This window comes from Choloepus didactylus, chromosome 23, assembly GCF_015220235.1.
Source record: "Choloepus didactylus isolate mChoDid1 chromosome 23, mChoDid1.pri, whole genome shotgun sequence".
Taxonomy (NCBI): Eukaryota; Metazoa; Chordata; class Mammalia; order Pilosa; family Megalonychidae; genus Choloepus; species Choloepus didactylus.
Window position 1 is genome coordinate 26,596,367 of NC_051329.1, and position 144,179 is coordinate 26,740,545.

Below are 144,179 nucleotides of genomic sequence, written 5' to 3' on the forward strand. Positions count from 1 at the left end.
GCTCCTGTGGTTCAGCCCGCGTGTGGGTCATGACCCGAATAAGGGTGGAGCAGGGGTCAATGGGTGCCCGGCCGCTCCAGCAGGGTCAAACCTGAGGATGGGGACTCAGAGACTGGGCCCCAGACCCCGCCCCTAACCTGTTGGCCCCGCCCCTCACCTGTTGGCCCCGCCCCTCGTTCTGACCAATGGGGCGCCCCGCGGGGGCGGGTCCAGGTGCAGGATATGGGCGGGGCCCGGCGCGTGAGTGGCAGGCGCGGCGCGCGGGCGGGGCGTGCCGGGCGTGCGCAGTCGGCTCCGCCCCTCGGGCCTCGAGGCGGGGGCGGAGGCGGGCGGGCCCGGGGCGGCCCGGGCGGCGGCGGCAGCGCTAGGGAGGGCGGGTTGGGCCGAGCTGGGGCGGGGCCACCGAGCGGGCGGGGGCGGGGCTACATTCGGGCCCCGCGTCCCGCTCCCATGGCCGCCCCCGGCTCCCCGCGCTGTCCCCTTTCCCTCGGGCCGCGCCCCGGGGCCCCGCACTGACGGCCCATGGCGCCGCCCGCCGCCCGCCTCGCCCTGCTCTCCGCCGCCGCGCTCACGTTGGCGGCCCGGCCCGCGCCCGGCCCCGGCCTCAGCCCCGGCCCCGGTAAGTGAGCGACCCCTCCAGAGGGGCAACCCGGTCCGGCCCGCCCGGAAGACCCAACCGCCTCTCTGCCTCAGGACCCTCCGGGAACACCTTCCCCAAGCCCCTCAGTGACGCCCCCCCGGGCCCGGCTGGCCTCCCCGCCTTGGGACCCGGGACCCTGACCCCAAGCTCTTCAGCGACAGCACCCCGGCTTGGGAGGGGTCCCAAGCCCCTCAACGACGGCCTGGGCCTGGCAGATTCCCCGCGCCTCAGGACTCGGGACCCCTCCCCAAATCCCTCGGCGACGCCACCTCTTCCCCAAGCCCCCCCACCATCACCACCACACTGCGCCCGCTTGACCCGACACTAACTTCTGCCCCCCGAGGAGCCGGGTTGACTTGCCAGCCTTGCAAGAGGCAGATCCGGAGCTCGGAATGACCCGCTGCTCCCAGCCGGGATGCTCCTTCTCTCCCACTCCAGGGGTCACTTTGAACTTCCCCATGACTCAGGTGACGGCCCAGCAGGGAGAAAGGAAGAAAGGCAGGGCTGGTGGGACACTTCTCCCCGACAGAGCTCAGGGGACTAAATCCTGAGGGTGCAGCATTAAGCCCCCCGGCCTTAAACACGGGCACCTGCTGCCCTCCCCACGACCAAGACCAGGACTTGCAGAGGTGGGGATGATCTCTGGATCTTCCACACACACCCTGCAGTTGCGGCAGAAAGCTTTCCAAGTTGAAGAGCAGGCAGGAGGGCGTTGTCTGGCCCAGTTAGTTCTTCAGCAGGTTGTTTGGGTGTTGAGACTTGGACATTCTCAAAAGTTCATTACCAGTCTGCCAAAGTAGGAAAACCAGCCTCTGGGTTCTCCACCCAAAGTCGCAGACTGTGATGTTGGATAGACAGGATTTTGCTGGTGAAAGAAAATCCGGAGTTGCTTTGTTTATTACTCACCAGCTTGGATTAGCGAAAAAGCAAGGACTTGCTGTTGTCACTTATTCTGCAATTTGGGGCCATGCCTCCAGCTCTCTGAATCTCAGTTTGCTCATCCATAAAGGGGGGTTAATGATGCCTCCCTTGCAGGGAGTTGTGAGGATAAAATGACATACTGCAGGTAACACAACCCACATATAGAACGCACTCAATAAACATCTTTAAATAACATCTTTATAATGCTTCACAGTTCACCAAATACTAGACACCTCGTTTGCCCTGGGAATGCTATGGGCTTCTCCTGTCTGATTAATCCCTGTAAAAGGTAACACTTGGCTCTAGATCAGTGGAACAGGGGTCTCCGAGTGCTGTAAACCTGAGGCTCAGGAAGTGGTTTCTGAGTGATTGCAGGCCTTCCATGGGACTTTTACAGTTTGATCGCATCTACTGTTTGCCGTATGTGAGGAGTGAGGGAGAAACATTCTCAGAGCCAGGATATGTCAACATAACTGTAACCTAGTAACCCCTTAGCTCCACTTTGCCATCTGTGTGGTCAGGATTTAATGTCCTCTACAGAGAGAGAAGTATGGGTGGAATTAGACTGGTTACCCTTCTGAGAAGGACAGAGTAATAGCTCTGAAAAGCAGTAAGTCAGCCAGTTTTGTGCTTATGCTTGTTAGAAAGTGGCATCCTCTCCTCCGGCACCTTTGCTTTGCTGGAGGAGAAAAATGTGATAGCTCTTTTATAGTTTGAACCTCAAACCTGAAAAGATTTGTGAAAGGTGGCCCAAGTTCCCAATTCCGTGAACCTTCACCAGCTGTTTACTACCGTCTTTGGTACACTGGTGTTGTGACATCCCCTCTCTAGTTCCAGAAACAGTTTTAGGGAGATACCGCATGGTCTTCAGCATCACATCCTGTCTAGAGCCTACCCACTAATTTTTAAAATCCTTTCCAATATAAAGCACGTTTTACTCTCAGAATATGCCAAGCTCACCATTTTATATTTTTTCATACTGTAATTTTCTTAAAAATTTTGTGGATGGAAAAAATTATTTCAATACTTATATTCTGTTCAGTTTTGTAATATTTAAATTACTGGTGGTTTGCATTTTTGAATTCTGACTTTATAAAAACAGTTAGCTCATTCCCCATCAATGCTCCTTCTAATTACAGTATGTAGCCAACCCCAAATGATCTCCCTTCTCTCCATTCTTCCTTGGAGATTCTCTCCCTTTCTTCACAACTGATGAGGAAGATGGAAGTTACTGGCAGAATCTAGACTTAACTCTCATACAGGAAGACAGTCACTCATAAATGTACTGACTTCCAGGGGAGAGTGGAGAGGTAGGAAGAGAACAAGGCAGGGTGGACTTCAGCCACTTGAGTTGCTGAAGCAGTCCACTTGCTTGGGTGTTTCACTATGTTTGGGGACTATCAGTTGTGCATTAATGGGGTTTCTCAACTCAGGTTGCATTTGCTGTGAAGAACCTTTTATAGTTGACGCTCATTCTCGTTCACCTCCTCATCTCAAATGCCTCCCATTAGCCAGTAGTATGTCTTGCTATAAAATCTATGAGTTTGGTTAGCAGCAAGAGCTTCATCCCTGCTCCTCTTTGTTAAAGCTAACAAACTACCCATCTGCAAAGAGGGGACTGAGAGGAGTGGACCAACAGGCGTGACAGTTATTTTTATGCTTTGAGTACTTTTAAGGAACCTAGTTTTGATCTGGTATCAAAGAATGCTGATCCGTTTGTGAAAACTTCTGTTCATCCCTAGACAAAACTGCTTAAATGTTTGAGATGTGCAGTGAGCTCTTTTTTAAATCCTCAAATGAAGAGGAGTTCCATTTAGGTTCCTCACTAACGAACAGCAAGTTGGTGCACCCAATATACATTTTACTGATATCCTCTCATAGTTTAGCGTCCTTGGATGAAAAGTGGTAAATAAAATGCATGGCTTTAAACAGCTTCACAATATACAGATTAGGGATTTTTGGTGATAGGCAATAAATCTTTAGTTTATAATTTTTTGAACCTGGAATGCCATCTAAGGCTCTAGGTTAGGGGTTGGCAAACATTTTCCATAAAGGGCCAGATAGTAAACAGTTTGGACTTTGTGGGCTACATACTGTCTCTTTTCCAATTACTCAGCTCTGCCCTTGTAGTGGAAAAGCAGCTGCAGACAAAACGTAAATGAATGGCAGTGTGCCAATAAAACTTTATTTATGGACACTGAAATTTGAATTTCATTTAATTTTCACGTCACAAAATATCCTTCTTTTGATTTTTTTTTTTTTTGAACCTCTAAAAATTTAAAACCATTCTTAGCTCATGTGGGCCATATAAAAACAGGCAATGGGCCAGATATGGTTCACAGGCTGTAGTTTTCTAGTCCGTTTCTAGGTCCATATGTGTGGATTATTTTCAGCAGTCACTGGTCTGAAAAGGTGACAGAGAGGCTTGATTTTGGTGAATGAATTAGTCTTTTAAACTTTTACTGTGAACTACCTTAAAGTATATTAGAGGGAAAGTTCATGCACATATATATGTAGATCTTTAATAAGACTTTAAAATAGGCTTTAAAGGGAAAGTGTGGTTTGGTGTGCACTACACAAAGAAAATAGTGCCTGCCTCAGAACTAGCCCATGGTTTGTTCAACTGTGCCTGCAGATGTTGCTTGGAACAAACTGTTGAGAGATCGTTTCTCAGAGTAAAGCCCAGGCAGCAGGTGGCACCAGCCCTGAGACATAGAAAAACAGCCAGAGAAAAAAATTGTCACTTTTCCTAAGCAGTGGATTTTGATTTCCATGGTTCTATTGCCATTTTTAAAATGGCCTTTAAAAAACAACCACATGTTTAGCATGATTGATTATTTTGTTTTAATTAAAACGTTTTTGAGCAAACAAAATGAAACATTCAAACATACCAAGTTGATTGTGTTTGTACCGTGGAACAGTTAATGCAAAACACTTGAGAGAGGCCGGAAGTTTGGATCTTGAGCTTTTGCCTGAGTTTTTGCCTCCTGAACACGGACAATATAAGAGGAAGTGAATATGTCCCTTAGAAAACTACCTATACACTTCACAAAGGGAAATTTCATAAAGCCCCCTGATGCCACTTGACAGGTTAGTTTTTGCCTGGCTCATGGTGCAGCGTTCGCATGGGTGAGAGTGATGACTGACATTCCTTCCATATTCAGTTTGACCTTAAGAATCCAGCTGGAACCTCAAAGTATGCATCTAGGAGGAACAGTCCGTGGTCACTCTGTTTTTTCCTCCCAAGATAGCAGTGCTTCCTCAGCCCAGACCTTACCTTTAGATATTATCCTGGATTTGGACTGAACAAGAAAGCAGAGTCCATTGTAGGAATGTTAGAAGGGTGTCGACACTCCTCACTGATAGCCACTCCGTGGGAACTTGCCTTCTCCTCCTCTAACGGGATGCTCCTGTCCTTTTTTATTCCCCCTTTAATCCTCTTTCTAGGTAAACACCTCCATAGCCTGGACTTGTACTAGGCTGAAGAGGAATGAAGTTGGGTGCTAGGAAGCTCCGTGGCAGACAAAAGCTTTTAGGCCGCCTTGCATGCGAGGTTGCCCTTCTGCCTCCCAGTTACAACAGGACCCTCTCGGGGCTGCCCCTCTGCTGGGGCCCAGCTTCTAGTTTCTCTTGCCACTGATTTAATCCCTGGCAAGTAGCCAAAGCATTAAACTTTTATTGTTCAACTTACCACAAGGGTGGGGCCCTGCTTCTCGTGGGCTAAGGAGGCTGCAGCCATTTCCAAACCCAAGTGTCACACCACATTAGCAACTGCAGACTCTGAGGGCTGGATTTCTTTCAGTTTGGTTGGATTCTTGGTCAGGCCCAGAACAGTATATTTATACTCCAACCATAAATGACTCTTAAAGTTAGAAAATAATAAAAACAGCCTAGGCAGCTTTTAAAGTTGATTCAAAATGGTTGTAGCTATCAGCACATACGACTGACTGCATGGTTTCTTTATATCTTCCAAACATATATTAAGGGTCTGTACCCATCCCTTGGTGTCCTAAGTCAGATGAAAACATGGTGACCAAGTAGTTCTCTTCTGGACTAGGAGGGATTGTTAACCAATCCCATCACAGTATGTAAATTACTCGCTGCTATTCAATTTATAAAAATTCATCTTCAAAGAAAATTATTGGGCTGGTAAAAATATTTTTTATAATGACCACAGAAGCCATATTTGTTTTTCTTTGATGTTCTCCTGAAGACTCTTCTGGTTTTAATCAGATTGTTCCCACATAAAATACAGTGGAAATCTACAATAATAAAATCCCTATTCCCATGTCTATGGGGAAATAAACAGGATGGGGACTGTCCTTTTAAGGGGCTTTCCCCTTCCCTTTTTCCCAGACTCAAAGCCTCTATTACTGGTGGGTGTTTTGGCATCAGTTAAGGGCCTTCTATCCTTCCCTCCCTCCATGTTTTGCTCTTTCATTAAAGTGTTTCTGTTGTCTAATTATATCCTTTCAATCAAATTAGAGACTAGCATCTGGTGAGGGCCGTAACTGCTGCCATCTGCACCTCATATATACAGGCCTGTTCAGCTGAGAATCACTCAAGTTCCAGATGGCAGGAAGAGATTTGGAAAAAGTTTAGTTGCAGGGGAGGTTAACTTAAAAGGAACGTCTTCAAAGGCTAGGTGCGACGCCCTGCTTGCAGTGATGTGTGCGCCGCCATGCAGAGCATCACTGGCTTGGCTTGCCAGAGATTCTTCCGTAGCGCTTCTGGCAGATGAAGGGTTTCTGATCATCTTAGCTGAAATGATCAGGCCTTCACCTCCCCATTATGGGTTTGGAGGGGCCCCGGGGCTGAGCTGAGAACTTCCGCCTTGAAAAAGATTCTTTTGTTACATGACCACTGGTTAATGGATGTGACACTTTCTGTTTATTTGACCATTTCTTCTAACTCAGTGGTTTCTACTGGAGGATATTTTGCCCCCAGGGGACATTTGGCAATGTCTGGAGACATTTTTGGTTGTCACAACTAGAAGATGCTACTGGCATCTAGCGGGTAGAGGCCAGGGGCTCTGCTAAACCTCCAACAATGCACAGGACAGGCCCAGGACAAAGAAAGATCTGGCCAAAAATGTAAATAGTGCTGAGGTTGAAAAACCCTGTCCTATTATTCTTTTGTCCTTTCTTTCACTGTGGCCTAGGAGCAGGCAACTCTGGTCACCATGTTTTTTCACTCTTAGAAAGTAGCTTCTTCACAATCTCTTCCAGTATTTCTGTGGACAGCATTTCAGAATCCTTAATGGAGGAAGGAGGTCTGTGATTTATTGTACCTTTTTATTCTCTTTCGAGTAGGATTGTCAGATTAAATACAGGATGCCCAGTTAGATTTGAATTTCAGTGTAAGTATGTATCATGCAATATTTAGAATATACTTATCTTAAAAAACATTCATTATGTCTCTGAAATTCAAACTGGATATCCTGTATTTTTATTTGCTAAATCTGACAACCCTACTCTAGAGCCTTAAAACACTACATGAAACTTTAAGCCTCTGACTATCAAAATCAGTCTGTTGGCCACTGTCTACCCTTATTCTTTTTTTAAATGCAATTTTATTTAGATATAATCAGATAAAATACAGTCATTCAAAGTGTATAATCAGTTGTTTACAGTATCATCATATGGTTGTGCTTTCATCACCACAAACTTTGAACATTTTCATTACTCCAAAACATAAAATAAAAATTAAAATAAAAAAACATCCAAAACATCCTATTCCCTTCTTCCCCACATTGTTCATTTACTTTTTTAAAAACGCAGTTTAATTGAGATATATTCACATACCCTACAGTCATCCACAGTGTACAGTTATTCACAGCACCATCATACAGTTGTGCATTCATTACCAGAATCAATTTTTGAACCTTATCCTTACTCCAAAATAAAAATAAAAGCAAAAAAGAACACCTAAATCTTTCCATCCCCTCCATCCCACCCTATTCTTCATCTAATTTTTATCCCCATTTTTCCACTCATCTGTCCATATACTGGATAAAGGGAGTGCAAGCCACAAGGTTTTCACAGTCACACAGTCACACTATGCAGTCTACATAGTTATACAGTCGTCTTCAAGAATCAAGGTCACTGGGTTACAATTTTGACAGCTTCAGGTATTTTCCTGTGGCCATTCTAACACACTCAAGACTGAAAGGTGATATCTATATAGTGTATAAGAATACCTCCAGAGTGCCCTCTTGACTCCATTTGAAATCTCTCAGCCACTGGAACCTTATTTTGTTTCATCTCTCTTTCCCATTTTGGTCAAGAAAATCCTCTTGATCTCACAGTGCTGGGTCCAGGCTCATCTCCAGGAGTCATTTCCCGCGTTGCCAAGGGTATTCACACCCCTGAGAATCAAATAGTGGGGAGGGTAGTGAGTTCACCTGCCGAGTGGGTGTAGAGAGAGAGGGGGCCACAACTGAGCAACAGAGGTTCTCTTGGGGGAACTCCTGGGCACAATTATAAGTGGGCTTAGCCTCTCCCTTGCAGCAACTAGCCTCACAAGGGAAAACCCCCAAGTCGAGGGCTCAGCCCACTAAATTAGCAGTCCTCAATGTTTGCGGGAAAATCAGCACTAGTGTTGGGACCATTTAACAAGTATACCCAGCATCTCTGACTAGGACTCATCACTGTGTCAATTCAGAGAAGACTCCAACTTTGTTGCCTTGTGTTTTATTTTAAAGATAGGCTGTAGAGATCTGTTGTCTACCTGACAATCAGCTCCCCACTCAGAAACTCTCATATTATTGGTCCATCCCATATCAACTGAGGGAAGTCAAATACTCCAGAGCCTGGCCTCTGTGGAGCATTGGCTGCCCTCCAGGATTTCATTATTGGGGAACTTTCTGGCCATCTGAAATTAAAAATAGGGCACAAGCAATTCTGATGAATCCAGAAGCCGGATTGTGTCCATTTATTTTATCTCTCTTTACTTTGATTGAGAACTCCAGAGACTATGAAATAGGGTCACTCAGGTGATAGTAAGGCAAGATGTAGATTTGAGCCAGGTATTTCCTGCTTAAAGCGAACTCAGAATATGAAATTTTTTTTAATATTCATTTTATTGAGATATATTCACATACCATGCAGTCATACAAAACAAATCGTACATTCAATTGTTCACAGTACCATTACATAGTTGTGCATTCATCACCAAAATCAATCCCTGACACCTTTATTACCACACACACACAAATAACAAGAATAATAATTGAAGTGAAGAAGAGCAATTAAAGTAAAAAAGAACACTGGGTGCCTTTGTCTGTTTGTTTGTTTGTTTCCTTCCCCCATTTTTCTGCTCATCCATCCATAAACTAGACAAAGGGGAGTGTGGTCCTTACGGCTTTCCCAATCCCATTGTCACCCCTCATAAGCTATATTTTTATACAATCATCTTCAAGATTCATGGGTTCTGGGTTGTAGTTTGATAGTTTCAGGTATCCACCACCAGCTACCCCAATTCATTAGAACCTAAAAAGGGTTTTCTATATTGTGCATGAGAGTGCCCACCAGAGTGACCTCTCGGCTCCTTTTGGAATCTCTCTGCCACTGAAGCTTATTTCATTTCCTTTCATTTCCCCCTTTTGGTCAAGAAGATGTTCTCCATCCCACGATGCCGGGTCTACATTCCTCCCCGGGAGTCAAGAATATGAAATCTTTTATTCATTAAAAGGGGGGTTGATTATTTCCCATTATAAATAACTTTACCATAGATTTCCTTTAAATAGCACATACCCCTGGTTAAAACAGCAAGTATTTGATTTCCTCACTTCTCATAGGTCATTGCTAGGTAAGTCATGAAGCTGGTCTAGAGGCATAGATTGGTGACGGAACTTATATGTCTGTAATGGATTTTTCCCTAGCTCCCCGTACGCCTGCTTCATTCCCTCATCCAACAGACATTTGCCAGGCACTTTCTGTGTGGTCTGTAGTTGCTGAGGATACAAAGATGACTAAGATGCTCAAGAAACTTGTGGGCTAGTAGAGACAGGGCCAGGAGTTTCTTCAGCAATAGCAGTTCAAGGCCATCAAATCCTAGAAGAGCTGTGGCTGCAGGTGCAATGGAGCTTGTTTTAGAGCCCCTGGTTTCTATAGGACTATAGTGGTATTTGTTCTAGACCTAGAGCTTTCAAATATTTCTCCCTCTTTTGTCTTGGATTTTTGTTTGTTTGGTTGTTTACTTTAGAGCTGACTGATAATGAACTAAGGTGGTGTCCATCAGAGAGCTGGACTTGGAGTTTTGAAGCATCCTGTGCTTCCTGTTTCCTTATGTGGAAACTATTTCTAGTGTGAAATTTTATTTCAAGATTGAGGAGGGTTTGGCTTATCTGATAGATAAATAAATATCTCAAGTAGATCCATTCGTACTCACTTGTTACATCAGAACATGTACTGTCAACCGAAGTGTGTTGGAATATGCTCTGTTGGTACTTGGCATGCAGTCCATCAAGGTGCTTTATTAATTAATGAAATGTTTTCCTTAGAGTTTTGCTCAGCTCTCACTGTCCTAGGGAGTCCATTCTTTAACTGAGGGTCAGCTAATTTCTCTGTATGCATTATGGAGCTAGATGCTGATATGTCAATGGGCTTTTTTCCTCAAAAACTCTCTTTTGGTCTCCAATCTGATGATTGTATCTGTTTATAATATCCTAACTATAAAAATAAATTCCTCAAGCACCACTGCGTATTCATGGTGACTTCCACGTGAAAAATACACGTACTTCACAGTGATAACTGTGGCATGTTTTCCAGTGGAACCTTCCTGGGTAAGAGAAGCATATTAGACTGAGAACCAGATGGGAAAAGAGCCATGCCCATGCTGCCACTGCCTTTACTGCCTTGATAATTATTTCTTTGTCAGATTTTTATTTAACAAATAATAAGAGCTCCTTTCTGAAGTATTTGTATGGGTTTTCTGAATTTAAACCTCTGGCCTTGTGCTTTCTATAGGTTCTGTTTTTCTTGGAATACTCTTTTAAATAATTAAATATTTCATCCGGTAATGGAGATGAATAAATGGGATATTCAAATTGAAGACTTCCAGGCACCTGCCAAAAGTATACATTTTATAGTCAGAATAAGTTTGAGAGGTGTGGTGTTTTCTTCTGTCACTATTTTTAAGGACATTATCTCCTGGAATGAAAAGGAGTCACTGATACTTAAAAAAATTACAGCAATTATTTTTGTGGTAATTCTACTTTGTACAAAAGTGCAGCTTGTTCTGTGGTCATTTTGCACTGTTAATACATAGTCTAAGATCATGACACACTATGTGAATGTCTGTCTTGATTTTAGATGACTGAATTTATGGTTGTTTGAGTTTGTTCATAGTTCTTGAAAGAGGCTTAGGTGATTCAGCTGTAAAACAAGCTGTTGGTAACTGTTTTCATGATGTCCTTTCTTTAGATGTTTTATTATGGGAAATTTTGAACATACACAGAAATAGAGAGGAGAGTATTATGGAGTTGCATGTACCTATCTTCCAACTTCCACATGGCCAATACTATTTCCTTTGACTCTCCTTCACTCCCCGCACTAGATTATTTTGCAGCCAATCTCAGGTATCTCATCATCTCATCTGTAAAATATTTCAGTATGTATCTCTGCATGATAAGGACCCTTTTCAAAAGCACAGTGACAATACCACTATCACACCTAAAAAATTAACAGTAATTTTTTTAATGCGTCAACTGTCCATTCAGTGTCCGGAGCTCCCTCAGTAGCTCGTCATTGCTTTTCACAGTTCAAATCTGGATCGAAACAAGGTGCAGTTAGTTGATGTGATTCTTAAGTCTCTGCTAACCTATAGGTTTCCCCTCTTTATCTTTCTTCCTTGCAATTTATTTCTTGACAATGTAGTTTCTTTTAAGCAAATAGAGTATACTTAAGTGCTTCTTCAGACGGGAGGCCCCCATGGGAGACAAATTTTTATTATTTTTTTTAACCATAGAATTCTCACATCTATGAGAGAAACATGTAGAAGTTAAACATGTAGCATTAAGAGAATTTTAAGCCTGGAAGGGATTTTTAGCCATCAATTCTTTCCAGTCATATTGCCCAAACCTTAGGTTTCATTTTGGTAGAACCTTGAAATTATGGGCATTTAGAGGGTAGAGAGAAGGGACTTTGAGCCCATCTGGCTCAAATCTCCTTATTTCACAGATATGAAGTAAGTGTCTGGGTGATTTGCTCAGGACCACCCTGTGTCAGCCACTTATCTGGGTCATTTCCACTCTATTCTGATGATTCTCAATGTGTAGAATGTGTACCCCTACCCCCACCGCTGCAAAACTATCCTCTCTCTAGCCTAGGTCCTGATAACCTTACTCCATAAATTCATGGCAATCCGTGCTCTTGGTGAGTGATTATTGAAGGTGGGACAGTGTCCTTTCATAGCCTGGTGGGGGCGGGGGGGGATGTCGGGATCCGCTGCCTTCCCAGGCCACTTGTCTCTTTACCACAGGGTTCCACATAACTGAAATAAACATTCCTGTAGTGCTTTTGAGTTTCTGAGGGCAAAGGGTGATTTGCCCAGTGAGCATGGGGTTTGAAGAATTGCCCACTAGGCACCAACCTGTACTGGAAACCCCAGAGAGCTGCAGGTATGCTGTATGAACATTTAACCACACTGTCGTGGTGCCCTCTAAATGTTAAAGGGAGCTTTGACTATCTAAGCCTCGTGTTTCTATACCCACTTACCACATTTTGTAGACATCTTTAAAAGAACAGAAAATATTCCCATTTGTTTTCTGCTATCTTAAATATCATAATTGAATGTAATGTGTATTGATTCATGATTTCAGAATAGGCTAAAACCAGCCAGATTCATCCAACATAGCATCAGTAGAGATGCTAAGTGGGCCCACATAGAACAGAGATTAACTTTGCTTGATTAAAAAAAATAAAACTCATAGACTCTCACCACCATCACATATAGAGGTACAATTAGTAATTCTACCAGAAAACTAGGACTATTTTTGACTCAATGTGAGAAATATTTTCTATTTCTCAATAGCATGGTTTCAGACAAATAGTATAATTAGGAATGACTTAGTTAGAGAGCTTCATTGCAACATATTCTTCAACTTTATTAAATCTTATCATGGAATACTATATCTTTTACTGATACATATATTTTACTCACACTTTTTCATAACCCTTGAAATTAAGTATGAAATCCTATAAAGTTCCGTGTGTGTGTGTGTTTGTGTTTGTATTCTGTAGAAATCGGTTTATTTAGGGGATTCTTAACCTACAATTAATGGATCCTTGGGGTTGCATAGAAGGGCTTCAGGCATTCCATGAACACTACTGGCATTGTATGCAAAATATTGTGTGTATGATATTTGTCTGGGGAGTGGGCCCATATCTTTCAATGGATTCTGCAACCCTAAAAAGGTTAGGACTCCTGATCTAATCAAACTTCCTCATTGCAGAGATAAAGAAATTAAGTTAAAAAAAAAAAAAAAAAGTGCTACGCACAAGGTCACCAGAGGGCCTCACCCTCCTCAGTGCCTTTCCATCGACAGCACGTGCTCTTTCCATCCTGACAGAGAGGCGTTCCTAACCTCTGCCGTCTGACAGCTATGTTAGTGCAAGTTCGGGCCTCTTTCATTGCTCTACAGCCACTTTCTCTTTATGAGATGCAAGCTGCAACCCTCCATTCCGATGTGTGCAATTATAAACTGTTAAACCATAGCCCATTGAGTCATTAAGTAAACGGACTTGGGGAATTTCAGTATGGAAAATATCTTTGGAAAGATTTCTAGGTCTTCTGCAGGACACACCTTTAAATTAATTGAAGTCTTGAAATAATTTTACATACAGGTAGCATTGAGACCTTGTGGAATTTAGGGTATAAATATCAGTTTAGAAAACATATGCAATAAAGCCTATCAGTCTTTTCTCTGTACCCAACCCTTCTAAGTTCAAAGCAAAATGAACAATAATATTTTTCATGAGGGAAAAATACAGCTAGCTTTTATTATTAGTGAAGGAGTATTGAGCTTTCATCCAAACTTAGTCCATGCCCTCAGATCTTCCCCCCATGGCAATGACCTCCAGGCCTTACTACAGCAGCCGGTCCCACAGAGAGCAATCAGGTGAGAACATTTTCATTCCCTAGCGTGATTCCACTCATCACTAGAGAATTTTAATAAAATTAGCTTCTCCAATTTTAACATTAAATCCCACCTGTCTTACTTTGGAGAATCTTGGTGATGGGGGAAAAAAAAAAACAGGGATCACTCATCATAAGGGGTAGAATTAATCCTCTGAATACTTTTAATGCCAGCCTCGGGTTTTTTTTTGTTTTTAAACCAGTTTTTCTGCCATATTACTAAATTTCTCTTAGGGTTCACTGAAGGGCTATTTTCATTTTTTCCCCAAAACAAAAGATTTGGAGCTTTTCACTGGAGAGGAGGATCGAATAGGGTTGAATTCTGTGAAGTAATTGGAATGGCGTAGCCAGAGAACACGGGGAGGAAATAAAGCAGCACTTTTCACAGTTTGTTATTTATTCCTTCTCTAAACACCTTCCTCCCTTGACTTCCAAGACCCACCCACCTTCCTAGCTTCTCTCCTACTCACTGCCTGCACTTCCTCAGTCATTACTGCTGGGTGGTCCTCTTGCCAGACCCCACGTGTTGGAGGGCCCCAGGCCTCTGTCCTCACACATGCTGCATGCTGACCACCCAGTTTCACCTCTGGCCTCACCTCTTTCCTCAACTCCAGACTCATGGCCATCTGCTCACTCTGTATCTCCACTTACTTTTCAGAAAGGCGTCTCACACTTAATCTATCCAAAAGCAGACCCTTGATTCCACCCCACAGACTGCCCCTCCCTGAGTCTGCCCACGGTGGCAAGTGGCATCACAGCAGTCCATCTGTACCAGCCTCCTGAGTGGTCCCCCTGCCTAGCTGTTGCTTCTCTACAGTTCCTCCTCCCGCCAGCAGCTAGACGGCTCTATCAAAACAAGGCCCATCCAGTCATTTCTCTGCTCAGAATCCCACCGTGCCCGTCCCCTCACACTTAGAACACAAACCCAAATCTAATTTATATAACCCTCCAGCCTGGTATGGCCTGTCCTTGCCTGCCCCCTCCTCTTCTCTGTTTCTCACCCACCCTTCTCCCCACTTCTCTCCCTGCTCCAGTCAAGTTCAAACCTCAAACCTGCCATACACGTAGCTGCTTGCAGGAGTTGTGCCCTCGCTGTCCCCTCCACCAGTAACACTCTTCCCGTGGTGGTTTCCCAGGCTCACTTCCTCCCTTCCTCCAGGTCTCTGCTCAGATGTCCCCTCCTCTGCAGGCCTTCCCTCACCCACCCACCACCGTTCCATCTCTATCCCCTTATCCCCTTACCCGGCTTCCTTTTTCTTTTTGCAAGGATCATAGTCTGATTAATTTTGATTGTGTCTCCCCTGTTAGCATGTAAGCTCCATGAATACTGGGTCTTTGATCACACTGTAGCCCCAGTGCTGTGTACAGTGCCAGGCACACAGTAGTCTTGAATAAACACTTGTTGAATGACTTGGTGGATAATATCCTAGATATTAGATATCTATTGCTATCACTCATTGGCTTTCACTGGCTATATAATATCCAGCTGCCATGAGAAGTTTTTAAATTGGTTTAAGCCACTCCTTGATGATCTAGCCACAGCTTTTGTCAGTTTCATAACAGTAGAAAATAAGGGAGGCAGCATTCCCATTACCTAGTACACACCCTGATATTTTGATGATATCAGGAGTCACACATAACTTGAAATCCAGAACACTCAAGGTTTGTTTTCTTTTTTTTTTTTTTTCCTTTCATTCACGCATTTTACAATTGACGTGCATCAGGCAAGTCTGGTTAAAAAATAATAATAAAATCTTTCACACTGCCTTAGTTTCCTCAGTGGGTCTGGGAGAAACAGACCAAAGTAAACAAGGCTACACTTTCCCATTCCCACTCCCAGATGCCATCTCATCCTCATTCATGAGGACTGTCACATGCATGGATGGCTGCCACCTTCCTTTGTGTTACAAACCAGGTCATCTGAGTGAACACTGGTCATCTGAGGGAACACTGACCTCACCTGTCCTTTGGGGTGTTGCTGAGACCTTCCATTGGTCAGCTTGGATTTTCTGGCTCTTGGGCTACTCCTGAGCCACCTTTGATAGGAGAAAAAGATATATTAACACACAGAGTGCAAGATACGAGGCCTTTATGTACCCATTGCCTGTACCAAATTATGTAGTTTGAAAGCAATTGAAATTCTAGCAATTGGCAAAGTTTGGCTCAACTTGTGCTCAAAGTTTAGCTCAACTAATGCTTCCCAAATCTGAGTACTTAACCGAATCAACTGGGCAGCTTTTTATAAATACAGATTCCCATATCCCATTCTAGCCCTCACGTCTGTGTACACACACAAACACACATGCACAGATCATATATATTTCTAGTTATAACAGTAAGTGCCATGAAGCAAACAAACCAAGAGGGGCAGAAAAATAGGAATGGAGATGATGGGAAGGGTTTTCCGAGGAGGCAATGTTTAGAAACCCATCTGCTATGGGAAATATTAGGGAAGAACATTTCGGGCAGGAAATAGCGTGATGTGTTCATGAAATTAAAAGCAGACCCGTGTGGCTGGAACATAGCAAATGAGTAGGGGAAAAGCTTTGGGTGCAGTGGGAAGGAGAGGCTGGGGCCACAATATGGGGCCTTGTAAATGACAACAAAGAGTTCGGGTTTTGTTCTGGTTGCTTCCATTTTCCTAAGAACTTGAGTCCTGTGTGGAGAGTGGACTATAAGACAACAAAAGTAGAAGTTGGGAGGCCTGAACGAGGCTATGCTGTCCTCTGATGGTAAACTCAAGTGGGGGCACTGGAAAAGGAGAGGAGAGGGCAGTTCCAGGAGATATATTTTAAGAAAGTCAACAGGATTCACTGATGACTTGGAAGGGGAGGTGAGGGAGAGGATTTGGGAAGCAATGACAATTCCTTGGGGCTCCTGCTAGAGGCAGTATAGGGTGAGGTTGAGTCTGTTATCTGGAGCCAGACTGTCTCAGGCAAGTTACTTAACCTCTTTGTGCCCCGACTTGGCCCATCTGTTAAAAGGAGGGTGTGAAGGCTACGTTCGCATCAGGTAGTTGGTGAGTTGATACATGTCCAGCATTTAGAACAGAGCTCAGTAAACAGTAAAACACCAAGTAAATATCAGTGGTGATGTGAATAATGGTGATTTGTCCAAGATCACACAGCAGCAGGTCCAGCATGAGAAGCCAGAGCTTTAGCCTCTAGTTTGGTGTATTTTATGCTACATCGAGATGGCCTCCTTCAGTTATCTTTGCACTTTTTGTTGTTTTTTTCGTGCAGACTCTTGGTAGAGGATTTCGTGGTCATGGTGCATGATGAGTGGCATTGGTGATGTATTAGTGTTGTACCCCACACAATAAATGGATTGGGTTTTCTGTAGAGCCTGGAAGTCCATATTATTTTGGCTATCCATAAAACTGTCATTGCAGACAAACACAGGGTGCCGATGTTGGGAGGATAGGGGTACAGAAAGTGGTGTCGTGTGGGTAGTTTTTAAATATTAAAAAGAAATTCCTTCCAGGATAAAGATGTGCACATGTTGTCCACATGCTTGGGCTGGTGAAGGCACACAGACTATGACAGGAGGCCACGGGAAGAGTCCTTAACACCAAAAGTGATAGGTCAAGGGGTGCCAAAAGCAAGGAAGCTATGAGTGTTCGCGTAACTCCACCAGATTGTCAGGTTTCTAGTGATACATCTTAAAGAAGTGTTTGAAGTGCTTCTATCTGTCAGTTTCAACTAAGCTAATTTAAAAAAATTGCTCTTTGTACTGTGCCTTTCTCATGAACCTCTGTGAGTTTAATGCATGCAATATGTGGAGGGAAATCCTATCAGCCTCAGCTCCCATCCCCCCAAAGGCTGAGAAGCACACTGTTGCACCTGCAAGGATTTGTCATTTTATTAAACTGGGACCTAAGACCATTTTCAGTGTGTCTCGTAGGAAGGAATTTCAGAAAGAGGTGAGAGAAAACGCCATCACAGCCCCCCCCCCCCCCTTGTGTTGACTGTTTGGTTGCACCTCAGCCTCAAGCAGCCTGGGAAGACTGTTCTTCATTAACCAGGGAATGTGAGTCATTCCCAGGCTTGTGTGATTGGGATTCCAAAGCATTGCTGTATCCGATGGTCTTATTAAATCCAAGTGTCAGTGCAGCCTTTCAAACTGTAGGGGAGGGCTCGGTTATAGCTGGCGACCTGGTTCTAGTTACCATCAGAGACACTGGCAAGAGCAGTGACCCCCTCAGCGTACCCAGAATTCCACACGGATGGCTGTTACCAACCGTTTCCAGATTTGGGGGGTTTCTGGTTCATTTTGTGGGCTCCAACACATCTCAGCTCCCTGCTTGTATCCTAATGGGGACCTATATGCTTTAGGAGGAACTGTTCTAGTGTCATGGGCATGCTAGTGCCAAGATCAGCCTTGCATTCAGAGGGTACCCCGTTTCAGATTTGCACAGCCCTAGCAGCATTAGCTGCGCTTTGTCCAGCATCAAGCAAAGACACTACCCATTTTCAGCTTGTTCCAAACAAAACAAATAAAATATCAACCAGAGAGGGGAGGAGACTTTAGATATTGCCAGAAAATTAGTTTGCTCTGTCTTTTCTTTCTCCTAGAGTGTTTCACAGCCAATGGTGCGGATTACAGGGGAACACAGAACTGGACAGCCCTGCAAGGCGGGAAGCCATGTCTGTTCTGGAACGAGACTTTCCAGCATCCCTACAACACTCTGAAATACCCCAATGGGGAGGGGGGTCTGGGCGAGCATAACTATTGCAGGTAAGATGGGCCCACTCAGAACTTAAAAAAAGAAATCTCTGGTTTCCTCTTGCAATCACTTCCAACCCCTGATCATAACTGGAGAAAGCTTCTTTGTCTCCTTTTGACCAACTCGGAAGGCCTTTCTTATCACTGTTTTAGAAATCTTTCTCCCATGCCACATACACATGCGCACGCACACACACTGTCACACATACACACGCTCCATCCACTGTTCTTTTCAACTTGGGTTGCTTTAGAGCTCTGCTTTCCAGGCTGATCACTTACGTGTCTCTTTAGGAGGGATTTCTTAGTTGGTCCTTCCACCAGTAGACGAAAACACTCATAGTGGAGCTTGCTAAGCTGGTGGTCAAACAGAGCACCATCTATGACCCAAACCTTCCTCTGCTTCTGAGCACAGGGAGCAGCTCTGCCTTAGCCCCCCTCCTGCCAGCCCAGCCTAGCCTTGCTCTGGAAGCAGCTTTATCTATCCTATTTGTGCCATTAATTTCCTTTCAATACCCTAGGTATTTCTTTGCTCTTTACCTCTTATCTGACTCCAGCAGGGGACTCTTAACCTGTGATCCACGGTGCTTAGAATGTTGCATATCCATGATTTTCTGGGGAGATCACATCAAATTTCACAGTTATCTATAATTGAAAACAATTAAGAATCACTGGTCTGTAGGGACCAGAGCAAAGATCTAAGCACTTTTGGGTATAGCTACATTTTAGCCATTTATCCCCAAGATCCTGATAATGTGAATCATGGCTCAGCAATTTTTAAAATTTCATTATTATTAGGACAGGTGCAAAGGTAGTCTCTTGAGCCATTGGGACAGGGAAAAATGATTGCTGAACTAAATTCAACACCGTGTCCCTCGGTTCTTCTAGTACGCTGGACTCTCAACCTGGCTGAGCCAACATGGACCCACATTTGGGCCACAGTATTTACCTTCTGCCCACCTTATGTAACGTTGTTAACATTCTAGGACCCTTGTGGTTGACTTGAAGTCACCAGGCATACCAGTCCAAGGTATCTTGATTGCTGTACCTTCGGCTCTGTCCTAACTCACATCAACTGGGCATTCCCTCATAATTGCTGCTGCATTGTTTTTTAGTTTGTTTGTCATTATAAAAGTATTAAAAACTTGTTGCATCAAATTGCCAAACACTACAGGTATTTATTATTTAAATAAAGAGCCCTGCACCTACCTACCCATTTCTCTTCTTTCTTTCCCAAATTACCCTCATCAAGTCCCACTTGCCATAAGGAACAATTTGGTATATATCCTACTTGACATTTTCTTATCTATTGTATTTTACACACATGCTTGTTAAATAATTCTTTTGTACTGTATTTTCAAAATTACACACGTTCATTAAAAACATTTTGCATAAATCAGAAAATTATCACTGCTCTATTTCTGGTTTACGTCCTTCACCTAGTTTTTCTATTCATAGGACTGTGGGGTTTGGTTGGAAAAAGTGTTTTGGAAGAGAAATGGGTGTTTGTTTTTGGTTTTTACATGGTTATATTTCTTCCTGTCCTGAAGTATGTCTTGGTGGTAGGCGGCTGGTTTATTCCATTACTCTATTGCTTTGTATCAAGCAAGCCTTGTCAGAAGAGCTCCTGTTTTTAAGGTAAATTTAAAATTTCCAGTGAGATTTAATTTATATGAAAAAATACTTTTTTTTCCAATAAATTAATACCCCAATCCACAGGTAGGCTCCCAGAAATCCACCAGTAAATATCCATTAAGATAGCAGTGAGAGCCAGGGGCACCACCTTCCTCCTTAGCCCTGGGCATCTGTAACCTTCTCCTTTGATTTGATGGAATGTACCAGATCTGAGTTACCAGTTTATACTTCAAAAGAGGGAGGGCTGAAGTTGTTGATTATTATCACATCAGAGAGTCCCAGCCTTTGGTTTTATCGCTACAGTGAAGTCAAAGATGAATTTGCTTGTTCTTTATTAAGCTATTCCAGTGGTTTTCAGGATGGTTGTGACATTGATAATAAATAGTTGTTTTCTAAGGACTTTGCCAAATAATACATCAAAGCAGAACACTGAATGGAGGGAGGAAAATGACAGTGAAATACTGTTTAAAGAAAGGCTTTGTACAAGTTCTCCTACTTTGCTCTGTTGACATCTGACGCCATGTTTGTCTTGTGCAATTTTTTTCAAACCCATCAACATTCGAGATGTCTGAGCTGGCGAGTGATGGGAACGCACTTCTCCGAGGCCGAGGCCAACATATCTGGATCAGAGGGAAAGGCAGGGACAGGGGAAGAGCAGCTTTGGTGCTGGCACCTGCCTTTGGGCACAAAGAATAAAAGGACCCTTTGTGCTTCAGGGAGGCTTATCTTCCAGGCCACACAATAGGCTTATCCCTCCCAGGCCTGATACGGGTTGTTCCAGCGCTCAGGCTGCAGGGTCTCTATGCCCATTTCCGGCCTAACCAGAGTGTCAGGTTTCCAGTGTTCTGAGTCTAAAGAAAGGGAGCTTGGAAAGCGTTGAAGAGACGCTAGGCTTTTCTGTGTGTCCAGTCGCCCCTGCCATTTTTTGGTCTCCTTCAGCATTGTTCTCCCATTCTTGTCATAGAGTCTCTGAATTGAAAAGACCTCAGAGGGCATTTGTTCCAAGCCATTATCATTGAGAAATGTGAAATAAATCTTTTAAAGTGTTATTGCCTATGATGATACTGTGAGCCATTGATTGTATACTTTGGAAGGATTGTATGGTGTGTGGATATATCTCAATAAAACTGTATTGAAAAAGAAAAAAAATATTCTTGCTGTATCGGAATTTGGTATAGGGACTATAGAAGCACAAGTCCTAGCTGAAACTCTTCGGCAGAGTTTCCTTCAGAATTCTCTGAGGAGTCAGTATTTTGAGGAAGGAACGGAATCCATTCCTATCATGTGAGTTGACCAGCCCAAGCCTGGTGAATGCTTGTCACTGAATTATTAAGTAAACCTTTAAAAATCACGCAATTAGAGTGTTCAATATACAGGAAAAAGAAAATAAAGAGAACTAGAAAAGAAAAATCATTTAAATCTCTATCTTCTAGAGATAAATACTTTGAAGTAGCCAATACATCTTTTCAAAAGATGGGATTGTATCATTCATGGTGTTTTATAACTGCCTTTAAAAAAATCTAAGAAGACATTGTGAATATTTTTCCATATTAATAAACATGTCTATACCACAGTTATTACTAACTGCTTAGCATTCCCTTGAATGGATAGACCCTATTTGTTCAGCAATCCTCTATTTTTGGCTATTTGTTGTTTGTAACTGTTTTATATTATAAAAATGCTGTGGGGAACATCTTTGTAAGTAAAGATTTCTTTAGAATAATTTCCTAAAGGGGAAATTGTTGGATAAAGGGCTTGCATATTCTTATGGCCTTTAATTCATTCTGATTACCAAATTGGCACCCCACCTGTTTGTGTCAGTTCACGTTCTTAGCGGCAGCGTGAGGGACCTGTGCTCTCTCAGCCTTGGCGTCTCAGTGTTCACATTCGAGGTGCCAGTGTGAGCAGCAACGGAATGCCAGAGCCTCTTCGTGCTGTTTGGCATGATTTGTTCAGTGGTCAGTTGTCCTAGTGACACTGTAGTGAATTTGTGTAAACATATATCATCTTTGCTCACCCCCTCCAGACTCTACAGTGTTTGTCAGAGTGGGTAAGTTTGTTCTCATTACCATTTTTCCCTTCTTGATGAGAGATGGCAATCTCTGATAGATGCCAAACATTAGAAATACATAGAAGTTGGTGCATTCCCTTTCTGGGCAACCAAAAAGCAATGAGCTGGTTGACTTGAAAGCCTGGAAATGTTACAGGCTTTTGTATGTTTCCCCAACAGAAACCCAGATGGAGACGTGAGCCCCTGGTGCTATGTGGCTGAGCACGAGGATGGTGTCTACTGGAATTTCTGCGAGATACCTGCTTGCCAGAGTAAGACTAAAATATGCAATCTGATGCTTTACAGGACATTGGACACTAAGTGGAAGGCCCCCGCCAGAGGTCAGGTAGTGCAGGCAGGCAGATTTCACAAAGCTGGGGAGGGAGACGCCATCCTGGGCCAAAGTTTTCACTTCTCTTGTTGAGGCTTTTCAGCAATGGGAATGCCCAGTTCCCTCAGCACCCCATTCCCTGGACAGGTAAACCCAATCAGGCTTCCTACTTGTGGTTAGTTTCTTCATGTTGATTTCATAAATGGAGAGGGAACAGCTGAGTAGCAGGACAGGAAAAAAAGGTACCTCACACTCATTGAGGGAATTCCTTGGAGTGAATAAAGAACCTCTTTATGAGTAAAACTAGGTTATAACACTACTTATTATTAGGATTTCGATGTGTCTCCTGAAAAATGATTTCCAGTAAATACCTGATTAAATACATGCAAAGCCAATATGATAATTCTTTTCCCAACACTAACATAGGGTGTTTTATTCGTTGTGTGTGTGTGTATGTGTGTGTTAAATGATAATAGTTCACAACCTGTACCTCTCCACTACTAAAAAACCCAGTTGCTTTGGTCTTTTACTAAAAGGCCTGTTTCCTAACTTGAGACCCCTACTCTCTCATGCCCAGAACAGCAGTGTGTTCTGATGCCTCAAAGGGAAAGGGCAGTCCCCTGAACCCGTGCTGCTGGCCAGTATTTACCTTTAATAATTTAAATTTCCAAATGTCACCACTGCCCAACAGTTAAGATCCTGGCTTCACTATCCTTCCATACTTCATTGTTCTGAGTGAGTCTTAATTCAGGCGCAAAATTGGAAAATTGTAAAGACCAGAAGAATGAGCCTTTGCTTCGTCTGCCTAATCAAATTTTTTAAATGAAAAAGTCTCATTTGGCTCTAGTTATATAAAGAAGAAAGGGGGAAGGGGGAGAGGAAAGCAGATTTTTCTTGGTCCATTTGTTCCACACAAAGATAGTCTTTTAGTACCAGCCTGTGTCATTTTCTCAGGGATGGTGAAGAGGGGATTTCAATCTGGGCACTTTTATTTAGAAACATAATCCTTCTCAGCTTGCATTTGTTAAATATAAAATGTGGACCAATAGGAGCAGATTCAGTTGGTCATCGAAACTTGATTCCAGAAGAGAGTTATAGCAAAATGGTACAACCTGTCTAATACAATTCTTAACACTTGCCGATGTGTCTCACAGCTCCAAATAAAGCAAATTAAATAGTATTTCCATTTTTGATGGCTCTTTTGATAGCCCTCTCAAAGCTCCTAAAGCTGGCCTTGAAATGGCTTAGGCAAGGAGACTTACAGGAGTCAGAAATGAGAACTTGGAGAGTACCTGGTTTGAGGGAAGTAAGTGGCACCCAGCTTCAGTTCCTCCTTCCCCATCAGGCTGAACCTTGGACGCTGAGTCTAACAGAACATTTTGCTGCTGGTGGGTCAGATTAACATAGCTGAGAAAAACTCTTGTGCTGTCTGCAGCAAGAGACCTTGGTAACTGCCTGGAGGACCTGATTGGGATACAGCCTGCCTATTTTAGGCCAATGTTGCCCTATTTCTGGATGTAGAGTCATAGTTTTCATGAACTATACTAACCCTCTATGTGAAGCTGCTATTCATGATTAGTGTTGAACTTGTCATACAGGAAGAGGCCTGTGACATGATCAGATTCCTGGAAAGTTCATATCAGAATATAACAGACCCAGCAGGAGCCAGGGGGAATGAATGTTTAGGGACAAAGCAGACTCTGGTTGAATGGCAGGTCATTGTGTGGAGACCGGAATCTCTGCCCCTCGGCTTGTTATGTGGAGAGCTAAAACAAGCAGGGAGGCAGAGATGAAGTATTGATTCAAAAGAGGCAAAGGGAAATTTGAACTGTAATCTTCACCTGCAGAGCATAGATCAGAACTTACTGTTAAAAAGAGAACAACTCCAAGATAATTGGATTTGCCCTTCCAACTGCTTCTGCCAGCATGTTTCAGAAACCCCAAGTTCTTACTGCAGACAGGAGAAATACAAATTTTAAAAGCAAATTCCACCTTCGTAAAGTTTATTATCATTCCTCCAGATTCCACCCTCCAAATGTCTGAGTACTGTTGGTTTGGCTATTTAAGAGGAAAATCATTTGGCTTTATATCTGTCCCTTGCATATGTCTGTCCCTTTTTTTGTTACATAATCCCCATCACCATTCTGATGCCCTTTTATTTTAGTGCTTTTGAGGGACATGCTAGTGTGAATCTTAACTTGGCTTTTGCTTTGTTCTATTTTGTCTATAAGTTCTTTATAAAAGTTTGTGCAGTTTTTGAAAGTAGATAATGTAGTTGTAAGTTGGGGAGAAATCCTGCAAACGGCATTTTAAAAGCAAATGTGATTTTTTTTTCCCCCACATAGCTTACTTGGGCCTGAGGCCATGAATGTGAGAAATTTACCTTCTTATCTCTGGGAGCTATTTTTTGTTCACCTGATATGTACAAACCCAGCTATAAAAAATTCATCTTTGAAATAGTTGGGGAAATTTGAATATCAACTGGGCTGTTAGATTATATTTAGGAATTACTGTTAATTTTATTAGGTATAATAGTGGCATAGCAGTTATATATTTTTTTAAGTTCTTTTTAATTACGGATACATACTGAAGTATTTGTGGTTGAAGTGGCACTATGTCTGGGATTTGCTTTAAAACAATTTAGCTCTCTGAAAAGTGACTGGGTGGGAACAAAGGACATAGATAAAATTAGAAGAGTTGAAAAAAATATTTGCTGGGTGATGGGTTCGTTATAGTATTCTTTCCTACTTTTGTGTATGTTTGAAAGTTTCTATTATTAAAATAAAATTTTAATTAATTTTATAATATTTTAAATATTTAAAGAATAAATACCACATTAAGAATAGCTGAATACAAATATGTATTATGACTAACCTACATTGTGATACTTTCAGGTGTATTTCACAGGTATCTGAGTTATTAAAGTCAGTTATTAAAATTGTAAATCCACACAATGACTTTAGACATATGTAGATATTATCAGCTGTAATAAATGGCATTTTTAAAGCTCCAGCCATGGGTTAGACCTTTTACAGATTTAGGGAAACAAGGTCTGTAGCTTTGGGGAGTCCCCAGTCTAGGATAGAAGACAGACACATAAACTAGATAAGCATATGCAGGATGGTCTGTAATAAGTGAGGTGAGTAAAAGATACTATGGGAGCACCAAAGAGGGGCACCTGCTCTGGCATGGTGGGGACAGGGGCCATTGTTTTTCAGAGGGCTTCTGGAAGAAGCCGAGTCTTTGTACAGGACTTCTCCAACATACAGTACATACAGTTACCTGGGATCTTGCTAAAATGCAGATTCTGGTTCAGTAGGTCTGGGTTGAGCCTGCGATTCTGCATTTCTAACAATCCCCTGAGATGCCAGAACTGCAGGACCACACCTTGAGGGTGAGGTTCTAGGTGTTAGGGTTGGGTGTGGGACAGTGGTGGGGAGGGCACTTGAGGCAGAGGGAATGCTTTGTACTAAAACACACATGATGGTAAATTCCCAGCAAGTCAGTGTTGCTGAGACATACATTTTAAGAAGGAATGGGCAGGGGATGAGGTCTGAGAAGTAGACCAGGCCAGCTAATGGAAGGTCCTGTGGTCTGGGTATAGAGCTTGGTCTTGATCCAGGAAGATGGTCATGAGGCTAAGGGGAGAGCTGAACACTAACAGAGATGTTTCTCCATAGCTTCTTAAGTATCTCTATTAGGGATCTGGGGTGATGTTTCTCCCTTTTAATCCAAGAGAAGTTGTCTAGTGACTGCATCATTCACACAGACCAGCCCAAGAGGAGGCCAGCACGAGCACCTCTGCAACATGAAACCTTAGGTCGATCTCAGCCTGTGCCCTCACTGGCTCAGGTTCCTTCTATTAAATGACACCCTGACCTTGTTAAAACAGATTTTCTGTCCCTAAGCTGTTAGTATTTACCTTACAAAAAAGAGCCACACACACAAAAAAAGGATTTGAAAGCCCCCCATTGTGACCGCCAGTAGTAAGAGTTTTTAAAACTGTGTTAAGAGTTTGAGTGGAAAGCCAAGGGCACCTTGGCAGTAGTAGTCAAGGCAGTCCCTCAGTTTTAGAAGGTGTTTTGTTTCTGTCAGCACTTCCTGCATTTTAATGTCAGCACTGGGTTTTAGTATGTTTCAGCTTTTTTTCAGCCCTTATTGAGTGCCTACTATGTACAAAGCACTTATAGTCACATTCTCTTATTTAACTTCTTCAGCAATCCTGTGATGCGGATTGTATGTCCACTCCCTCTTCCCGTTTTTCAGATGAGGAAACTGAGGCTCGGTTAAGTGATTTGATAAGGAGTACTCTCAGAGCCAAACAGAATTTGAATCCAGGATTCCTGGTAGTAAGTCCATTGCCCTTTCCTTCCAGTACTGCAGAATAGCCCCATGTCCTTTATTTCCTTAAAAATAGGGGCCCTGGGATGTATCCAGGCTCCCATTGAGGTCATTCTTCAGAATTTTCTTTGTGGATTGTTTGGGCATTAAAGTTTGAACTCCTGATAGTATGCTGAATTATTAAGATTGCCTTTTTTGACATTGTAGAAACCAAGGGATTAACTCAGTGGCGACAGAGGGTCTGCACTTCATGCTGTTAGCTCTAAGTAATTTTCTTTTCTTCTTTGGGTTTGGGAAATCCCAAACCCCAGGAGTAAAGCAGGCTGCGACGGTATCCAGGAAGTATTTGTTGGACACCAGAGCCGCTCTGTAGAATGCGGGTCTGTCTCCACGGGTGTTCCCAGGCCAGCTGTTCTCAGCTGGGAAAGGGCTCCCCATGGTTGGACCCTTGGCATGAAATCCTATATCAGCAGCTTTGTCCGGGCCTCAGGGTCTCTCCCATTATCGTGTCTTCATGGCCATGGGCTGACGTTCACCTTCTCTACAAACACAGCATCTCCGTGCATTGTTTATACCTTACAGCTAAAGTGAAACCCCAGGCTTTAGCCGATAGCACAGCAATACTGAAATGAGCATTAATAATATAAATTATGCAGACTAATCTGTCCCCTCTGGTCTCCTGTCTTTCAATTACAGTTATTTGGTGTTTTGGTTTACTTTAACCCTGTGACACGGCCCAAATTAGCATTGTCAGAATCCTGTTTTATATCATTTATTCTCGCTTTTTGTGGGTAGTTAGAGGTGTTTTCCCAATAGACTAAGCTGTTCAAAGATAGGAGCAATGGTAGCTCTAAAATTTATGTGTAGGAGAGTCTTAGGGTAGAAAGGGGGACCCCAGGATTTCTCTTGAAGCTGCATTTGCCTAGCATGTGCGCTTATTTTTCCTGGACTGTTTTCCTGTGGCAGGTTACTGATAGAACTTCTGGGGCCTTTACGCCATCACACGACCCTGTGGCTGCCGCTGAAAGGAACTGTGTATTTCAGGTCTTCCTCAACAGCTAGCACAGTGGAGGTGCTTAATAAATACTCTTTGTTGATGACATGCAGATCTCTTCTGATTGGAGACAACATAAGCTAGTGGAATGACTGTGACTTCAGGGTCACACTGGCTTAGGTTTGGATCATCACTCACTTTTTGGCTTTAGGCAAAAGGACTCCCTTCTAAGCCTTGGTTTCCTCATCTGTGCTTGCCTCCCAGGGTTATTTTGTAGATTAAATTAATAAAACACATAAAGCCCTAAGTCCAGGACCTGGCGCTTGGTAGGCATGAAAGTACCAACAGGTGTCACAGTGGCATATGCTTTCCCGAGGAATGGGCTACCCTCTGCATGTTTCTGTGAGCTTATCCCTAAGATACATTATTCATAGCCATTTTACTCCTGTCTGTTCCTTTTTATCTGATGGAGTTTGGGGCTCAGTACCATGCCTCCGTGGCTGCTGTTCCCCTGAAAGTATGGCCTTGGACCCAGGGAACACAGGAGGCCCCACATTTGTTCTTTCTTTTTTGTTCTCTTTTTATTTTTTAATTTGCACATTTGTTCTTATAGTGCAGCTTCATGGTTTCAGGTCCTGCATACACTCAACTATCCTTTGTTTTTGGCAGCGCATACTATTTAATTTTCCATTTTGAAAAAACCAGACTTTCTTGAACCAAAGGGATATTGTCCTTAGTGACAGATACGCTGAATTTCCAAAATGTTCAAAAGCATAGTTGTGTGAAGCATGCTAATAGCTTAAAAAGGGAAAATCACTCAGATCGGTAAAGGTGATTTTACTGAAAATCTCTACTTGCTAGGGCCTATAAGAAATATACACATAAGAAATAGTCCCTACCTTATATTTTATGATGTAATTAGGAATCTGAATTATAAACATATGAGAAAATTGGAGACCAGCATACCAATTATGTAAATAAGTGTTAAATTATGAAGTATAGTGCTGTGTTTTTTTTAATTAAATTCAGTTTTATTGAGATATATTCACATACCATACAGTCATCCATGGTATACAATCAACTGTTCACAGTACCATCATATCGTTATGCATTCATCACCGCAATCTATTTCTGAACATTTTCCTTACATCAGAAAGACTCAGAATAGGAATAAAAAATAAAAGTAAAAAAGAATACCCAGATCACTCCCCCATCCCACCCTATTTTTCATTTAGTTTTTGTCCCCATTTTTGTACTCATCCATCCATACACTAGATAAAGGGAGTGCGATCCACAGGGTTTTCACAATCACACTGTCACCCCTAGTAATCTACATTGTTATATAATTGTCTTCAGGAGTCCAGAGTTCTGGTTGGAGTTTGATAGTTTCAGGTATTTACTTCTAGCTATTCCAATACATTAAATCCTAAGAGGTGTTATCTATATAGTGCGTAAGAATGTCCGCCAGAGTGACTTCTCGACTCCATTTGAAATCTCTCAGCCACTAAACTATTTTGTCTCATTTTGCATCCCCCTTTTGGTCAAGAAGATACTCTCAATCCCACGATGCCAGGTCCACATTCATCCCCGGGAGTCATATTCTGCATTGCCAGGGAGATTTACAACCCTGGGAGTCGGGTCCCATGTAGAGGGGAGGGCAGCGAGTTCACCTCTCGAGTTGGCTCAGTTAGAGAGAGAGAGGGCCACATCTGAGCAACAAAGAGGTACTCGGGGAGACTCTTAGGCACAGTTATGTGCAAGTCTAGCCTCTCCTTTGCAGTAATGAGCTTCATAAGGGCAAGTCCCATGATAGAGGGCTCAAGTGCTGTGCGTTTTTGAAGATGAGAGGACTCGGTAAGCGTTATGGAGGTTGGGGAGAGAGACGTTATGAAGAAAAGTAGACAGGGACTGGATAGGTCAGGACACACGGGGTCAGGGGACAACATGACAGCGGCATGGAGGAAGGGCCTGAGATTGGTGTGCTTGCAGGTTTTGGTTGAGGCTGGTTGTGGTAAAGGAGTAAACAAGAAGAACCAGGTCAGACCTTGAAAGTCAGAGTTGATCAGATGGGGAATAACATGTGGAAAGCCCTATTTTAGGAAGATGGGTCCGTTGGATCAAAGGAAGTAAGTTTGGGGAGGAGAAGATGGGTACAGATGTCTAAATCCAGGGGATAAGAGCCTGGGCTATTATGGCAGCAGTGAGGTAACACAGGAAGGGTTAAATCCAAGACGCATTTAGGAAGAAGGCAGAACTTGATGACAAGTGGAATATATAAGGGAAGAAACAGCAGGAAGGATAAAAGATGACTCTGTGGTTCGTTGCCTGGGGTATTTGTGGTGTCCCTGAAAAAAAAAGTTCAAGTCAACAAACCAAGCTCTTCTTCCCAGGGGTGCATCTGTGTTATACCTTTTGGACTTGGACTGAACTTTAATCAAGGTGTTCCAGTTGTCTGTTGCCGTATATCAAGCCATCCCAAGACCTAGTGGTTTAAAATAGTGACAGTGTATCATTTCTCCCAATTCGGTGGGTTGGCTGTTTCACTTGGGCTCAGTCAGGTGGGTGAATTCAGCTAGGAGCCCTGCTGGGGCTGGAACTTCCAAGGTGGCCTCAGGCCTCTAGCCAGGTGACCTCTCTTTCCAGCAGGATATTCATTCTTATATGGTGCTGGCTTCCAAGAGACAGCAGTGGAAGCTGTCAGTCCTCGTAAGGTATGAAGCCCACCACATTCTCTTGGGCAGAGCAGCTTTCAAGCCCAGCCTAAATACAAAAGGGAGGGGATATGGATTCCAAATCTTGAAGTGGGAGGAATTGCTTGGGGCCTTTGGAGACTATCTGCCACATTAAATCGCCGGAGATTAAGTTTCAGAGAAGGGACTCCCACTAGGAGGGAACTGCTTTGGTGTGTCAGTGTCATTTGGGGGGTCAGGATCCTTAGGAAATCTTACTACCTTCCCCTAAAGGTTACGTTTCATGGAGGAGAAAATGATGTGCTTATTTATTTCCTTGGGGAAGTTGGTATCAGACTCAGAGGCATGAGCATGGCTGTTGGAAGAATCAGGGTGACTGAAATGGAGAATTTATGTTTACAAATAAAGTTACAGGGGTAGGGTGAGGACATAAAGTGATAAGGACTTGAACCAAGATGGCAGCTGTCAGATTTAGAACGGAAGTTACAGAAGAACAGGACAGGTGCCGGGTGCTCACGGTCACAGGCTAAGTGTGGGCGAATGACATTTAACCCATCAGTACTCAGAAAAAAGTATTATAAACGATTGGTCCTCATCTTTCCATAGGAATGCCACCCCTCGCACACTTAGTTCTGGTTTCCGTGGAGTGTAGAAGTCTCCTACTGAGGCACCCTGGGGCAGAAGATGGTACTGACACATGAGTTAAATTACATTTAAAATACGCAAGGAGTTGCATCATTTCTGAAGAAGCAGATTTTACTTATAAGAAATAATAAAAGGAGTTCTGCAAAGCCAGAACAGGAGTTTTCTAAAACTCAGGAAAAGTACTTTACCTCTAGTTTCATAAAGCAAGTATCCCACATCTGCTCAGGGCACTGGAATAGAAAATGCAGTAATAGTAGTGGATTCTTATGTGAATTACCACCTGACAATTTATATTCAAGACAAACTTTTAGGGTGATGGAAGTACCTTCTGTCTTTGACAAGAATTGTTTGGTTACCAGGAATAGAACTTATTTAAGCTAACTTGAGCAAAAGGGATTTAGTGGAGGTCTATTAGGGATATAGCACAGAACCCAATCCCCGTCTCTAGAACAAAAGCACCTGCTCTCACCATCTCTTTCTCTGGGGCCACACAGTCTCCCATCTGCCTCTCTATCAACATAGCATCAGTTCTTCTTTGTAGACCAGCAGAATCGGCTCAGTCATCACCTCACGTGGCCTAAACATGGTTGATTGCCTCAACCTCTACTTGACATGTCCCTACATGTCCATTGACCACAGTTCACTAACTGGAATCTCAATTCCAGATTCCTGCAAGAGAGAATCTGGTGGCCCCAGCATGAGTCAGTTGTGGCCAGAGGATGGGGTCCCTTGGCCTGTCCCCAACCAGCAACAGTTATGGGAGCAGATTCTCTGTAAAGGTGCTGAGGGCAGTCGACGGGCCTCGGGGAAGGGCTGTCAGCCTGTAGGCCCCAGGGACATGTGTGTACCCCTTCACAATAAGACTGCAGTTACATTCAAAAGTATCGGAGTTCAGTCAGCCTGCCAGGTTGCTGCCCAGCAGTTCCTTGTGATGGTCAAAGAACAGTAGTTCTGAGTTAATCAGAATGGAACATCTCCCCTTCACCCACCTCTAAAGTTTTTATCTCAAGTCAGGAACTCTGAGCATCTGAAGAGAATGTTGGTAATTAGCTGTCATGGGTTTTAAAGCCTCAACTATGATAAACAAGGGGCCCGTTTGTATTTTAAGATGATTTTTTTTAAAAATTGAAAGTGATGAAGCCTTTTTGGTAAGAGAAAAAAATGCAAAACCAAGCCACAAGGACATTAAAGTGGCCTTGAAAGTGAAAAAGAATTTGAGAACAAATATCCTTTTTCAAATGGACTTTTCCTCCCTGCTTCTGGGAAGAGGCAAGGGTGGGCCACGGTCTGGAAATCCACTCAGCTGACCAGTAATGCTTTTGAAGACTACATGACGTGTCTCCTCTGGCGAGACTTCGAGCCACACTTTCCAGGACGAGTCAGAGGGCAGCGGCTCCCCTCCGAGGCTAACCGCTCTCTCAGAGGTGTCCCTTGTGATGCCCAGAGCATGAAGGAAGGATCATGTTTGAGAATTCAGTCTTTAATCTCAGGGAGTCACTTTTTTGTCCAGTTCCCCAAACTGGCCCTATAAGAAAGGGGGGAGGGACACCAAAGAACAAAGCCATGGTTGAGAATCTGCAGCCCTGGAGCTAACCCCTGCTCTCCAGTTCCCTTGGGTATGTCCCCATGCAAGCCTTGCTAAACTGTGGTTTCTTCTTTGTCAAATAGGAATAATATCATCTGTCCGGCTCTGAGCTTCATGTGAGATGCCTTATGGGAAATTATACTGTATGCTATGCAGATGTAGGAGATTCTTATTTTAATATCAGGGATCAAACACTGTTTTCTGAGGTGGCTGCCTTCGGTTTTGTCTTTTAATTCAATGCTATTTTACTTTTATATTACTCAGCAATTTGTTTTTATTTTGTGGTGAATGATAAAAGCCTTATTTTTTATAAAGATGTATTATGTTTATTCAGGCCTTATTATCCTGCCAGGCCTTATGGTATTGATTTTACTTATATTGTCTCCTTTTAATTCTCACCAGAACCCTTTGAGTCATGTACTGTTCCTCATTCACCTGCTGGAGAAACTGGGCTTAGAAAGGCCATGATGAAGGGCCCAGAACTCGCCCTAGGTCTGTCTGACCCCAAAGCCCATATCTGTGGTCACTGCAGTGCTGGGTGCTCCTGGACAAATGGTGGGTCCATCAGGGCCCTTCAGGACATTGCCAAGTCCAGAAAGTGAGCAAGCAATACCTACCCCTGGGCTACCATATGAGTGGCAGGATGTGGGGACATAAAGGCCTGTCCTCTTTCAGAAATGGTTTACTCTTATTTTCCATCCAGTTCTAATAAGCTCAATAGTTTTGTGCTAGACCTAAGAAGCAGCAAATTAAGAAGAGGATAAGCAAAGACTACAGGCCCTGGCAGTAGTAAGAACCAGATGCTCTCTAAGACACCTTCAGTTTTAATGTTCTAAGTTTTCAACAGCTTTGATGGCAACCCAAGAGACAGAGTAACTGTTAAAGTCAGACCTAAGAATATTAAAAAAAAAAAAAGCACACCAGCTTGGGACCATTTGGTGAAATACATTCAATGACCTCAAGTCACCAAGAAAAAATTTAAGTAGGTTAAATAATGTTAAATTTAAGAAATATATGATGCATTTTAGAAAGCTTTCATCTGAAAGATTAAAGTAAAATTTTTAAGTTTAGAGTTCATGGTAAACTTTATGGTAAACCCAGTTATCTGGAATGGTATTTCTAGATAGTCAAAGAGGGCAGTGAGCAGGTGTTCCAAACCAAGGGTTACCAGCTTTAAGTGGCTGTTGTTCTGCGTTCACTTCTAGTCCGCCCTGTGCCCTCAGTGCTGCCTAAGAAGTACCTTGACCCACTCACCCATGGTTTCCGCTGGCAACATGGGGCAGGCTTGTTCCTGCAGCACATAGTCACAGAGCACCTGCTGTGAGATGGGAGCATCTGGGGATACAGTGATGTGCCAGAGACACAGTCCTACCCTCAAATTGTTCCTGAGTAAATCAGGGAGACACATAAACAGGTGTTTAGAATCAAGTGCATCTTAGGCTGCTTTAGGACCACACAGCAGGGGCATATAACCCTTCACTGAGATGACTTGATTGCAGCCTTGTGAGAGACCCTGGAGCAGAGGACCCGGCTAACAGGGATGGAGATGGATAGGGATGGGACTTCCCAGGGGAAATGATGCTCAGGTCGACATCTCAAATAGGGAAGAGTATTCCAGGCAAAGGGAATAGCATATGCAAAATCCCAGAGGCCAGAGAGCAAGGTGCAGTTGGCAAACTTGTAAGTACACCATAATTTAATTTGACTTTAGAATGGTTTTTTTACTTGCCTGGCTGCTAAAACAAATACCATGCAATTGATTGGGCTTAACAAAAGGAATTTATTGGCTCACAGTTTCAGAAGCTGGAAGGCTTTGCTTCCTCCTGAGGTTGGTGTCTTCTGGTGGGCCCTCCTGAGGTTGGTGTCTTCTGGTGGGCCGGCAATCTTTGGGGTTCCTTGGCTTTTCTGTCACATGGCAATGCACATGGTAGCATCTTCTCCTTTTTCTGGGTTCTGTTGTCTTCTGGCTTCTGGCTGCTCCCTGTGACTTCTCTCTCTGTGAAGGACGTCAGCCATCTTGGATTAAGGCCCACCCTCCTTCAGTTTGGGCACACTTTAACTAATAACATCTTCAAAGTCCTAGTAACAAATGGGCTCACATCCGCAGGACCAGGAGTTGGGACCTGAACCTGCCTTTTGTGGGGGACAGGATTCCATCCCCACTGTAAGGAATGTGAGCCACGGGTAGAGAGAGGTCCTATAGGCCAGGGAGGGGAAGAGGAAGCACAGACTAGGCAGAGTCTCGGGTACCATGTGAAAAAGTTTGGACTTTATCCTGAGGGGCAACCAAGGAGCTTTGACAGGTTTTAGGCAGGACCCTGCATACCTCTCCAGCTGCTGCTGCTCTTCCCTCCCCTGTCACTGGCCATTCTCACTTCCTTTTTGTTCCTTCATACATACAAGGCCAAGGTCATTCTTGCCTTGGCCTTTGCACTTGCCATTCCTTCTTCCTGGAATGTACTATAAAAAGATTATTCTGGTTGCAGTGTGCTAACTAGAGTTGAGTAGAGTAGGCTTGGCAACTGGGAGATGGAATAGGGGGGCTGATGCCATGGTCTAAGTGGAAGAGGATGTGGCCTGAACTGGGGAAATGGCAGTGTGGATGGTGAGGCATGAGATATTTAGGAGATAGAATTGGCAGTGTTTGGCAAGTGATTGAGTTGGTCAGTAAGGATGATACCCCAGGTGTCTGGTCTGGTGTTCAAATGGATTAGGGCATCAGCAGGGCACAGTCTGGTTCCCAGTTATGCACCTCACTGTGTATCTAGGGACCTCACTGGAACATGAGCTGCCTAGATTTGCTCACCAAATTGTTGTGAGTAAAGCTTATAGGTTCCAGCTGCATTAATGATTTATGTCTAATCTTAGCATTTAGGATCATGTGCCTTGGGTACTCTATAAATTAATGCATAATAACATGCTTACTTGTGAGCATAATGGAATAAATGAGACAAACATCTGAGTAAATGGTTGAGATGATCGTGATCAAACAGTTCTTATTAAGAACCATTAAGCACATGAGTTGGGTTTCCAGATGCAAGGTCCCTTTAACAACATCGGCTTATATCATATGCCCCTGACTGGAGATGCCTAACTCACTGCAGTTGTTTCAACCTGAAAACCCAGACATTCCCAAGCCAGGCCCCCGCTGAACGCTGGACTCCTACTGCCTAAACCTATTCTGTTTACATTCACTCCTATAGAGATTTGGTTTGTTTCTGAAAGACGCATTTTAGCGTTTGTGTGGTGAGCCACATCTGTTATATTTGAACCATGTGTGACGCAAGGGAGACGGGTAACCACTTGGCTTAGCAGGGGAAGGGCAACCCTTTGGGTTAGCCAGAATACTTCCTGCCAATTTAAAATGAGCTGGTTTGATGGTGGCAGAAATAAAAAAAAAAAAAAATGTGTGTATACATATACATATATATTTTTATGTACCCAAAAGACTAGTGTGAATATAAAACTTACTAAACTGGACCATGCTGCTTTCTAGTCTTAGACATAAAGGGACCATGCTATCTAAGAGTCTATATGGCTGTCAATTTGAAATTGAGTAATATACAACTTTTAACTGACCTAGAAGTGCTTACAGGACCAGGTTTCATTCATGTCTTGTTATATCTTAACTTATCTAAACTATGAGGTGCCAAACAGAGAAAGTAGGGAAAGGGCTTCAACTGATAGTGGAGTGATCCATAAATTAATAACACAGATGGAAAACTAAGGTTTGGAGAGGTTGATTTGTCCATGCCCTTCATTCAGTAAATATATATTTAATATTTCATAGGTATATTAGTTATCTACTGCTGCATAACAAATTATCCCTAAAATTAGTGGTTTATAACAACACATTTATTGTCTCGCCTTTCTGTGGATCAGGAACCTGGGTGTGCCCAACTGAGTTCTTTGCTCTAGAATCTCCCACAAGGCTGCAGTCAAGGTGTCAGCAAGGGCTGGGGTCTCATCTGAAGGAACTCTGGGAAAGGACCCACTTCCAAGCTCACCTAGTTTTTGGCAGGATTCAGTTCCTCGTGGACTGTTGGACTGAGAGCCTCAGTTTCTTGCTGGACTGTTGATTGGAGGCCACACTCGATTCCTTGCCACATGGACTCTCTGACATAGATTGCATCATGCAATACTTCATAGAAGTGTACAAGTGGAGAAGGCAAGAGAGTCAGCTGCCAACATAGAAGTCACAACCTCTTGTACTGTAATCATGGAAGTGACAGTCCATCAACTTTGCCATATTCCATTGGTCAGAACTTACTAATCCCAACCACAGTCAAGGGGAGGGGCCACACAAGGCCATGAATAACAGGAGATAGAGATCATTGAGAGCCATCTTTGAAAGCTGCCTACCACAGTGGGCCCATAGAGTCAGGTTTCTTTAATCTCAGATGCAGCTTTTGCTACTAGACCAAACAATCTGATTGTGTGACTGTGAAACACGAATGTGCCCACTGTGGGAGGCTGAATAATGGCCCCCAAAGATGGCTACATCGTACTCCCTGGAATCTGTGAAGCTGTCACTTTACATGGCAAGGGGAACTTTGCAGATGCAATTAAATTGAGGATCTTGAGATGGGGAGATTACCCTGAATTATCCAGGTGGACCCAATGTAATCCCAAGGGAGGCAGGAAGATTGGAGTCAGAAAAGGTGATGTGATGCTGGAAGCAGAGGTTGGAACGATGCAGCCACAAGCCAAGGAATGTGGAAAAGGCAAGGAACTGGATTCTCCCCTAGAGCCTCCAGAAGAAGTGCAGCTCTACTGACACCTTGATTTTAGACCCGTCAGACCCATTTACGACTTCTGACTTCCAGAACTGTAAGAAAATAAATTCATGTTGTTCTAAGCCACTAAGTTTGTAGTAATTTGTGGCAGCAACATTAGGATACTCGTTCACTCACCAAAAGACCTTGGGGAAACCCACTTGTGAAGCCTTTTAAAGAAAGAGGGGTTTAGATGCAAGGCATAGGATGATGGGCTTCCAAGGGCTTTTTCTACCCTCCAGTGACTCTGGAACATAATCTACCGTTATATTGTAGCTTCACTATTTTTAGTAGATTGTTCCTAGCTCCTTCAATACTAAATCCTATCAATATTGGACAGTTAAGTTTTTGCTTAGGGTAAGTTAAAGGTGAACCTGCATTTCACATACTCTTCAAAGTAAAATGAAACCATAGTTTTTGGCATAGGACCCTAAGGCTTCCATTTTTAAAGCTGATTGCTTGTTATTTATTTGTACTTTAGGAGTGGAATTGTTGGCTGAAATGAAAGTACCTGGCACAGAGTTTTTCCCTCTTGGTGTTCACAGCCAGATGTTGTGAAATTCTTTTGTTTTTCTTTTTTCTCCAGTGCCTGGAAACCTTGGCTGCTACAAGGATCATGGAAACCCACCTCCTCTAACTGGCACCAGTAAAACATCTAACAAACTTACCATACAAACCTGCATCAGTTTTTGTCGGAGTCAGAGGTTCAAGGTAATATCTGTGTAGCTATGCCCTTTTAGTTGTTAATAACTACAGAAAAAGATAAAGAAGTAAATGTATTCTGCTAAGAAAACTAAAAAATATATGTAAGTTAAAAAAAAAAAAAAACTGTCAAGTCACGCAACTCTGCTTTTCTTCTGCCAAGGAGAAGTTGGAGGAAGAGTGAAGCTTGGGATTCAGGAGTGTGAGGGAGCACTGGGAGAAAAGGGAGGATAATCTCTAATATCTACATCCTCATCTGGCCTCTGACATAGTTATTTACTTCCTATGCCCTTAAAAATTATGAGCAGGGACCTCTCTGGCTTCACAACGGACCTGAGAATATGCCAAAGTAGGGGTTATTTCTTGATGCACTAAGGGGCACTAGCCTGGACACCAGTCCAAAACATTTTCTTTTCCTCCTATCCATTCCTATATCTGAAATTAATTCCTTTCATTAAACCTTTCATTTTCATTAAGGTTAAATTATGCTATTATTTGTTAAATATATATATATGTAAATACTCTTTTTCCTTCCTTCCCTCCTTTCCTCCCTAATAATTCAATCAAAAAGCCATTAAGCAGACCTGAGCTAGGAGGGGTAGCCTGGCAGGGTTCAGGGTCCCCATCAGGCCCCTAGAGGGCTGAGCGGGGCAGGTTGCCCAGTTTGGTCAAGGAATTGTTCCATGCAAAGGAATGGAGCACATGAGTAAATATAAAATATATGAAGTGTAATGGAGCCAGTTTTCTCACTGTTGGAAAAGGGAGTTACCAATATGGAAGCAGAGAAAGCAGGAATGAAGTCTGTAGTTTTGGATAGGGACTGAAGTTATTAGTGTCAGTGTCGATGTATATATACACAGATAGATATAGATATAAATGTAAATGTGTTTATGTGTGTATCTGTGTATGTATGTATATTCGCATGTATATTTCTTAGCTCTGTCTACCGCCACAACCTGGGACAGCAATACGCTGATAGCAGTGAGCGTACCTAGCACCCAGATCTTGGTTTCTAAATACTATTCTTAACTAAAAAGAACTAGGGCTCCTTGGAGGAAAGTGGCTGATTCTAGGATTGGTTCTGGGAAAGTGCAATGTAAGCCTGGAACATCCTGTGCAAGAAAGTAGGGAATGATAGGGATATGTCAAAAGGACACAGGAGCCAGCTTAAAGAGGCTCCCACCTCCAAATCTGACACATAATTTGAGCTTCAAAACACATAATGATAGTAATAAATATTCCCAACTGAATAAAAGAAGAATAAAAAATTCCATGCCAATATAAATCAATAAATGAATTAATAAATGAGAGAAAAAGCATTTCCTCACAGTAGAACACCAACTAATAAGTGTAGAAGAAATGACAGAATTAGAAAATTTACCATTTGGCAACCACCATTGTAATAATCCAGGGGAAAAATATCAATGAATATGTAAATATCCCAGTCCTTATTCATTAGTGCACGAAGTTGCATGAGGAATGGAATATATACATAGCCTCAAAGATCTTCCCACAAAATACTTATTAACCATGAATGGAAAACAAGTAATTCTTCAGTGGAGAAAACTAGCATGTACTCGCCTACTAAAGTTATCAAAGTTAATATCCCCACTGATGGGGCAAATAGACATTGTATGCCACCTGATGGGATTCATGACAAGAGTACAATATCACTTTGGTAATATTTCTGCCAAGAGTGCATAATCTGAATCTAATCATGAGGAAACATCTGACAAGCCCAAAATAAGGGATTTTCTGCAAATGACTGGACTTTTCTTCAGAAATGTTAAGGTCACAAAGGTCAAGAAAGGACTGATGAACTACTCCAGATTGAAGGACATTGAAGACACCTGACAAATAAGTACAAGTGTGATCTTGAATTGGATCTTTTTTATGCAAAGGATATTATTGAAGCAATTGTCAACTTGGTTGGGTCTCTGGATGAAGAGTATAGGGAAATTCTTTGTACTGTTCTTGCAGCTTTTCTCTAAGTTTGAAATTTTTCAGAATAAAAATTCAGAAAAAGCACTTTGGAAAATATAACACCCATTTATGTATGATAAAAGTCCTCAGCAAATTAAGAATAGAAGAGAACTTCTTCAACTCGAATAAGATCATCAATGAAAAATCTACAGCTAACCTCGTACTCAGTGCTGAAAGGCTCACTGTTTCTATGTAAGATCAGAAACAGACAAGGGTGCCCATTCTCAGCCTTTCTATTCGACATTGTACTGGAGGCCCTTGCTAATGAAATAAGACAAGAAAAAGAAATAAAAGGCATATAGGTTGGAAAGAAATAAGTAAAACTTTATTTTTAGACAACTTGATCCTCTATGTAGATAATCCAAGAAATCTACAAAAATGCTGCTAGAACTAATAAGAAAATTTAGCCTGGTTGCAGATTATAAGGTCACTATATGAAAACAGATGGATTTCTGTATGCTAGCAGTGAACTATTAGAAAATGAAAATTTTAAATCCCATTCACAATAGCACAAAAACCTTAAGAATGAATTTTACAAAAGATGTTAGAGACCTGTGTGCTGAAAACTATAAAACATTGCAAAGGGAAATTAAAGAAGACCTAAATAAATGGAGATACAAACCTTGTTCATGGATTGGAAGATTAAATATTGTTGAGAAGTCAGTTCTTCCCAAAAATTGTTCCATAGATTCCATGCAATCCCAATCAAAATCAGAGAAGACTTTTTGGAAGAAAAAAAAAATTGATCCTAAAAATTCATATGGAAAGGTAAAGGACCTAGAAGAGCCAAAATAATTTTGAAAAAGGTCAAGGATTAGAAGACTTATCCTGCCTCAGATCAAAACTTTCCATAAAGCTGCAATAATCAAGAGAGTGGTGTTGACATAGAATAGTCATATAGATCAGGAGTCAGCAAACAATGGTTCATGGGTCAAATTCTCTCACCCACCTATGTTTGTAAATAAAGTTTTATGGGAACATAACCACATCTGTTCATTTACATATTGTCTGGCTGCTTTCGTGCTACAACAGCAAAGTTGAGTAGTTGTGATAGAGATATTTACTACCTGACAAATTTTAGAAAAAGTTTTCTGACCCCTGTTATAGATCAATGAAACAGAGTAGAGAATCCAGAAATAGACCCACGCTTAGATGGACTTTTGATTTTCGACAAAGGTGCCAAGGTATTCAATGGGGGATAAGACTTCTTTCAATGAATGGTTCTGGGAACAACAGGTGATCTTTATGAAGAAAAATGAACCTCTATCTTCTCCTCATACCATAAACAAAAATTAACTTGAAATTAGACTACTAAAAAAAAACACAAAAACTATGGTAGTAGTATTAAGGTAGATATATAGTCCAATGGAATAGAATTCAGAGTCTTGAAATAAATATATACACTTATGATCAATTAATTTTTCACAAGGGTGTCAAGATGGGGAATGTCTTTTCAACAGATAGCGCCGGGACAACGGAATATCTGCATGCAAAAGAATGAAATTGAACCCCATATACAAAACCTCATATAAAAAAATTAACTCAAAATGGATCAAAGGCCTAAATCTAAGAGTTAAATCTATAAAATTCCTAGAAGGAAACAGGTATAAATCTGTATGACCCTGATTAGACAGCAGTTTCTTAGTTAATGATACCAAAAGCACAAGCAATCAAAGAAAATAAAACAGATAAATTGGATTTCATCAAAATTAGAAACTTGTATTTCAGGGACACTCTCAAGAAAATGAAAAGACCACCCACAGAATGGGGGAAAATATTTGCAAATCAAATATCTGATAAGGGTCTGGTATCCAGACTATATAAAGAACTCTTACAGCTCAACAACTAAAAGACAAATAACCCGTTTTAAAAATGGGCAAAGGATTGTGAATAGACATTTCTTCAAAGAAGATATAGAAATGGCCAAAAAGCACATGAAAAGATGCTCAACATCATTAGTGATTAGAGAAATGCAAACCAAGACTAAAATGAGATAACAGTTCACACCCACTAGGATAGCTGTAACAAGTGTCGAAGATGTGGAGAAGTTGGAACCTTCATACATTGCTGGTGAGAATGTAAAATGGTGTAGCCTGTGTGGAAAATAGTTTGGAAGTTTCTCAAAAGTTAAGCATAGAATTACCAGTGATTCCAGTTCCAGATATAACATGCCCACAAGAATTGAAACACATGTTCAAACAAAAACTTGTACACAGATGTGCCTAGCAGCATTAATCATAATATCCCCAAAGTGGAAACATCCTAAAATCCATCAACTGGTGAATGGATAAACAAAATGTGATATATCCAAGCAATGAAATATTATAATCTGCCACAAAAAGGAAAGAAGTCCTGATACAGGCCACAACATAGATGAACCTTAAAAACATTGTGCTAAGTGAAAGAAGCCCGAAGCAAAAGGCCATATATTGTATGATTCCATTTATATGAAATATAATTCTTGGTATTATCGGTATTTATGAGAATTATCCAGGATAGGCAAATCCATTGAAACAGAAAGTAGTGGTTGGCAGGGAGTAGAGAGAGACAGGAATTGGTACTAATTCCTAGTAAGTACGGGTTTTCTTTTGGGGGTGATGGAAGTGTTCTGGAATTAGGTAGTAGTGATGGTTGCACAACATAGTGAATAGACTAAAACCCCCCCAAAGTATGCATCTTAAAATGGTGTATACGTTTATGTTATATGAATTAAATCTTATTTTTTTTAAAAGAGCTGAAACTATTAAACTTCTAGGGAAAAAAATAGGAGAAAATCTTGCTGACATTGGTTTAGACAAAGATTTTTTAAACAGGACACACAAAACTACAAGCCATAAAAGAAAAAGCTGGTAAATTGGACTTAAACTTCTCTTCAGAAGACAGTTAGGGAAAATGAACAGGCAAGGCAGACTGGGAGAAAGTAGTTGCCAAACACATGTATGGTAAAGGACTTGCATATGGAATACAGAAAGAATGCTTACAACTCAATAATAAACTAATCCAACTTAAAAATGGACAAAACGTATGATGTGTGCAGCATACTTTCAGATGTTCAGAAATAGAGACAGATAGACAGACAGACAAGTAGATATGAGAAAAATAGAATGATACGGCAAAGGTGGCAAAATGTTGAAATTGGTGGATCTGGGTATCTGGGCGGAGGTGTTTGTTGGAGTTCTATGTAAGGGGTTTCTATTATTTTTCAACTGTCCTATAAGTTTGAAATTATTTCAAAATAATTTTTAAAAATAGGAACAAGATTTGTGTAGACAAATTGAACTATGATTAAAACTATAATGAGATACCACTACATACCCATTAGAATGACTGAAGTCGTAAATACCAATAATACCAAGAATTAGCACGTGGAACAACTGGAACTCTCATTGACTGTGGTAGGAGTGTAAAATGGTACAGCCTCTTTCAAGAAGTGTCTTGAAGTTCGTTATAAAGTTAAATATACAACTGCCTTACAACTCAGCAGTGCCATACCTGGGTATTCGCCCGAGAGAAATGAAAACCTGTGTTCACACACAGACTTACACATGAATGTTCATAGCAGCATTGCTCATAATAGCCCCAACAGGAAATAACCCAAATTTCCATTAACAGATGAATGGATATACAAATTGTGGTACATCCATATTATGAAATACTACTCAGCAATAAAATGAAAAGACATATTAAGACATATTGATAGATACAACAACATGGATGAATCTCAGAAACTAGGCTGAGCAAAAGAAGTTAAACTGAAATGACAACATACTGAACTCAAAATAGATCGTAAATCTAGATGTAAAATGTAAAACTATAAAACTTTTAGAAGAAAACATAGAAGAAAATATTTTGTTCATGACCTGACACCAAAAGCATAATCTATAAAAAGAAAAAATTGGTGTATTTTAATTTGGATTTAATCAAATTTAAAAACTGTTGCTCTGTGAAAGATAGTTAAGAGTAGAAAAAAGACAAGCTACTACCTGCAAGAGAAAAATGACAAAGGACTTATATCTAGAATATATTAAAAAAAAAAATCTCAAAACTCAATAGTAAGAAAACAAACAACCCAGTTAAAAAGTGGGAAAAGACACGCAGCAGATAATTCCCAAAGAGAATATACAGACGGCAGATAAGTATATGAAAAGAGAGTCAACATCATTAGCTATTAGGGTAATGCAAATTAAAGCCATGATGAGATACCACCATACCTAGTAGAATGGCTAAAATAAAATATGCTGAGCATAACAAGTGTCGACAAAAATATGGAGCAACTGGAACCCTCATACACTGCTGTTGGGAAGAAAAAATGGTATACTCACTCTGGAAAACAGTTTGGCAATTTCTTATAAAGTTAAACATACAGTTAACATATGGCCCGGCAGTCCCTCTCCTGGGCATTTACCCTAGGGAAATGAAAGCTTACACAAAAATCTGTACATAAATGTTTTATAGAAGCTTTATTCATAATCATGAAAAGCTGGAAACAACTCAAATGTCCTTCAGCGTGTGAATGGGTGAACAAACTAGTACCTCCATACAATGGGAAGACTACTTAGCAATAAAAAGGAGTACATTTTGATACATACACCAGTTTGGAGGAACCCCAAAGATATTATGCTTAGGGAAAGAAGCCAGTCCCAAAAGATTACATACTGTATGATTCCATTTATGTCACATTCTTAAAAAGACAAAACTATAGTGATGGAAAACTGGTCAGTGGTTTCTAGGGGTTGTGGGATGGGGGGCTATAGGGGATAGTGTGAGGAGGTTTTTGGGGACTTTCTTTGGGTAATGGAACTGTTCCTGTATTCAGATTGTAGTGGTGGTTGCACAAATCTGTACATGTTAAAATTTATAGAAATGGACACCCAAAAAGTCCATTTGACTATGTGGTAATATAAAAATAAAATTTTAAATGAGGCCTATAATAAGTTTGCAGGGAGGATTAGATGTAAAGCACTTACTACCTGACACATAATAAATATTCAATAACATTTTTATCTGTTACTCTTATTAATGTTTCAAGTTTATGGGATTCCTCCCCTTAAAACTTATTAAAGATAGTAAAAATGCAAACATTAAAAAGGGCTGTTTCCTGAAGAGGGAATTCGGTGGTCGTGCTTAGCTTGATGGTCAGCTTGGAATGAAGCGTTGTGAGAGTAGGAGAAGGATGAGGTCCAGGGGAAGGGGACCTGGGGAGGTGAGCCTGATGCCGGGGGCCAACCCTCCTGGGCTCTGTTGGGCCAGCTGACACCCCTGATCAACACTCACCACGTGCTTCTTCTCTGTTGTGGCAGTTTGCCGGGATGGAGTCAGGCTATGCTTGCTTCTGTGGAAACAATCCTGATTACTGGAAGTATGGGGAGGCAGCCAGTACCGAGTGCAATAGCGTCTGCTTCGGGGATCACGCCCAGCCCTGCGGTGGGGATGGCAGGATCATCCTCTTTGATAGTGAGTATGCCCTGTGCCCGTCACTGCCCAAGGCACGGGAATCTCTGGACCAGAGGGACAAACCTGCCCGCCCTCCTGCCCTTCTGTTCACTCACTTGGCAATACCTGTGACCAAACCCTGGGGATACAGCACTGAACAGGAAGGCTCATCCCCTGCCCTCTAAAAGGGAAGGCACACATTTACCAAGTAATTACAGTTGTGCCAAGTGCTTTGAAGAAAGATCCTTAAACAACCTAGAAAAAAATAACTTTTCTAATTTAACATAGACACTGTTTGATGTCAACTTTAATAGCCTCTTTTTAAATGTGATTTTCAAGCCCTTTTACTGGTTTTTTAGACATTGGGATGTATATCTTATTATGATGCAGCTGAGAAGAGAGCATATTCTCTGAGTTGTTTTTCCCAGCCTGGTATGGATACACATCCTCTCCAGCCTGCTGCATTTGTGTTTATACTGCCTGGGGGCCGTATGTGTTCTGAATGGGGTGTGGATCTGGGGCCTCACCCTCTCCGGCACCGTGTCGTAATCCACCTGCATCCCTCGTGTTTGTCACTCAGTGACAGTGATACTTTATGGTAGTCACAGCACCAAGGCTGCACCCGTGCATTTTAAGGGTAGAAAGGAGATAGTCACAAATTCAGCAGACAAAAGAAAAGGCTTGAGATTTACCAAGAAGTACTATACGGTCTCTAGAGTCTTTGTTAGTCTTTAGAGCAGAGCAGATACACTGTGTAGGCATGGCGTAGGCACGGTAGCTCAGTTTTGAACAAAAATGCCATATGCTGATGCTAAAACCCAGCCCAAGTTCTATGTTTATAACTGATCCTTTTACAGGCTAGAGCTTAGATGTTGTATAAAGTGTGTGTGAATTGGGGGAGGGGGTGTTGGCCACCAGAACTCATGGCCAATTGTAGGTCTTTTTTGGCCATGTGCCCATCTGAGACTACCATTGGCTTCCTATACATCCCTCTATGTCAAGCTAATGCTCAGTTTAGTATCTCTGCTACAGCTAAAGACTGCACCTTGACTTACATTTAAGGAAGGAAGTTGGCAAGTAATATGCACTGCACATATAATTTTTCATTTCCAGATTTCATTATTATAAGATTCTCTGCCTTGACACTCTAACCAGGAGAGTACATTTGCTGAGTTTCCAAAATGCTTGGTATACTAAGTGAAAAAAGAAAGAGGATAAAAACGTATTGAGTACCTGATATGTATTAAGGCTTTATATAAATTATCACATTGGTTCCTCCTGGCCTCCACCCAAGGTAGGCATTTTTATTATTATCACCCTCATTTTATAGAAGGGAGTCCTAGGATGTGGAGAGGAGAAATAACTTGCTGGGCCTCATGCTGCCAAGAAGCCTTGGGTCTACAGAGTAAACAGAGGCAAGGGGCCCAGATTTGCTACCTTTTTCTCTATTTTAAATAGAATATAGTTTTAATTTAAAAAAATGAAAAATAACTGTTGGTGAGGCTGTGGAGAAATTGGAACCTTTATACATTGCTGTTGGAAAGGTAAAGTGGCGCAGCCCCTGTGGAAAACAGTTTGGCGGTTCCTCAAAAGTTAAACATAGAATTACCATGACCTAATGATTCCATAGCTAAGTATATACTGGAAAGAACTGAAAACATATATTCACACAAAGACTTGTATACAAATGTGCATAGCAGCATTATTCACAATAGCCAAAAGGTGGAAATAACCCAAATGTCCATTAGCTGATGGATAAACAGAATATGGTGTATCCATACAATGGAATATTATTCAGCAATAAAAAGGAATGAAGTACTGATACATGCTACAACATGGATGAACCTTGGAAACATTACGCTAAGTGAAAGAAGCCAGACACAAAAGGTCTTATATCATGTGGTTGCGTTTATGCTAAGTGAAAGAAGCAGCCAGTTACAAAAGATGCCTGTCATGAATCCATTTATGTGGAATGTTCAGAAAAGGCAAATCCATAGATAACAAAAAGCAGATTAATGGTTGCCAAGGGCTGTAGGAATGGGGAGCGACTGTTTAATGGATATAGGGTTTCTTTTAGGGATGATGAAATTGTTTTGGAATTAGATAGTGGTGATGTTTTCACAACATTGTGAATATACTAAAAACCACTGAATGTATACTTTATAATGGTTAAAATGACAAATTTTATGTTATGTGAATTTCATCTCAATTAAAAACATAGAATATAGTTTTTATATGACAGTCTTTCATTCATTACATTCTTATTGGACATCTGCTGTGGTAGCAGATAGAATTATTTCTTTTATTTAGTACAGTGCCTTTACTGGAGATGTCAGAAACTGCCCATGAAAATAATTCAGTTTAAAGTCAGTCATGTACCATGTATCGGCTTTGGTACTAGAATTATATCTAGGAGACAGTACTGGTCTTCACACAAAGGGACGCTAAAATGAATTAATTGTAATAAAAACTACTGCTATTGATTTAGTGCTTGCTGAGTGCTAGACTCTATGCTGGGTGCTTTTGTATATTTTATGTTGTTTAAACCTCGTATAACAGGGCTGTTGGTGAGAAAACTGCATTATCAGAAGATAAAAAATTTGTCCAAGCTAGTAAGTGCCAGAGCCAGGGTTCAAACCTAGTTTGCTACTTTTAAATTTTGTCTATTTTTGGCAGCTAGAACCCTTTTATTAACCACAATAAAATAGATCCAGTTTAATGCTTTAATATGTGAACAAAGTAGGCCGAGTTGCTCTGATTTTTATCAAATTGGCCCTTACGCAGCTCTCCAAAAGCTAGCCTCTCTGGCTTCCATTCACTCAAGGACTAAGAAGAGTGGCATTCTGAGCAATGGCCTGCTCTAATCTTGGAAAAGATGATTATCTCTGGATAATGTGTGTTGGAAGGAGCCCTGGCAGTAGCTCTGTAACTACGCTATAACTCATACCCCACTACTCTGCAGAGAAGGGTACTAAATTTGGCATGTAGAAATAATCTCTAAAGTTTCATCTACTAGAGAGTAAACTATTTTAAATAGCTCAGGCACTGCCTCTTGCACATCCTTAGGCCCCATCAGATAAGGCTGAGCATTTTGGAGATGGTGAACAACAGGCTGTCCCATAATTTGTAAGGACAGAGATGTTTTTCTAAAGAGATTAGAGGAAAAGTTAGATGGTGAGAAAGGACCAGGTCTCTGCCTCCCAGAACATCAGACTATGCAGCCGGCGTGACCCGATTCTGTGTCTGAGTCAGAATATCAGCAAGATCCTCCTGCTCTCTGGGAATCACAGAAGAGCACTCCAGACTCCTTGGCTCTAGAGATACCTCAGGAGAGAGATGTCGGAGGCAGCTGGCAGAAGCCTCCTGCTCATTCCTCATTGCTACATCAAGTAATTTGTCACAGGCTGTATGGCTGATTTTCAGCAAGCTTCCGGGAGCTTAGAGAGGTTGCTGAAGTAGGCTATGCAGTGTGTGTAAATGCAGCACTGATGGAGGCTTCAGACCCTCTGCCACCCAGGATTTATAATTTAGTGAATTAACAGAACTCAATAGAAGATCAGGTAGGCTGGACTCCACAGTAGGTTATTGAAACTGCAGCTGGGCTCTTCGGGCAGCCTCAGCCTCTAAACACTGACAGCAGGAGCTGGTAATGCTACTTTGTACCACTGAGCACTGGATCATTTACAGGGCCCTGTACTAGTCACTCTACATGCATTCTCTTAATTCCCCTGATACTATGAAGCCGGTACTCTCAGCCCTACTTTCCAGATGAAAAACTGAGTCTCATAAAAGTTCTGTAATGTGCCCAAGGTCCCACAGACAAAGATCCCTGCCCCCGTGAAACTTATATTCTAGCAGGAAGGAAATAGGTGAAAAAGATTGGGGGCTTAAGGCCGGGTGAAATCTGACTGCTGTGACTGCATTAGTAATTTTATTTCATAGACATCAAGATGCCGTCAATGGTAAGATTGTTTTATATACCACTGAGGGTTGAGGGGGAATGCTGCCAATTAAACAATGGCATTTCTTGATTAGAAGACATCCCAATATTAAAGATTAAAATGTGCCCCTTTGGAAAGCCATAAGGACCAAACTCCACTTTGTCTAGTTTATGGATGGATGTGTAGAAAAGTAGGGGAAGGAAACAAACAGACAAAGGTACCCAATGTTCTTTTTTACTTCAATTGCTCTTTTTCACTCTAATTATTATTCTTGTTATTTTTGTGTGTGTGCTAATGAAGGTGTCAGGGATTGATTTAGGTGATGAATGTACAACTATGTAATGGTACTGTAAACAGTCGAAAGTACAATTTGTTTTGTATGACTGCGTGGTATGTGAATATATCTCAATAAAATGATGATTAAAAAAAAATGAAAAAAAATAAAATAAAATGTGCCCCTTTGCATTGTTGAAATATGGTATTAGGATTCTCCTTTCCTGGGTGCCAGTCTTCATGGACTGATTCATGACTAGACCCATTTGGTTGCAGTTTGTTTCCTGAGACACGTCCAGAAGTCCAGAGGTCTAGAAGCAGAGCACTCAGCTGCATCAGGGGGAGGCTAGCTCTTTCAGCTGATGCCAGAGGCTTACTCCTGAAGAAACTGACTGAGCTAACATTGAGGAGAGGCCGGAGGGATCAACAGATGTTAAGTCACAGAGGCAGGAGGCTGCCAGCCCCCTGCCCCTGGAGTTTTTTGCCCACTGTTATTCCAGGCCCTCCCCCTGCCCAGATTGTTAACTGTCAGGCTAATAATCTCCCCTTTAGAAAATAAGATCTTGAATTTGCTCATAAGTGTCAAATTTCCTGTTGGATTGGCACCAAATTTTAATGATCCACCATAGATAGCATGTGTGTGCTCAAAATTGCTGAATGAAATGTGCTCTCAGCGTAGCACACAGTCTGGGAATCAAAAGTTCGAAGTTTGAGGCCTGCATTTACTATTGAAATAACTGTTTAATCTGGATACTTTATTCTGTATTTTCAAATAATAATGATATTATTATAATAACTCTTACTGTGCTTGTACTACCTGCCAGACCCTGTACTTCACATGTACTTCACATGTATTAACTTATTTTATTTCTTGTACCAACCCCGTGAGGGATAAACTATTACATTTTCATTTTACAGATGAGGAAACTAAACTAAGATATTCAGAGGTTCAGTAACTTGCTCAAATTTATACAATTAGTAAATGGTAATATCAGGATTAGAACTCAGGAAGTTTTTCTCCAAAGTTTGCTTTTTTTTTTTTAATTTAAGTTTATTGAGGTGTAATTTACATACAGTAAAAATCACCCTTTTGGTTGTACAATTTCGATAGGATTTGATACATTTCCATACAATCGAGATATAACATTTCCATTATCTCAAAAAGTTCCCTCATTTCCCTTTGAGGTCATTCCTCTCCCCCATTCCCAGCCCTCTGCAACCACTGATCTGCATTCTGTCCAGATAGTTTTTTTCTTTTGCAGAAAGTCATATAAATGGAGTTATACAGTATATATTTGTGTCTGGCTTCTTTAACTTAAAGTAATGCTCTTGAGATACATCTCTGTTGATATATGTTTCAGTAATTTGTTCCTTTTTATTGCTAAGAATCATTCATTTGTACAGATCTATCACAATTTGTTCATCCGTTCACCAGTTGGTAACATTTATTTGGTCTGTGATAAAGCTGGTCTAAATACAATAAGCATCCACGTACAGCTGTTTGTGTGGATGTATGTTTTTATTTCTTTTGGGTAAATATTCAGGAGTGGGATTACTGGGTCTTATGACCAGTATATATAACTTTATAAGACATTGACAACTGTTTTCCAAAATGGCTATACCATTTTGCATTCTGACCAGCAATATATGAGATTCATAGTGTTTAGATCATTTGCATTTAATGTAACTACTGATATGCTTAGATTTAAATCTACCATATCTCTGCTTGTTTGCTGTTTGTCCCATTTGTTCTTTGTTCTCCCCACCCCACCCCACCCCACCCCGCCTTTTCCTGCCTTCTTTTGAACTAATGGAGTATTTTTTATAATTGCATTTTATCTTCACCAATGGCTTATTAGTAATACATGTTTTATATTTTGTGGTTGCTCTAGGGTTTACAATATGTATCGTTAACTTATCTTCCTTCAAATAGTATTATGCTGCTTCATGTATAGTATAAGAACTTTACGATGGTAGACTTCCGTTTCCTCTCGTCTCCTTTGTGCTATTGCTCTCGTATGCTTTACTTCTAAATCTGTTATAGACACCACAAAAACCCCTACTGTTTTTGCTTTAGGCAGTCATTCATCTTTTAAAGTTATTAAGAAGAAGAAAAAGTCTTCTATATTTTATATTTAGCTTCATATTTTCCTTTTTCCTTTACTCTTCATTTGTGTAGAGCCACATTTCCATCTGATATCATATTCCTTTGGCATGAATAACTTCCTTTAGCATTTTCTCCAATGCAGCTCTGCTGTTAATGGCATCCCTCAGCTTTTTTTGGTCTGAAAAGGTCTTATTTCACCTTTATTTTTGAAACATATTTTTGCTGGGTGTAGAATTCTGCACTGACATTTTTTTAAGTACTTTAAAGATGTCGCTCTCTTGTCTTGTGGCTGGCATAGTTTCTGGAGATGTCTTCTTTTCCTTTGTTTCCTCTATGAACTCTCCCTACCCCACCCCACTCCCCAGCCTGCCTTCAAGATTTTCTTTGTTTTTGGTTTCCATCTGTTTTACTATGATGCATGTAGGTGATCTTTGTTATTTGTTTTGTTTTAATTTATCCGTTTGGGGTTTGTTGAGATTCTTAGATCTTTGGTTTGTTACCTTTCATTAATTTTTAAACATTCTTAGCCATTTTCTCTTCAGATATTTCTTCTGTCCCATTTTCTCTGTTTCTTTTCCTTCTGTGATGCCAATCACACATATGTTCGACCATTTGATATTGTTCCAGAGATTGGATGTGCTGTTCTGTTGTGTTTTTTCACTTCTGTTTTACTCTGTCTAGTCTGCTGATTCACCCATCAAAACCATTCATCTCTGATTTTTTTCCTAGTATTTGCAATTGGCTCTCTTTTATAGTTTTCACACCTTCGCTGAAATTTCCAATCTGTTCAAGTTTGTTGTCTCTTTTCCAACTAGATACTTTAATGTATTTTAATCATGTAGTCCCCATCTGATAGTTCCGACATCTGGGTCACTTTGTAGTTTGGTTCTGTGTGTTGTTTTATCTCTTGACAGTGAGTCTTTTCCCCCCTCCACTTTGGTTTTTATGTACATATTGTAATTTTGTTATTGAACGTCATATACTATGTGTAGAAAAACAGCATTAGAGGTTCAGGTAAATAGTACTTACACCTGGAAATGGGTAGGCCTGCTAGTGTGGGGCGTTGAGCCAATCTGTCAGTAGTTGAGCCCGGATTGGATTTTTGGATTTTGTTGTTTCTGTCATTACCTTCAATGTACACAGGCTCCACCCTGAGCACAGAGTGGGCTGCTGTTACCTTGTGCTCAGTGTAGAGGCTGGGGTGACAGTGGTTTTCTGTTTGTTTGTTTTGTTTTTCAGTGTCCCTGTTCCACCCTCAGCTTTCAGCAGTTCCTACCTGCCTGTGCCATAGAGGGACTCTTTCTCACATGCCTTGCCTTCCCTCTGTGGTTGACTGCTAAGCTTGTGGCACAGTCAGGGGGTTCTTGGTTCTTCTGGCCCATCCTCAGTCATAGGCAGGACCTGTTACCTGGACTTCAGGGCTGGGGCCTTTGCAGCATTCCTGCACACCTTCCCTCTCCCTAACAGGCAAACTCTGTCTTGAAACTTTGGTGGATCTTGGGTAGGAGTGTCCTGCCCCTCCCCCAGGGGTAGCAGACTTCTGCTTTGTGTTGGAGCAGGGTCATTGGCCCTCGAGGGCTCAGGCCAGCCAGAGGCGGATGGCTTTTGCTTCTGCTCTTCCCACAGAAGCAGTGGATCTTTCCCTGGTTCCTTTGGCCAGAAAGAGAATTTCTTACCCCCTCCTCCTGAGACTGATGGGTTTTCCTTCTACTTCTCTGGTGGCCTTGGAAGCAAGACTTTTTGCTCCACCCTCCACCTCCCCCCATCCCCCCACTCCCCTAGCAACTTACAACTTTTGCTTCCTTTGAGAGGACAGTCCTGGGAAGCTGGCAGTGTTTCATACCTGTCCCTTGGTCCTGCACACCTGTGCCACCAAAGGGAACTCCCTTTGGTCTCTGGCTTTACCCCAGTCTCTCTTGTGAGCCCCAGGCAAAGGTCTGGAGAATAGCTTGCAAGTGTGTGGAAACTTCCCTTACATCTGGGACTCCTGGTTATCCTAAACAGAGAGGCTAGCTCACACTCAGCTAAAATTTTAGCTGTTTTCTTCGTATTCACTTCTGTGGCAGCCACCTCTCCCTTCCAAGCTCTGTCAAAAATGACTCTCATCAAGGGACTTCTTACCTTTTAGAATTGTTTTTGAGACCTGAATTTTCTGGTGAGTTCAAGCAAAGTTTTGAGCATCTTCTTGTTTTTAGGATAGTAGCAGCAGTCTCTGGTTCCTTTCTATGTCCTGAAGGGAAGCAGAACTCCTCCAAAGCTTGTTTTACAAATCCAAGCCCCACACTCCCTCTCAAGGACTTTCATTTCTGGGATCTTGTGTACACTTCACTATTGAGTGAAGTTGTATCCCCCTCCTACAACCTGCTGATCAAAACACAAGAGTCCAGAGGAATCAAATGCAGTCAGTACAGAGTGATCAGAATCCAGAAGAATTCCCCTCTGCAGAAAGTCATTTCTTGTGTCCCAGTGTCCCAGTTTCCCATCCGAAAAATAATCCTGGACTTCTCGTGTGAGCAGCACTGCTCTGTGGTATCAGGATACCTGGGCATTTGGGAAGCCCTTCTCTCTTTACAACCTTCCTTTATTGAGCACTTCCCCTCCAGACAGGTCCCAGGATTTTCATGTGTTTTATCTCATCTGTCCTCACGCATTCATGTGATATGGGAGCAGGTGGTGTGGTCCCTCCATCCTTGAAACTGAGAGAAGCGAGAGGCCGGGAAGTGAAGTGCAGCCCCTGGGATCCCATTTCCCCCAGCTGGGCCAGAATCCAGACTCCCTGACTCCAGCCCTCCCCTTCTAGGCCACAATGCTGGTCCGGGTGCTGATTCTGAGGTCTCCTGGGCAAACAAAAAAGGCTCCACAGCCATTTGTTCAGGGTTTAAGCGATTCATTTTGTGATTCAATCCTGAAACATAAGACAGTCTGGTTCTGTAGATAAAACATGATATCCCAACCTGGATCACATCATTTAGGAAGCGTCTTGTTTGTAACAGTGTTGCAAAGCCTGCCCCCCCCTGGCTGAGACCCAGACTGAGGGCCCCAATGTCCTTTTGTCTTGCAGCTCTCGTTGGCGCCTGTGGTGGGAACTACTCAGCCATGACCTCAGTGGTCTACTCTCCCGACTTCCCTGACACCTACGCCACAGGGAGGGTCTGCTACTGGACCATCCGGGTTCCGGGAGCCTCCCACATCCACTTCAACTTCACCTTGTTTGACCTCAGGGATTCCGCAGACATGGTGGAACTGCTGGACGGCTACACCCACGGGGTCCTGGTCCGTTTCAATGGAAGGAACCGCCCACCTCTGTCCTTTAACATCTCTCTGGATTTTGTCATTTTGTATTTCTTCTCTGATCGCATCAATCAGGCCCAGGGGTTTGCTGTCTTATACCAAGGTAAGACACCCTCACCTCCTGGGAGCCCTTCAGGGTCTGAGGGACTCAGGCTTCTCTTCCCCATAACTGTGACTTAGGAACCTCAGGCTGTCCTTGTCAGGAAGGCGGTGAGTCAGGAGCTGCTGGTTCAGACTTGTTGATTATCCCAGTGCTGTGAACTGGAAGAAGGATTTCCCCACCTCCCATTTCATTACTTGTCTGTATTTCATGATGGAAAAAAGAGATGAAACCTGTCAAGTTTGCTATTTCAGTAGTGCTAATGATAGCATTAATAAGAACGTTAAAAGAACAACTAAAAGAAAGACCTAGGGTTGGCAAAAGTGGAAGAATCTTCATTTGGTCCATCCTCCTGCCTCTAAACATTCCAGCCAATCCCAAGGACTAATTTACTGTCCTTCTTCAAACCCTCCTGAGGTGGAGCCACATTTCTCTGCTCCTCTAATGTGATCATGTGCACTGGGCATGTCCCTTTGCCAGCACACGAGAAACATAGAAGAAGGTGTGTAAGACCTTTCTGTGTCTGGATACCAAGGGCCTTGAGAGGAGTTGAGTTAGCGTGTGCTCCAGGAGGTTAGAGGGAGGAGGCCTCCCCTGCAGGTGGGACAGTCTTGAAGAACAGGGAGGATTTGGGTGGACAGGTAAGAAGGAAGAGGGCCTTCCAGGCCGAAGGAGCCACTGCTGCAGGCATAAGGGCAGGAAAACTATCAGGCATGCATGCAGGTGTCTGTGAGGAGACCAGTCAAATAATTAGAATTTCTGGATCCTTGGGTGCCAGAGCCAGAGCCTGACCAGTTCTGCTTTTGGGAGCAGTAGGGCGAAGGGAGATATTCCATAGCTGTGCTTTTGCACCCAGGACTGATCAGAGTAAAAGGTGACCTCTTCATAACCAGTGCCCCCCTCCTTTGCACTTTTCATCATCTGCATAAGCTTTTTCTCCAGTTGACCCCTTTTGTTCTTCCAGCCATCAAGGAAGAAAAGCCTCAGGAGAGGCCCACTGTCAACCAGACGCTGGCCGAGGTGATCACCGAGCAGGCCAACCTCAGCGTCAGCGCCGCCCGGTCCTCCAAAGTACTCTACGTCATCACCACCAGCCCCAGCCACCCACCTCAGACCGTCCCAGGTAGCAATTCCCAGGCCCCATCAATATGAGGTCGAAGCCACAGACCTTGAAGGTAGTGCTCTTGGCGGTTACGGAAACAGAAGCACTCTAAGGTGTTTCTCGTTCAGAGGCAGTTGGTGGTACTGGCCCTCTCACCTATAGTTTGTTCTGGCCTTTGAGGGAAATTTTCTCATTAGCTTGGCTCCTTAGTCCTTAGGGAAAAAGTGTCATCTCTAAGGGTCCACCCAGCATGTGCCTTTTGTATACTGCGATTGATCAGCTAATCCAGTGTGATTATCATTCTAGAATCCCAGGCTGAAGCTCCCTAAATTCACTAGCATTTGCAAGAGCTCCATTCATTCATTCATTCAGAAGACATTTAAGTGCTTCACAATGCTAGGTATGGACTATACAGTGAACCAAACAAAAGCCCCTGCCCTCCTTTGGTTTATAGTATAAGTGGGAGGAGGAAGACAAGAGCCAAAATAAACAAGTCAGATAATGATAAGAGCTATGAAGAAAAGGCAAGGAAGAGATAGCAAGTTAATAATAATCTTTTAAAGTAGTTCAAGCTGGCTACCTGGGTTGGGTACATACTTGCAGTCCCTCTTTTCTGCCAAGGAAGTTGCAGCCTTTATGAACTGGTAGAGCTAGAGAGTACTATTAGCAGTGACCCAACCCAGAGGTTTTCACTCTGCTCCCTGGAGCCACCATAGGACAGCAGCGAGGAGGGCCTCTCCAGGGCCTGCTCTGTGTCACTGGGGTGTGTATCCCAGCAGGAGGGCATAGGCCATGCCTCTCATTCCTCAGATGAGGGAACCCACACCCAGAGTTTACCAAACTCATCTGCAGTTGTGTGGTGATTCTAAGGGTAGAGATGGAATGCCTTTTGACCCTGAGTCCAGTGCACCTTGGACCACACCACTCTGCCTCTCTCCAGAGCAAGGACAGGTGCTCAGGGGGCCTGGGGCGCCACTCACAGCCCAGCTGTGGCTGCCCCTGCTCCTGCGTTTGGTGGTTGCCCCACTCACAGAGGGCTCCGAGCTGCCAGTGAATGCATGGGGCCTCCCAAAGACCACCTTCTGAAAATGAGGACCGCGAGACTGATAAACCCTGTCTCTTGCACTTGCAGGGTGGACGGTGTATGGCCTGGCAACTCTTCTCATCCTCACGGTCACAGCCATTGTGGCAAAGCTACTTCTGCACGTCACATTCAAGTGAGTATACGGGAGCCGCTGGGTTCTGGGAAGGGGAAGGCTCGGGATTCCTTTTCTACTGCGCTTCATTTGTCTGGGGACAACTGTAAGATCAGAACTTGACTCCAAAGCCTTTGGTCCTAGGTAGCATAAGGCATTAGACGGTCTCATTCTTGTAGCATGAAATGTACAACTGGACGAGTCTCATTAAGGTCCCAGGGATTGAGTTTGCTCCTGTGTCCAAAGGATGCAATTTCAAGGAGGAGTGAAATAGTCTGGGTATAAAAAACAACAATTTCCACTTTTTGGTTTGTACTGGTCCCTTAAAGAGATCTTCATGCAAGAGCAGAGATTCCTAAGACAATGCAGGACTTATTTCCTAATGCCTTCCAGAAATCAGGAAACAATCTTAGAGAATTCTAACATTTTCTTGACTCTTGCCTAAAAATTATTTTAAGACATTTATTTAAGAAGTGTATGGAAGCTTCATCCTTCAATTCAGACTAATTTGGAAAAAAATATTTCCTTCTCTCATTTTGCTGCTCAGATTTAGCAGCTCTGACCGCCCCACCCCCAGGATGTAGGCATTTGCATGCTTTCTTCGTGCATCTACAACAATTGGTAGTTTTTCCTATTTTTTCTAGAGCTCTGCCCTGTCTTTCCTGTGGTTTCCAGTCCAAGCTCTCCACATTTCAAGACTTTCCTGAAGATTTGTGTCCAGTAAAAGCCATCTTTCTCCTAATCTTCTCACTTGTCCTCCCCCCACAGGCTCTTCTATGCATTAAACAGCCTCCTCCATTGCTCTGTGAAGACCCTCTTTGGACACATTCTCTCCTCTATTTCCAACTTTCCATTTCCCACCATGTAGGAGCACCCTGCATCAGCATCTCCACTCTAATCTTTACTTTTTTCAGTGGAAGCTATGTCTTTATTTACTACACTCACTGCTATCTATGACTTTTCTCATATTTTTTAAAGTCACAACTTCCTACATTCTAGGGAAGCCTCTCAGACACAGTCCTGCCCGTGGGTCCCTGCAGGACCATGAGTCACTGTCCACAGGGCCCAGCATCCCACAGCCCGGCTGGGGCCCTCAGCACAGGTGAACCCTAAAGCGTGTGTCTCACTCCCATCTGATGTTGGAGTCCCTCAAAACCTCCCTGCCAGGCAGCCCAGAGGCACTAAGTAAGACAGGTCCCCACTTCAAGCAGAGCAGTTTTGCCTTTATCCTGTTTCAGCTAGGTGGGCTGCCAGGTAAATGTCATTCGAAGAAAGAGCTCTGCTATTAAAAAAAACAACAACAAGAATTTGAAGACTCGTAATTTCCCAGGACAGCCCTTTCCAGATTTGAATTAATTCTGCCCAGTCAAAAGTTCTCTGTCATACTGAGCTGGAATCTGCTGTGCTGCTCTCCCATCCACAGAGCAGTGCTCCAGGGCTTTACAGGTGGCTGCTAGGTCTTTCCCAAGACCTTGCTGCCTCACCGGTGACACATCCCCTTCTGTAAGCACCAGGTGTCTCACAAGATAGCCGGTTGTTTTGAATGCTTTGTTCTCTTCCACATGAAAATTTAAGTTATTTTTTGTTTGCCAGATCCCATCGCGTTCCTGCTTCAGGGGACCTGAGGGCTTGCCATCAGCCAGGGACTTCGGGAGAAATCTGGAGCATTTTCTACGAGCCCTCCACTTCGATTTCCATCTTTAAGAAGAAGCTCAAGGGTCAGAGTCAACAAGATGACCGCAATCCCCTTGTGAGTGACTAGAAGCCCCAGCGCCCAGGACACGAGGTCGCTCTGTGAGTTCCAGGCTGCTGGGGGGTGACCTCGGCCTCCTCGGAGGCACCTCCCACAGACTGGCAAGGGGCACCATGCTGCTGGGGAGGCACAGCCTGGATCCCTCCTGCTTCATCAGCTGCACTTAGAGACTCAAGGCCCCAGTGTCGGCCCTCCCTCCACCTCTCCCTCTCATCTAGGAATGGGGGCATCAGAGCAGTGGGACTGAGGTGACAGAGATACAGGTGTATGGTGCTGGGCTCGGGCACATCCTAGGTGAGCATCCGGTGGTGGGTTGGCCTGGTGGACATTCCGTCTTCCTTGCCTCTTTGTTTTGTCCCCATGTAGCTCAGTTTCTCCTGCTCTTTATGGTTTGAAACTAGAGCAGATGGGGAGAATTCTTAGGTTCAAGGGTTGGCCTGGTCCCACACAAGTGTGGACCATAGAGCATTAGCCCCCCAGAAGCATAACAAGGGCCTCATGCTCTGTGCTGACTCGGGGGCTTTGCTGTCTAGGTGCTGGGCCAGGGTGGGCCTCCTCCACCCCTGGAGAGCCTGAGAGCGTAGTCTGGCGACCCCATTCACGTCACCCTGACGCCTTCACTTAGGCTTCTTTCTCTACACTTCTTTCCATAGCTCTGTGACCAGCAGAGCAAGCTTTAGGAGTGATCATACAAAGAATCCATTCATTTATTCACCCATCAAACTTTACTGAAAGCTTTTATAGGTATCTTGTAACCACTTGTTGGATTGGGTTTATCTGGCCTCACTCCGGAGCAGCTTGTGGTGCTGTCCAGCCTGAGCCAGACCCCCGGTCTCTCTTAGCTGACTCTCAGTTCAGAACAGGGAGTATAAACACTGTAGTTTAGCACTTGGGCAGCATGATGTGGGGCATGGGGGCCTGCACTCCCTCCCTTTAGATGCCTCCCATTTTAAAAGGAGATGAAAAAGCTCCAGGGCTGTGCTCTCTGCGGCCTCTTCTGCCCCTTCCCATGAGGATGGGGTGGAGTTAGGAATGGCTGGTGAGGGCGGAGAGGGCTCTTTCCCCTGGCCCTATACCACCCTGTCCCTCAGACCTGTAGGTGAACTGAAGAGATTGCCATAAGGGGTGAGAGGGAAGGAGCCAAAGATCCTTCCAGGACAGGGCTCCCGAGATTGAGAGCTCCAGCTGCAGCAACTGCTGGCACGTAAGTCCCATCTCTAATTTAGAAGTCTCCACTGCTTGCAAGCAGGCTTTGGCCACAGCAGCTGAGAGAAAAGCTGTCCACGCCTCTGGAGGCCAGGCCATTTGTCAGAGTGTGATTCTCCCAGAGGCACTCGGGCCTTGGAGCTTGTATTGCTCCAGCCTTAGGGGTTCCCTGCTTGGAACTCAATGCCTACCTCTCCCAGGCCCCCTAGCCACTGCCTGCTGTAGCCCTTCCTGGGCTTCTGCCACACTGGTGCTCCTGGGAAGACGGAAGGCAGTGTGGGGCCAGCTGGGAGGTGACCCTCAGCAACCTGGGTCCAGAAGAGATGCCGGGAGAGGGCAGGCCAAGGGGCAGGTGGAGGAGGGAAGCCAGGCATTGTGTCCACAGGACAGAGCACTGCCCAGGCACCGTGGGGCCAGCTGAGGGCACAGAGCTGCTCTGTACTGCCTTCACATTTTGATCCAGAAAGGGTGATTAACCAGGAGCAGCTGTCCACAGGCCCCTGGGTCTGAGGACAAAGGCCTGTTACAGACAAGGACCCAGGAAACATACCGGCATGTGCGCTTTCCACTCCATGCTATCCCTGGCTTTTGTGGCATCTCCTCACAAGTGTCAGGTGTGTCAGAAGGCCCTGTGCTGGGAATAGATCCATGAGCAACACAAAGGGAATGTGGAATGTGGTGCTGGGAAGGCTTCCAGGCAGAGGGCAGTTGTTTGGCTGCCTGGGGCTTAGGGTGACCCCCACCCACCCTCCCCACATCACATCTTGGGACACCAGGCCCTGACCAAGCCTGTGTGTTGTCTGAAGCCTGCAGCTGGAGTGGCCCTTCCACAGAGACCCCAGGAAATGCTGGTGATGCCCCAGTGTCCTTCTGTCTGTCCCTGGCACAGCCCAGTGCCTCCAGGATTGACTTACTGTCCACGGAGCAGCTGCAAGAAACCCAAACCTGGCAGGGCACAGCATGAGGGGAGAGGGGCCATAGAGTGTCCTAGGCATCAGTGAAGACTCGATGCCTCAGCCAGGGTCTGGCCATGGCCCGGTTAGAACTTGTGGGCACACCCCACCCAGGGTCCCTGGAGGCTAAACATCCAAGCAATAAATTGTCCCAGGAGCACCAGAGGAGGAAGCACTGGATCTTTTAAGAAATCACATTAGAAGAGAGAAAGTGGAGGTGATTGGAAAGGAGGTGACCCAGAAACAAATAAATTAGAGGACATATAGCAGAAGATCATGGAAGAGGAAAGGGCTTTGGGGATCACTACAGAGGGCGGCTCTGAAAGCATCCCAAAGGCTAGCACATGGTTTCCAGACCTGCCCCGCCCTGGGGTGACAGAGCTGGGGGCCAATCAGGGGTCCCCTGCCCTGACCCATCTCATTGCCCCCCGCCATGGTGATGCCGTTTCTCACCATTCTCCTGGGAAGGCAGGCAGGACTCCGTTCTTCCCTGCCTGTCCAATCTCCCGCAAAGCAATGGCCAGTTGGAACGAGCCCGGCGCCTCCCTGGCCTCCCCCACGCCTCTCCTGGCAGGGGGCAGTAACCAGGTTGCTGTAACTTCTGGACTGTGGGCTCTAGCTCCAGACTCCAATCAGCCAGAAACCCGCAAAGATCAAAGCACTAGCAAGCACAGCTGCCTGGCTCCGGCCAACCTGGGGGGTGCCTGGCACGGCTCTTCCCGTGCGCCCCTTGGGCAGCTCCAGGCAGCCCCGGGAGGCCTGGGGCACCACGCACTTAATCTTCTCAAGCACTTAGAGCAGACCACCTCCACCACCCCGGCTCCCTTGTCGGATGAGGGCAGCCCTCCCCCCCAGGTCCCAGGCAACTGGCCCCCTCTTGGGTTTCAGATCTCCTGTTTGATGTCTGCTTTTGTTATTACCTTGGGAATTTTTAACTTTCGATTGTGTTCCCTCTGGTGTCTTTGTTTACCTTCCTCACTGTTCTACCTCCTGGCCAAGTCTCTCAGCTTAGCTGCCCTGGGGTGGGGTGTTTTCAAGCCTTCCAGCTACAGCTGCCTCCCCTTGGGCTGGACTGCTCCGGGTGACCCGGTTTCCCCTCCGCCTCAGTGCCCTGGGGGCCCAACTCATGGCTTCTGTCCTGCCAAGCTGAACACACTCAATGAGGCAGAAGTGGGGTGTGGAAGAAAGTCAGACGTACAGCTACTGCTTCAGAAAGGAAGTGTCCAGAAACGCATTCTGGAGGTCCCTTTCCCTTCCTACAAAGGCTTCGAGTGTGTCGAGACCTTCCCACATCCAGACTCACCTTCTCGTGGGGAGTTGGACTTTGGATGACAAGGCTTTATTTGTAAATATGCTCTTAATATGCAACTTTGAGAATAAAATAGAAACATCATGTATTTTAAAATATGAGATGAAGTGTGACGCACTGTATACAGTTTAATATATATTTTTTAGGATTTTGTTATTTAAGAAAATGGAATGTAATGGTACTTAACTTTTACAAAAGAGAGAAAAATGTTATTTTTACTGTCTGGAGAAAAATAAATGTTCTCATTGTTGTAGAAACAGTGATTTCCCCCAGATCTCTGTTTTTTGGGAATGCCCCAGGGACCAGAGGAAGGCTACGCATGGTCAGTTACTGTGTTCTCCTTGCTCTGCAAGAATGCTTGGTTTTTCTGTTACTGTGTTCGAATTTCCTCAGGTCTTGTCATTACTTCAACCTGTAGTTGATGCTCACCGGGTAAGACCTGAGAGCCGAATGCCATATCAACACACTGCAGCAGGGGGCAGGACAGGGCAGGGCCTCACGTGGCGAGAGCGTAGGGCTTCACACTCGGACGGACCTGCCTTCAAAGTGACCTTGAATCAGTGAGTCCACCTCTCGGCCTCGGCTTCCTCACCTGTGCAAGGTAAGTAAGAATCCCCATACCTCCAAGCATTAAAAAGATTAAGTGAGAAAATGCATCGAAAGTGCTTGTGCAATTATTACCCCACGTGGAATCTATCTTGCCTTTCAGAGCAGCCCTCCTTTCTCCCCCACCCTTCTTTTCCCCACCCTTTCCTTTTCAGAATACTAATGGGCGCCCCAAGTGTGAGCTGCCTGCTCTGTTAGGCACCGTCAGGCAGGCTGCACATCCAACAAACCCTGGGCTGTGAGTGTTGTCCCTGCTGTGCCGAGGAGGAAGCTGAGGCTCCGAGGGGCAGTGTGGGGTAGGGTTGAGAGCCTCGCCCTGCCATCAGTCTGCCAGCATGCAGAGCCCACCACCCATTAGCTGTGAAGCCAGCACATGTCAAACAGGGAGCCTTTGAGGTCTTCTGGCCAAGGGGTGACATCAGCTGCCCAGTTGAGAAAGAGTTCCAACTTGCATTATGAAAACCAGGTTGGAGTAGGGTAAGACCGAGGGCCAGGAGACCCATCAGGAGGCTTGTAGGTGCACAGAAATGCAAAGCAGAGTCTGACTAGGCCCTCAACCCAGTGCTGTGGATGGACAGGTGGACATGAGTAAGCAAAAGGCTGACCACACCCATAGGTCAGGAGCATGTACTTGGGACCAGACCACCTGGTTTCAAATCCCAACCCCACCACTTGTGACATGACCTTGGCCAAGTGCCTATTTTCTGGTCGGTGACGTGGGGATAATTAGCGTACCAACCTCATAGCATTGTGACAGGCTATTATCTATAGGGTGTTTTCAGTGAACGTTAGCTGTTCTAGAATAGATGTGGGAGGCTAAGAACAAGGAATGCTCTAGGATGATGCTCAGGTGTTAGGCTTGGGTACAGGTGGAGGGAGGTGCCATTCTTTGAGATAAAGAACATAAAAGGGCATCCAGGTGAGGAGCAAGCATGACGAGTTCTGCTTGGGATATGTCAAGAAAGATCCCTGTGGGACCTCAAGGTCAAGCTCTCCAGGAGGCAAGTGGATAGACAGTCCAAGACCCAAGCAGGGGTCTGGCCTGGGGGACCTAGTACATGAAGCAGAGGAATGGACAACAGCCCTCAGTGGGGAGGGGTGTCTAGGGTGACCCCAGAAAGCTGCCCAGAAGTGTCTCGGGACAGACCCAAGGCAGAAGGGGAGGAGCCTGGGCAGGGCCACCAGTGGGGGATGGGGAGGAGGTGGGGGGGTGGAGAGAGCAGGAGAGGGTATGGTCCAGAAGCCAGGAACCTACCAACAAAGCTTCTAGCTTGACTTGTTCAAGCACACTCATACTGCTGGTTCTTGGAATCCCAATTCCAAATCCCAGAAGATGAAATTGGCCAGGGGAGGTCTCCCTGGTCCAGCCAGTTAGTGCTAGAATATAGTGTTCTCAGAGCAAAGTTGGTACGGGCCAGTCCAACAAGAGTCTTGCCACCACCTTGGATGCAACTGAGTGGGTGCAGAGACCACTTGCATCGGAACCCCTGATGTGCTTGTTCAAAATGCAGATTCCTGCCTCCCCCACCACCACCATCACCATCACTGCCTGCTGTATCAGAATCCCTGGGAAGCTTCCTGGGTGACTGATGCTCACTGAATCTTGACAACCGCTTTAATTTGAGAAATTTGATTACTAGCCTCCACCTTCTCTTCTGAACAGTTTCCTTCACCATCAGCAATGTATTTGTTGTTCCACCACAAAGTCTTTTTCATTCCAGAGAATCATTGCAGGACAGAGAAGTGTGTGGGGAGAAGGGTGTGCAGCACAGCAGCTCTTCCTGATACTTCTCTGGAAGGGGCAACGCCATGACATGAATTCTGTGCTCCCCTCGGCTGAAGTCCACTCCCCCACCCTTGCTGTCCTCCGGTCCTACAATATTGCTCGTGCTGTTGCAATATGATGGCACCTTTGAAGGCTAGCTTGACATAAATGTTTGTCTTCTCTGAGTTTTCCTTCTCTTTCCCAAAAGCTCTTTCCTTCCATGAAGGGAAATATTTTTGACAGGAAATGTTGGTGGGAAACTAGTGGGGTGGCCTTACTGGTGAATTTTTTTAGAGACAAATTGTGCCTACAACAGAAAAAACTAATGCAGCCCAAATGTGCAACTGTCCCACCTAAAGAGCCATCTTTGGGTCATGGCACAGCAGAACCAGGAAGAAGCCCCAAAGCCCATCTGAATGGACTTTGGGGACTGCTGACCTGGATCTTGTCCCCCATTTTCTCCTGAACTTGAGAGATGCAGACACTGTCTAACCCATCCACCCGGGAGTCGGGTGCCCAAACAGCGTCAGGCTCCTCCTTTGTCAGGCAATCAGAAGTTCTTCCTGTGGAGAGGAAAAGAGCTGGACAAGGGTGACCTTGTCTCCAAGCTTGGAAGTCACATGGCCATCCCCTCTCCCCACTGGGCTGTGCGTGCCTGAGACTTCAGACAGTCGCCGGGACCCAGAGAACTGGGAAGCTTTTGTTCCTCTGTGGCAGGGTCGAGTCCCCATGGGGGATTGTTTTTGCTTGGCTGAAAGGGACACTTTGGGGATAGAATATTTCAACTTCAAGAAGCAGCAACATTTGCTTGCTGCTGGAAGCCTTCATTTCTGGTCTCCAGCTGCTGTCTGGAGCCACCAGCACCCCACCCCCAATGCCTGCCGAATGGGACAGTGCCCAGCAATGGGGGGCAGGCAGCAGTGCCAAGCTGGGCCAGGCTCAGACCAGCCTGGGTCCGGGATCCCGTCTCCGGGACAGCCCAGCTGCAAGGATGCCCTCCACCCTCCTGAAGGTGGTTGCAGGGCTCTGGAATGAACCTGTTAGCTGTGGACAATTAGGCTGGGGAACAGGGCTCCAGGAGAAGCACTTTAGGGGGAAAGTAGATCCCAGCTTGAACTCAAGAGTCACTGCTCAGGGTAAAGAACTGAAATGTCTGAAATGCCAGGGATTTTGCAATAGAGAAGTTTCAGATTTCCTTTCTTTCACTTTTAGGAACATTTCCCAGTGTCCCTCTTCAAAAGATGCCACTGGATTTTTAAAACCTTAGTTGCAAATTGATCATGGGAATGTGTTTGGTTAACTTGCCCTAGTTGAAGGGGATCAAGAGCACTCAAGGGGTGTTCAAAACTCATGTTTAACCAAATATGGGGCAACATTGTCCCCACATGGCTGAAATTGTCTTTACAGCAGCCCAGCAAGAAACTGAGGCTCAGAGGAGGGGCCCAGCTGGTGGCAGGCAGGGCCAGCAACTGGCTGTGTGTACCTTTTGCACCTCAGGCCCCCCACCCTGGGTAGGGCGTTGTCCCACAACCCCCACGTTCCTCCACCACCCTGGATGGTGCCTCCAGATCAATTTGCCTGGGCTTCCTCAGGAAGGCCTCCAATCAACACTTTACCTTTTTGAGGACACAGACACTTTGAGAATCAGATGAATGTTGTGGAGCCTCGTACCCAACAGACCCCACCCCAAAGCTTTGCATAGAAATTTAGGCAGTGTAGAGACCCCCACCCCAACCCAGAAAACCCTCCATGAACTTCAGATTTAGAATCTCTCCCTTAAGTGTGGTTTTCTAAGTATTAAGAACGAAAGGGGATAAACAAGGAAAGTGATCATAATAATAGTAACAATGGATACACTTTACTGAGCACTTACATCTCAGGCACTTATTCCAAGGGTCGGCAAACTTTAAGAGCTAAATAGTAAATTATTTCAGGCTCTGCAGGTCATGTGAGGATTGTGTCTCAACTACTCAGCTCTGTCCCTGCAGGGACTCCACGAGGGCTAGGGAAGGCCAGGGGCCACCAGGTCCACTCCTAAGCAGCCACAGGCAAAATGTAAACGAACGGGTGTGGTCGTGTTCCAATAAAACTTTATTTACGGACCCTGAAATTTGAATTTTACATAAGTTCCACCCTTCGCCGTACAGATGTATGATTTTTAAAAATTTTTTTCTCCAACAATTTAAAGATGTAAAAATCATTCTTTGCTCGTGAGCCATACTAAAACAGGCTGCGAGCCCGCAGCCTTAGTTTGCCAACCTCTGCACACCACTAACCACTTTTCAGACATTGTATCATTTAATCCTCACAACGATTGCATGGATTAGAACGTGTTATTCCATTTGTCAGATGAGGACTCTGAGACTCTGAGAGGCTAAATAACTTACTCAAGAAGCCCAAGAGTCAAGATATGAGCCCACCCCCAAGCCTGTCTGCTTTCCTGAGAGACAAAGTGGGTGTTCTAGTTTGCTAATGCTGCAGAATGCAAAACACCAGAGATGGATAGGCTTTTATAAAAAGGGGGTTTATTTTGCTACACAGTTACAGTCTTAAGGCCATAAAGTGTCCAAGGTAACACATCAGTAATCGGGTACCTTCACTGGAGGATGTCCAGTGGCGTCCGGAAAACCCGTTAGCTGGGAAGGCACGTGGCTGGCATCTGCTCCAAAGTTCTGGTTTCAAAATGGCTTTCTCCCAGGACGTTCCTCTCTAGCAAGCTTGCTCCTCTTCAAAACGTCACTCACAGCTGCACTCAGTTTTCTCTCCTTGAGCCAGCTCATTTATATGGCTCCACTGATCAAGACCCACCCTGAATGGGCAGGGACATGCCTCCATGGGAGTATCCCACCAGAGTCACCACCCACAGCTGGGTGGGGCACATTTCCATGCAAACAACCTAATTCAAACGTTCCAACTTAATCCCCACTATTCTGTCTGCCCCACAAGATTGCATCAAAGAATATGGCTTTTTCTGGGGGATATAATACATTCAAACCGGCACAGTGGGTGAGTTTAAATTGTGAAGAAAGGGAAGGAAAAGGTGCTGGTGTGTGTGTGTGTGTGTGTGTGTGTGTGTGTGTGTGTGTGTGTGTGTCAGAGTGGGACCTTATGCTGTGGAGACCTCTGAGCCCTGAACCCTGAGCATAAGATTCCCTTCCTTCCCGCAGTCTTTGCTTGAATGGTCTGCACTGCAGGGGAAGGCGGCCGACTTCCCGAGCCCCAAGCTGCCAAAGACAGAGGCACCAGATCCAGGACAGCTGGTGGCCCTCACATGGCTTTGCGTCTCCCAGGTTCTCTTAATTATAACCCATTTGCCACCCTCAGCAATTCCTTGTTCTCCTTTGCTAATACCCGTGCGTTGGAACCATCAGCTAGACTTCCAGCCAAACACCCAGCTAAAATCAGTTCCTTTTTCCCACATAGGGAGTCCTCCAGTCTCTTAGAAACTTGCTTTATTCTTGGCCATGGGACCAGGCAGGCAAGGCCTGCCTTTTCTGCATGCTGCTTTGTTTGGCTGAGAGTTGCCATCCAAATCTCTTAGCAAATTGGGAAACAGAATTTGCTCAACTTTCTCCAAGTCCTCACCCCTCCAGCGAGGCTGACTCCAAAGGAAGACCTCTCTTCTTGGGTGCTCCTCGCTATTTCTCCACTCCAACTTTAGTTATTTGCAACTTGGCACCCAAGGCTTTGGAACTCTCTGTCACAGAAACACACTTGGGGCTGCATCCATGTATCAGGTAAGGTGACAGAACTAGAAGCCAGGGATGAGGAAGAGGCAGCACGAGGGGAGTGAAGAGGGACCTGGGTTTGGTGTTGCCCTGTTCAGGTGACATGGCCTTCACTCCCAAAGCCTCTGAACATAGTTTAAGACCATATAAGCTCTGGTGGCCTGGGCTAAATGCAGACTCTTCCCGTCACTAGTTACTAGACACAGGCAAGTTCCTTTCTAACCTTTATTTACTCATCTATAAAATAAATATAATAGTTTCTCATAGGGTGGTTGTGAAAATCAAATGAAATAATACCGGCAAAATGTTTAGCTCAGTCCCTGGCCTGTGAGTCCTTGGTACACTAACAATTATTATCAGCAAACCAAGGATGGTCATATCCAGGATCTTGTGTGTAGCCTCTGCATATGGGAGCTGGGTCACATGGTTCTCAAAACCACACTTGGTGGGGATGGCCAAAAGCACCAGAGACCTCAAATGAGCCCTTGAACTTAAGGGCCAGAGAGTCTCGCTTTGGGAGTGAGAAAACCCATTTATCAAAACTCAAAACATTCCATTCCCATTCCTTTAAGTAGCAAATTTCCCCCAGTACATTCAATATGAGGCCCCATTTTATAAAAGCATGTACTGACCTTCACCTTCTCAGGGGCATATCTAGTGGGTGAGACTACCCCTCTCTGCTGGCTTCCTGCCTGCAGTGGATTTCTTTATCCCTTGCTTCAGATAAGGGAACAAACACAGAATTTAGATGTCCTCATAGTTCCCTCAAGGCCCAGGTGGGCAAACAGGCAGGATAAGTCCCCTGCCCAAGCTTGCAGAGGGAAGGCACAGAGGAGCTGCCCGCCAGCCCGGCTGCCCTGCCTGAATTGCCCCCTGGCCCTGCCTCCAGAAGCCATCCTGCACAGCCTTGCTCAGCAGAGCCACCCAGTGGTAAGATCAGAGAACTGCAGAAAGAAAGTCCTGTCCTGACCCACCTCCTTCACACAACCCTCTCCATTAAAATCACCAGTGTCCTGGCCTCAGGGGCCTAAAAGTAGACACTAAAGCACGACTCTCACCGTGACACCCATAAGCTCTCAGATTTTCTAACTGTCCAGAGGGCAAATCCCCAGGACCCTGACTCCAGGGGACCCAACAGCAGCCAAGTCTTTATTAATAGCTTACTTTCTCTGCTTACAAAAGGAATGCATTCCATCAGCAGGGGAGTGACAGGATAAATTAGTCCACTGCCATCCTATGAATAGAGCATCTAAGGATGCTGTATTGGAAATACTCCCAAACCATCCTAAGTGAAGAAAGCAACTCACAGAACAAAGCATAAGATACCAGTTTTGCCAATGTTTTTTAAAGAGAGAGAGGCACATGTGTTCCTGTAAGTAAAGGCACAAGAAAGGCCTAGAAGGGTACGTGCCAAATTCTCATCACAGTTTCCTTTGGAATGAGGAGGAAGAAGGGGAGGAAATGGAGATGCTCGCATTTTATTTGATATACTTACCTGTGTCTTGAATCTTTTACGACAACAATGCGTTCATGAATTAGCGTATGTAATTTTGAAAAAAAATGCACACATCAATTACATAAAATTTAGAATGCACACACACACAAAGAGCAACAAAGTAAGTCTCTCACCATCACCCCACTGAGAAGAACCCGCTGTCAAAATGCTGCTGGGTATGCTTCCAGAACAGTCCAGGAGCAGTGAGGAGGATTACTTCGGCCTGCTTGGGGAAGATGTAGAGGGTCCCAGGGGTGAGAGGGGAGCATGTCTGAAGCTGCCGGACTTGCTGGCCACTCTGCTACCCACCATCATCCACACCACTGCCCTGCCCCACCCCAGGTTACTCCAGAGATGCCTGCTGGTGCAGGGGACATCCAAAAGGCTGCTCCTCAGGGCCAGCCGGAAGGCTGGGCCCCAAGCCAAAAGGTCCTTCTCCTTGACCACAAAGTAAACATGTCCAGGCCCCCTGGGCTCCATACAGTACAAATGCTTATGCCTTGGAAAGAGGAAAAAGAAAGACTTCTGCAAGTTCTCCCCAAGCAGATGGGCACTAAGTCAGCAATTAACTCTCCACAGTTAGGGTGACTGATCTTCCACCAATGGGTTGCAGCAGAATGGGGAGGTGGCTGATGTGGGCTTGTTCTCTAACTTTGCATTTGATGGGCCTTCGAGGCCTTGGAATGCTCTCCAGACAGGGCTCTGGCTGCATCTTTAAAACTCTGACTTAGTCACGAGGGACCCATCCCCAGAAAGCCTCCCACACCACCACCCTGCTCCAGATGACAGGTTGTGAGCACCCATAGCATTCATCAAACCATTAGAGCGAGGCCCTGTGTGATGGGTGTGCCCGTAGAGCTGGGAGGAGCAAGGTCCACCGCAGGGCTAACATTTGCTGAATGGCAGGTTCTCAGTCACATTAATAGCAAACATTTATTAAATGCATTGGGACCAGGCTCCCTGCTAATCTCGACACACTTGTGTATTATTTCATTTAATCCTTCCAACAACCCTGTGAGGTAGGTATAGTTAGATTCACATTTTAAAGATGAGAAAATTGAGCATCCAAGAAATAAAGTCTGTATTTAACTCTGGATGGGTAGATTCTCTTCTTGTACAGAAAGTGTCCCTTGTGTTAAGTGGTGGCAAAGCTGGAACTGAAACCCAGGGCTTTACGACTTCAAAGCCACACTTGCCTGTACCTGTCCATTTGTATTCATAGCTATCGCTTCCACACACGGATCATCTTTCAGGCTTTCAGACACAAAAAAGCTGACCTGTGGGAGCTTGATGCAAAGATCACAGCCATGTCTTCCCTTGGGACTAGCCAGAGGCAGTGAGAGAAGCAGCTGTGAGCTGCCCCTGGGACCAGAATCCCATCAGGAGAGGTTGGGGGATCCAAAGCAATGAGTCTCTTTCATCTGTCCATTGGGAAAACTGAGGCCCAGAGAGGAGAATGTCCTGCCCAACTTCCCACCACAGCTTTGCCTCCACAATCAATGTCTTTTCTAGAGTTGCATGGAGTTTCCTAAAAACAATTGATTTGGGTGGTAAAAATCAGACTGAGAAAAAAGGGAGAAAGGCAGTTCTCCTGGTTTGTTCACTGATCTCTGGGAGGAGGGCATCAAGCAGTTTCTAAGGGTGTTTTTTTCTTATGTAGAATCTTCCATGGATGTTCACTCACCATCTAGTGGTTTCAAGGCACCTTTGTGTCACAAACAGGTCATGGGGGAAGCGAGTGTGGGCAGACGATCTCAGGAAGATTTTAGGGGTAAGATCTGGGAATGGCATATTTCCCTTCCACCCTTGGTTGGTCAGAACAGGTCACATGTCCTAACTTGGATGCAAGGGCCACTGGGAAATTTAGTTTTCCTGGGGGCTGGGAGGTGTGGGGAATGAAACTGTTGAATACACAGTGTGGTCTCTGCCATAATATTCAAAAGTGCATGGTCGAAAGAGAGCTTGGCTGGCCATACTAATAGCAGACAAAATGGACATTTAAGGCAAAAACTGTTACAAGAGACAAAGAAGGACATTATCTATCGGTAAAAGGGTCAATTCATCAAAGAAGATATAATAACTATAAAGATATATGCACCTAACAACACAGCTCTAGAATATAGAAGCAAACATTGACAGTATTGAAGGGAGAAATAGACACCTCTATTATAGTACACCACTTTCAATAATGAGTAGAACATCTAGACAGAAGATTAATAAGGAAATCGAGAACCTGATCAACATTATAAATCAACAAGACCTAACAGACATATTTAGAACACTCCACCCCACCCAACAACAGCTGAATGCACATTCTTCTCGAGTACACATGGATCATTCTCCAGGATTGACCAGATGTTGGCCTCAAAACAAGACTCAATAATTTTTAAAAGATTGAAGTCATTCCAACCATAATGGAATGGAGCTAGAAATCAATAACAGCAGGAAAACTGGAATATTCACAAATGCATGGAAATTAAATAACATGGTACTAAACAACAAATGGGTCAAAGAAAAAATCACAAGGGAATTTGGAAATACTTTTACATGAATGTAAATGAAAATACAACATATCAAAACTTATGGGATGCAATAAAGACAGTATTCAGAGGGAAATTTATAGTTTCAAATGCCTACATTAAAAAAAGAAGAAAGATATCAAATCAATAACCTAACTTTAAACCTTGAGGAACTAGAAAAAGAAGAGCAAATTAAACCTAAAGCTAGCAGAAGGAAGATGATAGCAGAAGGAAGATTAATTCATAGATAAATGAAATAGAGAATAGGAAATCAATAGAATCACTAAGACCAAAAATTGCTTCTTTGAAAATATTTTTAAAATTGACAACCTTCTAGCTAGACTGAAGAAAATAGAAAAGAGAGAAGACTCAGATTTCTAAAATCAGAAATTAAAGTGGGGGCATTACTATTGACCTCACAAAGATAAAAAGGATTATAAGAGAAAACCATGAACACTTGTTTACCAACAAATTAGATAATTCTGGAAACACACAAATTACCTAAACTGACTCAAGAAGAAATGGAAAATCTCCAAAGACCTATAACAAGTAAAGATATTGAATCTGTTATCAAAAACCTCCCAAAAAAGAAAAATCCAGGACCAGGAGTCCTCACTAGTGAATTCTACTAAACATTTAAAGAAAAATTAACACCAGTCTTTCTCATACTCTTCCAAAAAATGAAAGGGAATAGAAAACTCCCTAACTCATTCTATGAGGCCAGCAAGGGCAAATAAAAGCATTGGAAGAAAAGAAAATTAGAGACCAATATCCCTTATGAACATAGGTTCAGAAATCCTCAACAAAATACCAACAAACTGAATCCAACAACATAGTAAAAGGATTATATGCCACGACCAAGTAGAATTTATCCCAGGAATATAATGGTGGTACAAAATAAAAATAATCAATCAGTGTAATACACTAACACACTCCAAAGGGAAAAAACACATGATCATCTCAAATGATTCAGAAAAAGCATTTGACAAAAAATCCAACAGCCTTTCATGATAAACTCAGAAAACTAGAAATAGAAGGCAACTTCCTCAACATGATAAAGAACAGTTATGAAAAACCCACAGCTACCTCATACCCAGTGATGAAAAACTGAAAGCTTTTTCCTGAAGAACAGGAACAAGATAAGGATGCCTGCTTTCACCACTGCTATTCAACATTGTACTGGAAGTGCTAGCCAGAGTAATTAGGCAAGAAAAAGGAAATAAAATAAAGAGTTAAAACTATCTCAATTCACTGATAACACAATGCTTATTTTAGTTTCCTAGGATGCTCAAGCAAATATCATGACATGGGTCAGGTTAAACAATGGGAATTTATTCACTAACAGTTTGAGGCTGGGAAAAAGTCCAAATCAAGGTGTTATCAAGGCAATACTTTCTTCCTGAAGATTGTGGCATTTGGGGCTGGCTGCTGGCGGTCCTTGGTCCTTAGCTTTTCAGTCACATGGCGAGGCACATAGAAGTGTCTCCTGGTCTCTCTCTTCTCTTCTGGGTTCCATTGTTGTTAAGCTTCTTGCTTTCTGTGGCTTTCTCTCTCTCTGCCTGGATTTCATTCTGCTAATAAAGGACTCCAGTATTAGGATTAAGACCCATCCTGATAGCGGTGGGCCACACCTTAACTGAAGTAACCTCATCAAAAGATTCTACTTACAATGGGCTCATGCCTACAGGAATGGTGTAGATTTATGAATGTGTTTTTCTGGGGCACACACAGCTTCAAACAACCACACTTCATGCTCTGGACCCCAAAAAGGCATATTCTTTCTAAATGCAAAATGATTAATTCCATCACAATATCCCCAAAGCCTTAAGTAATTTCAGAAATAATGCTAAGTACAAAGTCTCACCACAATCAGCATGGGTGTGGTCTGTCCTGAGGCACAATTCCCCTCTGTCTATGGACTTCCATTCCAGAAGGGAGAAATTGGAAGGAAAACAGGTGTCACTGGTCTCAACATTTCTGAAACCCAGCAGAGCAAACTCCATTAGATTTCCCGGTCTGAGTGTCATCTGTGGAATGATGTTTGGTTCCCCATCATGATTGAGGTGACCATGCTCTCCCCAAACACTGGGATGAAGTCTCCACCCTCTCCAAGCATCAGAATGGCAGCCAGGCTCTCTGCAAACTCTGGGCCACAGGCCCAACCCTCTCCAAGCACTAGGGTGGCAGTACCCTCCCTGAACAATGCACAGGGGCAGACCACCCCTTTCCACACTCATGAATGAGCCCCACTCTCTTGGCCCAAGGAGTTGTCTTCAGTCCAGACCTCAGCTTCCATGGTTCTGCCCTTGAAGCCATTCTCCTTCAATTTGTCCCTTCTCTCTCCCATTTAGTCCAGGCTGGCAGTGGTTCCACTCACACAAAGCTAGCAAAACAACTTGTCAGTTTGCATGTAATTCATAGGGGTCCAACCCATCAGACAATAGAGCCTTCCCTTTCCTGCATATCTGAATTCCCAATCTTGACTACCCCTGAAATGTCTGACTCGTTCCATGTTCAGTTAAACTCTCACATGGGGCATTATTCTCTACGGGCTTGCTTTCTGGAAGCTCTGAAATTTTCAAACCATCAATTTCTGGGTTTTGTGTGTGTGTGTGTGTGTGTGTGTGTGTGCCAAAGAGCTCAGTTCTCACCTTATCTCTTTCCTCTCACATTTTACTGTATGCTGCAAGGAGAAACCAGGCTGCACTTTCCACATTTAGCTTTTAAATCTCTTCAGCTAAATATCCAAGTTCATTGCTTTCAAATTCTGCCTTCCATCTGACATCAGAACTTAATTTCACCAAGTTCTCTGCCACTTTCAAACAAGGATCATCTTTCCTACAGTTTCCAGTAAGAACACATTCATCATTTTCATCTAAGGCCTCATTGGAAGTACTTTTAGCATCCATATTTCTATCAACATTCTCTTTGAAGAAATCGAGGCTTTTTCTATCAAACACCTCACAATTCTTCCAGCATCTACCCATCGCCCAATTCCAAAGCCATTTCCACATTTTTGGTATTTGCAATAGCAACACCCCACTCTCCTGGTACCAAAATCTGTTTTAGTTTCTTGGACTGCTCAAGCACATACCATGAAATGGATTGGATTAAACAACAGAAATTTATTCACTCACAGTTTGAGGCTGGGAAAAAGTCCAAATCAAGGTGTCATGAAGGCAATGCTTTCTTCCTGAAGACTATGTTGTTCTGGGGCTGGCTGCTAGTGGTCCTTGGTTCTCGGCTTTTCAGGCACATGGCCAGGCATATGGCAGTGTTTTCTGGTCTTTCCCTTCTCTTCTGGTTTTATTGACATTCAGCTTCTGGCTGCTCCCTCATGGCTTTTTCTCTCTCCATCTGAACTTCATTCTGCTTATAAAGGACTCCCATAATTGGATTAAGATCCATCCTGATTGAGGTGGGTCACACCTTAACTGAAGTAACCTCATTAAAAGTCCTACTGTAGTTCACACCCACAGAAATGGATTAGACCTAAGAACATGTTTTTCTGATGTACATACAACTTCAAAATACCACAATGCTATAAATATAGAAAATCCCAGAGAATTCACAAGAAAGCTACTAGAACTAATAAGTGAATTCAGCAAAGTTGCAGGGTGCAAAAATCAACACACAAAAAACAATTGTTTCTGCATGCTAGCAAAGGACAATCCAAAAAGGAAATTAAGAAAATATTTTAATTTACAATAGCATATAAAAGAATAAAATACCTAGGAATAAATTTAACAAGGAATTTAAGAATTGTACATTGAAAACTATAAAACAAGGCTAAAAGAAATTAAAGAACACCTAAATAAATGGAAAGCTTCCCATTTCATGAGTTGGAAAACTTAACATTGTTAAGATGTAAATACCATCCAAAGTGATCTACAGATTCAATGCAATCTCTATCAAAATTCCAGCAGCACTTTTTGCAGCAATGGAAAAGCCAGTCATCAAACTCATATAGAATTACAGGGGACTCCAGATAGCCAAACCAATCTTGAAAAAGAACAAAGTTGGATGACTCACTTTTCCCAACTTCAAAACTTACTACAAAGCCACAATAATCAAAACAGTATGGAATTGGCAAAAGGATAGTTATATAGATCAGTGGAATAGAATTGATAGTCCAAGAATAAACCCGTACATCTATGGCCAATTGATTTCGACAGGAGTGCCAAGTCTATTCAATGGGGAAAGAATGGTCTCTCCAACAAATAGCACTGGACAGTTCACTATCCATGTGCAAAAGAATGAATCTGAATCCCTACCACACAACATATACAAAAATTAAAAGGGATCAATGACCTAAACATAAGAGCTAAAACTATAAAACTTCTAGAAGAAAACATACGGGTAAATTGTCATGACCTTGAATTTGACAGTGATTTCTCAAATTATTTTTTTTACGCAAAAACAATTAAAGAAAAACAGATAGATGGGATTTCATCAAGATTAAAAACTGTGCACCAAAAGACATGATCAAGAAATTTGAAGGACAACCTACAGAATGGGAGAAAATGATTGCAAACGTCTATCTGATAAGGACTTAATAAACAAACTATATAAAGAACTCCTACATTTCAATAACAGAAAGACAACCTAATTGAAAAATAGGCCAAGGATTTTGTTGGAGATTGAATCATGTCCCCCACAAAAGGCATGTTCAGGTCCCTACCCCTGGTCCTATGGGTGTGAACCCATTTGTGGATAGGATCTTTAAAGATGTTATGAGTTGGGGTGTGCCCAAACTGGATGAGGGTGGGTCTTACTCCAGTATGACTGAGGTCCTTGTAAGCAAAAGAAATTAGATATGGGAAAAGATGCCACGGGGAACAGCTGGGAACTGGAAGTCATGGCACCTGGAAGAGACAGGAGAAGATGCTTCCATGTGCATTGCCATATGACGGAAAAGCCAAGGACCAAGGATAACCAGCAGCCAGGCCCAGAATGCCACCATCTTCAGGGAGAAAGCATCAACTTGCTGACACCTCAAATTTTTTACTTCTCCTAGCCTCAAAACCGGAAACGAATAAATTCCTTTTCCTAAACCAGCCCATTGTATGATATTTGTTTTTAGCAGTCAAGAAGCTGAAACAGTTTTGAATAGAATTTCTCCAAAGAAGATTAAAAAAATGGCTAATAAGCACATGAAAAAATGCTCAACATTATTAGTCATTAGGGAAATACTAAATCAAAACCACAAGATACTACTTCATACCCACTAGGATTGTTAAAAAAAAAAAAAAAAAAAAAAAAGGAGAATAAGTATTGGTGAGGCCGTAAAGAAATTGGAACTTTTGTGCATTGCTGGTGGAAATGTAAAATGGTGCAGTTGCTACAGAAAAGTTTGGCTCTTCCTCAAAGGTAAAACAGACCTAACACATGACCTAGCAATTTAATGCCTTGTTATACACCACAAGAATTGAAAGCAGGGACTCAGATACTTGCACGTTGGTGTTCATAGCAGCATTATTTACAGTAGTCAAAAGGTGGAGGCAACTCAGGTGTCCATCAACAGATGAATGGATAAACAAAATGTGGTATATTCATACCATGGAATATTATTCAGCCATAAGAAGGAATGAAGTTCTGATTCGTACTATGACATACATGAATCTTGAAAACATTATGCTAAGTGAAATAAGCCAGACACAAAAGGACAAATATTGTATGATTCCACTTAATGAAATATGTATTATAAGAAAATCCATAAAGCCGGAAAGTAGTTTGGAGGTTTCCAGGGTCTATGGGGAGGCAGAGTGAGGAGTTATTGCTAAACGAGCACAGAGTTGCTGGTTGGGGTGATGAAAAAGTTTTAGTAATGGATGGTAGTTACGGAAGCACAATATTGTGATTGTAATTAATGCCACTGAACCATACACTTAAAAATAGTTAAAATGGCAAATTTTATGATGTATATGTCTTACCACGATTTTTTAAAAGTTCATAGTCAAGTAAGGGACTGGAATGCCTGGAGGGTGCAGGAAGTCCAAGGTGTGTGTTGCTCAGTCTGTGGTAGGAGCAACGGACGATGAGGCTGTAGAATTGGGCTGAGCAGGTGTTAGAGACATCGGGTGAAAAGGCAAAGAGCACACTGATTTGCTATGAAGCCCATTGTGGTCCCTGACATCACTCCAGCCATGGCAGGAGAGGGACAAGAGGATGCCAGAGTAAGAGGCAGAGTCCTCCACATAAACACTGAGGGAAATCCGATAGCCCTGAAGATGTCAAGTGGAGGGCAAGTCAGCCAGGAGCCCCCACCCACTCTGCAGAAAAGAAGAGGATGCAAGAAGCTGCAAGAGGATGCAAACTGGGAAATGAAAATAAAGAACAGAGAAGAGCAAGCAAACACAGGGCATTGGGGAATTCTGAGGAAATGAGGTCTGGTGGCTGGAAAGGACTTCCGTGCCAGCAGGGTGGTTTCATGGTGTGCAACTCTGCAATCCCTCAGGGCCCCGCACTCAGAGGGCCCCATGCTCAGTTTAATGCTCTGCTGTCACTGTCTTGAAGTTCTTAGTAATTTTTTAATAAGGAGCCTGCATTTTCATTTTGCTGTGGACCTTAAAAGTCGTAGAGCCCATCCTGAGTCCAGAGATATGGGCATCGATTCCAGGTGACTTTGCCTCCAGGGCATAGGGTGCTGCTGAAAGGGGCTATTGTCCAGCCAGATGGGACAGCAAGGCAGGCAGGAAATGGGTCTGGAGGAAGACGGGCTGGGATGTCAGTTTGGAAAGGTTTTGCTCAATGTTCTATAGTACAAATGTTTAGGAGGGACTGGCTTCAGACTCCAAGGAGCAGGACCAGGGGAAAACAAGTTCTTTACTGGTGAGAAATTTTTCAAAAACAGAAAATTATGAACTATGAAAGGGGTTTGGTGCTGAGGACAGCAGAGGAGTAAATGAAGTCCAGGAGCTCAAATGGGAAAACAGGACTGTCAGAGGGAAGGGGGATTTGACAGGAAGACAATGGGGATTTGACAGGAAGACAATGGGTTTTCTTCTAAACTTAGGGGTCACTAATTTTATATACAAATAAACATTCATTTAGAAAAAATAGTTTTGATGTGGAGACATTACAAAAGCAGGAAATAGATTAATTCATCCAAAATGGAAATGGCTTGTGGACTGAAGGGACCCCTTCAAATGAAGAGGGATCAGACATATCTGGCATACTGATGGGACCAGCATGTATGATATTGGCTAGAATGTGTCTAAGGAAAGGAGCTGGCTCAATGTGCTCAATCTATGGACAAAGCATGATTCCAGAGAAGAGGAGTGATGAATAACAATACCTCACCATCATTTGTTGCTCACTTACTGCTCTGCACACATGTATCAGTCATCCTCTGCTGTGTAACAAATTGCCCCAACATTTAGCAACTTAGAGCATAAACATCTGTTATCTCACATTTTCTGTGGGTCAGGATTTTGGAACAACTTAGTTGAGTGGTCTGGGCTCAGGGCTTCCCAAGAAGTAGCAGTCAAGAAGTCAGCTGGGGCTGAAATCATCAGAAGGTTAGACTGGGCTAGAGAAGCCTCTTCCAACATGACGCACTCATGTAGCTGGCAGGAGGCCTCAGTTCTTTCCCACTTAAATCTCTCCCATAAGATTCCTTGAGCATCCTCAAGAAATAACAGCTGGCTTCTCCCAGAGCAAGTGATCCAAGGGAGTTAGGTGGAAGCTACAATGTCTTTTAAGACTTAGCCTCGGAAGTTACCGTGTCGTTTCTCAGTATCCTATGGGTACACAGGTCAGCCCTGTTCAGTGGGGGGGGGGGGGGGCTGTGTGAGGGTGTGATGGGGGAGGTGGGGACTGTTGGAGCCATCTTGGATCACCCACAGCATGTTGCTTGCATTATCTCACTCACCCATCATGACACCCCTAGTGGGGTTCATAATATTATCCCCTATTCAGAGGAGGAAACTTGGCTCAAGGTCAAACAACTAATTAAGTAACATAACAGAAGTGGGATTTGAACCCAGCTGTCCCTTGGATACATCTGAGGTCTATGACAAACAGGGGTGATGGAAGCAAGACAGACGAGAAGTTTGCAAAACTCCCTTAAACCCTGGGTCCCAAGCAGCAGACTTTGTGTTTCTCACCTTTGGAGCAGTCCCAAGGAAGAGAAGCATCTTCTCTCCAAGTCCCCTGCAGGCCATGTGAAGCTTTGGCCCAAAAAGAGCACTGACAAGTAGGGGTAGATAAAGTTACTGTCTCAAACCCCAACGCTTCCCACTTCTCCCCAAGAGGAGGGGACAAAGCATGATTCCAGAGAAGAGGGGTGATGAATAACAGTAACTCAGAATGGGTCAGATTCCAGGACAGGAACTGGATCCAGTTTACTAGTGGTCAGTGTCAAACACACACACAGACACACACACCACATAGTGCACACACATACACACAGGCATGTAGGCATGCAGGCATGCATGCACACACACCACACATGTGCACCACACACAATGCACACATGCAACACATCCACCTACATCACACATAGGCAGCACTCCACAGCACATGCAACACACATGCAATCCACGTACACAGCACCACATACGTATATGCACACATGCACACAACACATAATATGCAATGCACACACATGTGGACATGTGAATGTACACACATGTGCACGCATGCCACACATAACACATGCACTGCACACACATGTGCACACCACCACACACATGCATGCAGACATGTGTGCATGTACACACTACACCCACACATACACATGCTTGGTACTCTCCTTTCAGGCTTTCTGCCTCCAAGTGACCACATTGTTCATTTTTCAACCAATATTTATTGAGCACCCACTATTTGCCTGACATAACGCTGGGTGCAAGGGATACAGTGGTGTGAAAACTCAATGTGGTCTCTGTTTTTTGTGGAGCCTGCAGTCACACGCCCTGAGGGTGTGGCTGGCCTTCTTGGGGTCACGTCTCTTTCTTTCCACTCATCCCTTCCAATCTAACATTTGGGCACAGGCACAGGAAGAGGCCCTATGTTGACCTTGAACCTGAGCCCTGGATTCCAGCCCAATATTCCAGAGTTCTGTATCAAGGAGTCAATCAATCATTAGCCTGATTAGTGATAACATGTATTTTTAAAGCTGCCAACATTATAATGACCATCCTCTCTTGGTTCTTTTGGTCACAATGAGATGGAACTTTCATAATGCCTAGGATTGTGTGAAGCAGCTTCTAACTGTTCCTCATTCTGCTTCCTGCCGTTTTCTGGAAGTGGGACTTCTTTAAATATCCAAACCCTACCAGACTCTGCAGTAATGTCATGCACCTGGTCTTAGGGGCAGCCACAGAGGGTTCTGCCTGCAAAACACAACCCAGATCTGTGAGCACAACTGGGTGGCAATTCCACAGGGCTGAGGGGCCTCTTTATCACCTCTCCCAGGGCAGAGGCCACCTTGAGCTCAGGGCTAGCCAGTCACAACTGTTTTTCCTCATCTGGGATCCTCGGAGTTGAGTCCCCCTTTGTTTTCTCCTGGAAACAGTGCACAGCAATTGAGCATAATTGCCAGAGGGTAAGGAGGGACTTCCCATAAGAATTTAGCAACTGTGTGTGTTCTCCAGCTTGGTTGCAATATTTTTATCCTCTGGAAGGGCACAGAAAGTCTTGTATGACCTGCTCAGGAACAGGTCCCAAAGGAATGTCCACTTGGTGTGCACCCGTCACCCCCGTCTTCAGCTGCTCCAGTGGGGCTCCCATGCCAAAGGCCGGTGGCTGAAGTAACCATGGGACTGGGACACTCAAGGGCACTGGGGGGTGGCGTCTGGCTGGGAGAACCAGGAATACCTAACTCCTGCTTTCTGTGAGGTCCTCCAGGGGGATAGAGGCACAAGGACACTGACAATTGGAAATCAAAACACCACTTGGAGTTGGAATACCATTCAGCTGTAAAAAAGAATGAGTCTGATGCATGCTATAATATGGATGACTCTTGAAAACATGGGGAGTGAAGAAAGCCAAACATAAAAGGACACATATTGCATGATTCTGCTTATATGAAATATCTAGAGTAAGCAAATTCATAGATGCAGAAAGTGGAATCGAGGTTACCAGCTGTTGGGATAGGAGGAATGGGGAGTTATTGCTTAAAGGGTAAAGAGTTTCTATTTGGGGTGATGAAAAATTTTAGTAATGGAAGGTGATGATGGTAGCACAGTATTGTAAAAGTAATCAATGCCACTGAATTTGTACACTTCGAAGTAGTTTAAATGGCAATTTTTATGTTATATGTATCTTACCACAATTTTTAAAAGTAAATAAAATAAAATAAAAGATGCTACTTGGCTCTGGGAGACCCATAGAAAAGCCCATGATGAGTCTGGCCCCTGTCATTGCTAATTTTTTTTGATAATCTTTGTTTCTTCACACTGCTCCAAGCCACTCTCTCCTGTCTTTTCCTTTCAGCTTATAGGGAAGGTCTCTTGTTGATAACCTCTCTCAGTTTCTGCTTATCCGTGACGATTTTAAACTCTCTCTCATGTTTGAAGGACTGTTTTGCTGGATGAAGAATTTGGGGCTGGCAGTTTTTCTCTTTCAGTATCTTAAATATATCACCCCACTGCCTTCTCGCCTCCATGGTTTCTGTTGAGAAATCAGCACTTAGTCTTATTGACCATCCCTTGTATGTGCCTAATCGCTTTTCTCTTGCTGCTTTTGGAATTCTCTCTTTATCTTTGGCATTTAGCATTCTGATTAGTAGTATCTCGAAGTAGAGGATAGAACATGGAACCATACAACACAGTGAACCCTATTGTAGATGATGGATATAGTTAATAGTACAGGCATAAGAATGTCCTTTCATGAATTCTAACAAATATACGATACTGACACAGGTGGTAATTATAGGGTGTTATATGGGGGAAAATACATCTAAACTAAGTAATGGATGATAGAACTATTTTAATCATCTTTTATCAACTGTAACAAAAATAACTACCGTTAAAAAAAGTACAATTATTTTTTTAAAGTGCTATCAAAAATTCTAACAAATATCCCATACCAATGCAAGGTATTGGTGGTGGGGAGGTGTACAGAAATCCTGTATTTTATGCATGATTGTTTCATAAACTCACAACTTCTCCAATAAGGGAAAAAAAAGGAATGACATTCTGACACATGCAGCATGGATGAATCTTGAAGATACCATGCTGAGTGAAAGAATTTGGACACAAAGGGACTTATCTGATTCTACTTATATGAAATAGCTAGAATATGCAAATTCATAGAAACAGAAAGTAGAGTACAGGTTACCAGGGGAAGGGACAAAGGGAATGGGGAGTTAACGCATAATGGGTATGGGGTTTCTTTTTGGGGTGATGGGGAAGCTCTGGTAATGGATGGTGAGGGTAACTCCACATTGTGAATGTGATTAATCCCACTGAATTATATGCTTGGGAGTGATTGAGATGGGAAAGTTCATGCTCAGTATATGTTTCCACAATTGAAAAAAGTGAGAGAGAAAGATTAAAGAGACCATAACAACTAAAGGCAATACATGATCCCGGACTGCATCTAATAAGGGAGGAGAAAAGGCCCAAAAGGATATTATTGGGACATAAACAATTGGGGTGTAGACTGTAAGCTTATATCAATGTTAAATTTTCTGAACTTGAGAACTACTTTAGGTGGTTACATGAGTGAATATCCGTGTTCTAGAAAATGAAATGGAAGTATTAAGTGTTCAAGGAACATAACATATGCAACCTACTCATAGATGTTTAGAAAATAGATAAATAGGTAGAAAGATAGAAACAGGGATAGATGATAGAGAGAGAGAGAGGGAGGGAGATAAAATGATACAACAAATGTGGCAAACTGTTAAAATTGGTGGATCTGGGTATCTGCAAGGAGAAGGTATGTTGGAGGTCTCTGCATGGGTCTTGTATTCTTTTTGCAATTGTCCTTTAAGTTTGAAATTATTTCCAAATTAGAAGTTGAAAAAAAAGTTGCTTAGGCAGCTGGTGGTGGGCGGGGTAGATGGCTGGGGTGGGGAGGACATGGGAGCGAAGCACAGGTTTTGGGTGGAAGATTACAAGCTTGGTTGGGAACATCTTGATTTCGTGGGGCCTGTGATACAGAGACAGCGATAGCATTTGTGCTCAGATCTCTCTGCTGCTAGTGGACTGAACCTGCATGGGACCAGCTTCTGCAGAAGCCATACCCCATATCCCACCCCTCCACCCGCTGTGACCTGGTCAGGTTTTCCTGGATGTGAAAATCTCCCAGAGTGGCTGTTCTCAGGACTGCTTTATGCTCTTAAGAATATGGAAGACTCCAAAGAGCTCTTGTGTATGGGGTTTTATCTTTCAATTTTTACCACATATGGTAAGCCAAATAATGTCCCCCACCTATCCATGTCCTGATCCTTGGAACTTGTGAGTATGTTTCCTAACCAGGCAAAGGGGCAGGCAGATGTGATTCAACATCTTGTGATAGGGAGATTATCCTAGATTATCCAGGTAAGATCAATATAATCACATGGGTCCTTTTAAAAGGGAGGCAGGAGAGTCAGAGAAGGAAATGTGACGATGGAAGCAGAAGTTGGAATGATGTGGCCACAACCCAAGGAATGCAGGCAGACTCTGGAAGCTGGAAAAGACAAGGAAACGGATTCTCCCCTGGAGTCCCCAGAAGGAGCCAGTCTTACCAACACCTTGATTTTTGCCCATGAGCCCATTCCAGACTTCTGACCTCCAGAAAGGTAAGAGAATACATTTATGTTGTTTTAAGTGACTATATTTATAGTCATTTGTTACAGTAAGCATAGAAAAGTAATACACCATATTAGAAATTTAAACCAAGAGTCTTTTAAAAAATTTATATTTTAATTTGTTTAAAAATAACAGTACTAAATGCATTTCTTGTGAGGATAAATAATATATTTTTATTTAAAATAGCTACATTTTCAAAAAACATTCATGGGAAAAGTGACATTGTTTTACATTTTGCTCAAGAGAAGACAACTGTGAGTTCTCATATCTGCTTCTCCATCAGTCCACTGTGATGTGTTGTTTGGGCTGAAGTACATGAATAAAATTCGGCCTCACACAGATAGAGAGGTGGAAAGGGGAGGAGCATCTGAACAGCTTTTTCATACAACAATGGGTATCTTCTTTGAACTAAACCAAAACTCGAAAAGTGGTTGTTTCCTAAATGTTGGCTGCAGTGAGGGATCTGAAACCTAAGCAATGAGCTTTTCATACTCTGTTACATTAAAATCCATTGACCTGTCTTGCACTTTGAATAGCTCTTTTGCCCATGCATGATTTTTACCTTGTTGACCCCTCACTGTCTTGATGACAGAAGCTGGCAGTCCCCTTGCTAGGGGTCCTGAAAGACACTGAGGGTCTTAGACAGGGAGGGCCCAGGGATGAGGATGGAGGGGTAGTGGGTAGCAGGGCACTCTAACACAATGGCTTTGGGCAGGCCCAGGTGAGACCTTTAGAGGGCTGTTGATGAAAGACTGGCACTGCCCCACCCCCTTGCCCCACAGCCAATTACAACACAAACAAAAACTTGCACCATAAGACCCAAATCCTACAAGCATGTTGGGATTAAAATAGCTTCTTTCTGGATCTTCTAATACCTTCCAGCCAGATTGGTCAAAGCCAAATCTTTTTGGTGCCTGATCTGCTGCACCCCCTTGGGTAATCCAGCCCAGCTTTGGGTTAAGTCAACTTGGGTATGATCTAAGTTCTGCCACTGTGGCACTTGGTTTCACCCCCAGTAAAGCAGGCATGATAATACCGGCCTTACTGGATTGCGTGGAAGCTGAGATGAGGCTTCTAAAGCACTTTAGCGAGTGCCTGGTGCATGCAGCCTCAGCTCCAGTCTGCTATTATCATCATAGGAGGGCTCACAAGGCCACCATTTGTGCCTCCAGCTAGTTCTTGGAGCCCAGCTCCAGTCTCTGTCCTCTGTGACAGATCTTCCAGTGAGTACTCAGGGTTGGAGGAGCCTAGCTCAACTACTACCTCTCAATGCAGTTCTGTAACTCTGGGATGGAAGTCTCAGGGCTGGTGGGCTCAAACTTAAGCTGCCGATCCATCCCTCCCTTCCCCCAAAGCCCAGAGCTGCTGCAACTACTTCCAGAAAGATGGGACCTGAGACTCCAGGGCAGCCGTGGGCTTAGAAGGAGAAGAAGGGAAGCAGGGCCAGGAGGGCAGCACACTCATCCCATGAACTTGAAGGCTTCAGTGGGCACTCTGGGAGGCTGCCCAGATCCACCACCCCCCACCGCCACGAACGAGGCACTCATTCCTGCAGCTGCCCAGAGACTTGACCAAAGATATGCCTCTTTTCCAGGCAGCCAGCTCCAGTGACTGGATATAAATGATTGGCTGTAACTCCCGGGTCTGGCTTTCTTGACTCAATTTGGCACACTTCTGAAGGGCACCCCAGTTTGAGTTCCCTATGGGATCTGCTCAAGCCCCTGCGCAAGTACCTGGCAGGCCAGCTCCCTCCACCCCCTTACCAGGTTGCCTTCCCCAAATGCAGTCCAACACCCAGCAGGCAAAGCCAACCATCTTCAGAGTGCCCCCCACAAACCCAACCCGAGGGGTCTGGGCCCTGCTGGGCCACCCAGGGTGAGTCCATCACCTCTCTGAGCCTCAGGAACCTCCCCTGGAGGCACGGAGGTACCTCTGGTTGGGAAAGAGGAGGCATGCCCATTGGCAGAGGCCCAGCCATCTCCCCCACCCCAGCCCTTTGATTCCACACAGTCACCCTGTGATGTTAACTAAGCAATGGGAAAGGAGAAGGAAAACAAAAACAAAAACAAAAACAAAAACTGCCATTTAATAAAACAATAAGAAAACTCCAGAAATGACTTCCAAACTCTTGAGTCCATGGGAAGGACAGAATTTGTCCCAGAGGGGTGGGCTCTGTTCTTAGGAAAATGCCTTGAGATCTTTTGTTTGTGAGAGGCAAGTTCTGGGGAAACACTTCCTGACCCCCTCCACCCCTACCATCCACCATCCCCCAGCTCTCCTGACCCACCCACCCCTGCCCCTGTTGAGGCTTCTAGGAAAAAGCTGAAACATTCTATAAAAGGGCTCCAGGAACCCGTTTGTATCCATTGGCAGTTTGAGATAGGCCTTGGGGCCCTGGAAGGTAAAATATGAAATACAGCAAAGGAAGTCAGCATGGCTCTCCTAAGCAGGAAGTCCAGGGGCTGATACCGAGAGGGATCCAGACTTAGTCCTGGAAACTGCCCTGTCTCTCCCCACTTCTCTTGACTCTGCAAGCTCTGCTTGGCCTCCTGCTCCGTGCAGGCTCTCCCTGCCCCCAAGGGGAAGCCTTGTAGCTGGGACTCCATCCTCCCAGACTCTCAATGGTGCAAAAACCTCCAACAGGCTCCGCTGGCGGGTGCCTCTGCTTAGGACTGGAAAATACCAGCAGGCGGGGAGAATGAGTCACTGCGATTGGCCCTGCCTGAGGTCATGTGATTCCCCATGGGGCGGAGCTTGTGATTGACAGCCCCATCACATGGAAAGGCGTGGCCATGGTTCCTTCTAGGAAAGGCTGCAGGTGGACTAAAGCCGTCCACCTACCGTGTCCCTGAAAATCAGGCTGCAGGGCAGGGCCTGACTCTGCAGTATGGAGGCAAGTGGGATCCTGAGAGAGAATTCCCCTCTGAGGAGGTGGTCGGGCACCTTGAGGGAACTTTCCACCTCAGGCTGTTTCCTGTCCTGGGCTGTGGTCCCCTCCTTGAACCCCCTCAGTAGGAGTCTCTCCCTCCAGTGGCCTGGGGTGAGTGGTGCTGTGGGAAAGAGGAGGCAGGCAGTGTCCCACACAGAGATTTGTGGGTGGAGGATTCTCTGGGGGCAGGAACTAAGATGTGAGACTACCAGGAGAGGAGTCACTTTGAGACCTCCACAGGCTGAGGGTGGAGGAGTTGATGTCTCCCACCTTTTTCTCAAGGCTCCCAGGTGGCTGGAGACTTGGGGACAGTAGCAGAGTGCTGGTTTCCTGAACCCAGGCTTTGCATTTTAAAAGGGGATAAGAGGGACTTCCGGGAAGATGGTGGAGTGGGTGAGATGGAGCAGGTTTCTCCTTGGTGAAGGAAGCTAGAGAGGGGTTGGAGGATGCCCAGGAGCATGATTTCAAGGTGTAAGTGGCCATAGAGGGACTCCTGAGGTACCTGGCAGGGACATGGATGGAAAGGCAGAGAGACTGCGCCTTGAGGGACGGGGTGAGTTTGTTTGGCTGGGACCCCCTCCTGGGGCTGCAGTGACTCAGCTGCCAGGCAAGGGAGTGAGCAGCGGCTCTCCATCCCCATGCACCTACCTTAACAAGTAACTGGGGAGATAATCCTCCACAGCTGCATGGCCAGGAGCTCTTGTGAGGGAACCTGGGAGGCAGCAAACAAGTATTGACAGCATTTACTATCCACCCACAGAAGTCAGAGGGTGCATGGGCAAGAAGCAGGAATAGGAGAGGGCACCACACAGAAGCATCAGGAGCCCCTCCCACACCACAGGGGCTCGCAGGTGCATGACAGGCAGGGAGCGGGCACATTTGAGCTGGAGAATGCCCTTGAGTGGATTCCCTACTAAACTACATGGGGCCCACATCACACCCCCAGGGCAGGCAGTCCGCAGTGCACATGGAGAACTGGTGCACTGATTGGATCCCCAGACAGTTTGTACTCTGCCCAGCACACAAGAGAAGTTCAGAGAAGCCTCGCTTGAAGTAAGAGGCAGATCAAGAGCACCACCTGCTGGTGGGGCAGGGAAAATACACTCCAGCAAGCTATAGATCTGCCAAATTGTAAATAAATATTCAAATAATCCTGCATTTCCCAAAATAACTTTACCAAGATAAGCAAAGGCCCCAAAGCCAACAGAAAATCATAAATCACCAGAAGAAACAATAAGATATGGACAAACCAAAAAATAAAAAATAAAAAAGACCAATTTGAAAGCCAGAAGAGACACAAAATTTGGAGCAATTAATTAAAGAAGTACACACAAATTTCCACAATAACATCAACAAGATGGCTAAAGACATAAAGGACATAAAGAAGGCTCTAGAAGAACATAAAGAAGAATTTGAAAGAGTAAATTAAACAATAGCAGATCTTATGGAAATAAAGGAGACTGTTGATCAAATTAAAAATATACTAGAGGCACACATAGCAGATTTGAAGAGGCAGAAGAAAGGATAAGTGAACTAGAGGACAAGACAATTCATGAAAACACACAGAACAAATGGTGGAAAAGATAGAAAAATTTTAAATGGATCTCAGGGAAATGGACAACATGAAGTGCACAAATAAAAGAACCATTGGTATCCCAGAAGGAGAAGAGACAAATGAAGGGCTAGGAAGAGTGTTTCAAGGCATAGTTGGGGAAAACTATGCATAATATGCAAATCAAAGATGCACAATGGACTCCAAACAGAATAAATCCAAACAAACCCACTCAGAGGCATATATTGATCAGATTGTCAAATGCTGAAGAGAAAGAGAAAGAGAAAGTTCTGAAAGCAGCAAGAAGCAATTAACCACATAGAAGGGAAACAACGTAAGACTAAGTACTGACTATTCAGCAGGCACCATGGAGGCAGAAAGGCAGTGGTATGATATATTTAGGATTCTGAAAGAGAAAAATTGCCAGCCAAGAATTCTTTATCTCACAAAGCTCTCTTCAAAACTGAGAAAGAGTTTAAAATTTTCACAGACAAACAAGTGGTGAGAGAATTTGTTAACAAGAGATCTGCCCTGTAAGAAATACTAAAGGGAGCGCTACTGGCAGAGAAAAAAAGAAAGGAGCGAGGGGTCTGGAGAAGGGCACAGACCTTAACTAAAGGAAAAGGGTAACTTAAAGGAAAAAAAGAGAGTGGGAAAAAATAGATCTAGCAACTAAAAACCAAAGGATAAGATGGCTGGTTCAAGAACTCCCTTCACAGTACTAAGTTTGAATGTGAATGGATTAAATTCTCCAATTAAAAGACACAGACTGGTAGAATGGATTAAAAAGTATGACCCATCAATATGCTGTTTACAAGATTCTCATCTTAGACCCTGTGACACAAAGAGACTAAAAGTGAAAGGATGGAAAAAAATATTCTATACAAGATGCAATCAAAGAAAGCTGGGGTAGCTATACTAATATTGGACAAAATAGACTTTAAATGCAAAGATGTCACAAGAGGCAAAGAGGTCACTATATATGTTAATAAAAGGGACAATTCATCAAGAACAAATAACCATCATAAATGTTTATGCACCCAATCAAGGAACTCCAAAGTGCATGAGGCAAACTTTGGCTAAACTGAAAAAAGCAATAGACACCAACTACAATAATAGTGGGATACTTCAACACACCACTCTCTTTTAAGATAGAACTAGACAGAGGACCAATAAGGAAATTAAGAACCTAAACAATATGATAAATGAATTAGACTTAACATACAGATCATTACACTCCAAAGTACCAGGATATACATTCTTCTCTAGCATTCATGGAATGTTCTCCAGGATAGAGCACATGCTGGGGCACAAAACAAGTCTTAATAAATTTATAAAGACTGAAATTATTCAAAGCACATTCTCTGGCCATAATGGAATGCAATTAGAAAGCAACAACCATCCAAGAACCAGATCCCTCAGAAATATATGGAGGTTAAACAACACACTCCTAAACAAGTGGGTCAAAGAAGAAATTGCAAGAGAAATGGCTAAATATCTAGAGATGAATGAAAACAAGAACAAATCATGTCAAAATCCATGGGATTTAGTGAAGGCAGTGCTGAGAGGGAAATTTATAGCTCTAAATGCATACATCAAAAAGCAAGAAAGAGCTGAAACCAAAGATCTAACTGAAAAACTGAAGAGGCTAGAGATTGATCAGCAAACTAACCCTTAAGCAAGTAGGAGAAAAGAAATAACAAAGACTAAAGCACAAATAAATGAGCTGGAGAACAAAAAGACAATAGAGAGAATAAATAAAACCTAAAGTTGGTTCTTTGAGAAGATCAACAAGATGGACAGACACTTAGCTAGACTGGCAAAGTCAAAAAGAGAGCAGACTCAAATAAACAGAATCAGAAATGAGAGTGGGGTAATTACTATGGATCCCAAAGAAATAAAAAAAACATCATAAGAGGATACTTTGAACAACTGTATGCCAACAAGCTGGACAATTTAGAGGAAATGAACAATTTCCTGGAAACATATGAACAACCTACGACGCAAGAAGAAATAGAAGACTTCAACCAACTAATCACAAGCAAAGAGATCCAATCAGTCATCAAAAATCTACCTACAAATAAAAGCCCAAGGCCAGATGGCTTCACAGGAGAATTTTACCAAACTTTCCAAAAAGAATTGACACCATTCCTGTTCAAACACTTTCAAAAAATTCAAGATAAAGGAACACTACATAATTCATTTTATGAAACTAATATAACTCTGCTACAAACCAGATAAAGATACTACAAAAAAGGAAAACTATAGGCCAATCTCCCTAATGAATGTAGATGCAAAAATCCTAAACAAAATACTTGCAAATAGAATCCAAAGGCACATTAAAAGAATTATACATCACAACCAAGTTGGGCTCATTCCTGGCATGCAAGGGTGGTTCAACATAAAACCAATCAATGTAATACAGCACATTAACAAATCAAAAGAGAAAAATCAAATATCATCTCTACAGACACTGAAAAAGCATTTGACAAAATTCAGCATCCCTTTTTAATAAAAACACTTCAAAAGGTAGGAATTGAAAGAAACTTCCTCAAAATGATAAAGGGCATATATGAAAAACCCACAGCCAGCATAGTAGTCAATGGTGAGAGACTGAAGGCCTTCCCCCTAAGACTGGGAATGAGACAAGGATGCCCACTGGTCACCACTAGTATTCAACATTTTGCTAGAAGTTCTAGGCAGAGCAATTCACCAAGACAAAGAAATAAAAGATATCCAAATTGGAAAGGAAGAAGTACAACTGTCATTATTTGCAGATGATATGATCTTATTTTTGGAAAATCCTGAGAAATCAACAACAAAACTATTTGAGCTGATAAATTCAGCAGAGTGATGGGATACAGGATTTATGCACATAAGTCTGTAATGTTCCTACACACTAGTAATGACCTACTGAAGGGACAATTAAAAAAAATTCCATTCACAATAGCAACCAAAAAAATCAAGTACCAGTAATAAATTTAACCAATGATGTAAAAGACCTCTACAGAGGAAATTACAAACTGTTACTGAAAGAAATCAAAGGAGACCTGAAGAGGTGGAAAGATATTCTGTGCTCATGGATAGGAAGACTAAATATCATTAAGATGTCAATTCTACCCAAATGATCTACATATTCAATGCAATTTCAATTAAAATTCCAACAACCTACTTTGCAGACTAAGAAAAGCTAGTTATAAAATTTATTTGAAAAGGAAAGGGGCCTCAAATTGCCAAAAACATTCTAAAAAAGAACAAAGTGGGAGGACTTACACTTTAGACTTTCAATCCTACTATAAAGCAACAGTGGTCAAAACAGCATGGTATTAGCAAAAGATAGACATATTGATCAATGGAATTGAGTTGAGAATTCAGAAATAGATCCACAGATCTATGGTTGACCAATTTTTGATAAGGCCCCCAAATCCACTGAATTGAGACAGAAGAGTCTCTTCAACAACTGGGGCTGGAAGAACTGGATATTGATATCCAAAAGAATGAAAGAGGACCCAGGTCCCAGCCCACACCCTATACAAAAATTAACTCAAAGTGGATCAAAGATCTCAGCATAAGAGAGTGCAATAAAACTCTTAGACGATAATGTAGAGAAACATCTTCAAGGCCTGGTATTAGGAGGTTGCTTCGTTAGACCAAATACCCAAAGCACAAGCAACAAAAAAAAATAGATAAATGGTAACTCCTCAATATCAAAACTTCTGTGCCTCAAAAGACTGTCAAAAGGGTGAAGACACAACCAACTCAATGGGAGAAAATATTTGGAAATCATGTATCTGATAAGAGATTGATATCTTGCATATATAAAGAAATCCTACAACTCAACAGCAATGGTACAAACAGCCAATTATAAAATGGGCAAAAGATACGAAAAGGCATTTTTCTGAAGCTAATAGCTAATAGGGAAATGCAAATCAAAACAAAAATGAGATACCATGGCTGACATTAAACAAACAGAAACAACAAATACTGGAGAGGATGTGGACAAATTGGGACTCTTATTCATTGCTGGTGAGAATGTGGAAGACAGTTTGGTGGTTTTTCAGAAAACTAGATATTGAATTACTCTATGATCTGGCAATTCCACTTCTTGGCATATACCCAGAAGATCTAAAAGCAGTGACATGAACAGACATTTGTACACCTATATTCATAGTGGCATTGTTCACAATTGCTAAGAGATGGAAACAATCCAAGGGTCCTTCACAGACAAGTGGATAAACAAAATGTGGTACATACATGTGATGGAATACTATGCAGCAGTAAGAAGCAACAAGGTCCTGAAACATATGGCAACATGGACTAACCTTGAAGATATAATGCTGAGTGAAATAAGTCTGACATCAAAGGAGAGATATTGTAAGTTACCACTTCTATGAACTCCTGAGCAATGTAAAATCAATGTCTTATAATGTAGAATATTAGGGACCTAGAGAAAGACAGAAGGTAGTGAAGGGGGAATGATAACCTAATGTGTTCAGATATGTTAATGAGACTGAATTTAAAGGTATGGGAATGGATAGGGGTGATGATTGTTGTTCTAGTTTGCTAATGCTGCCAGAATGCAAAACACCAGAAATGGATTGGCTTTCATAAAAGGGGGTTTATTTGTTTATGCAGTTACAGTCTTAAAGCCATAAAGTGTCCAAGGTAAGGCATCAACAATCAGGTACCTTCACTGGAGGATGGCCAATGGTGTCTGGAAAACCTCTGTTAGCTGGGAAGGCATGTGGCTGGCGTCTGCTCCAAAGTTCTGCTTTTGAAATAGTTTTCTCCCAGGACATTCCTGTCTAAGCTGCAGTTCTTCAAAAATGTCACTCTTAGTTGCTCTTGGGGTCTTTGTCCTCTCTTAGCTTCTCTAGAGCAAGAGTCTGCTTTCGACAGCCATCTTCAAACTGTCTCTCATCTGCAGCTATTCTCTCAACTTCTGTGCATTCTTCAAAGTGTCCCTCTTGGCTGTAGCAAGTCCACTCCTGTCTGAGCTCATATGGTGCTTCAGTAAACTAATGGGTGGGGCCACAACTCCATGGACATTATCCAATCAGAGTAATCACCCACAGTTGGGTGGGATGCATTTCCATGGAAGCAACCTAATCCAAACATTCCAACTTAATCCCCACTAATATGTCTGCCCCCACAAGATTGCATCAAAGAACATGGCTTTTTCTGGGCTACCTAATATAAACAAACCAGTACAATTGTTAATAGAATTATAAGTGTCAGAGCTGAATTGAAGGTGAATAGGATTGAAAGGGCTTGTTTAAAGGCATGTATCCCACAGACCAGCACTACAAATACAGATAGGTACTTGCATGATATACTTCTAAGGTATGACACTGATACAGAGAGTTGACAACAGAGTGGTATATAGGAAAAATGTACCTATTACATACTAGCAACTATAATTAATAAGAACACCTTACTAGTACCACATAAATACCAAGGACAAATAATTAAGGGCTGAAAAGAGCTATGGGGTGTTTTTGGTCATAAGAATTGTTTAAAATGGAGAGTGATGAGGATTGTACAACTGAAGATAATGTGAGATAAGGATGGATTACCATGGACATAACACATGCCATGTGAACTTAGGAACTCCCTACTTTATAAGTCAAGTCCTTGATCTTGAGGCTTGCTCTTTTGAAACTTATGGTTGTAAAGGGGAGGCTAATTCCACCTATAATTATGCCTAGGAGTCACCTCCAGAGAACTTCTTTTGTTGCTCAAATGTGGACTTTCTCTCTCTAAGCCCAACTCTGCAAATAAATTCATCATACACACACACCCCAATTTGGGACAAGACCCCCCAGGTGAGTCAGTCTCCCTGGCAGTGTGGGACATGGATTCCAGAAACAAGCCTGACCCAGTCATCAAGGGGTTGAGAAAGCAACAAAATAAGGTTTCAGTGGCTAAGAGATTTCATATAGAGTTGAGAGGCTGTTCTGGAGGTTACTCCTATGCAAGCTTCAGCTAGATTTGTCAAATGGCCACAGTAAGATACGCCCAATCAACAGTGGTTCCAAAAACCCTAAAGAATACCCAGATCCCTATCTGAGACTCTATAAAAATTTCACTCACTAAGTTTATTCTGCAGAAACTTAAATCCTCCAGATAGCACCTTTGCCAGCTAAGTCCCAAAACCCAGAGGCAATAGCTCTTCAAGAACAACAACCAGTCACATCCCCTTTTCCCATAATGTCAACATCCATTTTCAACATAAACAAGATAGGGTGGTCACTGCCTAGACATCCCTGAAGATATGGAAAGTGATTAAACTAGAGGAAGCAGTAGCAACAGACCTGGACAGACCACCCTGCAAAACTTTCAGAATGGCTGAGAAATATCCTTCCAGCCTCTGCAACATCCCGGGCCTCCTCCATGCTGGCCTAGGATCCTGTTACATTCTTTTCAAGCTAATCAACATTTATACAACACTCCAGCTAGCAACAGCAGAATGCACATTCTTTTCGAATGCACATGGAACAATTAGCAAGTTAGATCATATTCTGGGCCATAAATAAGGCTCAATAAATGAAAAGGGATTTAAGTCAGCTTCCGCCATAACAAATTTAAAAATCAAACAGTGATGCTGATGTTGTCACAGACATTGAGGACTGTCAGTTTGATGTGGTGAGCCCTGTATCATGAGACTTGCCCTTATGAAGCTAGTTAGTGCAAGAGAGAGGCTAGACTTACATATAATTGTGCCTAAGAGTATCCCCTTGAGTTCCTCTTTGTTGCTCAGATGTGGCCCTCTCTCTCTTTCTAACTAAGCCACCTTGGCAGGTGAACTCACTGCCCTCCCCCTAATGTGGGACCTGACTCCCAGGGGTGTAAATCTCCCTGGCAATGCAGGATATGACTCCTAGAGATGAATCTGGACCCGGCATCGTGCAACTGAGAATATCTTCTTGACGAAAAGGGGGATGCAAAATGAAACAAAATAAAGTTTCAGTGGCTGAGAGATTTCAAATGCAGTCGAGAGGTCACTCTGGTGGACATTCTTATGCACTATATAGATAACACCTCTTAGGATTTAATGTATTGGAATACCTAGAAGGAAACACCTGAAACTATCAAACTCCAGCCCAGTTGTCTGGACTCTTGAAAATGATTGTATAACAATGTAGATTACAAGGGGTGACAATGTGATTGTGAAAACCTTGTAGATCGCACTCCCTTTATCTAGTGTATGGATGGATAAGTAGAAAAATGGAGACAAAAACTGAATGAAAAATAGTGTGGGGGGGGTGATTTGGGAGTTCTTTTTTACTTTTATTTTTTATTCTTATTCTGATTCTTTCTGATGTAAGGAAAATGTTCAAAAATAAATTGGCGTGATGAGTGCACTATATGATGGTATTGTGAACAGTTGATTATACACCATGGATGATTTATGGTATGTGAATATATTTCAATAAAACTGAATTTAATTAAAAAAAATCAGTCAGTGAGACCCAAAATAAACAGAAGAAAAGAATTAAAGACCAGAGCAGAAATCAAATAAATAGAAAACAGGAAAACAATAGAGAAAATGACTGAAACCTAAAACTAGTTCTTTTAGAATAGCAATAAAATTGACAAACCTCTAGCCAGAATGATCAGGAGAGAAAGAGAGAACATGCTAAAGAAATTATATCACTGTAGATTCTATGGATACTAAAAGGACCACAAGGCAATATTAAGAACAACTTTATGCCAATAAACCTGACAACCTAGAAAAGATACACAAACACATTGAAAGACACAAATTACCAAAGTTAATTCAAGAACCAGTAGATAACCTGAATACCTCTATATCTATTAAAGAACTTGAATGTGTATTTAGAAACTTTCCCAGAAACAAAATTCCAGGCCCAGATATCTTCATAGGACTTGGAATTCTACCAAACATTTAAGGAAGAAATAATACCAATTCTTTTAAATTGAAGAGGAAGAAATATTTTCCATTTCATTCTTTAAGGTCAGCATTACCCTGATACCAAAATCATTCAACAATATTACAAAAATAGAAAAAGTGCAATCCAAAATCACTCATGAACATAGATATAAAAATTCTTAACAGAATTTTAGCAAATTTAACCTAATAATATGTAATAAGTCCTCTCAGGTTTTGCTTACCTGGGAATGTCTATTTCACCTTCTTTTTGTTTGGAGATCCTACTGGGACACGAATCACCTTCATTTTTGACAGTTTTGCCCGATATAAGATTCTTAGCTCATAGTTCCTTTTTCCTTTCAGCACTTTGAATATATTATCCCACTGCCTTCTAGCCACAATTGTTTCTGATGAGAAATCAGCTGTTAATCTTACTGGGGTTCTCTTGTATGTAATAAGTAATTTTTCTCTTGCTACTTTCAAGATTTCGTCTGAACATTTTAACTAAGAAGTATTTGGGCAGTGGATCCCTCTTTGTTTATCCTACTTGGAGATCACTGAACTTCTTGGATGTGTAGATTAAAGTTTTTCATCAAATTTGGGAAGTTTCCAGCCATTATTTCTTCAAATATTTTTTCTGCTCCTTTCCTCTTTTTCTGGTACTTCCATTATACATATGTTGGTATGCTTAATGGTATACCGCTTTTCTCTGAAGCGCTGTTGATTTTTCTTCTTTCTTTTCTTTCTCTGTGTTCTTCAAATTGCATAATCTCTATCAATCTATTTTGAAGTCTGCTGATTCTTTCTTCTGCCAGTTCATATCTATTGTTGAGCCTACTGGTGAATTTTCCATTTCAGTTATTGTAATTTTCAATTCCATAATTGACATTTGATTCTATTTTTTTCATTTCTATCTCTTTATTGATATTTTCTATCTGAGGAGATATTGCCATCACACCTTGCTTTATTTCTTTCAGCTTGAATTCCTTTAGTTCTTTGAACATATTTATAACTGCCTTGAAGTGTTAGTCTGCAAATTCTGACATTGGGCCATCTTTTATTATTATTTTTTTAATTGCAATTTTATTGAGATATATTCACATACCACAAGTCATCCAAAGTGTACAATCAATTGTTCACAGTATCATCATATAGTTCTGCATCATCACTACAATCAATTTTTGAATATTTTCATTACTCCAAGAAATAGAAATGAAAATAAGAATAAAAATAAGGAGACTCGGGCAAGATGGCGGCATAGAGAGGAGTGGAAGCTAAGTAGTCCCCCGGGAACAACTACAAAAAACCGGAAACAACTAGTAAATAATCCAGAATAACTGCGGGGGGACAAACGAGACCATCCACTCATCATACACCAACCTGAATTGGGAGGAATGCCCGAGAACACAGCATAAAATCTGTAAGTAAAACCTGCGGAACCAAGTCGTGAGACCCCCTCACCCATAGCCCGAGCTGCAAGGCCTCATGGTGCCAGAGAGAAGCTCTCTCCCAGCAAGCAAATATAGCTCAGCTGAGCTCCAACTGGGGTTTTAAGTAGCGAGTGTGAACTGCTCACTACAGGTACACATCCCCAAAAACAGACAGAGGCTTTGGGTGATGACTGACCTGGGAGAGCCAGAGGGTCGCCTTGGACTGGGTCTGTTTCTTTTTTGGCTCAGTGGAGAAAGCCCCAGTCATTTTCAGTTTGCAGGGCTGTGACTCTGGGAAGGGTGGAGACACCACAAGCAGAGAGCGAGACCATTGAAATGCTAATGACCTCCACCTGAGGGGTCTGTCTTCTCTAGGAGGAAAGGGGTGGGACCCTTTCCATTCAGAACCAGACCCCAGAGCCTGGGGGAACACCATACCTCCTCACACCAGTCACGAATTATAGGCTAACAGGCGTCATCTGCTGGGCAGAAAAGCACAGTGACCCGAGGCATCAAAGGGTGGAGCAATTTTCTAAGACACACCTGCAGGGAAACCAGATACTGAATATTTCTTCCCTCTGGGACCTGAGCCTGTTCTGGTCTGGGAAAACCTGATTTGGATAACCAAGGAAACCATGCCTAGACAACAGAAAATTACAACCTACACTAAGAAAAACAAAGTTATGGCCCAGTCAAAGGAACAAACGTACACTTCAACTGAGATACAGGAATTTAAACAACTAATGCTAAATCAAATCAAAAAGTTTAGAGAAGATATTGCAAAAGAGATAGAGGCTGTAAAGGAAGCACTGGACATGTATATGGCAGAAATCAAAAGTTCAAAAAAACAACTAGTAGAATCTATGGAAATGAAAGGCACAACACAAGAGATGAAAGACACAATGGAAACATACAACAGCAGATCTCAAGAGGCAGAAGAAAACACTCAGGAACTGGAGAACAAAACACCTGAAAGCCTACACACAAAGGAGCAGATGGGGAAAAGAATGAAAAAATATGAGCAACGTCTCCGGAAACTCAAGGATGAAACAAAGTACAATAATGTACGTATCATTGGTGTCCCAGAAGGAGAAGAGAAGGGAAAGGGGGCAGAAGCAATAATAGAGGAAATAATTAATGAAAATTTCCCATCTCTTATGAAAGACATAAAATTACAGATCCAAGAAGCACAGCGTACTCCAAACAGAAGAGATATGAATAGGCCTACGCCAAGACACTTAATAATCAGATTATCAAATGTCAAAGACAAAGAGAGAATCCTGAAAGCAGCAAGAGAAAAGCAATCCATTACATACAAAGGAAGCTTAATAAGACTATGTGCGGATCTCTCAGCAGAAACCATGGAGGCAAGAAGGAAGTGGTGTGATATATTTAAGATACTGAAAGAGAAAAACCACCAACCAAGAATCCTGTATCCAGCAAAGCTGTCCTTCACGTATGAGGGAGAGCTCAAAATATTTTCTGACAAACAGACAATGAGAGACTTTGTGAACAAGACACCTGTCCTACAGGAAATACTAAAGGGAGCACTACAGGGTGATAGAAGACAGGAGTGCGTGGTTTGGAACACAATTTTGGGAGATGGTAGCACAACAATGTAAGTACACTGAACAAAGGTAACTATGAATACGGTTGAGAGAGGAAGGTGGGGAGCATGTGAGACACCACAAGAAAGGAGGAAAGTTAAAGACTGGGACTGTGTAACTTGGTGAAATCTAGAGTATTCAACAATTGTGATAAAATGCACAAATATGTTCTTTTACGAGGGAGAACAAGCAAATGTCAACCTTGCAAGGTGTTAAAAATGGGGAGGCATTGGGGGAGGGATGCAATCAGCATAAACTAGAGACTGTAACTAATAGAATCATTGTATTATGCTTCCTTTAATGTAACAAAGGTGACATACCAAGGTGAATGCAGATAAGAGGGGGGGATAGGGGAGGCATGTTAGACACTTGACATTGGTGGTATTGTCTGATTCTTTATTCTACTCTGATTTAAGGTTATTTTTCCTTTTGCTGCTTCCTAGCTGTCATTTTTTTTTCCTCTTTCTTTTGCCTCTCTACCTTCTTTGACTCTCCCTCCTGCCTTGTGGAAGAAATGTAGATGCTCTTATATAGATAGTGGTGAAGATGGTGAACACGTAAATGTATGACCATGCAGAAAACCATCGATTATTTACTTGGGATGGAATGTATGGTGAGTGAACAAAACCATATTAAAAAAAAATGGGTTGATGACAAAACCTCAAGGGCAATATACTGAGTGAAATAAGCCAGACACATTAGGACAATTATTGCAGGGTCTCACTGATAGGAACTAATTACAATATGTAAACTCATAGACATGAAATATAAGGTACCAAGATACAGGACGAGGCTTAAGAATGGGGAGTGGTTGCTTAGTATGAGCAGAATGTTCAATTAGGATGAACTTAAATGTTTGGAAATGAACAGGGGTGTTGGTAGCAAGATGTGAGAATAACTAACAGTGCCGAATGGTGTGTGAATGAGGTGGAAAGGGGAAGCTCAGAGTCATATATGTCAACAGAAGGAAAGTTGGAGGTCAAAAGATGGAAATGTATAAAACTGAATCCTATGGTGGGCAATCAACTGTACAAATACTAGAAATCACTTCATGAACCAGAACAAATGTATGACAATACAATTAGAAGTTAATAATAGAGGGGCATATAAGGAAGAACTATATACCTATTACAAACTATATACTGCAGTTAGCAGTATTTCAACATTTTTTCATAAACAGTAACAAATGTACTATATCAATACTAGGAGTCAACAATTGAGGGGGGTTGGTTAAGGATAGGGGAGGATTAGAGTTTCCTTTTCTTTTTTTCTTTTTTCATCTTTCACTTTATTTCTTGTCTGGAGTAATGAAAAGTTTCTAAAAATTGAACAAAAATTAAGTGTGATGGATGCACAGCTGTATGAGGGTACCCAGGGGCAAGTGATTGTACACTTTGGATCTTTGGATAATTGTATGGTGTCTGAACAATCTCAATAAAAATGAAAAAAAAAGAATAAAAATAAAAATAAAAGCATGAAAGAACACACAAACATCTCCAATTCCTTTTCCCCTCCCCATTATTCATTTACTTTTTGTATCCCTTTTTTCTACTCATCTGTCCATACACTAGATTAATGGAGTATGAGTCACAAGGTTTTCATAATCACACAGTCACACCGTATAAGCTATATAGTTATACAATCATCTTCAAGAATCAAGGACACTGGATTGCAGTTCGACAGTTTCATGTATTTCCTTCTAGCTATTCTAATACACTAATAACTAAAAAGGGATATCTATAAAATGCATAAGAATAACCTCCAGAAGACCTCTCAACTCCATTTAAAATCTCTCAGCCACTGAAACTGTATTTTGTTTCATTTCTCTTCCCCCTTTTGGTCAAGAAGACTTCCTCAATCTCATGATGCTGGATCCAGGCTCATCCCCAGGAGTCATGTTCCACACTGCCAGGTAGATGTACACCCGTGGGAGTCATGTCCCACATAGGGGGGAGGGCAGTGAGTTTACCTGCAGTGTTGGCCTAGAGAGGCCACATCTGAGCAACAAAAGAGGTTCTCTGGGGGTGACTCTTAGGCACAATTATATAAGTCAGCCTCTCCTTTGCAGTAACAAGCATCATAAGGGCAAGCCCAAAGAATGAGGGAGTGTCCTACTACAATGGTAGTCCCCAATGATTGCAAGATTATCAGGAATTCCCCAGGTATGGAAGCTTAATATTCCCACATTTTCCCCCAGTCCTTCAAGGGGGCTTTGGAAGTACATTTTTATTCTCTGCCCAAATTACTCTGGGATGCATTGGGGTTTCATGCTAACCTGTACAAACCAACCAGATCTCACCCCCTATTCATGGTCCATGTAAATTATGGTGTTTGAATAAATTGACCATACAACTTAAATTATATAGCAAACTACAGAAAATATAGATTTTCCACCAAATAAACATTTCTTCCTTTGGTCTCACATAGAAGTTGAAGTTTTAAAACACAGTCAATATCATCCTTTTCTCTGTAGTCTGGTTTACCTTAGTCCTAACCAAGTCCATTTTGTTCCTATCTCTAATTAAAGTTTGATCTTTTTTTTGCCTCCTTTAACATTTGCTGCATGGGGTAATTCTGACATTCATACATGCCAAACTCTGGCTCTGAGTCTCAGGTGTCACTCAGATACTCAAAGTTCCAGGGACTGACCAGGTTATACATAAACAGCTCAGCATCTCAGAATTTAGAAATAATTGTTACAACTCATGAATAGATGTGACTGCTGTAAGAGCTTACAATCTAGAAACCTTTGCCATAAGCCTTCCCCTGATAACCTATTGTGATGGTTAGGTTCATGTGTCAAGTTGGCCAGGTCATGATGTCCAGGTGTCTGGTCAAGCAAGCACTGGCCTACCCATTATTGCAAGAAAATTTGTGGCTGGTTAATAAACCAGAAGGCTGGTTTATTAAATTATCAGTCAATTGACTGCACCCATGACTGATTTCATCAATGAAGGGTGTGTCTTCCTCAATGAGAGAGTTCAATCAGCTAGATTTAATCCAATCAATTGAAGACTTTTAAGGGAGAAAGACAGAGGACCTTCACTTCTTCTCTGGCTAGCCAGGGAAGTGTTTCCTGAGGAGTTCATCAAACACCTTCATTGGAGTTGCCAGTTTGCTGCCTGCCCTATGGAATTTGTACTCATGCTTCCCCAGAGTTGTGTGAGACACTTTTATAAAATCTTACATTTACAGATACCTCTTTTTGGTTCTGTTTCCCTAGAGAACCCTAACTAATACACCTATGCACTCAAATTCAATTCTCAGAATTTGCACATTGTAGTTAGTCCATATTAGTGAGGCATTATAATGTTTACCTTTATGATGCTGGCTTATTTCACTCAACATGCTGTCTTCAAGGTCCATCCAACTAGCTGCATATTTCACAACCTCATTTCTTCTTGCCACTGCTCAGTATTCCATTGAATGTATACACCACAGTTCACCATTCCATTTGTCGGTCAATGTACCTTTAGGTCACCTCCATCCATTGTTAATCATGAATACTGCTGTCATAAAATCCGTGTGCAATACCCATTTATGTCCCTGCTCTCAGTTCTTCCAAGTATACCCAATAACAGGGTTGCAGGACCATATAGCCACCCCATAGTTAGCTTCCTGTGGAACCACCAACTGCCTTCCAGATGGGCTGCACCATTCTACTTCCCTACTAACAGTAAATAGGTACATCCTTCTCTCTGCATTTTTTCCAGCACTTGTATCTCTCTGTTTATTTTTTAAACAGCTTTATTCACACACGATACAACACATTCTAAGTAAACAATCAGTGATTCCCAGTATGGTCAAATAGTTATGTATTCATGTCCACTACCTATATTAGGACATTTCCATTTCTTCTGCAAAGAAAGAGGAAAAGGAGAGAAAATAAAGAATAAAAATATGAAAGATAGAATAAAAAAATAAAATACAATGAAAAGGTCAGACAACACTACCACTAAGAATCCCATATCATTCCCTTATAACCCCCTCTTACAGACTTTTAGCTTTAGTATATTGCCTTTGTTGCAATTAATGGAAGCATCTTACAATATTACCATTAACTATAGACTCTAGTTTGCATTGGTTGTATTTTTTCCCTTGTACCATCCAATTTTCAACACCTTGCTATGTTGACATTCATTGTTCTCCCTCTTTTAAAAACATTCTTATATTTGAACATTTAATCACCATCATTGACCACTTTAGGTTTCACTAAGTTACACAATCTCAGTCTTTATCTTCTATCTTTCCTTCTGGTGTCATATGCCCCTAGCTTTCCTCTTTTAATGGTACTTACACTCAGAGTACTTACAATATTGTGCTACCATCACACAGTATTATGCTATCCATTTCTGGGTCTATATAATCAATCCTGTTTGCCCTTATGTACTCCTTCATCATCAAATGCCCAATTTCTAACCTCTTTCTATCTCCTGATAACCTGTGTTCTCAACTTTAACTCTCAAATTTTGCTCACCAATGTTAGTTCATATTAGTGAGTCCATAGAGTACCCGCTTTTTGCTTCTGGCTAATTTCACTCAACATAATGGCTGCTGTCTACCATTTTGACTTTTGAAATTTATATGTCATCTTATTTCAATTTATTTTCCCCCTCTCTCTTTTTACTCTCACTGATAGTCTTCATTTCTATTCTCTTCCACCAAGCACTCTCTCCTTTCTTTTCCTAACTGCTTGTAGTGCTCCCTTTACTATTTCTTGTAGAGCAGGTCTCTTGTTCACAAACTCTCTCAGTGTCTGTTTTCTAAAAATATTTTAAACTCTCCCTCATTTTTGAAGGACAGTTTTGCCAGATATAGAATTCTTGGTTGGCAGTTTTTCTCTTTCAGTATCTTAAATATATCATGCCACTGCCTTCTTACCCCCATGGTTTCCACTGACGAATCTACACATAGTCTTATCAAGCTTCCTTTGTACGTGATGGTTTGCTTTTCTCTTGCTGCTTTGAGAATTCTCTCTTTGTCTTTGACATTTGACAATCTGATTATTAAGTGTCTTGGAGTAGATCAATTCAGATCTATTCTGTTTGTAGTACACTGTGCTTCTTGGATCTGCAATTTTCTGTCTTTCATAAGAAATGGAAAATTTTCAGTGATTATTTCCTCCATTATTATTTCTGTCCCTTTATCCTTCTCTTCTCCTTCTGGGACACCCATGACATGTATATTCATGCATTTCATGTTGTCTTTCAATTCCCTGAGACCCTGCTCATATTTTTCCATTATTTTCCCTATTCTTTTTTTTAAATTCAGTTTTATTGAGAAATAGTCACATAGCATATAATCATCCATGGTGTACAATCAGCTGTTCACAGCACCATCTTGTAGTTGTGCATTCATCACCTCAATCTATTTTTGAACATTTTCCTTACACCAGAAAGAATCAGAATGAGAATAAAAAATAAAAATTAAAAAAAGGGATCCCCTCCCCCATCCCACGGTATTTTTCATTTAGGTTTTGTCCCCATTATTCTACTCATCCATCCATACACTGGATAAATGGAATGCCATCCACAGGGTTTTCACAATCACACTGTCACCCATTGTAAGCTACATTGTTATACAATCATCTTCAAGAGTCAACGCTACTGGGTTGGAGTTTGGTAGTTTCAGGTATTTACTTCGAGCTATTCCAATATATTAAAACCTAAAAAGTGTTATCAATATAGTGTATAAGAATGTCCACCAGAGTGACCTCTTGACTCCATTTGAAATCTCTCAGCCACTGAAGCTTTATTTCATTTCACTTTGTATCCCCCTTTTGGTCAAGAAGATATTCTCAATCCCATGATGCTGGGTCCAGATTCATCCCCAAGAGTCATATCCTGCATTGCCAGGGGGATTTACACCCCTGGGAGTCAGGTCCCATGTAGGGGGGAGGGCAGCAAGGTTACCCACCAAAGTGGCTTAGTTAGAGAGAGAGAGGGCCACATCTGAGCAACAAAGAGTCACTCTGGGAGACTCTTAGGCACAATTATAAGCAGGGTTAGCCTCTCCTTGCAGCAACAAGCTTCACAGGGGCCAGCCCCAAGACAGGGCTCAGCACATCAAGCCGTCAGTCCCCAGTGTTTGTGAGAACATCAGCAACAATCCAAGTCAGGAAGTCCAACACCTCTTCATCTTCCCCCAGCTCTTCAGGGGGCCCCCGAATATATATTTTTATTCTCCACCCAAATTACTTTAGGATGTGTTGCTATTTCATTCTAATCTATACAGACCTACCATAACTCATTCCTATTCAAAGTTCCATGTAATTGGAGTATTTGAACAAACTGACTGTAGAAGTTATATTGTTTAGAAAATATAGATCCTACACCAAATAAACATCTCTTCCCTTGGTCTCACATGGAAGTTGAAGTTTGAACACAGTCAGTTTCAACCTTTGCCCTTTGGCCCAATTTGCTCTATTCTTAACCAGATCTGCTTTATTCATATCTCTATGAAGTCTGGGCTCTGTTTTGGCTTTTTTCCATGTACTTACAATATTGTGCTACCATCACACAGTATTATGCTATCCATTTCAGGATCTATACAATCATTCCTGCTGAACATTTCCTTAGTCCTTCAGCATCAGATGCCTGATCCCTACCCTCTTTCTATCTCCTGGTAACCTGTGTTATCAGCTTTTAACTCTCAAAGTTTGCTTATTAGTGTTATTTCATATTAGTGAAACCATACAGTATTTGTCCTTTTGTTTCTGGCTAACTTCACTCAACATAATGTCCTCAAGGTTCATCCATGTTATTATATGTTCCATGTCTCTGTTCTGTCTTACAGCTGCATAATATTCCATCTTGTGTATATACCACAGTTTGTTTATACACTCATCTATTGATGGACATTGGAGCTGCTTCCATCTCTTGAAATCATGAATAATGCTGCAATAAATATTGGTTTACAAATGTCCATTTGTGTCTTCACTTTCAGTTCCTTTGAGTATATACCTAGCAATGGAATAGCTGGGTCATATGGCAAATCTATACTTAGCTTCCTGAGGAACCTCCACACTGTCTTCCAGAGTGATTGCACCGTTCTACATTCCCACCAACAGTGAATAAGTGTGCCTCTTTCTCCACATCCTCTTCAGCACTTGTAATTTTCAGGGTTTTTTTTGGATAATCACTATTCCGGTAGGTGTGAGATGGTATCTCATTGTGGTTTTGATTTGCATTTCCCTAATAGCCAGTGAAGTTGAGCATTTTTTCATATATTTTTGAACCATTTGTATTCCTCTTCAGAAAAGTATCTGTCCATGTCTTTTGCCCATTTTTTAATTGGGTTGTTTGTCTTTCTGTTGTTGAGTTGTAGGATTGCTGTATATATTCGGGATATTAAACCCTTATCTGATATATGGTTTCCAAATATTGTCTCCCATTGTGTAGGCTGCCTTTTTACTTTTCTAGCACAGTCCTTTGATGTGCAAAAGTGTTTGATTTTGAGGAGATCCCATTTGTCTATTTGTTCTTTGGTTGCTCATGCTTTGGGTGTGAGGTCTAGGAAACCACCTCTGTGCCACTTTGAATATGTTGTGTCCCCCAAACACCATTATCCTTGATGTAATCTTGTGTGGGCAGACGTTATCAGTGTTGATTAGATTGTAATTCTTTGAGTGTTTCTTTGGAGATGCACTCCACCCAGCTGTGGGTGATGACTCTGGATAATTTCCATGGAGGTGTTGCTCTGCCCATTCAGGGTGGGCCTTGATCAGTGGAGCCATATAAATGAGCTGATGGGCAGAGGGAACTCAGTGCAGCTGTGAGTGACATTTTGAAGAGGAGCTACAGCCAAGAGGGACACTTTGAAGAATGCACTGGAACTGAGAGAGGAGCTTCAGCTTACAGAGACAGTTTGAAGAAAGCCGTTGAAAGTAGACTCTTGTTCCAGAGAAGCTCAGAGAGGACAAATAACCCAAGTGCAACTAAAAGTGGCATTTTTGAGGAACTGTAGCCTAGAGAGGAATCTCTTGGGAGAAAGCCATTTTGAAACCAGAACTTTGGAGCAGACACCAGCCACGTGCCTTCCCAGCTAACAGAGGTTTTCCAGACACCATTGGCCATCCTCCAGTGAAGGCACCTGATTACTGATGTGTTACCTTAGACACCTTATGGCCTTAAGACTGTAACTGTGTAACCAAATAAACCCCTTTTTATAAAAGCCAGTCCATTTCTGGTGTTTTGCATTCTGGCAGCATTAGCAAACTAGAACAACCTCCTATCACAAGATCTTTAAAATATTGCCCTACATTATCTTCTAAGAGTCTTATGGTCTAAGTGCTTATTTTTAGGTCTTTGATCCAATTAGAGTTAATTTTTGTATAGGGTGTGAGGTAGGAGTCCTCCTTCATTCTTTTTTTTTTTTTTTTTTGTTTCGATGATATATATCTTTATTTTTTAGAGCAGCTGTAGGTTTACAGAAAAATCATGCAGAACATAGAGTTTCCATATACTACCTCCCTCTGTTCACACACACAATTTCCTTAACATTTTGCCCTAAATGGTACATTTGTTACAATCAGTGAACCGATATTATTGTAATTACATTAAGAAAGCTGACAGTTTACATTAGAGTTCACTCTTGTGTTAACCAGTTCTACGCTTTTTTGTTTTTTAAATTTTTTTTGTGGTAAATCTAAACAACATAAAATTTCCCATTTTAAGCACTTTCAGGTATACAATTCAGTGGTGTTAGTTAGATTCACAATGTTGTGCTATCATTACCATCCATTACAAAGCTTTTCTATCACCCCTAACAAACTGTACCAATTAACATTGACTCCTTATTTCCCACTGCAAGCCCTGCCCCTGTATTCTAATTTCTGACTCTGAATTTTGCATATTTTAATTGTTTCATATAAGTGAGATAATACATTATTTGTTCATATCTGGCTTATTTCATTCATAATGATGAATTCAACATGATGTCTTCAAAGTTCATTCATGCTATAACATGCACTTCATTGCTTTTTATGGCTAAAAAATATAAAGACATAAATATTTACTGACAATTACACCTGCCAATTCCTCCAGCTGCAGGGGCAACCTTTCTTTTCTGAATATTTTCCAAGAAGGGCTATTGTGCTTTCTGGGTCTTCCAAGAAAAGCAATATTTTGCTCCCTTGAAGGGTCTGATAAGAAACCAAAGTCGACCTCAGGGTCTGGCTGAACCGATTATGGGCTGTTAGACTCCGGCAGAGATCCTGGGCTCCAAGAGATAAAAAGTGCTTGGTAATAGGACTGAAAGGAAAAAACTGATCCTAGGCTTTAGGTTACTGTCTCCATTGATGAGTAGATTAGGTGACCTGAGAAACTTAAATTCTTCCAACTTTCTCACCTGAAGGGGTTTCAATAGTCTTTTCAATTAACTTCAGGTATAACAAACAGCAGGGAGAGACTTGATCAAAGTTTTTCAACTTTTGCATTCAGATATCCATCCCCAGGGAGGCTGACATCACCTGGAACTGCTTCTTTGAAATCTTAAATCTAAACATTCCTGTTCTTCCAGATCCCTTGCTCAAGCTAATCCTTCCATATTGTCCTTTTACCTCCTCAGGATCCGTAATCTCTCGGCCCCTCTATTCTTTCCCTATCAGCCTTCTCTCTTCCCTTAGCCTTCAACCAACTAAAGACTTTAACCATTCCCTTTCAAATATTCTCAAATCAATTATCTATATTTAGAGGGAGTCCCGAATAAAACAATGTAGGTAAAACACGGGCAGAGAGAAGTGCTCAACAAGTGGCAGCTGATACCACTACCATCATCACCACCAACAAGGAAAACATTCTCTTGCTCCCTTGTCATTCTGTCATACCAGTTATACAATCTTGGACTGTTAAACATTTTTGGAAAAACTCACTAAATTGTACACAAAAATGATAGTAAATTCATGCTTTCAGTCTTTTTGTTTTGTTTTGTTTTGTTTTGTTTTTTGTATTGAATAATACAAGTTGGTTTTTATTTCTTATCCTTATATAAAACAAATGGGGATATTTAGTGGCATGTAAAGGGCTTGGAAATCATCCATCCACAACAACAAAAGCTGAAAACCTATAAATCAACAACTCTTCTTTTTTTTTTTTTTTAATCTTCATTTTATTGAGATATATTCACATACCACGCAGTCATACAAAACAAATCGTACTTTCAATTGTTTACAGTACCATTACATAGTTGTACATTCATCACCTAAATCAATCCCTGACACCTTCATTAGCACACACACAAAAATAACAAGAATAATAATTAGAGTGAAAAAGAGCAATTGAAGTAAAAAAGAACACTGGGTACCTTTGTCTGTTTGTTTCCTTCCCCTACTTTTCTACACATCCATCCATAAACTAGACAAAGTGGAGTTTGGTCCTTATGGCTTTCCCAATCCCATTGTCACCCCTCATAAGCTACATTTTTATACAACTGTCTTCGAGATTCATGGGTTCTGGGTTGTAGTTTGATAGTTTCAGGTATCCACCACCAGCTACCCCAATTCTTTAGAACCTAAAAGGGGTTGTCTAAAGTGTGCGTAAGAGTGCCCACCAGAGTGACCTCTCGGCTCCTTTTGGAATCTCTCTGCCACTGAAGCTTATTTCATTTCCTTTCACATCCCCCTTTTGGTCAAGAAGATGTTCTCCATCCCACGATGCCGGGTCTACATTCCTCCCCGGGAGTCATATTCCACGTTGCCAGGGAGATTCACTCCCCTGGGTGTCTGATCCTACGTAGAGGGGAGGGCAGTGATTTCACCTTTCAAGTTGGCTTAGCTAGAGAGAGAGGGCCACATCTGAGCAACAAAGAGGCATTCGGGAGGAGGCTCTTAGGCACAACCATAGGGAGGCCTAGCCTCTCCTTTGCAGCAACCGTCTTCCCAAGGGTAAAACCTGTGGTAGAGGGCCCAACCCATCAAACCACCAGTCCCCTATGTCTGTGGTCATGTTAGCAACCATGGAGGTGGGGTAGGCCAATACCCCTGCATTCTCCACAGGCTCCTCAAGGGGGCACTACATCTTTTTTCTCCTTGTTTTTCTTTTTTTTTTTTTTAACTGTCCCTTCTTTTTTAAATCAACTGTATGAAAAAAAAGTTAAAAATAAAACAAACATACAATAAAAGAACATTTCAAAGAGACCATAACAAGGGAGTAAGAAAAAGACAACTAACCTAAGATAACTGCTTAACTTCCAACATGTTCCTACTTTACCCCAAGAAATTTACATAATATAGCAACATTTCTGTGAACTTGTTCCTACTATACCCATCAGAAATTAACAGACCGTAGTCATTCCTGGGCATCCCCAGAACATTAAATAGCTTATCTGTTCTTCTTGGATTATTGTTCCCCCTTCCTTAATTGCTCTCTATTGCTAGTTCCCCTACATTCTACATTATAAACCATTTGTTTTACATTTTTCAAAGTTCACATTAGTGGTAGCATATAATATTTCTCTTTCTGTGCCTGGCTTATTTCACTCAGCATTATGTCTTCAAGGTTCATCCATGTTGTCATATGTTTCACGAGATCGTTCCTTCTTACTGCCGCGTAGTATTCCATCGTGTGTATATACCACATTTTATTTATCCACTCATCTGTTGAAGGACATTTGGGTTGCTTCCATCTCTTGGCAATTGTGAATAATGCTGCTATGAACATTGGTGTGCAGATATCTGTTCGTGTCACTGCTTTCCGACCTTCCAGGTATATACCGAGAAGTGCAATCGCTGGATCGAATGGTAACTCTATATCTAGTTTTCTAAGGAACTGCCAGACTGACTTCCAGAGTGGCTGAACCATTATACAGTCCCACCAACAGTGAATAAGAGTTCCAGTTTCTCCACATCCCCTCCAGCATTTGTAGTTTCCTGTTTGTTTAATGGCAGCCATTCTAATCGGTGTGAGATGGTATCTCATTTTGGTCTTAATTTGCATCTCTCTAATAGCTAGTGAAGCTGAACATTTTTTCATGTGTTTCTTGGCCATTTGTATTTCCTCTTCAGAGAACTGTCTTTTCATATCTTTTGCCCATTTTGTAATTGGGCTGTCTGTACTATTGTCATTGAGTTGTAGGATTTCTTTATATATGCAAGATATCAGTCTTTTGTCAGATACATGGTTTCCAAAAATTTTTTCCCATTGAGTTGGCTGCCTCTTTACCTTTTTGAGAAATTCCTTTGAGGTGCAGAAACTTCTAAGCTTGAGGAGTTCCCATTTATCTATTTTCTCTTTTGTTGCTTGTGCTTTGGGTGTAAAGTCTAGGAAGTGGCCGCCTAATACAAGGTCTTGAAGATGTTTTCCTACATTATCTTCTAGGAGTTTTATGGTACTTTCTTTTATATTGAGATCTTTGGTCCATTTTGAGTTAATTTTTGTGTAGGGGCTGAGGTAGGGGTCCTCTTTCATTCTTTTGGATATGGATATCCAACTCTCCCAGCCCCATTTGTTGAAAAGACCATTATGGCTCAGTTCAGTGACTTTGGGGGCCTTATCAAAGATCAGTCGGCCATAGATCTGAGGGTCTATCTCTGAATTCTCAATTCGATTCCATTGATCTATATGTCTATCTTTGTGCCAGTACCATGCTGTTTTGGCAACTGTGGCTTTATAATAAGCTTCAAAGTCAGGGAGTGTAAGTCCTCCCACTTCGTTTTTCTTTTTTAGAGTGTCTTTAGCAATTCGAGGCATCTTCCCTTTCCAAATAAATTTGATAACTAGCTTTTCCAAGTCTGCAAAGTAGGTTGTTGGTATTTTGATTGGGATTGCATTGAATCTGTAGATGAGTTTGGGTACAATTGACATCTTAATGACATTTAGCCTTCCTATCCATGAACATGTAATATTTTTCCATTTTTTAAGGTCCCCTTCTATTACTTTTAGTAGAGTTATGTAGTTTTCTTTGTATAGGTCTTTTACATCTTTGGTTAAGTTTATTCCTAGGTACTTGATTTTTTTAGTTGCTATTGAAAATGGTATCTTTTTCTTGAGTGTCTCTTCAGTTTGTTCATTTCTAGCATATAGAAACATTACTGACTTATGTGCATTAATCTTGTATCCCGCTACTTTGCTAAATTTGTTTATTAGCTCTAGTAGCTGTATCGTCGATTTCTCAGGGTTTTCTAGATATAAGATCATATCGTCTGCAAACAATGACAGTTTTACTTCTTCTTTTCCAATTTGGATGCCTTTTATTTCTTTGTCTTGCCGGATTGCCCTGGCTAGCACTTCCAGCACAATGTTGAATAACAGTGGTGACAGCGGGCATCCTTGTCTTGTTCCTGATCTTAGAGGGAAGGCTTTCAGTCTCTCACCATTGAGTACTATGCTGGCTGTGGGTTTTTCATATATGCTCTTTATCATGTTGAGGAAGTTTCCTTCAATTCCTCCCTTTTGAAGTGTTTTTATCAAAAAGGGATGTTGGATTTTGTCAAATGCTTTTTCAGCATCTGTTGAGATGATCAATTGATTTTTCCCTTTTGACTTCTTAGTGTGTTGTAATACATTGATTGATTTTCTTATGTTGAACCATCCTTGCATGCCTGGAATGAACCCCACTTGGTCATGGTGTATGATGTTTTTAATGTGTCTTTGGATTCGATTTGCAAGTATTTTGTTGAGGATTTTTGCATCTATATTCATTAGGGAGATTGGCCGGTAGTTTTCCTTTTTTGTAGCATCTTTGCCTGGTTTTGGTATTAGATTGATGTTAGCTTCATATAATGAGTTAGGTAGTGTTCCATTTTCTTCAATGTTTTGAAAGAGTTTGAGTAAGATTGGTGTCAGTTCTTTCTGGAAAGTTTGGTAGAATTCCCCTGTGAAGCCATCTGGCCCTGGGCATTTATTTGTGGGAAGATTTTTGATGACTGATTGGATCTCTTTGTTTGTGATGGGTTGGTTGAGGTCTTCTATTTCTTCTCTGGTCAGTCTAGGTTGTTCATATGTTTCCAGGAAATTGTCCATTTCTTCTACATTATCCAGTTTGTTGCCATACAGTTGTTCATAATATCCTCTTATAATTTTTTTAATTTCTTCAGGATCTGCAGTTATGTCACCTTTTTCATTCATTATTTTGTTTATATGGGTCTTCTCTTCTTTTGATTTTGTCAGTCTAGCTACGGGCTTGTCAATCTTGTTGATCTTCTCAAAGAACCAACTTTTGGTGATATTTATCCTCTCTATTGTTTTTTTGTTCTCTATGTCATTTATTTCTGCTTTAATCCTTGTTATTTCTTTTCTTGTACTTGGTTTAGGATTGGTTTGCTGTTCATTTTCTAGCTTCTTCAGTTGATCCATTAGTTCTTTGATTTTGGCTCTTTCTTCCTTTTTAATATATGCATTTAGTGCTATAAATTTCCCCCTTAGCACTGCTTTTGCTGCATCCCATAGGTTTTGGTATGTTGTGTTCTCATTTTCATTCGTCTCTATATATTTAGCAATTTCTCTTGCTATTTCTTCTTTAACCCACTGATTGTTTAGGAGTGTGTTGTTTAACCTCCAGGTATTTGTGAATTTTCTAAGTCTCTGATGGTTATTGACTTCTAATTGTATTCCATTGCGGTCAGAGAATGTGCTTTGAAGAATTTCAATCTTTTTAAATTTATTGAGGCTTGTTTTATGTCCCAGCATATGATCTATTCTGGAGAAAGTTCCATGAGCACTAGAAAAGTATGTGTATCCTGGTGATTTGGGATGTAATATCCTGTATATGTCTGTTAAATCTAATTCATTTATCAGATTGTTTCGGTTTTCAATTTCCTTATTGGTCTTCTGTCTGGTTGATCTATCTATAGGAGAGAGTGATGTGTTGAAGTCTCCCACAATTATTGTGGAAACATCAATTGCTTCCTTTAGTTTTGCCAGTGTTTCTCTCATGTATTTTGTGGCACCTTGATTGGGTGCATAGACATTTACGATTGTTATTTCTTCTTGTTGAATTGCCCCTTTTATTAGTATGTAGTGGCCTTCTTTGTCTCTCAAAACATCCCTGCATTTGAAGTCTATTTTATCTGAGATTAATATTGCTACACCTGCTTTCTTTTGGCTGTAGCTTGCATGAAATATTTTTTCCATCCTTTCACTTTCAGTTTCTTTGTGTCCCTGTGTCTAAGATGAGTCTCTTGCATGCAACATATTGATGGTTCATTTTTTTTGATCCATTCTGCGAATCTATATCTTTTAATTGGGGAGTTTAATCCATTTACATTCAACATTATAACCGTGAAGGCATTTCTTGAATCAGCCATCTTATCCTTTGGTTTATGTTTGTCATATTTTTCCCCTCTGTCTATTAATATCCTTTATTGTACCCATACCGAATCTCTTTAGTACTGAACCTTTCTCCAAGTCTCTCTGTCCTTTGTTTCTCTGTCTGTAGGGCTCCCTTTAGTATCTCCAGTAGGGCAGGTCTCTTGTTAGCAAATTCTCTCAGCATTTGTTTGTCTGTGAAAATTTTAAGCTCCTTCAAATTTGAAGGAGAGCTTTGCTGGATAAAGTATTCTTGGCTGGAAATTTTTCTCACTCAGAATTTTAAATATATTGTGCCACTGCCTTCTCGCCTCCATGGTGGCTGCTGAGTAGTCACTACTTAGTCTTATGCTGTTTCCTTTGTATGTGGTGAATTGCTTTTCTCTTGCTGCTTTCAGAACTTGCTCCTTCTCTTCTGTGTTTGACAGTGTGATCAGTATATGTCTCAGAGTGGGTTTATTTGGATTTATTCTATTTGGAGTTCGCTGAGCATTTATGATTTGTGTATTTATGTTGTTTAGAAGATTTGGGAAGTTTTCCCCAACAATTTCTTTGAATACTCTTCCTAGACCTTTACCCTTTTCTTCCCCTTCTGGGACACCAATGAGTCTTATATTCGGACGTTTCATATTATCTATCATATCCCTGAGGTCCGTTTTGATTTTTTCAATTTTTTTCCCCATTCTTTCTTTTATGCTTTCATTTTCCATTCTGTCATCTTCCAGGTCACTGATTCGTTGTTCAGCTTCCTCTAGTCTTGTACTATGAGTGTCCAGAATCTTTTTAATTTGGTCAACAGTTTCTTTAATTTCCATAAGATCATCCATTTTTTTATTTAGTCTTGCAATGTCTTCTTTATGCTCTTCTAGGGTCTTCTTGATTTCCTTTGTATCCCATACTATGGTCTCATTGTTCATCTTTAGTTCTTTGAGTAGCTGCTCTAGGTGCTGTGTCTCTTCTGATCTTTTGATTTGGGTGCTTGGGCTTGGGTTATCTATATCGTCTGGTTTTTTCATATGCTTTATAATTTTCTGTTGTTTTTGGCCTCGTGGCATTTGCTGAACTTGATAGAGTTCTTTTAGGATTTGTAGACCAATTGAAGTCCTTAGCTCTAATTTATCAGATCTACAGCTTCGTGGAGTACACTTTCTCTAACTAACCAGCCAGTGGCGTCCACGAGCCACCTGTTCTCCACAAGCCAGTTCTCCCCTGCTTAGCCTGTTTGGTGAGTGGGGGAGTGAGTCTTGTGGGGTCCAATTGGTGTACCAAGCTTGTGTGTGTAGTTGGTGTTGCCTGCCCTGTATATGGGGCGTGTTTCTGGGCAGTCAGGGAGGGGGGGTGGCCCTAACAATCAAATCTCCCTGGTGATCCTAGAGTTTTAAAGCTGCTGCAATAGTCTAATCCTTCAGTTCAGTCCTGCCACAGTTTGTCTCTGCCACTGACCCACAAGTCCTTGGTGTTGGCGTATGGCTCCTGAGATTTGCAAGAGGGCCCCTCTTCCAGGCTGTGCACCCCGGGTCCTCTGTTGAGGGATGACTGTGCTATGTCACAGGTGAGTGCCATCCCCCCAGGGCAGTTCTGGGCTGCTAGGCTGTGTAGGGAGGCTCCCAGTCTGCTGAAATGATGGCTGAATGGGGCTTTGTTAATTCACACTGCTCCACCTTCCCAACTCTGGGACAATCAGCTGAGGTTGCAGGGAAGGCTAATGTCCACGCCCAGTTTTGTGGTGTGTGCCTGTTATTTGAAGCACTTCCGTCACACTGGGTTGTCTGGGGCAGCTCTGGGCTATGGGGCTGGCGATGGGCAGGAGTGTTTCCTGTCCACCAGGATGATGGCTGTGAGTGGACACCCCCCTTTTCTTGGGAAGTTGTGGTGTTTAGTGAATTTTCCCAGCCACTGGATTATTGCCTTTTGTCTCAGAGCTCTCTTAGTTCTGATCTTGACTTGACCTGCCCAAATTGCAAGTCTTTGAAGCTTTCTGTATTGGGCTTCTTAGAGTAATTGTTTTAGAAAAAGAAAAAAGGATTAAAAAAAAAAAAAGGGCCCTCCTTAGAGATCTAATGGGCCATTGAAATGCTAAGAGACAAAGCAGCCAGGGCCATTAAGGAAAGGTCCACAGGGCAGAGAGATCAGCTTTTCTTCGGGATTTGCATATGCGCCTCAGGGCCTGGGCTCTGCCTTTCCCCTTTCTATGTTCACCAGAACTCCAAAAATCCTCCGCTTTTATTTTGGAGTTTTTCATCTTGTTTTTTTTTCTATGCCTGTCTTGTCTCTGCTGGGCTGGCTGCTCTCAGATTCTCTGGTGTCTGGTCTCAGTCTATCTACGGTTGGAGTTTGGATCAGTAGAATGAGTTTCCGATAAGGGCTGCCACTGCAGTTCTCCCTTCTCCTTCCCGGAGCTGACAGCCCCTCCTCCCCCGGGACTGAGCCTGGCAAGGAGGGGCGCGGGTCCCCTGGCCGCAAAAACTTACAGATTTCGCTGATTTCAGCAGTTCCGCGTTTTCATGAGTGTTGTATGAAGTATGCCCAAAGTCAGATTGCTCTGTGGTGTCCAGTCCACGCAGTTCCTGGCTTTCTATCTACTTTCCTGGAGGAGTAACTAAAACATACAGCTCACCAGTCCGCCATCTTGCCCCGCCTCCCTCCTTCATTCTTTTGGAAATGGATATCCAGTTCTCCAAACAACAACTGCCCCAGTTGATTTTGTTTGACTGCCTTATCAAAGATCAATTTTCCGTAGATGCAAGAGCCTATTTCTGAACACTCAATTTGAGTCCATTGGTCATTATCTCTGTCCTTATGCCAGTACCATGCTGTTTTGAGCACTGTAGCTTTGTAATATGCTTCAAAGTCAGGTAGTGTGAGACCTCACACTTCATTCTTCTTTCTCAAGATATTTTTGGCTATTCGGGGCACCTTGCCCTTCCAAGTAAATTTGGTTATTGATTTTTCTATTTCTGCAAAGTAAGTTGCTGGTATTTTAATTGGTATTGCATTGAATCTATAAATCAGTTTAGGTAGAGTTGACATCTTAATTATGTTTAGTCTTCCAATCCATGAACATGGTATGTTCTTCCATTTTTTTAGGTCCTGTTCAATTTCTTTTAGCAGTTTCTTGTAATTTTCTTTGTATAGGTCTTTTGTGGCCTGTGTTAAGTTTATTCCTAAATACTTGATTCTTTTGGTTGCTATTGTAAATGGAATTTAAAAAAAATTTTTTCCTCTTGTTGCACATTACTTGTGTATAAGAACACTACAGATTTTTGTGTGTTGATCTTGTAGTCTGTCACTTTGCTGTATTCTTTGATTAGCTCTAATAGCTTTGCTGTAGATTCTTCCAGATTTTCTACATACAGAATCATGTCATCTGCAAACAGTGAAAGTTTAACTTCTTCCTCTCCAATTTGGACACCTTTTATTTCTTTTTCTTGCCTGGTTGCTCTAGCTAGAGCTTCCAGCACAATGTTGAATGACAATGGTGACAGTGGGCATCCCTGTCTTGTTCCAGATCTTGGAGGAAAAGCTTTCAGTCTCTCCCCATTGAGTACGATGTTAGCTGTGGGTTTTTCATATATTGCCTTTATCATATTGAGAAAATTCCCCTCTATTCCTATCCTTTGATGTGTTTTCATCAAGAAAGGATGTTGAATTTTGTCAAATGCCTTTTCTGCATCAATTGAGATGATCATGTGGTTCTTTTGCTTTGATTTATTGATGTGGTGTATTACATTAATTGATTTTCTTATGTTGAACCAGACTTGCATACCTGGAATAAACCCCACTTGGTCATGGTGTATAATTCTTTTAATGTGCTGCTGGATTCCAATTTGTGAGTATTTTATTGAGGATTTTTCACATCTATATTCATTAAAGAGATTGATCTATAATTTTCTTTTTTTATAGTGTCTTTGTCTGATTTTGGTATTAGGGTGATGTTGACTTCATAGAATGAGTTGGGTAGTTTTCCCTCCTCTTCAATTTTTTTGAAGAGTTTGAGCAGGATTGTTATTAATTCTTCCTTGAATGCTTGGTAGAATTCACATGTGAAACCATCTGGTCCTGGGCTTTTCCTTTTTGGGAACTTTTTGATGACTGACTCAGTCTCTTTACTTGTGATTGGTTTGTTGAGGTCCTCTATTTCTTCTTGGGTCAGTGTTGGTTGTTTATGCTTTTCTAGGAAGTTGTCCATTTTGTGTAAGTTGTCCAGTTTATTAGCATATAGTTGCTCATAGTATCTTCTCATTATCTCCTTTATTTCTGCAGGGTCAGTAGTTATGTTTCCTTTCCCATTTCTGATTGCATTTATTTGCGTCTTCTCTCTCTCTCTCTCTCTCTCTTTTTTTTTTTTTTTTTTGTTAGCCTAAATAGGGGTCCATCAATTTGGTTGATTTTCTCAAATAACCAGCTTCTGGTTTTGTTGATTCTCTCTATTGTTTTCCTGTTCTCAGTTTCATTTATTTCTGCTCTGATCTTTGTTATTTCTTTCGTTCTGTTTGCTTTGGGGTTTATTTGCTGTTCTTTCTCTAGTTCTTCCAGGTGGATAGTTAATTCCTCAGTTTTTTCTCTCTCTTCTCTTTTAATATAGACATTTAAGACAATAAATTTCTCTCTCAGCACTGCCTTTGCTGTATCCCATAAGTGTTGATATGTTGTGTTTTCATGGTCATTTGCCTCGAGGTATTTACTAATTTCTCTTGTAATTTCTTCCTTTACCCACTGTTTTTTTTAAGAGTGTGCTGTTTAGTCTCCAAATATTTGTGAATTTTTCAATCTTCTGCCTGTTGTTTATTTCCTACTTCATTCCATTATGATCTGAGATAGTGTTTTTTATAATATCAATATTTTTAAATTTTTCGAGGCTTGCTTTGTGACTCAGCATGTGGTCTATCCTAGAAGATGTTCCAAGAGCACTTCAGAAAAATGTGTATCCTGCTGTTGTGGGGTGTAGTGTTCTATAAATGTCTGTCAAGTCTAGTTCATTTATCATATAATTCAACAGCTCCATTTCCTAGTTGATCTGCTGTCTAGATGTTCTATCCATTGATGAGAGTGATGTACTGAAGTCTCCAACTATTATTGTGGAGTTATCTACTTCTTGTTTCAGTGTTCTCAGTGTCTGCCTCATGAATTTTGGGGCATTCTGGCTTGATTCATAGATGTTTATGATTGTTATGTTTTCTTCATGAATTGACCCTTTTATTAATATATAGTGCCCTTCTTTGTCTCTATTAATTGTTTTACTTTAGAAGTCTACTTTGTCTGATATTAATATAGCTACTCCCACTTTTTTCTGGTTGCTGTTTGCATGAAATATCTTTTTCCAACCTTTCACTTTCAGCCTATTTTTGTCCTTGTGCCTAAGGTGAGTTTCTTGTAGACAGCATATAGATGGGTTCTGTTTTTTAATCCATTCTGCCAGTCTATGTCTTTTTATTGGGGAGTTTAATCCATTAACATTTAGTGTTATTACTGTAAGGGCAGTACTTTCTTCTATCATTTTGTCTTTTGGAGTTTATAGGTCATGTCTTATTTTTTCCTCTCACTCTTTTTACCCTTCCTGGTAATCTTCATTTCTACACTCTTCTCTAAACCTCTTTCTCCTGTCTTTTCCTATCAACTTGTAGCACTCCCTTTAGTATTTCTTGTAGTGCTGGTCTCATATTCACAAACTCTCTCAGTGTCTGTCTGAGAATATTTTAATCTCTCCTTCATTTTTGAAGGACAGTTCTTCTGGATATAGAATTCTTGGTTGGCAGTTCTTCTCTTTCAGTATGTTAAATATATCATACCACTGTCTTCACACCTCCATGATTCCTGTGGAGAAATCTGTGCATAGTCTTATCGAGCTTCCCTTATATGTCATAGATTGCTTTTCTCTTGCTGCTTTCAGAATTCTGTTTGTCTTTGACATTAGACAATCTGATCAGTAAGTGTCTTGAAGTACGTCTATTGGGGTCTATGCTGTTTGAGGTATGCTGTTCTCCTTGAATCTCTAATTTTCCATCTTTTATAAGAGTTGGGAAATTTGCAGTGATTATTTCTTCTATTATTCTTTCTGCCCCTTTTCCCCTCTCTTCTTCCTCTGGGACACCCATAACATGTACGTTTTTGCATTTCATGTGATCACTCAACTCCCTAAGACCCTGCTCATATTTTTCCATTCTTTTCACTATCTGTTCTTTCATGTGTGTGAATTCAGATGTCTGATCTTCCAATTCACTGATCCTTTCGTCTGCCTGTTCAAATCTACTGTTGTATCCCTCCATTCTCTTTTTCATCTCCTCCATTATGCTCTTCATTCCCATAAGTTCTGTCATTTGTTTTTTCAAGTTTATGAATTTTTCCTTATGGTCATCCAGTGTCCTTCTTATATATCCTTCATGTCTTTTGCTATGTCTTCCCTCAGTTCATTGATTTGATTTTTGAACTGATTTATATTTGTTTGAACATCTCCAATTAGTTCTTCCTTCAGCTCATTGAATTGATTTAGCAATATTTGCTTCAACTCCTGTATCTCAGTTGAACTATTAGTTTGTTCCTTTGGCTGATCCATATTTTCATGTTTCCTAGTATGGCTTGTTATCTTAAGCTGTCTAGGCATTTGACTTTCTTGATTAGTTTATTCTGGAGCTTGTTTTCACTCTTTTACCTAGGATTTTCTTGTTGGTTGGCTTTGTTCTCTAACCTTTGGTGTTTAGTTGAGCTTATTCTAGACCTTTAACTTAGATTCTGTTTAGTTGATCAGAGTTTTTCACCTCTTGTTTTTCTGTTTCTTGCCCTGCCTCTATGTAGCCTTTTTGTGTGGTGGTCTCCTCAGATATTGCCAGCCCCAGTCAGATTTTCCTAGTACAGAGAGGCCCAGGTCTCAGGAGGAGGGTATGGAGTTTCCTTGAAAATGAGACCCTCCTGTGAGGCTTTTAGACTCTGTGCTTCTCCTATGCTATCCAGGAGGTGGCACTTGCCAGCCTGCAGTTCCCCCACCAGTGTAAGGAAGCAGGGAGCCTTTAGTTCTCCAGGTGACCCTAACTGACCCAGTCTGGGGCATGGTTGACTGAAACTAGTTAACAAATTCAAAACCCTGGGATCTGAGTTCCCAAAAGTTATGGTGTTTAGAGAATTTTCTCCACAATTCATCTTATTGCATTGTGTCTCAGAGCTATCTTAGCTCTGCTCTTGCTTGGACCCAAATTGCAAGTCTTTGGGGCTTTCTGTAGTGGGCTTCTTAGAGTAATTCTTTTAGAAAAAGAGAAAAAATTTTAAAAAAGGTAGGGCCCAGTATGGAGTATTTACAGTCTTTGCAGATCTAATGGGCTGTTGAAATGCTAAAAGACCAGGAGTTGAGGGTGATTAAGGAGCAATGGAGAAAGCAGAGAAGCTGGCTTTTCAAACAAATGCTCTCCCTTCCTGGATTTGCATATGTGTCTGATTCTGTTTGAGCCCTGACCTTCTCTATATTATGTTCACCTGACTCCAAAAAGTCTCTGTTTTATTTTGTTTTCTGTTTTTTTTTTCCTGTTTTGCTAGTCCTATCTCCTCTCCGCTGGGCTGACTGCTCCCAGATTTTCTGATGTCTCCTCTCAGTTTATCTATGGTTGCAGCATTTGTTCTCCCTCCTGGTTCCCAGCATGGATGGCCCCTCCTTCCTTGGGATTGTGCCTGGAAGGGAGGGGCACAGGCCCCCTGGCCACAAGAACTTACAGATTTCATTGATATCAGCTGTTCCACAGGTTCAGGAGTGTTGTATGAAGTTTATCCTATCCCAAATTCCTCTGTGATGTATGGTCCACACAGTTCCTGGCTTTCTACCAACTGCCCCAGAGGAGTAACTACAACCTAGACCTTACCACTCCACCATCTTGCCCTGCCCACTACACCTATCTGTTTTTTTATGTAGGATTTCAGATGTCCTGTCCTCAAGTTACTGAATCCTTTCTTCTGCCTCTTCAAAGCTGCTGTTGCATGTCTCCATTGTGTTTTTCCTCTCTTCTATTGTGCCTTTCATTCCCTTAAGTTCTGCAAATTGTTTTTTCAAACTTTCAAGTTCTTTCTTAAGTTCACCCATTGTCTTTTTCATGTCCTTCATCTCTTTTGCCATATCTTCCCTTAACTTATTGATTTGATTTTTTAATTGATTTAGCATATTTGTTTGAAGATCTTTAATTAGATGTTTCAATTCCTGTATCTCATTTGAAGTGTAAGTTTGTCCCTTTGACTGGGTCATACCTTTGTTTTTTCCCTTGATTACCCCCATCAGATTTTCCCAGACCAGATGGGCCCAGGTCTCAGGAAGAGGGTGTAATCAGTCTCAAGTTTCCCTGAGCATGAGACCCATAAAGTTGTCAGACTTTCCTGTGAGACCTCTAGATGCTGTGCTTTTCCTATCCTGCCCAGCAGGTGGCACTTGTCATCCAACAGCTCCCCACTGGTGTAGAGAGATGTGTTGCCTTTAATTCTCAGTGGACCCTGTCCTCGCCAAGGGATGAGGATGTCAGAAGCCAAGCTTTAGCTGTTTCTGTTTTTTTTTTTTCCCCAGGCCCTAGGGGGAGGGCAGCCACTTGAGCTGGGCCCTGCCTCCCCCTTTTCTTAGGGAAGATAAGCCCTTTAGTAATGTATCTCCTACATTTGACTTTTTCCTTTGTCTCTCTAACTATCTTAACTCCACCCTTGCCTGGGTCAGGGCTGACAATTGAAAATGCCTGAGGCTTTCTCTAATGAGCTGCTTAGAATGAGAGGAAAAAAAGAAAAAAGAAAGAAATCCCCTTTTCAGAGCCAGTCCCCAGCCCCCCAGTTACCAGTTAAGAACCAAAGTTGGTGCCCAGTTCTGCATGCTCCTTTTCTTGGCACACAGCCCTTTTTCAGTATTCTGAGCTCAGCTGACATAAAAAGCATCTGTTTTTATTTATTTATTTATTTATTTATTCATTCATTCATTCATTCATTCACTTATTTATTTTTCCATCAGCTCTGCCTCCTCTCTGCCAGGAGAAATCTCCAGTCTCCCTTCCTGCTTGCTCTGGGTTTATCTGTGCTTGTAGCTCATATTCAGTAGTCTGAATTCGTTAACTAATACCACAGTTGGAGCTTTGTTGAGCTACCTTCTCTTCCTCCTAGTAGACTGCTTCTTTTTCCCACAGGGAAGTGTTTCATCTCAGCCTGCCATGCTGGTGGGTGATGGGCACTAGTCCCACAGTTTGGGGAGCTTTACTTACAGTTCTTACGCTGATATCTCAGCCATTCCACCCATTCCAGACTGGTGTATGATGTGTGTTCAGTCTTAGATGTTCCCCAACAGTTGTTCCAGACTATTTACTAGTTGTTCCTGGCTATATACTAGTTGTTCCAGAGGACTAATAAGTTCCATACCTCCCTACGCTGCCATCTTGCCCTGCACCATCTGGGCCTTCTTAAAAGCAATTTCCATTGTCTGCTTTTTCCCCTGTGTATGAGTCATACTTCCCTGGGTTTTTTTCCCCATTTTCCAATTTATTTTGGTTAAAACTGGACATTTTAGATAATATGCTGTAGCAGTTCTAAATATTGACATGCACACCCTTTCTGGGGCCTGTTGTTTTCATTTGCTTATTTGTTTAGTGACTTGACTGGACTGTTTTAGTGACATCTATTTCCCTGCAGTTGCTAGACTCTAATATCACTCCTCAGAAGATACAGCCTTGGTCATGCTCCTAGCCATATTGAGATGACAGTGATTTTAGAAGAGCCCTCTTTGAATATCCCTTCCCCTGATTTCTCTATTAACCCCTCTGTCTCTGTTGGTATAACACCCAGCTGTTAGCTTCCACTAATCACCAGCTATTGCCCCATTGTTTTCTACAATGCCTGGGAAATAAAATGCTCCACAGTCTGATCTAATTAAATTCAGTCCCCTGCACAGGGGTAGTCTTTGAGGCCAGTTTTTGAGGATTGTCTCTTCTTGGTTTTCTGTTTTGTCTCTGGTAAACTTATAACTGGCCTCTGGTTTAGTTTGTTGCTCTCATGGAGTTACCAGCCTCCTCTTAATTGCTTATCACCCAAATCTCCATTGTTTTCAAGTGCACTCTTAAGCTTAAACATCCCCATACTCTGTGCCAAATGAAGTAACTTCCATTTGGGAGAGCTTCAGAGCCCTCTGTTCTTACAGCCTGCCTCTCCCCCTGGGCAGAACCTCTGCACTACTGCTCTGGAGCTGGGGGTGGGGACAATATCTCACTTCTCTCAAAGTGACACCCTTCTTTATGAGCAGGATATGGGGTAGGAGTAGTAGCCTCTGGTCTTCTTGACTTGCGTTTTCTGGCAAGGAGCCTCTGCCCTACAAGCAAGCTATGACAAGGGTTATCAGGGCCCCAGGATTTTGGGCTTCTGCCCTTTGAGTGGGGGCTAGGTAGAGGAAGAGGCTCTCAGGTGCTCTTGCCTAGAATAGAAGTTCTACAAATGGAAATGAAGGGATGATAAATGCTGATGCCCTCCATTCCTGGAAAGATACTGTAGTCCTCTACTGGGACAGCAGGGAGAGAGAGCCCTGTGTTTTTGGGTGCACCATCTGGAGTAGAGCTTCCAACACACTGAGATGGGATGGGGGCAGGAGGAACTGGGCCATGGCTCAAATGCCACAGATTCACTGTTCTTATTGAGAATTAGTAGATTTTCTTGAATAAATGTTTCTTCATTTGCTGTATGCCCTTAGGGGTTTATTTGGTTACACAATTACAGTCTTAAGGCCATAAAATGTCCATCAACAAAGGGTACCTTCACTGGAGAAAGGCCATTGGCATCCGGAAAACCTCTGTTAGCTTGGAAGGTATGTGGCTGGCATCTGCTGATCCTACGTTGTGTTCCAACTCGAATATCAGTTCCTGTACATTCTTCAAAGTGCCTCTAGGCTTGGGATGTTTTGTCCTCTCTTCTCTGGAACATACTCTGGGTTATCAGGCTGGCATCTTTTCCTTTGCTCCCAGGTTGTGTTTCAAAATAGCTTTTTTCCAGGATGTTTCTCTCTAGGCATCTGGTTGTATTCTCTTAGTTTCTCCCAGGCAAACTCTGGAGTAGCAAAAGTTTACTTTCAATGGCTGTCTTCAAAACATCTCTCTTGGCTGCAGCAGTGAGCTGCAGCTCTCAACAGGAAATCATCCAGCATTATCCAGGTGGGCCTTAAATCCAATGGTAAGCGTTCTTTCAAGAGACACACATAGGAGAGGGTGATGTGACGATGGGGGCAGAGATTGGAGTGAGGCAGCCACAAGACAAGGACAGCTGAAGAGCCATCAGAAGTGGGAAGAGGCCAAGAATGGGTCCTCCCCTAGAGCCTCTGGAGGGATTGTAGCACCTGCTGACACCTTGACTTCAGACTTCTGGCCTCCAGAACAGAGAAAGAATAAATTTCTCTTGTTTTAACCCACCAAGTTTGTGGTAATTTATTATGGCAGCTTCAGGAAAGTAATACATCTATACACAAAAAGAAAAAAAAAATTCATCCACATCTTGCACTGTACACAAAAATTAACTCAAAAATGGATCATAGAAGGATCTTCTGGGAAGACGGTGGTGTAGGTGAAGTGGAATGGATTTCTCCTCTGTGAAAGAAACTAGAGAGGGGCCGTAGGATGCCCAAGACTGCAGTTTTCGGGTGTGACTGGACATAGAGGTTTCCTCACTGTACATGGATGAGATGAGGACAAAAACAAGAGAGACGTGACTCAAGGGATGGGTTGAATTTGTTTGGCCAGTCCGCCTCTGAGACTGGCAGTGGGAAGGTAACCTCTGGGCAAGGGAGTGAGCAGCAGCTCTCCACTCCCATGCACCTACCTTGGCAGTTAGCTAGGAAGGTGATCCTCCACAGGAAGACAGCCGGGAGCTACCATGAGGGAACCTGTGAGGCAGTATTTGCTATTCCCCACTTGGAAGTCTGGGGGGGGGGGGTTGGTGGTAAGAGCGAGAGGTGGGGAAAGGAGAGGGCACCCATACCAGTGCATCAGAAGCCCTTCCTACACCCAAGAGACTTGCAGGCACACAGCAGGCAGGGAGCTGGGCATGTTTGATATGCAGGGTGCCCTTGAGTGGACTCCAGCTTAACTGTCAAGGGCCCATGTCACTGCCCCAGGGCAGGCACTCCCCAGTGCACAAGGAGAACCAGTGCACTAATTGGTCCCCACCCAGAGAACTTCAAGTAAGACCAACTTGAGAGCACCACCTACTGGTAGGATAGGGAAACTGCATTCCAGCAAGCTGTAGCTCTTCCAGATTATATATAAATGCTCAAATAATTCTGAAAAATAATAAGGTTATTCCCAAAATAACCTTAATAAGACAAGCCAATGCCCTGAAGCCAATAGAAAATCACAAAGTACTTGAAGAATCTATATGATATGAACAAGCCAAACAAACAAATTAAAAAGCCAGGAGAGACACAACATTTATAGCAATTAATTAAAGATGTACAAATAAATCTCCAAAACAACTTCAATGAGTTGGCTAAAGACATAAAGGAAATCAAGAAGACTCTGGAAGAGCATAAAGAAGAATTTAGAAGAGAAATTTTAAAAATAGCAGATTTTATGGAAATAAAGGCACAGTGGCTCAAATTAAAAAATATTAGAGAAGGAGCTAAGCTGGCAGCATAGAGAGGGGTGGAATTTAGTCAGTCCCCTGAAACAACTAATAAACAACCGGGAACAACTAGTAAATAATCTGGAACAACTGCTGGGTGACAACCGTGACTGTCCACACATCGTACACCAACCTGGATTGGGTGGAAAGGCTGAGATTGCAGCATAAAATCTGTAAGTAAAAACTGTGGAACCATGCCAGGAGCCCCCTTCCCCCATGACAGGCTGAGCTGCAGGACCTCCCTGTGGGAGAAACCAGCATTCTCAGAACAAATGAATACATCACAGACCAGCTCCAACTGGGGTTTTAATTAACAAATGTGGACTGCTGAATACAAACTATAAACATAGACAAGCAGCAAAGTACCCTGAGGTCACTCCCAGTGGAGAGGAGGTGGGGCTGATGGAGAGGAAAAAAAATAATTTAAAAAAGAAAATAAAAACACAGAGACATTTAGAGACTGAACTTAGAGAGCCAGAAAACACCTGTGCCCCTGGAGGGGGAACCCAGAAGACCAGGTGCTCTTTCTGACTGATGGGTGAAATTGGGGGGCCATGGATGGGCTCTGAAGGGGGCTTTCTTCCCCCTTTTCACTCTCTCAACCTGAGTGGCTCAGTGAAGCCTCAGCCATTTTCAGTTCACAGTGCTCTGACCCATACAGGGGTGGAGTTGACAGAGCCAGAGAGACAAAGAAACTATTGAAATGCAGAAGATAGCTCCTTAGGGGGTGTATCTTCCCTAAGAGGAAGGAGGTGAGGTCCAGCCCAGGACCTGGGGGAAAACAGTCAAAACAGAAACAACCTAAGAATTAAAGGGGCCACACCACTTAAACCAGTTGGGAGCAACGGGCTGACAGGTGCCACCTGCTCGGTAGGTTAGGAAAAGCACAGTGACTAGGCACCTCACAGGAAAGTCTGACAAACTCTAAGGCACACCCTCAGGGAGACTTAAAACGGAATAAAAAAAAAAAAAAACTGAATATAACCCCATTCCGAGATCTGAACCCATTCTGGTCTGGGAAAATCTGATTGGGGTAACCAGGGAAGCCAGATGCCTACACAACAAAGGACTACAAACTACACTGGGAAGGGTGGAGATACGGCCCAGTCAAAGGAACAAACTTGCATCTCAATCAAGATACAGTTGAGATATTGTTTCACTTTAATGAAAAAAAACAATTAAAGATTTTCAAAGAAATATGCTAAATCAAATAAAAAAACAAATCAATGAGTTCAGGGAAGATATGGCAAAAAAGATGAAGGGTATAAAGAAAACACTGGGTGAACATAAGGTAGAAATCAAGTTTGAGAAAACTACTGGCAGAATCTATGGAAATGAAAGGCACAGCATAAGAGATGAAAAACACAATGGAGACATACAACAGCAGAGTTCAAGAGGCAGAAGAAAATGCTCAGGAACTAGAGAACAAAACACCTGAAGTCGTACACATGAAAGAACAGATAGGAAAAAGAATAGGAAAATATGAGCAACAGGCCAGGGAATTGAATGACAACATAAAGCGCATGAATGTACGTGTCATGGGTGTCCCAGAAGGAGAAGAGAAGGGTAAAGGGGGCAGAAGCAATAATAGAGGAAATAATCAATGGAAATTTCCCATCTCTTATGAAAGATATAAAATTACAGATCCAAGAAGCACAGCATACCCAAAGAATAGATCTGAATAGACTTACACCAAGACACTTAATGATCAGATTATCAAACATCAAAGACAAAGAGAGAATCCCAAAAGCAGCAAGAGAAAAGCAATCCATCACATACAAAGGAAACTTGATAAGACTATATGCCTATTTCTCAGTAGAAACCATGGAGGCAAGAAGGAAGTGGTGTGATATATTTAAGATACTGAAAGAGGAAAACCACCAACTAAGAATCCTATATCTGGCAAAACTGTCCTTCAAATATGAGGGAGACTTTAAAATATTCTTGGACAAACAGTGAGAGAATTTGTGAACAAGATACCTACTCTACAAGAAATAGTAAAGGGAGCACTACAGACAGATAGGAAAAGACAATAGTGAGAGGTTTGGAACATAATTTGAGGTGATGGTAGCACAGAAATGTAAGTACACTGAACAAAGATGACTGTGAGTATGGTTGAAAGAGGAAGATTAGGAGCATGTGGGACTCCAGAAGGAAAGAGGAAAGATAAAGTCTGGGACTGTATAACTCAGTAAAACCTAGAGGGCCAACAATTGTGATAAAATGTACAAATATGTTTTTACCTGAGGGAGAACAAATAAATGTCAACCTTGCAAGGTGTTAAAAATGGGGTGGTATTGGGGAAAAAATACAATCAATGCAAACTAGAGACTATAGTTAACGGAAACATTGTATTATGCTTCCTTTAATGTAACAAAGGCAATATACCAATGCTAAATGCATATAAGAGGGGGATATAAGGGAGGGTTAAGGAACTCTTGGCATTGGTGATGTTGTGTGACTCTTCTATTGTACTTTAGTTTAATTCTATCTTTCCCTTTTTGCTTTTTTTTTTAATCATCATTTTATTGAGATATATTCACATACCACGCAGTCATACAAAACAAATCGTACTTTCGATTGTTTACAGTACCATTACATAGTTGTACATTCATCACCTAAATCAATCCCTGACACCTTCATTAGCACACACACAAAAATAACAAGAATAATAATTAGAGTGAAAAAGAGCAATTGAAGTAAAAAAGAACACTGGGTACCTTTGTCTGTTTGTTTCCTTCCCCTATTTTTCTACTCATCCATCCATAAACTAGACAAAGTGGAGTGTGGTCCTTATGGCTTTCCCAATCCCATTGTCACCCCTCATAAGCTACATTTTTATACAACTGTCTTCAGGATTCATGGGTTCTGGGTTGTAGTTTGATAGTTTCAGGTATCCACCACCAGCTACCCCAATTCTCTAGAACCCAAAAAGGGTTGTCTAAAGTGTGCATAAGAGTGCCCCCCAGAGTGACCTCTTGACTCGTCTCGGAATCTCTCTGCCACCGAAGCCCACCCCATTTCCCCTCACACCCCCCTCCCCGGTCAAGAAGATGTTCTCCGTCCCACGATGCCGGGCCTACACTCCTCCCCGGGAGTCACACTCTACGTTGCCAGGGAGATTCACCCCCCCGGGCGTCCGATCCCATGCAGGGGGGGAGGGCAGCGATCCCACCCTTCAAGTTGGCCCAGCCAGAGAGAGAGGGCCACATCCGAGCAACAAAGAGGCACCCAGGAGGAGACTCCCAGGCACAAACACAGGGAGGCCCAGCCTCTCCCCCGCAGCAACCGTCTCCCCAAGGGCAAAACCTATGGCAGAGGGCTTTTTTGCTTTTTTAACTGTCATTTTTTTTTCTTTCTTTTTCTTTTGTCTTTCTACCTTCTTTGACTCTTCCTCCTCCTTTGTGGAAGAGATGGAGATGTCCTTATATAGATAGTGGTGATGGTGTTGAATGCATAAATATGTGATTATACAGGGAACCATCAATTGTTTACTAAGGACAGAATGTATGGTTGGTCAACAAAACCATCTTAAAAAAACAAAAACAAAAATACCCCGGGATGACGAAGAAACTTTGAGGGCACTATACTGAGTGAAATAATTCAAACACAAAAGGACAAATATTGTATGGCCTCATTGATATGAACTAATTATAATGTATAAACTCATGAACATGAAATATAAGTTACCAGGATATAGAAAGAGTCTAAACAATGGGGAGCAGTTCCATATTATGAACAGAATGTTTAACTAGGTTGAACTTAAGTGTTTGGAAATGGACAGAGGTGACAGTAGCATTTATTGTGAGAATAACTGTGCTGAATGGTGTGTGAATGTGGTGGAAAGGGGAAGCTCAGAGTTATGTACATCACCAGAAGGAAAGCTGGAGATTGAAATATGGGAATTTATAAAACAGTGAATCTTGTGGTGGACAATGTCCATGATTAACTGTACAAATATTAGAAATCTCTTTCATGAACTAGAACAAATATATGACACTATAACTAGAAGTTAATAATAGAGGGGTATATAGAGAAAAATGTACCTATTGCAAGCTATGTACTACAGTTAGTAGTATTTTAACTTTCTTTCATCAACAGCAACAAATGTACTATAGTAATACCATGAGTCAATAATGGAGGGGGAGTTAGGGGTATGGGAGGATTTGAGTTTTCTTTTTTTGTTTTTATTTCCTTTCTGGAATAATGGATGCACAGCTATATGATTTGTGCCAGTCTGAATGTATTATGTCCCCCCAAACACCATTATCTTTCATGTAATCTTGTGTGGGCAGACCTATCAGTGTTAATTAGATTGTAATTCTTTGAGTGTTTCCATGGAGATGCGCCCCACCCAACTGTGGGTGATGACTGATTGGATAATTTCCATGGGTCTAAATTAAATCACTGGAGCTGTATAAATGAGCTGACAAACAGAAGGAACTCAGTGCAGCTGTGAGTGACATTTTGAAGTGCAGCTGAGAGTGACATTTTGAAGAGGAGCTAAAGCCAAGAGGGACACTTTGAAGAAAGCACAGAAGCTTAGAGAGTAGCTGCAGATGAGAGACAGTTTGAAGATGGCTGATGAAAGCAGACTCTTGTTCCAGAGAAGCTAAGAGAGGACAAATAACCCAAGAGCAAGTAAGAGTGACATTTTTGAGGAACTGCAGCCTAGAGAGGAACATCCTGGGAGAAAGCCATTTTGAAACCAGAACTTTGGAGCAGACACCAGCCACGTGCCTTCCCAGCTAACAGAGGCTTTCTGGACACCATTGGCCATCCTCCAGTGAAGGTACCTGATTGTTGATGCCTTACCTTGGACACTTTATGGCCTTAAGACTGTAAATGTGTAACCACATAAACCCCCTTTTATAAAAGCCAATCCATTTCTGGTGTTTTGCATTCTGGCAGCATTAGCAAACTAGAACATGATGGTACTGTGGGCAACTGATTGTGCACATTGGATGATTGTATCGTATGTGAACAATCTCAGTAAAATTGAATTTTAAAAAAATGCACCAACATTCCACATAAAATATACATAAATAAGAATTGATTACATATGATATAATAGGAATCGAAGTACTTATTAAGTTTTTATTTTGCAGCTTTCTTTTTATATTTCATTCAGATCCCCAATATTTTCAAAGGCCTTTGGAAAACATGTAATCCTTAAGCATAGTGCTTGATGGATAAAATGGCCCTGAAATATAGTAGAAAAATGAAAATAAAACAATTTGTCTCAAATTGTAGTTTTTCCTTCTTCCTTTAGAAGGGGATTAATTAACCAGAAAATACAGAAATCCATTGAGATAACATTAGTGTGAACTTTGGATACTAGTTTCACAAAGATCAGAAAAAACAGAAAAATTATTTTCTAAGATGATCACTTAAGTGCACTTGAACTCAGTATGCTAATTTGGCACTGCAAGCTTTACTTCATTATAAAATTACACATTGTAAAAATAAGTTAAAAAGAGTTGGATTCCCAGCAGTCTGGACTCCTGAAGACAATTATACAATAATGTAGATTACAAGGAGTGACAGTGTGATTGTGAAGACCTTGTGGATCACACTCCCTTTATCTAGTGTATGGATGAGTAGAAAAATGGGGATAAAAACTAAAGGACAAATGGGGTGGGATGGGGGGATGATTTGGGTGTTCTTTTTTCACTTTTATTTTTTATTCTTGTTCTGGTTCTTTCTGATGTAAGGAAAACGTTCAGAGATAGATTGTGGTGATGAACGCATAACTATGTTATCATACTGTGGACAGTGGATTGTATACCATGGATGATTGTATGGTGTGTGTGAATGTATTTCAATAAAACTGAATTTAATTAAAAAAAAAAGAGAGTTGGATTCACATTTCAGGAATACCCTACATGTAGTTTCAAATGTGTGACAAGGTAAATGTGGACTTCTTGTTAAGTGTGATACTATTCTTCACCTAGAAGAAATAGCCCTTAAAGAAAGAACACTAATTTTTGCTGAAGATTGATGAAAGACAAGAAATGTTCATGTTAATAATAGAAAAGATGTATAAAAATATATATATACTAGAGACACACAACAGCAGATTTGAAGGAGAAGAAAGAATAGGTGAACTAGAAGAGAGGACAATCAAATGCGAATGCACAAAAGAACAAATGACGAAAAAATAGAAAAATTTGAAATGGGTCTCAGACAAATGATAGACAACATGAAGTGAGAAAATATAAGAATCATTGGTGTCCCAGAAGGAGAAGAGACAAGTAAAGGGCTAGGAAGAGTATTTCAAGACATAGTTGGGGAAAACTTCCCAACCATTCTAAATGACATAAATATGCAAATCAAAGACACCCAACAAACTCCAAATAGAATAAATCCAAGTAAACCTACTCCGAGACATATACTGATTAGGTTGTTGTGCCAGTTTGAATGTATTATGTTCCCCAAACACCATTATCTTTGATGTAATCTTGTGTGGGCAGGCCTATCAGTGCTAATTAGATTGAAATTCTTTGAGTGTTTCCATGGAGATGCACCCCACCCAGCTGTGAGTGATGACTCTAATTGGATAATTTCCATGGAGTGTTGGCCCACCCATTGGGTGGGCCTTGATCAGTAGAGCCATATAAATGAGCTGATGGGCAGAGGGAACTCAGTGCAGCTGTGAGTGATGTTTTGAAGAGGAACTACAGCTAAGAGGGACATTTTGAAGAAAGCACAGGAGCTGCAGATGAGAGACAGTTCAAAGATGGCCGTTGAAAGCAGACTCTTGCTCCAGAGAAGCTGAGAGAGGACAAATACCCCAAGTGCAACTAAGAGTGACATTTTTGAGGAACTGCAGCCTAGAGAGGAGCATCCTGGGAGAAAACTGTTTTGAAACCAGAACTTTGGAGCAGACACCAGCCACATGGCTTCCCAGCTAACAGAGGTTTTCTGGACACCATTGGCCATCCTCCAGTAAAGGTACCCGATTGCTGATGTGTTACCTTGGACACTTTATTCCCTTAAGACTGTAACTGTGTAACCAAATAAATCCCCTTTTATAAAAGCCAGTCCATCTCTGGTGTTTTGCATTCCAGCAGCATTAGCAAAGTAGAACAATTGTCAAATGCTGAAGAGAAGGAGAAAGTTCTGAAAGCAGCAAGAGAAAAGCAATTCATCACATGCAAGGGAAGCAACATAAAACTAAGCACTGACTACTCAGCAGGAACAATGAAGGTGAGAAAGCAGTGGTATGCCATATTTAAGATTCTGGAAAAGAAAAATTGCCAACCAAGAATTCTTTATCCAGCAAAGCTCCCCTTCAAAATTGAGGGAGAGCTTAAAATATTCATCGACACACAAATGCTGAAAGAATTTGTTAACAAGAGACCTGCCCTATAAGAAATACTAATGGGAGAAACTAAGAAAGGAGAGAGAGGTCTGGAGAAGGGCACAGAACTGAAGAGTATTAGCAAGGGTAACTTAAAAGAAAACAAAGAGAGTGGGAAAAGATAGATCTAACTAAAAACCAAAGAATAGGATGGCTGGTTCAAGAATTCCCTTCACAGTATTAAGTTTGAATGTGAATGGATTAAACTCTCCAAATAAAAGATACAGACTGGTAGAATGGATTAAAAAGTATGACCAATCAATATGCTATTTACAAGAGATTCATCTTGGACCCTATAACACAAAGAGACTGAAAGTAAAAGGGTAGGAAAAATATTGGATGCAAACTGCAACTAAAAGAAAGCTGGGGTAGCTATAATAATATTGGACAAAATAGACTTTAAAGGCAAAATGTCATAAGAGATGAAAAAGGACACTATATATTAATAAAAGGGATAATTCACGAAGGAGAAATAGCAATCATAAATGTTTATTCACCCAATCAAGGAGTGCCAACATACATGTGACAAACATTGGCTAAACTGAAGGGAGCAATAGACAACATCTAAAATAATAGACTTCAATATACCACTCTCTTCTATAGATAGAACAACTAGGCAGAGGACCAATGAGGAAATTGAGAACCTAAACAATATGATAAATGAAGTAGGCTTAACAGACATATATAGATTGTTACATCCCAAACTACCAAGATATACATTCTTCTCTACTGCCTATTGAACATTATCCAGGATAGATCACATGGTGGGACACAAAACAAGTCTTAATACATTTAAAAAGATTGAAATTATCAAAGCACATTCTTGGACCATACGGGAATGCAACTAGAAATCAGTAATCGCCAAAGAAGCAGATCTATCACAAATATATGGAGGTTAAGCAACACACTCCTAAACAACCTGTGGGTCAAAGAAGAAATTGCAAGAGAAATAGGTAAATATCTAGAGATGAATGAAAAGGAGAACACAACCTATCAAAATCTGTGAGATGCAGCGAAGGCAGTGCTGAGAGGGAAATTTATAGCTCTAAATGCATATATCAAAAAGCAAGAAAGAGCTAAAACTAAAGACCTAACGGAACAACTGAAGAAGCCAGAGAATGATTAGCAAACTAACTGTAAAGCAAGTAGACAAAAAGAAATAACAAAGATTAAAGCAGACATAAATGAGCTGGAGAACAAAAAAAAAAAAAAAAAGAGAGAGAGAGAATAAATAAAACCAAAAGTTGGCTCTTTAAGAAGATCAACAAGATTGACAGACTCTTAGCTAGACGGACAAAATCAAAAAGAGAGAAGACCCAAATAAACAGAATCAGAAATGAGAAGAGGATAATTACTACAGATCCCAAAGAAATTTTTTGAAAAATCATATGAGGATACTATGAACAACTGTATGCCAACAAGCTAGACAATTTACAGGAAATGGACAATTTCTTGGAAACACATGAACAACCTAGACTGACCCAAGAAGAAAAAGAAGACCTTAACAAATCAATCTCAAGCAAAGAGATTCAGTCACTCATCAAAAATCTACCTACAAATAAAAGCCCAGGGCCAGATGGCTTCACAAGGGAATTTTACCAAACTTTCCAAAGAGAATTGACACTATTCCTGCTCAAACTCTTTCAAAATATTGAAGAAAAAGGAATACTAACTCATTTTATGAAGCTAATATCACTCTGATACCAAAACCAGATAAAGACACTACAAAAAAGGAAAACCATAGGCCAATCTCCCTAATGAATACAGATGCAAGAATCCTAAACAAAATACTTGCAAATAGAATCCAAAGGCACATTAAAAGAATTATACACCATGACCAAGTGGGGCTCATTCCTGGCATGGTGGTTCAACATAAGAAAACCAATTAATGTAATACAACACATTAACAAATCAAAAGGGAAAAATCAAATGGTCATCTTGATAGACACTGAAAAAGCATTTGATAAGATTCAGCATCCCTTTTTGATAAAAAAAAAAAACACTTCAAAAGGTAGGAATTGAAGGAAACTTCCTCGATATGATAAAGGGCATATATGAAAAACCCACAGCCAGCATAGTACTCAATGGTGAGAGACTGAAAGCCTTCCCTCTAAGATCAGGAATGAGACAAGGATGCCCGCTGTCACCACTGTTATTCAACATTGTGCTGGAATTTCTATCCAGAGCAATTCACCGAGACAGAGAAATAAAAGATATCCAAATTGGAAAGGAAGAAGTTAAACTGTCATTATTTGCAGATGATATGATCTTATATTTAGAAAATCCTGAGAATTTGACAATAAAACTACTTGAGCTAATAAAAAATTCAGCAGAGTGGCAGGATATAAGATTAATGCACATAAGTCAGCAATGTTCCTATACACTAGTAATGACCTAACTGAAGAGGCAATCGAAAAAAATTCCATTCACAATAGCAACTTAAAAAATGAAGTACCCAGGAATAAACTTAACCAAGGACATAAAAGACTTCTACACAGAAAATTACAAAACTTGACGAAAAGAAATAAAAAAGGACCTAGATGGGTGGAAAAATCTTCCGTGCTCATGGATAGGAAGACTAAATGTTAAGATGTCAATTCTATCCAAACTATCTACAGATTCAACACAATTCCAATAAAAATTCCAAAAACCTCCTCTGCAGACTTGAAAAGCTAGTTATCAAATGTATTTGTAAGGAAAGGGGTCCTAAAATTGCTAAAAACATCCTAAAAAGGAAAGAAGTGGGAGGACTTACACTTCTACACTTTGAAGCTTACTATAAGGCCACAGTGGTCAAACAGCAGGGTATTGGCAAAAGATAGACATATTGATCAATGGAATTGAATTGAGAGTTCAGAAATAGACCCCCAGATCTATGGTTGACTGATTTTTGATAATGACTCCAAATCCACAGAACTGGGATGGAACAGTCTTTTCAACAAATGAGGCTGGGAGAACTGGGTATCCATAACCAAAAGAATGAAAGAGGACCCCTACCTCACACCCTATATGAAAATTAACTCAAAGTGGATCAAAGACCTCAATATATGAGACAACACAATAAAACTCTTAGAAGATATATAGGGAAACATCTTCAGGACCCAGTAATAGGAGGTAGCTTCTTAGACCTTACACCCAAAGTACAAGCAACCAAAGAAAAAACAGATAAATTAGTAACTCCACAAAATCAAAATCTTCTGTGCATCAAAAAACTTTGTCAAAAAGATGAAGCAGCCAACATGACCACAGACATAGGGGACTGGTGGTTTGATGGGTTGAGCCCTCTACCACAGGTTTTACCCTTGGGAAGACGGTTGCTGCAAAGGAGAGGCTAGGCCTCCCTATGGTTGTGCCTAAGAGCCTCCTCCCGAATGCCTCTTTGTTGCTCAGATGTGGCCCTCTCTCTCGAGCTAAGCCGACTTGAAAGGTGAAATCACTGCCCTCCCCCCTACATGGGATCAGACACCCAGGGGAGTGAATCTCCCTGGCAACGTGGAATATGACTCCCAGGGAGGAATGTAGACCCGGCATCGTGGGACGGAGAACATCTTCTTGACCAAAAGGGGGATGTGAAAGGAAATGAAATAAGCTTCAGTGGCAGAGAGATTCCAAAAGGAGCCAAGAGGTCACTCTGGTGGGCACTCTTACGCACACTTTAGACAACCCTTTTTAGGTTCTAAAGAATTGGGGTAGCTGGTGGTGGATACCTGAAACTATCACACTACAACCCAGAACCCATGAATCTCGAAGACAGTTGTATAAAAATGTAGCTTATGAGGGGTGACAATGGGATTGGGAAAGCCATAAGGACCACACTCCACTTTGTCTAGTTTATGGATGGATGAGTAGAAAAATAGGGGAAGGAAACAAACAGACAAAGGTACCCAGTGTTCTTTTTTACTTCAGTTGCTCTTTTTCACTCTAATTGTTATTCTTGTTATTTTTGTGTGTGTGCTAATGAAGGTGTCAGGGATTGATTTGGGTGATGAATGTACCACTGTGTAATGGTACTGTAAACAATCGAAAGTATGATTTGTTTTGTATGACTGCGTGGTATGTGAATATATCTCAATAAAATGAAGATTAAAAAAAAAAAAAAAAGATGAAGCAGCCAACTCAATGCGAGAAAGTATTTGAAATGATATATCTGATAAGAGACTGATATCATATATAGATAAAGAAATCTTACAACTCAACAGCAATAGTACAAACAGCCCAATTATAAAATGGGCAAAAGTTATGAAAAGGTATTTTTCCAAAGAGGAAATACAAATGGCTAAAAATACATGAAAAAATGTTTATCTTCACTAGCTATTAGGGAGATGCAAATCAAGACCACAATGATATATCATCTCACACCAATAAGAATGGCTGCCATTAAACAAACAGGAAACTACAAATGCTGGAGAAGATGTGGAGAAATTGGGACTCTTATTCATTGCTGGTGGGAATGTATAATGGTACAGCCGCTGTTGAAGACACTTTGGCAGTTTCTTGGAAAACTAGATATTGAATTACCTTATGATCTGGCAATTCCACTTCTTGATATATACTCAGAACATTTGAAAGCAGTGATATGAACAGACACTTGTACACTGGTATTCATAGCAGCACTGTTCACAATTGCCAAGGGATGGAAACAATCCAAGTGTCCTTCAACAGGTAAGTGGATAAACAAAATGTGTTACATACCTATGGTGGAATACTATGCAGCAGTAAGAAGCAACAAGGTCCTGAAACATATGGCAACATGGATGAACCTTGAAGATATAATGCTGACTGAGATAAGTCAGAGACAAATGGAGAGATATTGTATGTTACCACTTCTATGAACTCCCTGAACAATATAAAATCAATGTCATATAACGTAGAATATTGGGGACCTAGCGATAGACAGAAGCTAGTGAAGGGGGAATGATAATCTAATATGTTCAGATATGTTAATGAGGGTGAATTCAAAGGTACGGTAATGGATAAGGTGATGATTGTTTAGGAATGGGATTATAAATACCAGAGCTGCATTGAAGGCAAACAGGATTGAAAGGACTTGTTTAAAGGCATGTATCCCACAGATCAGCACTACAAATATAGATAGGTGCTTGCATGATATACTTTTAGAGTATGACACTGGTACAGAGTTGACAATAGAATGGTATATGGACAAAATCTACCTATTGCATACTAGGGTCTATAATTAATAGGAATACCTTACTAGTACCACACAAATAGTAGGGACAAAAATTAAGGGCTGCAAAGAGCTATGGGGTATTTTGGGTCATGAGAATTGTTTAAAATGGAAAGTGATGAGGATTGGGCAACTAAGTGATGATAATGTGAGATTTGGATGGATTATCGTGGACAGAACTTATGCTGTGTGAACTTAGGAACCCCCTACTTTATAAGTCAAGCCCTTGATCTTGAGGCTTGCTCTTATAAGACTTATGGTTGTAAAGGGGAGGCTAAGCCCACCTATAATTATGCCTAGGATTCACCTCCAGAGAACCTCTTTTGTTGCTCAAATGTGGACTTTCTCTCTCTAAGCCCAACTCTGCAAATAAATTCATCACCCTCCCCCTGAAATGGAACAGGACCCCCCAGGTGAATGAGTCTTCCTGGTGAAATGGGACATGGATTCCAGGAAATAGCCTGACCCTGTCCTTGAGGTGTTGAGAATGCCTTTTTGACCAAAAGAGGGGAAAGAAAGGCTACAAAATAAGGTTTCAGTGGCTAAGAGAATTCAAATAGAGTCAAGTGGCTGTCATGGAGGTTACTCCTATGCAAGCTTCAGCTAGATTTGCCAAATGGCCACAGTAAAATAAGCCTAATCAACAGTAGTTCTGAAAACCCTAAAGAATACCCAGATCCCTATCTGAGACTCTATAAAAGTTTCACTCACTAAGTTTATTCTGCAGAAACTTAAATCCTCCAGAGAGCTCCTATGCCAGCTAAATCCCAAAACCCAGAAGCAATAGCTCTTCAAGAACAACAACCAGTCACATCTTCTTTTCTCGTAATATCGACACCCCTTTTCAACATGAACAAGTTAGGATGGTCACTGCCTAGATGTCCCTGAAGATCAGGAAAGTGATTAAACTAGAGGAAAGGGTAGCAACAGACAAGATGGAATTTCAAAAAGGATTATGAATACTGAATCTCTATGTAATTTTCTTTTTCTTGGTTGCTAGAGTATTAGAGTAGCTAGAAGGAAAGAATTGAAATGGTAGAACTGTAACCCATAGCATTCTTTGAAATTTGCTCTATACTACTTGTTAAATTGTAACTTGAAAGTTATCACCTTTTTGTACATATGTTATATTTAATAATAAGGAAAAAACTGAAACTATGTTACTGTAACTCATAACATTCTTGGAAATTTCCTACATAACTACTTGTTAAATCACACTTTGAAAGTTATTACCTTTTTGCATATATGTTATGTTTCACAATAAGGAAATAACTGAAACTGTGGAACTGTAACCCATAACATTCTTTGAAATTTGCTCTTTAACTACTTGTTAAATTGCACTTGGAAAGTTATCACTTCTATGTATATATATATTATACTCTATAATTTTAAAAATGATTTAAAAAATGGATCATAAACCTAATTGCAAAACCTAAGACTTTAAAACTTCTAGAAGAAAACACAGGAAAAAGTCTTTGCAACCTTAAGGCTAGCAGATTTTCTTAAATATGACACCAAAGCACAATCCATAAATCACACATCAACAAACTGGACTTCACCAAAATAAAGAATTTTTGCTCTTTGAAAGTTGAGAGAATGAAGAGACACATCACAGGCTGGGAGAAAATATTTGCAAATCACATATCTAAAAAAAAATCACGTATCTGATTTAAAAATTTGTATCCAGGATATAAAGGACTCTCAAAACTCACCAAGAAGAAAACAGCTCAATTTAAAAGGAGGGAGGGGGAGTCCAAACAATTTGAGCAGACACTTCACCAAAGATAAGAATGTATGCATGGCAAATAAGCACATGAAAATTTGCTCAACATCATTAATCATTAGGGAAATGCAAAAGAAAACCACAGTGAGTCCACTACACGCCCATTAGAATGGCTAAAATTAAAATGATTGGCCATACCAAGTGTTGGTGAGGATGTAGAGCAACTAGAGCTCTCATAGATTGTTTTACAATCACTTTGGAAAATAGCATAGCAGTTTCTTAAAAAGTTGTATATATACATGCCATACAGCCCAGCAATTCCACCCCTAGGTCTCTACCCAAGAGAAATGAAAATACATGTCAACACAAAGACTTGGATGCAACTATTCTTAGCAGGTTTATTTAGAATAGCCCCAGAGTGGAAACTTCCCAAATGTCCATCAGCAGGTAAACAAATAAACATATTGTGAAATATACTCAGCAGTAAAAATGAATGAACTATTGATACACAGAACAACATGGCTGAATCTTAAAATAATTATGCTGAGTGAAGAAAGCCAGACCCTTCCCTCCCCCCCAGAAAAATAGACTATACATGACATAATTCTATTTATATAAAATTCTAGAAAATGCAAATTAATCTATAGTAACAGAAGACAGATCAATGGGATCGGGGTGGGGGCAGGAAGGACGGATTCAAAAGGGTCCCAAGGAATCTTTTGGGGGTGATGGATATGCCCACTGTCTCAATTGTGGAGATGGTTTCCCACGTGTATGCATTTTTCAAAACTGATGTAATTATACCTTTTAAGTATGTGCAGTTTATTATGTGTCAATTATACTTCAGTAAAGCTGTTCAAAATAAATAATGTAATATGCTCTTTAAAACAAAGACACTTTGGGGCTGGGGGTTGCCGTCCTTCTTTCCCCTGAAATGGGGAGCCAGGAGGCAAAGCTAGGCCATCTGACCCTGAGCCTATGC

General features: G+C 42.0%; 1 protein-coding gene across 1 annotated transcript; it reads left to right on the top strand.

Moving 5' to 3' along the window:
- Positions 1-522: 522 nt before the first annotated feature.
- KREMEN1 (kringle containing transmembrane protein 1) lies at positions 523-61,153 on the top strand. The gene is made up of 9 exons (XM_037816875.1): positions 523-619; positions 18,274-18,436; positions 22,287-22,378; positions 38,054-38,178; positions 45,453-45,606; positions 54,968-55,300; positions 56,262-56,420; positions 57,532-57,616; positions 59,189-61,153. The coding sequence occupies exons 1-9, from the start codon at positions 523-525 to the stop codon at positions 59,355-59,357; spliced, it is 1,377 nt and encodes a 458-aa protein (XP_037672803.1). The 3' UTR covers positions 59,358-61,153.
- Positions 61,154-144,179: the final 83,026 nt, after the last annotated feature.

Excerpts from the sequence above, each read along its gene's own strand:
- KREMEN1 (XM_037816875.1), top strand. The coding sequence starts at position 523 with ATGGCGCCGCCCGCCGCCCGCCTCGCCCTGCTCTCCGCCGCCGCGCTC. Across the intron at positions 38,179-45,452 it reads GTCGGAGTCAGAGGTTCAAG|TTTGCCGGGATGGAGTCAGG; the intron begins GTAATATCTGTG and ends CTGTTGTGGCAG. Across the intron at positions 55,301-56,261 it reads GTTTGCTGTCTTATACCAAG|CCATCAAGGAAGAAAAGCCT; the intron begins GTAAGACACCCT and ends TTGTTCTTCCAG.